The 144179-nt window shown below is 40.5% G+C and overlaps 1 protein-coding gene across 4 annotated transcripts; it reads left to right on the top strand.

Moving 5' to 3' along the window:
* The first annotated feature begins 30562 nt into the window (after positions 1 to 30562).
* On the top strand, positions 30563 to 143665 carry GAB1 (GRB2 associated binding protein 1). Of its 4 annotated transcripts, none has more exons than XM_031692330.2 (11): positions 30563 to 31178; positions 106346 to 106640; positions 117205 to 117427; positions 121460 to 122061; positions 123295 to 123380; positions 123572 to 123875; positions 131526 to 131615; positions 133315 to 133408; positions 134487 to 134610; positions 139170 to 139292; positions 141688 to 143665. In XM_031692330.2, the coding sequence occupies exons 1-11, from the start codon at positions 31107 to 31109 to the stop codon at positions 141844 to 141846; spliced, it is 2172 nt and encodes a 723-aa protein (XP_031548190.1). In that variant the 5' UTR covers positions 30563 to 31106; the 3' UTR covers positions 141847 to 143665. The 4 variants fall into 4 exon arrangements, with proteins under 4 accessions (XP_031548190.1, XP_072832569.1, XP_072832562.1 ...); XM_072976461.1 differs by lacking the exon at positions 30563 to 31178 and adding an exon at positions 37868 to 37965; XM_072976472.1 differs by lacking the exon at positions 30563 to 31178 and adding an exon at positions 45057 to 45192.
* Positions 143666 to 144179: the final 514 nt, after the last annotated feature.

The raw sequence follows: 144179 nt of genomic DNA, 5'->3' as shown, positions 1-144179 counted from the left end.
ACAGTCACACTGAATAGTTACTCTTTTCCAGGCACTAAATTCCTTACATTATCTCATTCTTTTTTTTTCGTTGCTATAATTAACTTTATTTTTTTAAATTGAAATACAGTCAGTTGACAACATTGTATCAATTTCTGGTGCACAGCATAATGTTTCAGTCATACGTGGACATATATATATCCCTTTTTATATTCTTTATCATTCATACACAAGATATGAATATAGTTCCCTGTACTACACCACAGAAACTTGTTTATTTATTTTATATATAGTAGTTAGTATCTGCAAATCTCGAACTCTCAATTTACCCCTTCCCACCCCTTTCCCCCCCTGGTAAGTATAAATTTGTTCTCTTTGTGAGTCTGTTTCTGTTTTGTAAATAAGTACATTTGTGCTGGTTTTTTAGATTCCATAGATAAGTGATATCTTTCTCTTGCCGGCTTACTTCACTTAGTATGACGATCTCCAGGTCTATCCATGTTGCTGCAAAACAACCTAATTTTTTAACCCCAATCGAAACGTCATTTTAGGTAGCTCAGGAAAGATCCTCCCTGTTAAGTACTTTCACAGTGCCTGATTACCCTTGGGACATTTTACGTTTACTAATAACTCAGTAGTTCCCATTCCAGCAAGGGTGGACTCCCCCGCGGAGCAGCCTCACCCAAGTCCGGCTGCCAAGGCTTCTCTTCCCACACCACCACTGCCCACCGGGGGCCGGGGCCAGGCCTTCTGTCCTCAAGGGCTGGTGCTCCCGAAGGACCTGAACTGCGGACAAGGAGGAGAAGTCAATTTGCAGCCGTGTGCAGTTTCCTTAAGACTTTGGCCCCTCTCCAGGGGTGGTGTGAGGTTAAGGAGAGGCTTGCCCTTGGCTCCCCTGCATCTGCCCTGGTCATTTCTGTGTAGTGTGTCCAGCACAGCCTCCCTCCTCTTCCTTCCCTCCCCGCCCCAATCCTGTGCGCTCTGCCAACCTTGGCTGCAGCCAGGTAACTCACTTTCAGTCCCCCTTTCTTAAGGCATCAACACCAGGGTAATCTACTTCCATTATCTCAAATCTAGCTCCGAAGTTGGAAACTGAATAGTACCTATTGCTTCCTCCTCGGCTGACCACTCCGGATTTTGTTAGTTTCCCAGGAACAAGCCGACTAGGGGCTCAGAGGGCAGAGCTGGGAGACCTGGGGGCCAGGGCTAGTGCTCTCAGACTCGAAGATGAATCCTTCCTCCAAGCGACTATGCCCAGGGGCACCTCCTAGACCAATCAGACCTGAGAAAGGAGGAATGGGTTTCTTTTTCCCTAGCCTGCCTACCCCCCCAGCCCACCCCACCCCCAGCACACGCCTGGGTCAGGTTCTGAATAGCCCGGTCTCAGTATTTTTCTCTGTGAGTCCCTCTTCCCACGTGCCCCCTGCAACAAAGGCCTGTAGAGGAGACTCTGCCCCTTTCCTGTAGGTGAGTGAGAAGATGCCCAAACTCCCCACATCATTGCACTTTCGCCTATAAAACAAGTGGTGCCAAGTGACAGAGGATGAAACAGAAGCTGAGGGGACCTAAGACAATGTCTGCCTGCTTTGCAGTTTCTCCAGGGGCCTCCCTATATGATCCTCAACAATGTACCTTCAACTCTTCTCCAGTCACACTGGCAGGTGTGCAAGGAAGTGTCAATGCCTGGAAGCTCTGCAGACACATCTCCTGGGAATCCTTTCCGAGGATGGGAGGAAGGGTAGTAGATCTCTTCCCCATCCAATTCTTTAACCTGATTTTCTTCGGCAAATTCGCAAGTACAAAGGAAGAGGACAAGTGTAGCAGTTCAGTGCAGGGTCTTGAAGTCAGGGAAGTCTGGCTTCAAACTGTGACTCTGCGATTCACGAGTTTTATGGCTTTCAGCTTTCTTGGTCTGTCTTTCCTCCAGTGACTAATGGAGATCACATCGGGGCTGTGAAGATAGTACACCTCCTTAGCACCGTTTAGACTCAACATTGGTGGTCATTACCAGTATGGAGCAAGGTCTCAAGTCCACCTGGTAATATGTGTGAATGGCGCCCCCGGAACTGTGCCGGTCAGTGTGTGCCTGCAGCAGCATTTTATCTATAGCCCTGGAAGATGTAAGTAAAAAGGAGGGTCTTCAAAGTCCACGTGAAGCAGAAGGTAGACAGCTAGTGGGAAATTCTCAGCAGCAGCAATTCCATTTCCAATTTTGCCTGAGTATAAATTTGGTTCAGGGCAATTCTGGAGCTAGAGAGAAAGTAATTCTTTTTTTTTTTTTCCTACATCAAGGGAATGTATGATACATTGCAGAACTTACTTAAAAAGGAGACTTGGTTTTTGATCCAATAAACACCTTGGACTTTTTAAAAGAACACTGTAAAAAATAGAAAGGAACTTTATTACTTCAAGTTCACGTCAGGGAACACTAACCAGAATTTCTGAGTGTGTAATGGGGTATTAGGCACAAATAGGAGGGATGTTATGCAGATTAGACATAATTAGACAGGATGATTAGACATAATCATTGCCATCAAGGAGCTTCTAATATAAAGAGCAGCGATCCTTAACCTGAGGTTACAGTGAGCCTCAGAGGACTCGTGAACCTCCTGAAATTGTATATACAACTGTGTGTGTATTTGTGAGCAATTTCTGGTGAGCTTTCTTCAGATTCTCAAAGGGATCCACAAAAATTAAAAAAAAAAGATTTAGAACTACAGATCAAGACAGAAGAATCATTTACTTGTAGCAATTTTCCTATGGAATGCCACAAAAATAGGCTATTCACAGTCATCTAATTCTGGGTTTCTCACTCTGGTTTAGATAAAGGACGAGCTTAATTCTCGGCCTGCGGAATCTAAAGATACCCTGGGTCTTTCATTCCTCTGTAAACATGTGATTTTTCAATACATTTGGATTTTTCAGAAATCGTTCACAAAACTTGTGCCAAGATCTATGGCCCCCTTGGTATATTCCTCGTGGGCTGCCGTGAGCCACACGATAATTTATGACCAGCCCGCTGTGTTGAGCCCTCCTCCCTGTATGACTAACAGGAAGAGAAGTTTGGCAGCCACACAGCCTTAATGAATGAAAAATGCAAACTCTGCAAAACCTTCTGCATTGAAATCCCCCGGAGTCTTGATGGAGACACAGTTCCAAAAAGCCTGCATTTCCAAGATGCAATTTACTGCCCTCAGAGGTTTGCTGTGGGCCACCCAATGTACATAGGCCCTATTCAAACAGATTTTATCAGCCAAGCAGATATGGTGATTTTTATGATAAAATGGGGAAATTTGTTGAAACGAGATGCTTCAGCTGAGCGCGAGAAGTCACGTCTTATTGATACATATTTCAGTCTGATTTGCACACAGGGTCAGGAGAGAGACTAAGCTCTGACTCCGCATTGCTCTGCTGCCTTCCACCACCGAATCTTGAAGAAGGAAGGAGACCCACAGCTGGTTTTACCCTTGGATGGGGTTTTCTTCATAAAAACAAATGGGTATTGAGGAAGAAGCTACCACTGAATTCTCACGGGGAGTAGCCTGGAATTTCCTCCCATTCGTAGACTTGAGCTCAGTGAGGTGAAGGCTCTGGGGAGGTGCTGGACACAGAGAGGCTGCTTCTTTGTTAGCATATGGAAGATTGGCTCCCCTGGGGCGTGGGGGTACTATTCACCCTAGAAATGGGATTTTATTTCCCACGCAGGATATAAGATATAGTGCAGGTCCAGGATCCATTATTCAGAACGCTTGAGGCCAGATGCATTTCAGAATTTGGAATCTTTCAGATTTTTAAAAAGTTAATCTGGGGCATAAACTGTACAGCTCAGAGAAGCTGTGGTACCAGCCCATAATCAAACAGATTCCATTTTTTCCTTCTGCCACCATTAAAGTTATTGATCGCGTCTCCCCTTGTGGTGCCAAGATGCGTCCAATGACTACAAGAATATTATTCTCATACAGTGACAAGCAAGAGAAGGGAGAGAAGGACATGGTTTCTTATTATGGGAAAAAGTCTTTCCTAAAAGCCCCAAGGAGACTTTTCCCAGATACTGCTGCCCAGAACTGGGTCTGAAACGTAATCTAAAACAAATTCCAGGCAAAAATGTATTCTCTGCATTTGGGAGGGATCTATGCCCCCTAAGCACACTGCTGACAGAGCTGAACAGAAGTTTGGGTGCTTTCTCAGGGAACGTGGAAGGAGTAGCACTGGATAAGGCAACGGACGGTGACTACCACCTAGACTGTATCAGAACCAAGGCAGGGTCCGAATTCCTAGAAAAGGAACAGGAGCAACTGCCTAAATGGCCTCTGATTAACGTCTGAGCCATCTGTGATGCTAATCTATGTGCCTCCTCGAAGAAGAGACCTAAGAAGCTCCTGAGGACACTGAAACTTAGACCTGTGACTCAAGTACACAGACGAATTTTTATTGAAATAACCAGAGGTAATTAGTGTCCTATCTTAGAACTTGAAATTAAGGTATGGTGCTTTACTTGTAACACTATAAGGGAAGTGGATGAAGGTAGAGAAAATGAGAATAAGAAAATGGAAAATGAGGCAATAAAGAGACAAGCTATAGACCAGACCAGGAGATCAGCGAAGTATGGCCCTTGGGGTAAATCTAGCCTGTTGCCCTGTTTTCATAAATAAAGATTTATTGATACACAATCATGCTACAACAGTAGAGTTGAGGGATTGCAATGGAGACCATATGGCCTGCAAATACTGAACGTTTAGTATGTTGTCTTTTACAGAAAATAGTTAGTAATCCCTGAGCTTGACCAACTCACCAAAGCAAGGTGATAAGAGAACAAGTATAAGGTGACACTCTCCAATCTCAGGCCAGGGAAGAGTCCCAGAGGAGCTACCAGGGACCCCAATAGATGGGGCAGCATGGCAACAGGGGATCTAGGTTAAATGTCCTAAAATCTGGTCACAAGGCCATAGGCATCTGGGAACTTGCACGGCCGTGGTCACTAGGAAGAGGGAAACAGCCAGGGAAAGGCTGGATCCCAGAGCTCACCACAGGACTAAAGGATTAAACAGATGACTCGGACAGGAACTCACAATGAAAGCCAAAGTAGATGCACGGTTCTTCCAAATGGGCTTATGAACAAGGCGGGAGGGGGGAGGTGTTTGTGTACATAAACTCAAGAGTCTGAAGGCAACAACCCCATAATTCAAGTGAGAACCCCACAGATGAGCAACTACAAACCAGGAAGATGAGTGGGCAGCACAGATTTGTGACACAGAGCTCGAGCTTCAGTATTATACTTGCGATAAACCTACAAGAGAGCTGAATAGTCATCCTTCACTGGTTTGAGGGAAACCTGGGGCTATTGAAATGACTCTACCTGAAGTCAGAATTGTTCTGGGAGGCATCAGAACTGAGCCACGTGGAGAGAGCACAGCAGTTCATCTAAGTCACCAGGGGCAGGCAGTAGGGGCAGGGACAGCGGGCAGACGAATAAACCTAACGACTTCCACTGGGGGAAATGACTTCATACTGTGGATCTAGAATCACCACTCTCTGCCTTAGATAGCACTAAAGAAAACTGAACTATTTTTCAATTCTTTTTTTCCCCCAAGATTCCCTTTTATTTCTGTAAGTACAAACACATCAGCTGTATCCTTCTTCCCCATTCTGTACTTTAATGATGTTGTTGAAACATGAGGCAAAACTATATTTTAGGTTAATGTTTCCTGGTGGCAGCTGGAAAGGCACCTTAACATCAATATTAAAAATACTTGGAAATTACATTGTAGGCAGTGAATCCACCCGATAGTGTGAGAATTCTTACAGCTCTATCAAAGAGGGTGTGCCCTTCCAGGGGGCAGTGTCCTCGTCTCTTCCCGTTCTTCTGCACCCTGATCTCATAGGAAAGCTTCCCTAACCCTTAGAGATTTAGGTAAACTTGGTTTGAACTCCCAGAGTTACAGCTTGTATGAGACCAGGGCCTCCCAACATTTTCTCAAGTATTCCTGGCCTTTGAACCTTCTGGTTCCCTCTAGCTCGGCTCCTCCATCTGTTTCTGTAAGTTGAGTGTCATCCTGTTATGGGTTGACTTACATCTCCCAAGAAAATGTGTTACAGCTCTACCCCTGGTACCTCAGAACGTGACCTTATTTGGATATACGGTGTTTCCAGAGGCAGTCAGGGTGAAGTCACAAAGATGGGCCCTAATCCAATATGATGGTGTCCTTCTAAATGGGGGGAATTTGGATACAGGAACAGACACTCCCAGAGGGATGGAGAAGATGGAGAATGGCCATCTCCAAGACAAGGAATACCTAATGGTCCCAGAAGCTAGGAGAACGCCTTCCCCAGCACCTTCAGAGGGAGAACAGCCCTGCTGACACTTTCATTTTGGACCCCTGGCTGCCATAACCATGACAATGTGCTTCAGCTGTTTTATGCTACCGAGTGTGTGGTACAATTTTGCAGCGGCCCTCGGGAAGTAGTACACGTGCCCTCCAGGCCTGGGCTCAAAGCTCTGCCTCTTGCCTTGAAGCACCAACAAGTCTGCTCGTGCCAGGCCTCTCCCGGGTTTTCCCACTTTGGTTCCCCGTGTAACAGCGGGCCAGCCTGCACACCGCAGCCTCGAGCTCCCCACAGCCTCTCCCTCACACTGCACCATCAGAGACACCACACGCTACATGAAGCTGCCTGGGAGGTGTGGGCTGGGCCCCTGACCAGGCTCGTCTGCCTTCTCCACAGCTCCTGGAGTTCTAGAAAAGAAAACTTCTTCATATCATTTCACTATCATAAAGTGTAGTCCAGGGGTTTAGGGTGTCACTTAGATGTGCCCCTACAGGGCTCTGTCACTCTCAACACAGCAGAGCAGCAAGATCTAGGTGTTACAGTTAAAAGGCAGAAAGAGAAGGACGTCTGGGCCTTTCCTTTGACTCAGCATTGGCTTGACCAGATCAAGGGGCTGGGCCTCAGCTTTCCTTACAATAAACTCTCGGCGTGACCAGGAAGGTATAATTGTGACACTGGATGGCTAATCCAAGGGCCCTACTAAATCTGGAGTGTGAGATATAATTGCCAAATATACTGAGATGCTCAGGTCACCTCTAAAGAAAATTTCTCTTTTTTTCCCTCTCTAAATAAAATGTATTGAGATAGGGCAAACAATGATATGATGTAGGTTAGTAATAAGTATCAAATCAGGGTCATTGCAGGTAGCACACCCTGGTCATGGAGATCAAAATCATGAGCTCCCAAAAGCGAAGCCTCCTACACTGTTGGTGGGAATGTAAATTGGTGCAGCCACTATGGGGGACAGCATGGAGGTTCCTTAAAAAACTAAAAATAATGTTACTACATGATCCAACAATTCCATTCCTGGGTATATATCCAGAAAACACTCTAATTCAAAAAGATACATGCACCCCAATGTTCATAGCACTATATACAATAGCCAAGACATGGAAACAACCTAACTGTCCATCAACAGATGACTGGATAAAGAAGTTATGGTATGTATATACAATGGAACACTACTCAGCCATAAAAAAGAATGAAATAATGCCACTTGCAGCAACATGGATGGACATGGAGATTGTCATACTAAGTGAAGTAAGTCAGAGAAAGACAAATACAATATGATATCACTCATGCGTAAAACCTAAAAAGAAGACACAAATGAACTTATTTACAACACAGAAACAGACTCACAGACATAGAGAACAAACTTATGGTGACCTGTGGGGAAAGAGGGTGGGAAGGGGTAAATCGGGAGTTTGATATTTGGAGATACTAACTGCTATATATAAACTAGATAAACAGGAAGTTTATACTGTATAGCACAGGGAACTATATTCAATATCTTACAGTAGCCTCTAATGATAAAAATATGAAAAGGAATATATGTATGTCTGTGTATGACTGAAACATTATGCTGTACACCAGAAACTGACACAACACGTAAATGGACTATACTTCAATAAACTGAAAACATGATCCAAAGAAAGAAAACAAAAAAACCAAAAAAGAACAAGTATGAGCTCCAGAGGCAGACAGACCGGGTTGGAATCATCACTCTAGCACTTACTGGGCGTATAACTTTGGACACGTTCCACAGCCTCGGTTTCATCATCTGTAAAATGAAAATAATAATGCTTAAGTCATGGGATTATTATAAGAATTACATGAGCTAATCATGTCAAGGGTTCAGCATAGTGCCTGATTAATCCTCCTAGACATTGTTACCCATTTAAAAGGGCCATCTCCCCAGGCTAAGTGGTTGGGGGTTGGGGGGTGGCTAGCTGTTGTCAGGAGTTGTGTTTGGTTGTTGACAACAGGAGCTTGGAATTATGATATAAACAAAACAGAAGATATATTCTCTCACTCTCCCCACCCCACCCCCGCCCCTCCCTCTCCAAGAAACCAGTGGGTGGCCCAGGGCAAGCATGGCAGTTCATAGTCATCAGGAACTCAGGCTCCTTACTCCTCTCCTCTGCTCAGTCCTCCTTATTATGTTGTTCCCTTCCTTAAGGTCACTTCACAGTACAAGAGGGAGCCCAGCCATTACGCCAGAATCAGAGACAGCTGTCTGTCTCCTTTAAGGAATCTTTTCAGAGTCAACTAACGACTTCTGTTCCCACTTCATTAGCCAGAATGTAGTCGGATGGCCGCACCTAGCTGCAGAGTGGGCCGGGAAAGGTAGTTTCGCAGCTGGGCCCCTTGCTTTTCCAAATCCAATTAGAATTCTCTTTGAGGATATAGAAGAGAATGGATTTCAATAAGCAGCTCTGGTCTCTGGAACAAGAACCCCTGTTCTTCTCCAATTTAATCTTCACACAGGCTTAGAGTTGGAAAGGACCTGGGGCTCTGAGGTCCATAGAGAAAGAAGGGTCTCTCAGAGAGGCCAAGAGAGTGCTGAATCCAGGAGACTGGCCAGGATCACCTTGGTCTAACAACCAAGGCAATTTCTGGAGACAGAAGAGGACAAGCTCTCAGGTGAAATGAAGGCCCTCATCGTTTTAGAGACTAGAGACTTGAATGAGTCTCAGGATCACTGCCCATTATAGAACAGTGCTTTTTCAATCCCTGAAAGACAGATAATGTAAAAATAACCCTGGACACGGAAACCTGGGTCTGAGGTCTGGCTCTATTGCTCCCTCAGTGTGGGGCTTTGAACAAGTCACTCTCCTCCTGGAGAGAGAAGCAGGGAAAGGAAGCTACATGCATATAGTGTCTATTATAAAGAAGCTTAATACTCCATATCATTCTGTCCTAACCATGGTGATGCAGATGTGCTTAACTCAGGGTACAGGAGAATCAACTGAGGATCAGAGAAGGTCTAAAATTCCTCAGTTGGTCTAGACCCTTAGGGAGACCTCTGGCCCCAACACTCCAGCCATATGGAAACCTCTGCAGTTCTTCAAATGTTCCACCCCATCTCTCCTCCTCACCTTTGCATGTACCACCCCCCCCTACTTGGGACACTTTTCCACCTCTTCATCTGGTGCGCCCCACCTCATCCTCCAAATCTCAACTGAAAATTCCATTCTCTCAACGAGGCTGTTCCCCAAACCAGACTAGGTTATGTTTCCTGGCTATACTTCTTCCTTCCTTGACTACTTCTCTTGTCGTAGTGCTTACCACTGGAAATGTTTTGTTTAATGACTGCCTCCCTCTCTGGAACAAGAACCAACCCCTCTTTACTGCTGTGGTCCTCGCTTCCAACAAAAAGCCCAGCCTATCTCAGGCACCTGAGAAACATTTATAAGAATGCGTGAATTGTTGAATTTGATGGCAGAAGTCTTTATTTATTGACATTACTGATTGATTGATTGAAGTCCCTATCTATCTATCTATCTATCTATCTATCTATCTATCTATCTACTTATTTATTTTCCATTTTAGAAAATACTGTTCCACATTTTTTAACATTTTTTATTGATTTATAATCATTTTACAATGTTGTGTCAAATTCCAGGGTTCAGCACAATTTTTCAGTCATTCATGGACATATACACACTCATTGTCACATTTTTTTCTCTGTGAGTTATCATAACATTTTGTGTATATTTCCCTGTGCTATACAGTGTAATCTTGTTTATCTATTCTACAATTTTAAAATCCCAGTCTATCCAGGGATAGACTGTTCCACATTTTAAAACTGTCCTCCTTACCTGGGATTCAAGGCTCTTCAGAATCTTTCCAGCCTTCTTTACCAATGGAACCTATTCTCACCTTCCTGCATCTGGGCTGTGAGGATAATTATCCTCTCCATCTGGGACATGAGATTCTGGCCTCTTATCTGCCCAAAACCTAACCACCCATCAAAGCCCAGCTTAGATTCAGCCTCCTCCATGGAGCCCACTCTGCCTCTACAGTTAACACGAATTTCTCCCTTCCCTGAACACTTCTCAGAGCCCTAAGAGCCTGTACTGGTAATTTTGCGCGTGGTGTTCATGGCCTTCTTGTTTTACAGTTGCATTTTTCAAGCATTCACCACTATTTTCTCCTGGGTTTTCCTACTTACTTCCTTTCCGTGCATCATCTAAGCACATAGTTAGACCTGAGCTCTGGTCACAGGGAAGGAAGCAGGAAAAAAAGAAATTTCTGTGTCTTATGTCCCATCAGTGAAATTTCCAGAGTGATTTTAAAAATGAGGTCCGAGAGAGGAAGAAACTAACAAAAGATTCCCCCGAGCTTAGGGGAGAGGAGTAAGGAAGGCAAGGTGCTAAGCCAAGAGACAGCAGTGGATCCCAAGGTGTTTCTCCACCTGTTTTAGAGCAGAAGCCTTGCGGGGGGCGTGATGGGGTGAGACCTCTGAGAGCTGTGCAGCCTGAAAGCAACAGGCACCTGCAGGATGCTTACTGGACAGAGCTCCAGGGAGACTTAAGACCCCAGAGGAGCTCTCTGCACGGTGTCTGAGCAGATCAAGACCCAAACATCACAAATATTCTTAACCTCAGCTTGGCAAGAAGGAAATCGAATAATTCCTCAGCCTTCCAGGGATAGCAGGAGAGTATAAAAGAGATTTACAGGACCTAAAGGGACCAGGCAGAACTTTTAGAAATGAAGGACATCTTAGTGGCAATCTCTATGCAAAAGCAACTAGACTGGAGGATGTCACATGGACAAACCATTCAAGGACCAGATGGACCCTTTCCCAATACCTTGGCACTAGCTATACCTTCTAAAGTTTAGATGACTTGGAGATTCACCGTACTAGATCATAAGCTTCTTGATGGCAGAGCTATCATAAAACTTCATAAAATTTCTTTTTAGTATCTCTTCACTCACTGGTGTCTCTTACAAGAAAGGTAAATGAGTAAGTGAATAAATCGTGTTCCCTAGAAGAAAATTCCTGTTCTTTTTTTCCCCCTATTTTTTTAAATTGAAGTACAGTCGATTTATAATGTTCTGTTAATTTCTGATACACAGCATAGTGATTCAGTTATACATATATGGATATTCCTTTTCATATTATTTCCCATTATAGGCAATTACAAGGTATTGAATATAGTTCCCTGTGCTATATACAGTAGGACCTTGTTGTTTATCCAGTTTCATGATGATTTTCCTTGTAGTTCCACTTGTACAAGATCCACTGAATTTCAGTATGTATTCTGTGAGAACTGTCCCACTGGTAGGTGTATTTTTGATGTATCTGCGGGAAAAGGTGAGCTCCACATCCTTCTATTCCACCATCCTGAAGGCCCTCCCAGGAAATTCCTATTCTTAAGCTGGAGTTTCAAAGAGATACATTCCTCTAAGCCCACCAACGATACTCAGAAGTCCAGGTTACTGCACATGGAAGAGAGGAACTTGGGGAAAAAATCTACATTATCCTACTGCAGAGATAAAGGGATATCAGCACTGAGAAGTCCCACGGCTTGCTCTATGAGCAGGGGCTGGTGAAGAGGGATCTGGGGCCACCTCATCACAGTTGTGTCCTCGTTACGGACCACTGAGGCCATGGAGCTCTTTGCAGCGATGATCATCTCAGGTAGACCTCAGAACTCCTACTTCTCTTACAGGCACTAGAGGAAGGGATTAAGTGTCTTCATCAAATGTTCTCTGTCTTTCTATCCTGTTGGCAATGTATAAGTTTCTATCAATTGACTGAAACCTTTTATTTACATATCTAAGTGCAGGGATAAAAGAAAAGAGAAAAAATAAAGAAGGATCTTTGTTGGAGATACATTAGTGCTTACATTTAAATGACCTTAGTGAAAATGTTTAAAGGAAATCCTGAGAAAGTATGAGCAGGTTGTAAGTTTCATACTCCACTACAATTATTTGTGAAATAATTGCATGAAAATTCTTAAGGTATGAAATAAGAGAATAAAACATTGACTAGAAGGCAGTGCCATTATTGGAAATCATGACTAGTGTCCAGATTTTAAACATCTCAACTTCATTTTTATTGACTCAACATGGCTTACAATTACAATAAGATAATAACCATGGTTTTTGTTTTGGCCTTTGCTCATTGCCAGTGTCAACTTTTTGTCATGCAACTAACAATCTGAAGATCATTAAGCCCTTATCCAGGAATTCAGGGATGTAACCATTTCCAGATAAATATGTCATTGTTTTTCATTGAGGAAATCTCTGGATGTCACATTCTCATAAAAAGAAAGAAAAGAAAAGAGAACATATAATGAAATCTATGGCTAAATCATTAGTTATAATTTGTGCAAAAGAATTTTTTACAATGAACATAGGTAGACATTGGTTTCTGGAAACCATACTTTTTAAACCAGGGGGGTTTGGAAGTCAGAGGCAAAAGCACTGACCGTGTAAGTATCCCCATCCCAGCAAAACACAATTGGAGTCTCCTGTGCTTGCACCTGGGCTTCTAGTTGCTATGTAGATTTGGCATCTCCTTTACTCTCATGCTTCCTGAACTTGGCTCTTTGTAGACTTTTTAAAATACATATTTTTATTGAAATATAGTCAATTTACAATGCTGTGTCAATTTCTGGTGTACAGCACAATATTTCAGTCATATAGGAACATATATATATTCGTTTTCATATTCTCTTTCACCATAAGTTACTACAAGATATTGAATATAGTTCCCTGTGCTATACAGTATAAACTTATTTACCTATTTTTTATGTATTAATTAGTATCTGCAAATCTCAAACTCCTAATTTATCCCTTCCCGCTCCTTCCCTCCCAGTAACCATAAGTTTCTTTTCTACGTCTGTGAGTCTCTGTTTGTAAATAAGTTTGTCTGTCTTTTTTTTTTTTTTAGATTCCACATATAAGTGATATTATACGGTATTTTTTCTTTCTCTTTCTGGCTTACTTCACTTAGAATGATGATCTCCAGGTCCATCCATGTTGCTGCAAATGGCATTATTTTATTAATTTTTATGGCTGAGTAGTATTCCACTGTGTAAATATACCACGACTTCTTTATCTAGTCATCTGTCGATGGACATTTAGATTGTTTCCACACCTTGGCTATTGTAAACAGTGCCACTATGAATATTAGGGTGCAGCTTTTTGAATTAAGGTTCCCTCTGGATATATGCCCAGGAGTAGGACTGCTGGATCATATGGTAAGTCTATTTTTAGTTTTTTGAGGGCTCTCCATACTGTTTTCCATAATGGCTGCACCAAACTACATTCCCACCAGCAGTGCAGGCTCTTAGTAGATTTATCAGTTTCGCAGTACCCAGGTCTTCAGTGGCTTTGTCTATGGTGCTGCCTGGATCAGCATTTTCATCAAGCAACTTGGAGGAAGGCGGAGGTAAAGGAGAGGGTGGCTCCCTGGTGATCAAGTCAGTGATGCCAGTGAAGTAGCAAAGGTCATTCACTCTTGTAGACAAGAGCAGTTCTAGGCTGAGTCCTCTATCAGGATAACTGGGTTTTCCAACCTGCCCTCTTGTCTCACTGAAATTTGTATCTGCAATTGTCCCGAGTACCAATTATTCCATTTGGTTTGTGATTCAGCTTTGTCCCTGGCTACAGATTTCTGAAACCCCCTACAACTTATCTCAGTGCCTCTCACAAGAATATCTGTTACCGGGTCAGCTCTCTGACTATAGTCCTGCCTTCTAGATATTGGTGAACATCTGATACTCAACTGAGACTCCAGTCACTGACTGAGTATCCCCCCAGACTGGATTTCAGACAAGTCTAATCATGCTAAGGTACAATATAGCAAAGTTTTCAAATCTGTAGATGTCACGAAGCCAGGAGAGATGGCGAATGTGATGGATACTTTTAAAAGCTCTGAGAGCTTGGGAGCCTGGTTCAAGAGGAACAAAATGAGATTTTAAACAGCCATGCATTTGAGTTCCAAATACCATTTCATAAATATAGATGATGGAAAAAACGGCTGGACTATTTTAGGTGAAAAGACCGGGGTGATTTTGTTGATCATAAGCTCAGTGTGATGTGACTTAGCTGCTCTAAAAGCTAATCCTCTTGTGGGCTGCATTAATAGGATTGTGTCCAAATCACGCAAGGCAATAATCTCCACAGACTCACCTTCAACTGGTCAGGCAACAGCTGACTACTCCGTTGTGACCTCCATTCTACAAGGGGGTTATTAACAACCACAGACAGTTTCTGGGGAAGCAGACCAGGATGGCGAGATCGGGGCTTTCCACTGCACAGGGAATTGTTGGGCCAACTGTTTATCTTGAGTGGCTCTATATCAATTAAAATTCCTCTGGTTCAACAGAAAGCTCGGCTAGCTTAGGCAAGAGGGGGTCAGGAACTGTAATGATATAGACAAGGCTGCCATTCCGATGAGATGCATAGGTATGGCTGAAAGAGTTGTTTATCTCTCGCATCTGCTCTGATTCATTGGTTCCCATAGAGTACTGGCTTTAAATATTTTGAATATCACCCCTGGAAACAGGAGTGCCTCATAGAATCTAAGGCTAGGAATACAGCTGAGCTTTAGGAAGGGCTAGAGCCAGGAAATGGAATGTCACTGGGAAGGCTGGCAGTATCGGCTCTCTGCTCCTCCCCTCTGGGGCGTCTTCTTTGTCTGTACAAGACAGCTTTCTCCAGTCCCTCATCCACTTGCCAGAAACTGGCTTTCTCTTGATCTCAGCTCCAAGTTCCCAACAAAACTTGGCTTGGCATGGGTCAAATGTCTACCCCACCCCTATCAAGTGCAGCCAAATGGATGGAGGACATTAGACAAACATGGCTGCTAGAAACGCACCCCTATGGAATGGGATGGGATCATAAATGAGACCATTCTGTGGCAGGCTAATACCCCAAAAGTTTTGTATCACTTTCTTAATTTCCTTTGACTTTCTTATGAGTAATCCCCTTTGAAAACTTGGAGAAACATATTTTCCTCTATACAGAAACACACATGATTTTTGTTTATGCTTTCAAGAGATTCCTAGAATCTTGGAATATATCCATGAATTACAAAATAAGTTACCCTGGCCTAGAGATGAAATACTTAAGGGAGAAAATATGACTATCTTCCTCCAAATAGCTGAAGAATTGTTGGGAAAAAGGATTAAAAATATGTAAACATATGCACAGTAAAAAGATTAGAATACTATATAAAAATGAAAATGTGGTTCCCTTTGGAGGTAGTGTAATGGGTGATTCTTTTATGTGTATTTCCCAATTATCCTACCAGGAACATATATAGTCAGTTTTATAATCAGATAAAAAATTTTTTAAAAAGGAAAGTAATTAAAATGTAAAATGCTTCAGAGTTTAGAATAGTGGATAAAATTGATAAGAATACAGATTTTGACTAAATGGCACTGGCTGCCTTAGGAGTAATCACAATGTCCTTGAATCTATCTTGCCTTCCTATATCTCTTCTCAAAACAGAAACCCGTTGCGTTAAAACATAAGTCAGAGTATGTCTCTCTGATCAGAACCCAGCAATGGCTCCCCAGGCCACTCCGAGCAAGAGCCCAAATCCCAGCATTTGCCTGTAAGGCTCCATATGACCTGGCCCCTGTGGTGCCCCCACCTCATCTCCTACAACTGCTCCTCCAGCTCATTCTGATTCCTCCATTCCTTAAATTTCATCACCCCCTTAAGTCTCTGCAAACGGTATGTTCTCAGTGAGGCCCATTCTGGTTTTTATTTCTTTTAAATTAAATTAAAAATTTTTATTGAAGTATAGTCAATGTACAATGTTATGTTAATTTCTGGTGTACAGCACAGTGACTCAGTTGATACACTTATATTCCTTTCCATATTCTTTTTCATTGTAGGCCATTACAAGGTATTGAATATGGTTCCCAGTGCTATAATGGCTATAATGTAGGGCCATGTTCTTTATCTATTTTATATACAGTAGTTAGTGTTTTTAAATCCCGTACTCCCAATTTATCCCTCCCCATCCTCTTTCCCCCAGGAACCATAAGTTTGTTTTCTGTGTCTGTGAGTTTTGTAAGTAAGTTTATTTGTGTTTTTTTTTTCCTTTTTTTTTAGATTCCACATACAGGTGATATCATATGGTATTTTTCTGGCTTACTTCAGTCAGTATGAAGATCTCCAGGTCCACCCACTCTGTTTTAAATTGCATATCCCATCACCACTGTTACTCTCCATGGCCCTTACCCTACTCACTTTCTTTTAAAAAAAATTAATTAATCTATTTTTAATTGAAGTATGGTTGATTTAAAATTTTGTGTTAGTTTCAGGTGTACAGCATAGTGATTCAGATGTATATATTCTTTTTCAGGTTCTCTTCCATTATAGGTTATTATAAGACACTGAAGATGTGGTGTGTGTATGTATATATATATACATACACACACACATGCAAACATACAAACACAATAGACCTACTCACTTTCTTTTTCTCATAGGACTATTGCCTTCTAAAATGTTTCTCCTCACTTGAATATAAGCTCCATGAAGACAGAGGATTTTGTCTCTTCTATTTTTTTATTGAAGTATAGTCAGTTTACAATGCTTTATCAATTTCTGGTGTACAGCATAATGTTCTTCTATTGTTTTCTGCAATGATTTGCTTAATCATAAGCACCCAGAACAGTGCCTGCCTAATAGTGGACACTCATTAGACATTTGTTGGAGGAAGGGAGGGAAGGAAGGAGGGAAGGAGGGAAACAAGGTGAAGTGGTCAAGCAGAGCTAGAGTGGCTCTCTTCTAGAAGGAATTCCTGATATGGGGGAGAAGCGTGGACAACTCTGAAGTTTCACTACAAATCTAAGACTCTACATGGTAGGACTCTTCCCTTCTGCCACTAGAACCCAGGTTTTACTTACTGAGATGACTTGCCAAGTATCTTAGACAGGAATCACTTTGATGCAAGGAAGAGAAACCACTCAGGTTACATTAAATAAAAAGGAAGGTTTTAATTTAACGCATGGAATCTCACGGATCGCAAGGACAAGAACTCCAGGGTGGCCCCTTGAGAAGCTGAAACCAGGATTGTCTCTGCCTTTCTGGTACTTCATGAGATTTAATCTCACTTTCCCTCAGCAGACATCTCATTTCCCTTTACTGGAGCGCTACAAGACCTCCCAGCTCTAGCGCCCATCACTAATTCATTAAAGTCTCTGTCTCGAATCCAAATTCTTCAAGAGTGAATCTGATTGGCTTGGCACAGCTGATCACTTGTTTTCCATTATGTCAAGTGGTACCATCAGCTGTCACCGGAGGCAAGAGCATCAGAGTGCAACCATGACCAAAGAATCCACCCTGGTGGGCTTGGGAAGGGAGGCAGTTTGCAGAGAAGAAGCACATGAGCTGAACAGCCAAATTGGCTAGCGTGCCAAGGCTCCACCCCACTGGAATCTAACTGCATTAACATTCTGAACAATCTAATTTCATTTCCCCAGCAATTTCCTGTCTGGAAGAAGCTGCTGATTTCTTTGAAGCTAAAATAGGCACATTTCTCACTTATAAAAATAATAAACAGCTTTCTGAGAAACTTCTGAGGAAAATTTTCTACCACCTGGAAAAGCACAGTAAGAGGATTCATCTCCTAGAATAAGAGTGGCAGAGACTTTCCCTTGAAACAGAGCTACAACATGTCACAGAAATTCTGCACCATGATCACAGATGTATATATGATTGCTTTTTTCTAATAAATAAGCTGTTTTAAAAATTGAAGTATAACATAAAGACAGACATGTGCACAAATCATGCGTTCAGCTGGATGAATTTCCAAAAGTAAACACACCCTTATAACCAGCACCCAGACCAAGAAATCAACATTACCGCCCAACCACCCACATTCACCCCCATGCCCACATATGTTCTCCTGACTTCTATAGATTAGCTTTGCCTAAGTTTAACATCTTTGGCTGTTTTTCCTATTGGGTTGGTTATCTTGTTTTGTTTTATTTTTAAAGCAACTTTGTTGAGGTATAATTCACATGCAATAAAGTGTTACGTATTTAAAGTGCACACTTTGATAAACTGTATATGTACAAACCATGCAACCATCACCAAAATTAATCCCTCCCAGCCCCCGCTAACCATGGATCCACCTTCTGTCATTATCAATTTGTTTATATTTCTAGCATTTTATATAAATGGAATGACATGGTATATTTTCGTTTTTCTCTGGCTTCTTTCACTCAGAATAATTATTTTGAGATTCATCCATGTCATTACATGTATCACCAGTTCATTCCTCTTTAGTGCTGAGTAGTAACCCATTGTATGGATATACTACACTTTCTTTATCTGTTAACCTGTTGATGGGCATCTGAGTTGTTACTAGTTTGGTGTTATTTAAAATAAAGGGACCAAGAACATTTGTGCACAACTCTTTGAGTGAACATATGCTTTCATTTATCTTGGGTAGATATTTAGGAATGGAATGTCTGGGTCATATATTATATGTATGTTTAACTTTATAAGAAACTGCCAAAATGCCTTTGATTTTACATTTTCACAGCAGTGTTTGAGAGCTTTAGTTGCTCAGTCTTCTAACCCTTGACATAATCAATCTTTTCAATTTTAGGCATCCTGAGAGGTGTATAGTGGGATCTCATTGTGATTTTAATTTGCATTTCCTTAACAACTAATGATTTTGTGCACATATTTTGATATGATTTATTTCCCACCTTTATGTCTTTTTTGGTTAAGTGTCTATACAAATCCTTTGCCCATGTTTTGATTAGGTTGTTTGTTTTCTTCTTAAGTTTGATAGTGCTTTATTTACTCTTGATACAAGTCTTTTATCAAATATGTGATTTGTGAATATTTTCTCCTCCAGTTTGTGGCATGTCTTTTCATTCTCTCAGTGGTGTCTTTCAAAGAGTGGAGATTCTTAATTTTGATAAAAGTCCAATTTATAATTTTTTTCTTTCATGGATCATGCTTTAGGCATCACATCTAAGATATATTTGCATAACTCAGTCATGCAGATTTTCTCCTATGCTTTCTCCCAGAAGTTTTCTTTTTAGCAGGTTTTACTTTTACAACTATAATCTATTGTGCTGCAAGGTATGGATTGAATTTGTTGTTGTTGTTTTTGCATTTTAATATCCAATTGCTTCAGCATCAATTATTGAAAAGACTATCCTTTCTTCTTTGAATTGCCTGTGCACCTCTGTCAAAAATCAATTGACCATATATGTGTGAGTCTATTTCTGGACTCTCCATTCTGTTCCTTAATCCATTTATTAGTCTTGATGCCAATACTCCACTGTCTTTATTACAGTGGGTTTATATGTCTTGAAGTCAGATGATGTAAGTTCTCTAACTTAGTTCTTTTCCAAAGTTGTTTTAGCTATTCCAGGTACTTTGTATTTCCATATGAATTTTAGAATCAGCTCATCAATTTTGCCAAAACAGAAAAAAAAAGCTTGCTAGGGTATTTATTGGGATTGTGTTTACAGATCATTTCGGGGGAAAACTGACAACTTAATAATATTGTCTTTTGATTCATGAACTCAGTATATCTTACTTAGGTATTCTTTAATTTTTCTCAGTGATACTGTCTTGACTCTGTGGATTTACAGTTGCAACAAATTTGGATAATTTTTTCCCCATTATCTTTTCAATTATTTCTCTGTGCCCTCCACCTTGGAGATTCCAATTACATGTATATAGCCCATTAGAACTGGTCCCATTTTCACTGATGCTCTCTGTTCATTTTTTTCAATCTTTTTTTTCTCTCTGTTTCATATTGCTACATGTTCAAATTCACTAAACTTTTTTCTGCAATGTCTAAATTGCTATTAATTGTATGCAGTACATTTTTCATTTCAGTCATTGTATTTTTCATCTCTAGAAGTTTGATTTCGGTCTTTATAATATCTTCCATGTCTCTACTTAACATGTTAAATCATTCCTCTAGCTCACTGTACATATGGGATATAGCTGTAACAACTGTTCTATTTTGTCAACTAATTTTACCATATCACTTCTGGTTTGGCTTCAGTTGATTTTTCTCCTCATCTGGGGTCATATTTACCAGCTTCTTTGTAATCTCTGATCAATACCAAGTCAAGAGCTTTTGATTATTAAATCAGATTTTATAAACATTGGAAGAAGCATGGACTTAAGGCATGCTAATTAGGTTTTGTCAAAATTTTACAAAAATATATGATATATATTTATACTAAAGCTATATAATCTTTAGAGTTAAGAGAGCAATCAGTTAACATTTTTAGCAGATTAAAAGAGTGTTTGTGTCAACCATACGTCAATTAAAAAATACCTCTGAGGAAGTCAAACTGCCCTTAATCACTCTCAGCGTAAGTTTATCAACTTGCATCCTTTTAGGAGTACGAACTCAAAACAAGTGTCAGGGAATTCTGAAGACCATTCTGGCAACATGAGTCAAAATTTCAATGTATAGAAATTTTGGCCCTGTTGGAAAATCTATAAAAAGACATTTAAAAAAGAGTACTAAATACTGGTACAAGTTGGAAATTGAGAAAACTGGGTAGGTGTAGAAAATGAGTCGAGTGTTAAATGTTTTTGTTTTCGTATAAACATATTGAGCTCTGATTTAGGACATAGTTAAGTTTCTTGGGAACAGTTTGATCCTATGGGATCTAGCTATTACATTTTCTTAGGTAGATTCACAGCAGCATTTAGTCCAGAGCTAATTTTGCCCCACTACTGAGACAAAATCCTTCAGAGTACTCTCCAGTGCTTTGTGAATTATGACGGTTTTCACCCCGGGTGGGAGAACAGGAACTATTTCCACCCTATGTGATTTCCCCTGTAGTCCTTTCCAGTGGCTCTTTCCTTAGCATCAGGTAGTTTCTTCACCTGCATCTGCCGATCGGTATTTGGCTGAAGACTTGAGGGGACCATCGGAGTGAGGATCTCCAGTGCTCCACCTCTGTGCAGTTCTTTCCTATTTGGTATTGTGTCCTGCGACCTCTTAGTGTATTAGCCTCTCCGAATTCCCAGATCCATCTTCTCAACTCAGAGAGAACTGCAGACTCCTGCGCTGTGCCCCAGAGAGTCTCTGCAGGCAACAAGCCATTTGCAGCGCTCACTTGGTTTATTTCCTGCCTCCAGGTTTCACTGTCTTTCAGTCTTGTTGTCCAATGTCTTGAAAATTGTTGTTTCAAATACTTTGTCCTTTTTTAAAAGAAGTTATTCAGTTTGGTAGGTAACTCTATTCTCTTTTACTCTATCTAGTTTGAAAGCTGATTCTAGGAGTATTCATATATTCCGACTGCAAGCCCTTTGACAAATACAGAAATTAACATATCTTCTTCCACTCTATGACTTGTTTTTGTATTCTTTTAAATATGATTTTTGATGAGGAGATGTTGTCAGTTTTAATGCTGTCTAATATATCTCTTAAAATTTTAGGGCTAGTGCTTTCTGTGTCTGTTTACCTTCCCAAAGTTAAGATAGTTTTCTATGTTTTTGTTTAGAAGTGTTCGTTTTTCAAATTTAATTTGAAAGCCTACAATCCATTTGGCATTGATTTTTGTGTATGTTGTGACATAGGAACCAAAATTCTTTTTTTTTTTTAATATGAATGTCCAATTGACCCAGCACCACTTACTGAAAAGTCTCTCATTTTCCCGCTGTACTGCAGTGTCAACTTTGTCACAATTTAATGACCAAACATGTGTGGGTCTATTTCTTGGCTCTCTGTACATACATACAGTTTTAACCTTAGTCTGATAAAGCAGTCATTTTATAATGTTCAGTTTAAAAAAAAACTTCACTTTTCCTTAATTGAAGTATATATGTGTTAACTTAGTAGACTATTGTTGCTCATCCAAAACACAGTCTGAACTCACCCAAGTGTGTAAATGTAATTATTATATTAAATAACTCTAATACTATTATATGTAAAGTTTTTATATCAAAATCATTAAGGATTTTAGTTTATATTTTACAACACAAAAACTCTTTTACCCAGTAAGTAACCTAAGTTTTGATATAATAGGTTAGAAACAAAATTATGCAACTCAGGGAGTGTTATCATAATCTGTTTAAAGTTATCATAACCCCTAATAATTATAACTGAAATATTCTAAAAACAAACAATATTTTATTCTTTTGTCAAAAGACCATCTTCTCACTACATCTATATAAATCTTACTCCAAGAATATTTTCATTCCAAGGTTATTTAAACACAACTTCCTTAGAAACATTTAGAGGTGTGAAAATTTCAATATTTAAAGTTTACGTTTAAGCTATTTATTAATTTTAAAATATTACATTGCTTTTGTTTTTTAAAACGTAACATTAAAATTTCCTATTACTAAAGGAATACGTTTTGTTATAGAGAAATAATTAAATACACATATGATAAACAGAAAAATTTAAAAAGAAAACAATCCCACCTTTGGGCAATATTACAAAGCACGCTTTGTCACTTCTGGGAGTCTGGTTATTCAGGAGACAGTCCCTACTGGTCTTACAGTCCTTGTGGGCTGCCATAAAAAAATTACCTTAAACTGGGTAACTTATAAATAACAGAAATTTATTTCTCACAGTTCTGGAGGCTGAGGAGCCCAATATCACGGCGCCAGCAGATTCGGTGTCTGGAGAGGGCCCAGTTTCTGGTTCACAGCTGGCACCTTCTTGCTGCGTCCTCACATGGTGGACCTGGGGGAAGGGAACTTTCTCCATCTCTTGTACAAAGTCACTCATCCCACTCATGAGGGCTCCGTCCTTATGACCTGATCATCACCCCAAAGCCCCACCTCTTAATACCTTGGGGGGTTAGGATTTCAACATATGAATTGTGAGGGGACAGAAACATTCAGACCATAACAATACCCAAACACATTGACTCCTGCACCATCTCAGCAGCAAGCAAACATTCGGGTCACTCACCACATGATCAAAGCCCTTTTCTTCCTTCACTCACTCACTCACTCCACAAATAAGTGTTAAGAACTTATTATAATGCCAGGTACCCCGGTAGGTGTTAGGGGTACAAATAAACTGAATAAACAAAACAGACATGATCCTTTCCCCCCACGAAGTCCATTATCTAGTGAGAGACTAGTCAATGTCTAAAATAATCACACAAAAGGATGTAAAACAACAACTATGAGATATACATATATATTTAAAGAGTTTATTACTATTATTTCTTAATGGGGGCACGGGGGATCGAACACAGGACCTTGTGGGCACTAGGCATGTGCTCTACCACTGAGCTATACTCACCCCTATGACATATGTTCCTGTAGAGGATAATATGACAGTAAGAGGGTAGAGTGGGAAATATGATTCAAAGGATGTATAAGGAAAATTTTCCTGAGGGAGAGATGAGTGCCCTGAGATCTGAGAGTGAGCAGGAATTAACTAGCCCCAGTAAAACTAAATAAAAGTCACACAAGGGGAACAGTGAGAACAGAGGCCACGTAGAGGAAAGGAAGAAGAGTATGTATGAGGAACCAGAAGAAGGCCTGAGTGACTGAGCACAGGACACATGAGAGTGGTCCAGATGAGGCCAGGTAGCTGCATAGGGGAGAGGCCATGCACAGCCTGGAGGCTGTGTTTAGACTATATACAAAATAGATAAACAACAAGTTTATACTTTATAGCACAGGGAACTATATTAATATCTTACAACTCATGATGAAAAAGAATATGAAAATGAATATATGTATGTTCCTATATGACTGAAGCACTGTGCTGTACACTAGAAATTGACACAACATTGTAAACTGACTATACTTCAATAAAAATATATTAAAAAATTTTTGTTTTCTATCGTATGCTCAATGGGCAGCAATTGAAGTGATTATATTTGAGCTTTATAACGACTACTTTGGCTGAAAAGTAGAGAATCTATGGATCAGGAGAAAGAGGATGTTGCTACATCAAGCATATGACCAAAAATCCAAGTGGGAGATGAAGTAGCTAGGAAACGAGGGGTAGCATAGAAATAGATGAAATGGAAAAATTTCCCACAGGCAAGCTCATCTACATGTGGTAGCGGGCTGGTGATGGCAGAGAAGGGAAGATGGAAAGAATGACCAAGAGAAAGAAAACAGAAACTGGAGTGTTGGTGAGAACTGAGGAGGAGGTCATGATTCTGATTTTGCTCAATGGAACATAAAGAAGGTAGCTACATTTACAGGTTGGTTGTTCAGAAAAGAGAACTGGGCTGGGGGTGGGAATTTGTGAAGGGTCTGTGTATAGATAAAGACACAAACACCAGCCCACGTGAGAGTATAGGTTGAGAAGCGAGGTGGCCTAGACTTCAGAATGCCACGGGCAAGGAAGAGCCTGCAAAGAAATGTAAGTGCGGCAAGGAGAGAGGAAGGTTCAAATCTGCGATGTCTCAGAGATCCAGGGTACTGAGCGTCTTAGGAAGGAGTGATGGAGAAATATGAAGACTGAACATGCTAGTGATGTGGGGGTCATCAGTGACCTTGGCAAACAGAAGAGAGAAATTTGGATGGTAGCCAGAAGGAAGCAGGATGAGGAGAGTTGGAAGACGAAGAACTAGAGAGAGAAACTACAGCAACACTTAATAGAAGTCTGGCTGTGAGAGAGGAGAGAAAAGCTGGTTAAAAAAACAGTAGCTAAAAAGAAATATAAGATGTAGAGGAATTTTTTTTACATTGTTTTAACAGAAGACATGTGAGTATATTTAAAATGTGATGGGTAATTTAACTCAGGTTTCAGTTAAAACTGAAGAGAACTGTCATCCGCTGCCCACCATGCTTTTGTCACAAATAATGCAACTAACTTTCATTTTAATTACACAGTAGTTTATTCAGAGGAATAGTGCTAACATAAGGGAAGAATTAAATAATCTGAAATTGTGTGTTATTGGCAATTTCATCTAAGATTCCTCTCATAATAGCTATTTTAAAAGGCATCATGGTAATGGTTCACGTCCACTTAAAAAAGAGTGGGCTGTGTGTATGTATGTAAGTGAATGTACACCCAATCAGATCACGGTGGTAGAATGCAAAATTTGGCAAATTATGGCACTTTGGCTAACTCTGGCTCACCTCTCTTTTTTTTTAAATAAAGTTTTATCACAACACACATACAGCAATAGAAACAACTGACATTGACAGTAAAGTATTTAGTTACAGAGAGAAGAGATCATTTAGAGGATGATGTTCTTGAAAAGGTGCAATGGGATGAAATCCAAAGCATAAATCGAAGGACTGACCTTTCATAAAAGGAAAGCAATGCCCTGGATTTGCCACAGGAAGGAGGGAGTAGCAGGAGTGAAGATGGTATGTAGGTTTGCATGTTTGATGGCCAGTGGTTGAAGGAGTTTCCATCTGAGCATTTGGTTGTCTGATAAAACTGTAAGACCTTTGGTTGATAGGGAAGGTGGAAGATTGGGACATTTGAGATCTCTGAAGATGGTTTAAGAGTTATTGCAAGCATTATTCATAATATCCAAAAAGTAGAAACCATCCAAATGTCCATCCTCTGATAAGTGGAAAAACAACACGTGATATGTCCATATAATGGAAAAGCATTTAACAATATAGAGGAATGAAGTACTGAGGTATGCTACAGCATGGATAAACCTTGACAACATTATGCTAAGTGAAAAAAACTAATCACAAAAGGTCACATATGATTCCATTTATATGAATTGTCCAAAAGAGGCAAATCCATGGAAACAGAAAGATTAATAGTTGTCAGGGATGCGGGGAGAGGAGGAATGGGATTTCTTTTTGGGGTGATGAAATAGTCCGAAATTAAGTAGTGGTGAGGTTGAAGAATTTTGTGAATATACTAAAAACCACTGAATTATACACTTTAAAAATGTGAATTTTATGGTATGTGACTTCATCTCAATAAAGCTGTTAGTAAAAAAAAAAAAGAATATTCTAGAGAGCAGGCTAGTGAACTGTCCAGACAAAGGAAGTGGGATTGGTAGGTAACAGAGAGAACCATGAAGTTACCGGAGCTTCAGCCCAAGGCCGCTCACTGCACAAGCCCCCACCCGAGTAAGGAGCTGCTGGGAGCCGTGGGGTATCCCAAGCGGGAGGGCAAGTCCTCCAGAAGCATATCCATGTAAGGATTCTGGTAAATCATCATAGAGATCTCAAAAGAAAGGTCTCTGTATCTCCTAGGCACCAGTAATTTCTCTCTTATTCATTTCCTCATTCTAAATACAAATCCATCCTAATTTGGTATTTGTAATTGTATATTCTTTTCCTTGAAAAATGACTCGAGACTGTTTACGTTTCAGGTTCCAGAAAACCAAGATCTGCCCCAATGGTTGGGGATCTATTTGAGGTTACTGAATGTGAATTTATAGTGATGTCAGTCATTCTGCGGTGTAACTTGCTCCGATAGTGTTTGGCTGTTTGGGTACAGAACTCTGGGTTCACCCAGAGTTGGGGTTTTGTGAGTTGGAAGCATGTTATTAAAAATGTGGACCATAAAGTTCAAACTGGATAAGGGGGGAAGTGAAGATGGAGAGGGCTGAGGACCATGAGAGAGCAGAGGGGTTAACAGGCTAGAAAGCCATGGAAGAATTAAGAAGATCATACAGGAACACCTTGAAGCATCAAGCTGGAAGACAGTGGCTAAAGTGGGCTGCGGGAGGTGAATGACAAAGTCCACGGGGGGGGCCACTGTCTGAGGTGATTTGAAGGTCATGGGAGATGACAAAGTCATTTGCTCTGAGGAAGAATCTAAACTATAGGATGGTCTCCAAGCATCTGTACAATCTGTCCCCTTCCTGCCCCTGTCACCTCACCCAACCCAATGTCCCTCTCACTTGCCTCCCTGCTGCCTTGATTCAAGTCCTCAGGAGTTTCTTTCAGCCTGAGGACTCTTCTTTGCTACTTGGCCAGGCCATTTTTACTCAACCTGAAGATCTCAGTTTAAAGTCTGTTCTGCAGGCATCTTTCCTCATCCACCCACTCTCCTCCCAGGGGGTAGATCCTCCTATTTTATGCCCAAGTAAGACTCTTTGGGTTTTTCAAAAAATTGTTTTTATTGAAATATAGTCGATTTACAATGTTGGGCTAGTTTCTGGTGGACAGCATAGTGATTCAGTTACACATTCCTTTTTTTTCATATTCTTTTTCATTATAGGCCATTACAAGGTATTGAATATAGTTCCCTGTGCTATACAGTAGGACCTTGTTGTTTATCTATTTTATATACAGTAGTGTATATCTGCAAATCCAGAATTCCCACTCTATCCCTCTTCACTCATCCCCACCTTGTAGCCACAAGCTTGCCTTCCACATCTGCGAAGATGCTTTGTTTTTTGTTCACAGCAGTTTTTCAACTGTATTGTAGAAGTTACGGGACTAATTACTAGTAAAATGTTCTTCTCTAGGACAAAAGAGTGAAGAAACAGGTCTGGTTATCCTCCCTACTGTATCCTGGAGAACATGTACATACTATACATTCCATAAATAATTGCTGAATGAATGGAATTTAAGATACTTATGTATAACAGTGTCTTCCAGCATGCCTTTTAATGTATAAAGATATAAAATGTAATTTAACAGACAACCTAAAAATGGCATACATTATAAAAACAAGGCAAATTTCCTTTCTATCATTCAAACATGGAGACATATCTACCTCCAAATGCTCCACAATCCTTACTTATCTCTAGAATTTCAAATTTCAAACAACATAGTTGAAAATAGGGAAAAAGACTTAATGAGTTCTTTTATAGAAATGAGATCACTGAATTCCTCATTTGAAATAAAGAAAACATTTTTTGGAATATTCCAAAATAGTACAAGATATATAGCTAGCCCTCCATATCCTTGGGTTCCTTACCGGAGGATTCAACCAACCTTGGATGGGAAATATTTGGAAAAAAATCCAGAAGTTTCCAAAAAAGCAAAACTTGAACTTGTCACTTGCTGGCACATGGCATTTACATTGTGTTTACAACTATTTACACAGCATTTACATTGTATTAGGCACTGTAAATCATCTAAAGATGATTTAAAGTGGATGGGAGGATGTGCTTAGGTTATATGCAAATAAGACATGTGGATTTGGGCATCCACAGATTCTGGTATGGGGAGTGGGGAGTCCTGGAACCAGTTCCTCAGGGATACGGAGGGGGAGGCCAGAGGGATAACTATGTTACAATTTTTCACTAAAAATGTCTTTATTAACAGGAGTGGAGGAAGTGGTCAATTTTCTAGCCAACAGTTAGTTAACTACGAAGGAGTGGACTAGTCTTACCAATGTTACTCATAAATATTTTGACTCAGTTTACAGACACACTGCCTGTGGGAGAAGTGGAAAACAAATTCGATAATTTATTTTCATTTGCAGGGCTTGTGGTAAAACCTGAGTGCACATTAAAAAATTGTTTTGGTTTATTAGTTGCCATAAAAATTACACTCACTTGTATTCTAAAAAGCCTTAAAATTTAAGAAAAGCAATGAACCCCTTTGCTTGTTTTTTCTTTCTCAGTCCTCCTCATGATTATCCATTTGATTCTTCCACGAAACAAGTCTGATTCTCCTCTTTCTTCACATCTTTCAAATCTCTGCTTAGCTGCCTCTTCAAGGAAGGCTTCTCTCATCCTATCTGACCTAGCTCAGCTTGGTTTTTCTTCCAGTTTACTGTTTATTCCCTCCAGTGCACAACACTTATCACAATCTGCACTTGTACTGACCCCTGTTCACTATTTTAGGCCACCGCAGGAATGTCACCCCCCATGAGTGCAAGGACCTTTGTTTGTCACCACCTAATTTCCTACTATCAAAGTACAACATTTTCAGACTCAAAGGAACTCCTGAATATGAACGTCGTATTAACAAGAAAATGCCTGAGGCCATTCTTTCCCCAGAATGTTCACTTATCCCCTACTATTTTTACCATTTTTATCTGTTTTTTTATATTACCTTCTAAAATTTGTTTGGGGGCTTCGTTTCGCATAAAAAATGTTAAAGATATTTCTATTACAGAATCGGGTTAAACTCAGGACCAGGTATCCTAATTGTAAAGCATACACCAGCAAGCAAATAAAACTAGGACACCCAGCAACTTTCCCTTTTCTGGTCCAACATCCTAAGGGTAGATTTTAAAAAGCAAAGTCAACTCGAAGAAACTGGCAACAAATAGAGGGAATGTGAGAGTTCAAAATGTCCCAGGGATAGATTCAACTAAATCCTTTGGCCCCACTAAGCGATCCCACCCCTCCGACAAGGCCGCTCCGGGGACTAACCCAGGCCAGCGGAGGAGGGTTCCTCTCAGATCTCTCTTCCAGGATGGTCGCCTCGGCGCGTCCCTCGGCGCGTCCCCTGGCGCCCTCGTCCTCCTGGACCCTGCCCTTCAGTCTTGAGGACAGGGATCCAGAGGTCACCGACTCTCCAAGGCGCAGAGGTCTCCCTCCCGGCAGTTGTGCCTTTGAAGGATGTCAAGTAGAGAACTACCCCACCCCACCAAACTCCTGATCTCATGCACCAGTACAAACTCCGAACTGACACTCGGCCAAGCCAAGATGGCAAACCCTAGACTGAGCGAATGAACGTTCCTCGCTCCTCCCGGAGCCCGAGCCGCGGCCACGCCGCCCTCGCGAGGCCTCCTGGCCTTTCCCGGCGAGGAGTCCTCTGGGGGCTCCGGGCGCAATCGCCGCCCGGCGGCCAAGGACCCGGCTCCGGCTTCCCGAACTACAGATCCCAGGGTGCCTCTGGGACTCCTGCTCCCTCCTACTCCCGCTCCCTCCCACCCTGCGTCTCCTCCTCCCCGGCCCTCGTTGTTTTGGCTGGAAGTGCTCCGGCGGAGTTTCAGAGAAAGTCTGGGCAGAAACCGGAGCCGGCCCGAACGTGGGAAGGGGAGGAGGCAAGGGAGGAAGAGGGAGCCAGGAGGCCGGGAGAGGGAGGGATCGGGGGCCGGGGGCCGGGCCGCTCCGAACCTGCCGCGCGCCCCGGGGTGGGGGAGGCGGCGCGGGAGGAGCGTGAGGGGACGGGACAGTGGGCTCGGTCCCCGCAGCCGAGCAGCGGAGCGCCTCGTTCCTCCGCCGCTCTCCGCCCTCTCTCTCTGGCGGCGGCGGCGGCAGCGGCGGCGGCGAGCGCGGACCCACCCTCCGGCGGGACCTGCGCCCTGCCCAGCGACGCCAAGCCGGCGGCTCTCTCCGTGGCCCGGGACCAGACCTGCGCCCGCTGCCCACGGGACCCTCGCGGCTTCCCCTTTCCCCTCCGCTGCCCGGCGCCGCGGGGAAGTGACCCACCCTCCCCGAGGAGCGGGAAGGAGAGGATCGCGCTGGGCGCACGGAAACCGAGAGCCGGCGAGCCGGAGTGGGCGCCGCGCGGGGCATTGTGTGTGTTTGTGTGTAAGTGTGTGTGTGTGTGTGTGTGTGTGTGTGTGCGCGCGCGCGCGCGTGCAGTGTCGTGTCTGTCTGGGAGAGCGCTCTGGGAGGTCCCGTCCCAAGGGGGCGGAGTGCAAGGGGCCGAGGCTCCGGCTCCGCGCCGGGGCAGAGTCCCGAAGAGCCCGAGCGCTGCTGAGGCGGCCGGCGGGACGGCGCGCCTGGCGGCTGGGCGGGCGCACTGAAGGGAGGCCCGGCCGCGGCCCCTGCCCCGAGGTGTTGGCCTCGGCGGCGCGTTGGCCTCGGCGGCTCAGCCCACTTCTACTCACGTCAGTGGATCTGCCTCCGGGAGAGAAGCTCGGACGCGGAGAGCCAGCGCTCCCCGTCCGCCCCGTCCGCCCCGTCCGCCCGGGAGACGCCGCCCCAGAGCTAGCTCCCCGCGGTTGCGCGGCCGTCCGGCGTCGGCGGTGTCGGGAGCGCGCCCGGCCCGGAGTCCGAGAGGCGAGCACCATGAGCGGCGGCGAAGTGGTCTGCTCGGGATGGCTCCGCAAGTCCCCCCCGGAGAAGAAGTTGAAGCGTTATGTAAGTAGAGCACGGCCGCCGCTCCCCTCCCCGGGCAGCTCACGCGCGGGCTGCTGCTTCCACTTAGTCCCCATCCCTTTCCCCTGGGCCCCTTCCCCGGCAGGCTTGGGACCCGGGCTGCAAGCTCACTCCCGGGCCTCCACTTGGCCGGGCACCTTTCTTCCTCCAGATTCCTGACATCCGCCCATCGGAGGGCCCGGCATTGCCAGCTGAACGCCCGTTGCATGTTTTTAGTATTCTTTTTAGCAGGGGTGAGGTGGGGGGAGAGCATTCTCCTTTCATTATATCTGCATCGAATCCTTCAGGGCTGCGGTCCAGTAAATTTCCCGCACTGGGAAAACCGCGGAGGTTTTTGAACTCACCAACCCTCTGTTCGGTCCGCGTTCCCTCCCGCCTTCCCCTGGAGTTGTTAGCGGGAAGCGGGCGGGGGACCTGGGAATTTGGCTTTAGAGACGAGCATCTCAGATCCGCGCACAGGGAAAGAAAAAAAAATATTACGCGCCCTACCGTTTGCCTAGCAGGGTTCACATTTTCGCGGTTTGGAATCAAGGGACATTGGAGTTTGGCCTGAGAGCTTTGGCAGTTTGCTGCAGGAGGAGCGCGCTGGGGGGAGCCTGGTGGCTGATGCTTGGACGCTTTGGACGCGCTGTCAAGCCCCGCAGGAGGGAACAGCTGAGGCCAGGCAGGATTTCTGTGTCTTGCGGTCCTTTCCCAGGCCACCAGGGCTGCTTCATGGTATTTGAGTAATTGATACAAGATGCTGATTATGTGTTAAAACGTTTTAGCTGTTACGGAAAAAAATTCCTTGAAAGAACCAACCTTACTTTGATGGACATCTGTGTCCTCTTCACGGGTCTGAGAGCTTATCCCCTTCTCCCCCACTGGTTCTTTTGTCGCTGCCCCCTGCAAAGGAAAGAAATGACACTTTTGCCCTGGCATGTGGAGCAAGTATTTTTCTAGTAAAGTATGTTTCGGAAGCAAAACGCATGCCCTTTTAAATATAAGTTGACTACCAGGGGGGCGACACTTTCCAATGGAACCTGTTTCTTGTTAAAGGATATCTACACCCAGTAAGAGAGCTCGAGTTAATCCTATTAGTCACTGTTTGCATGCATAGAATCGAGTGAAGTGCCATATTTAACTTCACCGACAACTCACCAGTGAGTTTCTGGTTTTCTTTCTGCCAGAATTTGTTATAGACAAGTAATTCTCATTTAAGGACTTGATGCCACAAATCCTAAGAAAGTTCTCCAGAGATTTTGAATCCTTCCAAATCCTTCCTCTCCACCATCACAGTTTGCCTGAATGTTCTGGTAAATATGCTAACTTTATTCCAGGAATTGGAGAGAGGCAGTGTTTTTCAGCTGAGTTCTAAATAGGAGGTGGTATGTGTGTGAGAAGAGGGGATAGGGTGACCGAGAGATGTATTTGTTTTGAGAAGGCATGGTTTGGGAAAGTCATAGACTTAAATGACTGGGTTCTTGGGGGAACTAAAGAGCATGACATTAGCTGAAATAGGTAGTGATAATAGAGGTTTAATGTGTCCTTTAATGTGATTGGTTTATGGCTCTCAAAAGATGCTGAGCAGTGGACTAGGCACCATGAGGAAAAAAGCCATGCCTTTCAGGCTTGCAATTTAATGTAATGCAAACCAGGAAGAAAATCAGCCCAAAAGATTATGTCTTAACAGTGACCAAAAAACGGGGGCATTTAAGTTTTAAAAAATTTATGATTTCATTTGAGCATTACAATGTTTTATGAGGTTGGTATCATCTGTTTAACAGATGACAACACAGTTTGCAGAACCAGAGCATGCCAGAGGCCAGATATGAACCTAGATCTGCCCAACTGACCAGGCTTTAAAAGGGTAATGACACTCCCCTAGTTCATTTCAAGTGGCGCTCAGGCTGGGTCATCTGTCAAGGGCCTTTTTGTGAGTCGGTGGATGTTGGTTGAGCAGCATGCATGCCAGGAAGAGGCGGGCTGTGGATCAGAGGTGCAGGCTTGAAGGAACAGAAGCTGAGCCTGTGGAGAAGGAGCCAGCAACGCGGAGTGGTTTCTGATTGTGTGCCCAAGCTGAACACTAGAGGTGTTTTCAGAGATGTTTAGAGGAACAAGCTGAATGCAGCCTGAAACCATCGGAAGACTTTAGAGAGACAGCAGGGTCCCTCAGTTGTCATCAACAGAGGGAAGAATATGCTTACCAGCTGAGGAGGGGCAGGGTTTTCCTTGCCTGCCGGAGTGCTGGAGTTTTCTTTCCACAGTAGTGAAGTGGGTGGAGATGACCCAGGGAGACCGTGGGCAGGGTGACCATTAGAACTGAGAAGTCCAAGAGGGTGACTGGAGCCTTATAAGTTAAAATGAGGCTCGTCTTCTATTTACCCTGTCATGTTGGTTGCCCAAAAGATTTTGATGTTCCCAGGTGATTGCTGTTTGGCTGGGTATCCAATTTAGGTAATTTTTGTTAGAGCGCGCTTTGCCCCTCAAAAACAGAGGCATCTCCTATGCTTGTTTTGTTTTCACATAAAATCTTTATTTTCTAGATGAAAGGAAACATCGTTGGCCACCCAGTAGGCAAATGGTGCTTGATAATAGCTTTGAATGAAGGGGTTTGCTGTGATAAGATACCTCGGATGTGTGGGACTATCATTGTCAAATGTGACTTCAGGGAGTTTGTGCCTTGATTCTGCTGGGGAACATTTGGCCCAGGAGACTTGGACAGTTGTCTCGCTGTTTACAATATTTATAGGGTAGTCCAAGCATTGGTTAAGATGATCCATAAGGAGTGTCAAGAAATTGTTTCAGTTTTGTCTTTAAAGGCATTGCAAGTTATGGCCCCAATGCATCTCACTTACAATTCCATTTTATGTTTACTGTTTCATAGTCAGCGGCGTTGTTTTTGCACACTAGTGTGTTCATCTGATATGGACACTTTTCTTGAATTTCCTAAAGAGTGTGAAAGTGGCGTGAAAGAGAGGGGAAGACTAGTGAGTAGATTCTCTAGTCTTTTTGTCTTTTTTTTTCCCCCCTGTATTTATTTGCAAAAGAGTAACAACCTCTTGTCTGTGTTCCGTCCTCTGAATTTTTTCAAGTCTACTTAACTGGAGGTGAAATTTTTCATGCTTTCAGTCTTGCTACTACTGTGTTGCTGTTCTCATCCTGTGTTCTATATTAAACAGCTGCTTTTTTACTCTGTTAAGGACCTGAGTAGAATCATGTACAGATCAGCATCTTTAGAGTTACAGAAAACAAGTCAACTCTTGGTAGTATGCACTCAACAGTGGCGCTCAGATTTTTTTAAAGAGCTATTTAAAGAAAAAGCAGCCCTTTGAAATAATGGTGAAATTTTCATCAGGACTTGAAATTTTAGCTGAGATAAAATGTAAGTCTGAGAACAAAGGATTGCTTCAAGCCAGCTCCCATATCTCTTCAGGGAGAGCGTCCCCATGGCCTGCCCCAAGCCCAGACAGCAAGTTTGGACTCCTCCATGGCCCAGCTGTCCGCATGGGGCAGGTGTGCAGTCTCAGCAGGAGAACCTGCTTCTGAGGCCAGAGCAAGGTGGCCTGCTAGCTGTCAGCCGGCCAACTCTTGGGTGTGTAATCTGTAATCTGCACCCAGCCTGGGCTCTGGTCTTCAGCTGTCAGGGAGTAGGATGGTTCTTGTCTGGACTTCCAGAACCCAACCCTGGTTCTGGGAATGGGCTCAGAAACAGAAATAGCCTCTGCCTCTTGGACAGGGAGGGGGCACCTGACATCTTACTTGGCAGAGAGAGGAGTGGAGAAGGCAGAATAACAGCATCTCCTTGGTTCAAGGACAGCCCAAGATCTGTGCTAAGCATTACGTCCCTGCCCCATCATGTCCCTACAGCGAAGAGCACTGTGATGTCTGGAAGCTCTTCCTGCCCTTTTTTGGCAATTACCAGTAGCAGTCAACAGATTCTGAAGCTTTTGCTTACAGTGGCTGAAGGAGCATAATTATGCTGTTGAAGGAAATTTTTTCTTGCAACCCTAGCAGTGAACATTCCATTCAAATTTCTAATGTCTTCTCTTTACCTTTTCCAGGAAGGCAGGAGCATTGTTGCTCTTAGGAGCTAGCAATTACATTAAGTCTTTATGGAAGTTAATGATAGTTAATTCTTTTGTTGTACCTGGGCTTAGTGATAAGTACCAAACTCTCCACATAAAACTGGCTGAATCCCTAAATCTGATTGTTGTCTCTTGGGATTCAAATTTCTGTGAGGAAGGTGTATGAGTTTGGAAGTAGTTTCGGAATTCTGCTGTTTAAAAAAATTTTTTTTTGAATTGATCATCTTCAAACAGATACAGCAGTATGGCAAGAATTATACTTGGATATTCTGCTTGACAGCTGAATCAGTTATTTCAGTGTGTTTTGCCATAATAAGTCTGCTTTAAAAATAGGAAAGAAATACAATGGCAGAGCACTTTTAAGTCTAAATAAAATTGCATATTTTGTGGTTGACATGAAAAGCATGTAGATAAGGTCTTGATTTGCGGATTGAGGAAGTTTAAGAGGTGACTAAGTGCCAGCGCTCCTAGTTTTCTTACAGAGACACACACTAGCGGGGACATTGTAGCAGGTGGGTTACTGCTTTGTATTTGAAGGGTTTCGGGGAAATTGTGCTGTGGTGGAAGGAACCCTGGACCAAGTGTCAGGACCCAGGATTCGCCTTGGCTTTGCCGCTTCCCCCATGCTCTTTGGACCCTTCTGATCCAAAGTTTCCTTATCTGTAAAATGTGGAAGGGTGGGCAAGACATCTACATTCTAAACTCTCCTGCCATCTAATACTCCTCTTCTCAGATGTTTCATTGAAAGGGAGGGTGGATGAGAAGTTTCTCCGTAGGCCTCCTTCTTTGGGGAAATAAATCTTCATTTCTTGTTCATCTTAAATAATCTAGTGAATGTATTAGAACTGATTAGGCAGAATTCTTTGGGACCCTCCAGCCATCCCTTAATGAGATGCAGGCTCACAGAGCCCAGGGCTGCGCAGTGCCTGTGCTGGGTGCTGTGTCTGTTACAGAGCGGAGGCTCACCAAGGTATCTGTTGACTGAATAAATAAACAGGTGTTTCTGGAGCTTTTGTAAATGTACCATGTGTGGAATACAGTGGTGGGAAAGGCCCACTCCCGACCTGTAAGGAGTTTCTAATCTATTTGTGAAGACAGGCTATAAATTGCATGTTCCTTTAAATAATTTTATAAGAGCTATGTTTATAAGGCCATGCATGATTAATTGCCAGATGGATGATACAGACAACAATTGCTTATGAGTTCAGACTGAGAGGGGAAGGCGATGGGGGCTGCCAGAGAAGGCTTCACAGGTGAACTTCAGGCTCTATTCTTGGAAGAATCCAGGTACTGCTGACGGAAGTAGTGAAATCGTAAGGGTGGCCTGGTCTTTAAGGAAGAAGGAGGACTTTACTTTGAGTTTAGACATCCTGGCGAAAAGGATGGAACACCTCCATTTCAGGCGTGGAGTTTGGACTTCAGCTGTTAACCTACAATTTGAGAAGTTCCCGTTTCTGCCATGACCTAATGCCCCTTGAGGAGATCCTGACCACGAGTGAATTTTCTGTCCCAGGCTAGAAACAAACCAAACAACCAACCCAGCCTGTCCGGTCACCTGAACTTATTAAAATTCCAAGGGACATGTGTTATTTACAATTTCTTTCTGTCTGTTTTAAACGAAATAATTCATTCTGGCAAGCATTTCGTTTACAACAGAGAGGGAGCATGTTCTGGTGGGAGGGAGAATAAAAGAGCCTTTGATTCGATTGCTTCTGAGTTCCAGCAGGAGGGCCCACGCCGCCTTGGGCTAGCGTCTTATTTTGGACTTGGGAAGCCATCTTAGCCCAGCTGTGTGAGTGCCAGCTCGTGTTGGAGGGAAGAGAATAACACCATTGGATCACGTTAAACCCCTGCTGCCTGTCGATGGAAGGGTTTCTCTCATTTCACATTCCTGGCATTAACTTGGTGGCTCATTTCCCCCAAGTCAGAGCTCCATCTGAATTTGCCATTTGAACTTGGATTGAAGTCATGAGGTTCCTGTGACTCTATCTCGGCTGGTCTGTCGACTGAGTACAGGAAACTTACCAAGTCCCTGGTCTCTTCCGGCTCCCCCTCTTTGGCCACCCCAAGGGCACAAATAAAATCAGCATTCTTCTCTTCTTTAGACCACTCCTGGGGAGATGTGGCCCATTGTACCTTGGATTTCCACGGTCATTAAATCAGTAGCCTCTTCGATTGCCAACTAAATGGCTGGGGGAACCTTAATGAATTGTAGATGGCAGCTCAGGCCTGTGGAATTACAGGGAAAAGTCATTTTGGGAACCAGAAGTTTGGACCATTCCAGGCTTGTCTATGTGAGCACCTTAAGTCAGACACGAATGCCTTAACTGGGGAAAAAAAAAGAATCTTTTCTGTTTTAAGCAATTCTTTTATTTACAGCAACAAAATGCTCCCTAACTGAAGAGGAAAATTTTCATTGCTGAATGTGTCTAAAGTAGAACCTAATTGCTTTCGACCCTCCCACAGCCTGCTTTACAAAAAAAAATAGTTAAGGCTCTCCACTGAAATGCATGCTTGGTCGTTATCTCGGTTACATTAGCCCTTGAAGCAGTCTGATTACAACTTCTAGCTGCCAATCCCTGTCCTGCAGCATTATCTGGAGCAGAAATTTTCCATGTGGTTGTTTTTAGCAGAGTAACTATATGCACACTGCCCGGGGAAGATGTAAGTTGCAAAGAAACAGAGCTGCTAGAAGGGGAAATGTGAGTGATCTTAATTTTTTTCCTACTGTTTAATTGTTCCTTCCTTTCCATGTGTTTTAGGAGTTTTTTATCCTGTTTCTAAACTGAGTTTTCTTTTATTTTTATATACTGGAAAGAATGCCAAATGTACCACGAGTTTTTCTTACAGTGGTGTTTTTTCTTCTCGCAGCTTTTTTCTTTGAATTCAAACTTGGCCTAGGTAATTCCCTGTGATTAAAAAAAAAACACAATGTCCTAAAAGGGAAAAAGCAAATGGGTACATTGTTCCATGAATTAAAAACAATATACGGAGAGTCCAAACATTTCTCTTCAATGTAAAAATCTTAGGTTTTTTTTTTTTTTGAAAGGAAGAAAAATACTAAACTTTGCTTTAACTATCCTGTTCATTGTTTTTCTTTTCCCTTTCTTATTTATTTTCCTTTGTTTTGACTCATGTAGTTAAAAAAATTTTTTTTGGAAAAGTTTTCTATGTTGTTCTTCTTAAGGAACGTCACACATGGAAAAAGAAAACGTCAAAATTCCATTTTACATTTCATCTTCTGGTCTGAAAAAGGGAAAAAGTGTCAGTTAACTGACTTCATGTTGCTTGGTTGAATTGAATATTTGTCATTATTGCCTAGAAATAATTTAGCTATTATATGTAGGTAAATATAATTTTGCTTTTGTGAAATTAAAAAATGCAGACAGTAGCATCAGGAGAAGATTGAGAAGTCAGTCCATTTTTCTTGTCATTTTTATCATTGTATTTAATACCTCAGTTAGTCAGTTGCTATAAAATTTTATCTGCTAACTTTTTTAAGTGGGAGAGAGGTAAAAAAGCTCTCCTTTCCCCAGGGGTCCCTGCCCCCCTTGTCCTTTTCCTCCTTGTTTTCACTTCTTCCTCTGATCTAGAAGCCTCGCCACTAACATCACAAGGTATTTGTGTCAAAATCATTGCACACACATTCTTTCACCTTTTCTCTAAAAAGGGGGAGTTATCTATGTCCTGAGACGTGGTAGTCAGGACTAGGACTCATTCTATTCCACCCAGCGTGTAGACTGTTTTTCTCTCCTGAAATGCAGTTTTTAGTTACTGCTGTGCTGGGAAATGCGGTCAGGCCACTTTCTGACTAGCAGAACTCCTCCCTGAAATGACTACCTGGGTAAAGAATTAAGTACCTGGTGTGCTTTCTCAGCTCCAGCTCATCACACATTCCCATCAGTGCCTCGGCCAGTCAGAGAAGCCAAGAGGAAAATGCTTCTGGTTGGAAGGATGACTGCTTGACTTAGCGGGAGAGAAAGGCTTTCGTCTTTGACTCTTGGAGCAGCAACACTTGGTAAAATGCTACCTCCAGTGGTTGAATTCCAGTGGTGTTACGAAGACCTTGACGAGGAATGCTGCCCTCATTCAGTTAGGGGAGAAGTATTTGAACCCCTTACCTTCGGGCAAAGTTATAATTGACCCCAAAGTCATGTAGGAGGATTGGATTTTACAGGCCTTCCATGATAATTTTAGATTTCGGTGTTTGAAGTATTGGAAAAAAGGTAAAGGAAATACTGAGCTAGTAAGAATGCAGAATATTTGGGAAGTTAATTTATTCCTGTTACATAAAACCAAAGCCTTCACAGGGTATACAGATATGTGATTTCTCTCTAAAGAAAAGTGCACAGAATTAAACTGATGCTGTTGAACAGTGTTCTTTTTTTCTTTCCCTTCATTTAAGCAGTGAAGTAGTCAAAACAGGAAAAGCATGCCTGGTGTATTTTTATTTTAAATATAGTTTTTCTCTATGATTTTCGTAATGACCCACAGTATACATAGTAGAAGGTGTATACACATGATCTGTTTACAGAGAAAATTGTGGCTTCATTTATCATTCTTTGATGTTTGTAATAGGATATTAATTTCCAGAGGACAAAGGCTGCATTTGTTCTGTGTCTAAACTGTGCAGTGTGGTACCTGGCACAGTCTCTCGAAGAGCGTGACCAAAGAGTTGTAGAATTTTAAGCCCAAAATTATAAATCATCAAGTTCAATGTTTCTCAACCTTTTCCAACCCATTTCTCTATCGTGCATTGTTTGAGTGTCCTGTGTTTTATAATCTAGTTTTATTTTCTGTGATTCGCATTCCAAAAACAACAGCTATATTAAATACCTTTCCCAGTCACGCATATCTCCTTCTCCCCTAGCTGAGAGGCCAACCTCCTCTTTTTACAGGGAATGAAAATTAGCCTCTGGGAGACTAATTGATTTGTCCGAGGTCATAGAGGTTAACCAGCTGTTCTAGCAGGGCCAGATCTGTCACCTCTCAGGTCAGACCCTTCAGCCCTTGAGGGAGTGCCTGCTGAGAACAAGTCGCTGCCAAGAATTCAGAAACAGACCGAGAAGGCACTGTCTCCACCTTTCAGGAGTGTATGTGCTACTAGGGACACAGGATGCACTGAGTACTGCAAATTGTATTATGATCTATGACGTGTGAGGCCAGACTCTAGACGAATTCAGCCGAGATGCGGAACACTGGCAATCCCCTCCCCATTCGGTAGAGGGGGGTGAATTCTGGGATCCTTTTAAAATTTCATGATGGTGGCAAGAGAGATTTCACCAGGACCTTAAAAGATGGATTCATTTTCAGAGATGAGGCTAGGGTGAGACTGTCTCTGTTCCTACCTTTTCCAGCCAGACTCCTGGGTGGGTTGTACACACGAGGCTGCCCCCACTGTTGGAGATGACCAATCCATCTTCTCCAAACATGTCCCCTCTTGGGCCTTCCTGATCCCAGGCTCTGGTGTCCGAAAGCGTTGGAGTTCCGAAGGATTCTGGTGTTGCTAGCCCCGGATGGTCCCTCCTCCCAGCTCTCACTGTTAGTGGGTCACCATCCATCGTGAGTTCATAAACTTTTCTGAAAATCTGATAAAAGCTTCATGTTCTCCATTCCCCCAGAATTCTGACAAACAGACATGCAAACATTATTATCGTCTTGCATGTGTTCTATCTCATCTTTAAAGTCCGTCTGTGGGTCTTAAAGGCCAGTTAAATTGCCCCTGAATTATATGTAGATGATCTGAAGATGCTGTTTCAGCCCATTTCTCACACCCCATCTCTGGATCTGACTGCTTAGACCCCCGCAGCAATGCGGAGCTGGTCTGCCCACTGCAGGTTTTCCCGTCCTCTCCCTCAGCCCCGCCCTCTTACTGTTCCCTCTCTGTCAATCACGCCACCATCCCTTCCCCAGTGCCTTACACCATATGGTTTTCTTTGTTCTCTTCTCATTCTCCACACCCAGTGAGCAAATCCTGGCGGTTTTGCCTTCCAAATATCTCTTGACTTACTGACCTGTGTGTGGCCTGAGCTGCCTTTCCCTCCTGCTAGATTCTGCAGTGGCCTGTCCATCTCCCTGCCTCCGTGCTTGGGCCCCTCCACACCGTCCTCATCAAGGCAGCCAGCACGGCCTTTGTGGAACACAGACCTGGTAGTCCTGGCTCCCAGTCTGAGGCTGTTCTGCCGCGTTCCTTTGCTCTGAGGAATGCCTGACCCCTTCTCTTAGCTTGCAGTGCTTTCTGTGATGTGGCCTCTGCACACGCACCCTCCTCACGCACGCTCCTCCCCAGCTGTCCTGAACTTCCAGGTCCCAGATTGGCCTGGTGATGGCTCCTGCTGGCCTTGGCATGGGCTCTTCTTTCCTCCAGGAATCCCTGGCCGTCCCCTCTCTGCCTCCACAACCAGGCTAACGGTGCTTATTCTTCCCTCTTCTCTACCCCCTGTCCCCCACCCCACCCCCGCCTCCCCTGAACTCATACCACCATCATCACTCACACACCCAGACCCAGTGGGCCGAGGGCATCTGTTCTGTTCTCCTCTGATGCTCTGCTGCACAGCGCCTGTCACACCGGGTTGTCCTTGTTTATTTAATTCCTTGTCTCCCCTTTCTATGTTGGGGCCATGTTGTGATTTTTCCTGAGCCCCAGATACTTTTGCCTTCATGGGTTCCCTTCCTCTACAAAAAAAGAAAAATTATATTTTGCAACTGGGTCTGTATTAAGATGAATGTATAGCAAGCTGGATGTGTTATTAGATATTTATTATTCTTATTATATGCATTTTTAATTCTAATTTTTTTAAGAAAGGGAAGACATGCTTCATGGGCTCCTAAAAGTCTCATGGGCTGTAGCACCTGATGGATACCTTGGCTCTGTTAAGTGGATGTAAATACTCTGGCAGTAAAGTTGACAGCACAATTCAACACATTGATCATGACAAGGAAAAGTGAGGCGCCCACACAGTAATTTCCTTATGTGGCACTTTTGTAGTGGCTTGAATAGCTCCTGAAAACCATATTAAGATTTTGTATTGCAGTCCCTGGTAATGGAAAAATATATTTTAAAAAACAGGATGGTGGACTTCAGAGGTTTATATTTAATATACATGCATGTTTAAAAGCAGAAATCATGAGACTTTCTGATGTCAAAAATGTTCCTTGAGCTCATTTACTAATACGAACATTTCTTCATAAGGTGTCTGGGTAGAGCATGGTTTTGAGTTGGAGGTGATTTTGCCCCCGCCGGGTACACTTGGCAGTGTCTGGAGATGTTTTTGGTTGTCACAGCTGGGGGTGCTACTGGTGGCTGGTGGGTAGAGGCAGGGCTGCTGTTAAACACTGCATGATGCAGAGGGCAGCCCCGCAACCAAGAATAACCCAGCCCCCAAATATCAATCGTGCTGGAGGTAGGAAACCCTCTCGTAGAAGAATCCCTCACAAGGCTTGGTTCCTACATCTGTATTATTTATTTGGTTTATTTCCCTATGTTTCCATTAAAAGCCATCACTCAGGTGCAGGACTGGGTTGCAGCCCTGGACCCAGGCATTTCCTTTTCTGGCTTCAATAAGATTGAGAAAAAGTCATTGAAATGACTGAGCTTTTGAACTCCAGTTCTGGACTGTGCAGCCCTGTCACAGAGGTTTTTGTGAGAGACAAAATCTCTCTCCTGGTCAATGGTCTGTTATCATTTAAATCTTTCCCCAAATGCTCAGTTTTTTGGCCCGCGCTAATCCTACCCCGAGTACAAGCAATTGTTGTCTGGGTGGGGAGGGGGATGCTGAGTCATTTATTCATGATTTTTATTACCTCTTGGCTTGAGTATCTCCATTCATTGTTCACAAGCTGCTCAGCTTGTTTACTTTTTATAAATTACATGTAATCAGTCCTCTCGCAGGTCTGGCTACTGTAATTGGCAGTAGCCACGGAGCAGGGCTGACGAGTCGGCATTTGTGCTGATGTTTCACAACCAGTTCAGGTTCTGCCCTCCAAACTTTCCTGCCTCTTCCATGTGCATTTCAAAAGGAAGGTGGACAGAACTGCCTCGCCGCTCTCCCTTCTCAGATGCTCTGACGGTACTTATTTATATATAGATATATAATATGCAATATATAGATACATAATATAATATATAATATGTAGAGTCACCCTGTGTTCCTTTGGTGAAGGAGGAATCAAGGGTTTGAGACAGTGGTCCTCAAATTTCAGTGTGCATCCCAATTGCCCAGGTAACTTCTGAAATGAAAATTCTGAAGCCCTACTCCCACCTTCTGAAATTTTTAGTAAATCTAGGTAGAGGTCCAGAAAACTGCATTTTCGAACTCAAATCCCTGCTGATTCTGATGTAGGTGGTCCTTAAATGATACCTGAGAAATGCTGAGTTGGGCATGGAGAAAAAATGGGAGAAGAAAGAAAAAATCCAGTAGAAGTAAAAATGTATAAAGAGTGGAGTAGGAAGGTAAGAACCAAAACTCAGAAAGTATCTTCAGCTTTTTTTTTCTGTGAGGTAAGGGAAATATGCTGTGATGCTTTAAAAAGTGTATATATGTGTTTAGTGTTTTCTTGCAGTGACTTAGATCAGATTCTCCCCTAAAGAGGGCATACTTAGAGGCTGACAAAAGTGAAAGGGAATTTTTAGAAAGGTTAGACTATGAGAAAGAACCTAACCATGGGAACGAAGGTGTTATTAAATCAAGGAAGGTATTATGTAGGTATCGATTTAAAAAAGAATGTGCGTTCCTGAATCGAGAGTTTAATGAATAGCTTAAAGATGAAGAGTTGACGGAGGATTAGTTCTTCACCCGAAGTTCTGGTTTTTCTGGTTATTGGATCTGAAAGCATATTATTAAAATACAGTCCAGATTTCCTGGAATAGTTCTAATTTCAAGTATATTTTCCCTTTGTCTTTTGAGTACATGTCTGGTTTGCCCTGATTTTTCGTTACTTGAGATGTGATCGATTTGTAAAAGACCATGAAAGGAATTCTACTTGATTAAAGAAGTTCTTGTTTTTCAAATTTCTCTCTGTCTTTCTGTCTCTCCCTCTCCCAATGTTTAATGTGTATATTCTATTTCTTTTAACCCAAACTTTCATTGTAAAGTCCATTTTAGAGAAAGAGAGTGAGAGACAGATCAGACAGACTCTATTTTAGAAAATTGCTCAAGAAGTGAACCAGTTGGGAATGGTTATTTAATCCTAGCAGAGGAATAAAGAATTTATTTCCAACCACCTACTGAATTTAACTCTGTTTCTAGAAAGTGATCATTTTTTGATGCATTATTTCCTTAGGGGAACTTTATGATGCTATTCCTACCTTGCAGAAAGATCTTGATATCCTCCTCCCAAAGAAAAGGAATTTGGGGCATTACTTGTAAAATGATGGCTATCATCGGCTTTTGTTGAATCCATCCCTGCTCTAACCATCTCTTCATCAAAGTGTTCGTTTTTTGCATTTACTCTACCCAAACCATCTCAGTGTGAAAGTGTTCATTTTTCGGTGCTAGGATTGTACTGTAGGACTTTTCCACACTGTGGGGGCATATTGAGGAGCTGGCTGATCTTTCCTCCCTTCCTTCTTTCCCCCCGTATTTCATGCTCTCCCGTCTCCTCCATTTACTTAGGAAGACGTCAGCCTTTTAGATACTCTGTCCATCTGTCCGCAAGATCTTACAGAATCTTCCTATCTGCTTTGTAAGTGTGGAGCATCATTATTGTTATTATACAAAGTGTCTGCCACACCCTCTCGCTGCACCGAGAGTTCAAGTAAGTTTGGTTAGGAGATCACTTTGCTCCCGAAGTGAATGGAAGGGCTCTTGCTGGGCGGTGGTGGAGACCCAGAACCAGCTTCTCCCGAGAAAGGCTGGACGGACTCCTGAGACTTCTACTCCCCATGAAGAACTGAAGGCTGGGCTCACCCCTTGCTGTCTTCATTTGAGGTGACCTTATTTCCTTGTTTTCCTGTATTTTTTGAACCGTATACCTGGTAGACCTCTTTTCATATGAATCTCTTGATAGTTCTGGGTATTTTTCAGATTCTTTTTCTGTAATTTATTCTAACCCATATGTTTAACAACATAGTGATAGATATTTCCAACGAATATTTAAATTTGCCGAAAACAAGTTATAAGTGCTCTTAGGGGAGAACCACAACATTAAGTAGTCATCCAAGTGCAGCATAAAAAAAAATATACCGTATGAATTTTCAGTGGGAGTATATTAACTTAAAAATTTCTGGTTTTGGTGTAACATATAGGAAAAAAGTTATAAAATATTAGATAAGCAGATTCATTGCCCTTTGTATAAATTACTAAAGGGAAATATTTCTTTAATAATTAAATAAGATTCATCACTAAAGTTAATATACATATTTAGCCTTCTATGATTTTATGCTTACTTGTATTTGAACAGAAAATGTGCATATATTAACTTAAAAGTCATAGTATGTTGGTAGTTTATTTCTGTTTCAATTTTTAATACTCAGACATATTTTAATGCTTAATATCTCCCTACTGATATCAGTGATTCTTAAAGAACTAAAAGATACTCTTTTATGGTAGCTTTTATGCATGCTAAATATTTTTACAAGTGTGGTTTTTATTCCCAGCTTGGAGAAATAGTTGTATGCTGAGAAATCCATGTTCTTATTAACTAAGGGATGTTGGAACATGGATATCAAAGTATTTTTTAATGTTTCCACTAAAATTCTAGCCTTGAAAACATTCATGTTTGTTTTTCACATGGAACCTGTTGTATTTCTAAACCGTACATTTCCAAAGCAGAATAACTTTTTGTAACTTTGAGATTTTTATTGAAATGCTTAAGGAGAAGAAAATGATTCAAGGAAGATATTTTTCTTAAAGTAGTGAAAGGAGAGAAACTTATTACTCATCCTATTCTTAATGAGAAAAATGAAGACCTAGGGAATCGGGGCCAAGGACATACCCTGAATTCAAGACCAGTTGCTTTCGACAGACAGGGGTAGACATGAACACAAGCGTCCTGAAGCCCCATGCTGGTGCCATTCCCAATCCGCCATATCCACCTCCATCTTCAGGGGGTTATCATCCCCAAAACTCACTTTGACATTCTAAGAGCATTTTAGCTGCCCCTTAGAGCAGTTGCAGCATGGTAAATTCACCCCAGTCTCTCTCTTTGTGAAAAAAATTTATTTCTAATTGTCAAAACACATAACACGAAATCGACCATCTTAGGCATTTTGAAGTGTGCAGTTCAATAATGTTAAGTATATTGGCCTTGCAGTGCCACCCCAGTCTCTTTTGCTTCTCCGTCTAATCTCTAGCTTTGGAACCATAGGGAGAGGCTTCGTATCAACACCTTTTGGGAAGGCGTGCACTTCACCTATGTTTACTCCTTCATTGTAGTAGAAAGTTCATTATGTGGGATTTGCTCACCTGATTCACACTGAAGATCCTACTTTAGTGCACATTTGGAAATCCCACACCCCTCTCTGCCTCCGAGGAAAAATTCTTTCCTGATTGTAGATTCCGAGCTCAGTTTAATCTTGAACATATGAGAGTGAGTCACCCCGAGTAAGTATGTAATCCCATTTATACCTTCCTTCCAGCCTCCCTTTAATTTTGAAACTGAAGGTACTGGATCCTGATTTCCTGTATAAGGTCTGGTGATTTGGGGCCTAATTTAGGGACCAGGCGATGTTCAGTTTTTTTTTTTTTTTTTGGAACCAGCACTTTCTGTTCTACTGACGAAGCTGCATGGCCTGCGTTTTAAAATTCAGACTATGTGTGGAATGCCTGTGTGGATGAAGAAGCAAGTTAATGCTTTTGGGGGAGGCAAGGAGAAAGGAATGAAAATTTTGAGACAGTCTGATTTTGTGGAGGAACTTTGAGATTTTTAGAATACAACCAATCCCAGGATGAGGAGCTAGTTGGCTTTGTGATCTCTGTGCTCGAAGGAAGTATTTGGCTATTGGGCTAAAGAGATACTGTTGAATAGGTTTATTAACTGATAAATTAATAACTTAATAAACCTGTCTGTGATTCCAGTTATCATTATTTTCACAGTGCGTGACCACTAATCCCATTGCTTCATTTGTAGAATGAAACATGTCAGTTGAAAGTTAGGTTCAAAAGAATGCTTGTAAAGTACCTTGGAATCTTTAAGGTACTTTGCATATAGCACTTGAAGAATGTCAATCATGAATGCCTGTATTTTTACAGCTATAGAGGAATATGGGAGCTGGAGTGACTTGAGCATCAAAATATTCCTTTTAAAAGGCAACATGGTTTTGAGCAAAGCCGTTCTCCCTGAATGCTTATTTTAAATTCTCAGTCATTTAGCCAACAGTCAGTAATCTCACTTAGCAAGTGTTTGGCACGCCTGTTTTAACCTGCACAAGTTCAGTTCACACAAAGAGAGGGAGGGAGGGAGGGTGGGGTTATGTGATGGAAGCGCCCTGTCAGCCTCATTAACATATTTTGAATAACTGTATTTGAATATCTGCCAGCTGAGCTAGGCGGCCTGGAGACCTGCCAAGTGAGCCATGGGAATTTCTGGGAGGGGAATAGAGATTCTAGCCTGTGAAATGTTTACTTTTCCTTCTTGGAGGGGAAGCATTTTCCAAGATGCTATTTAGAATATTTCCCTTACCCTCCGAACAGAATAACCTTTTCCTTGGATGAGTTGGAGTTCCTACTCCTGGTTTTTGTCTTTGCGAATTAGCCCTGAAGCTCTTTCTGTGAGCCTCGCTGGAGAAACTCTTCTGCAAGCTTATCATGTGAGCACGAATGATGGGAACAGGACAGACAGGATGAACTAGGGCGCCTGCAGAGTCACCTCCTCCCCAGTGGATGCTCAGCTCGTAAAGGTGGCAGCCTGGCTCAACTCTGTAGAGTATAGAAATGGCCTTAGAAAGTTCTCATTTTGTGGCCCGTATCACATTTGACTTTGCATTGACACCTGTCTTGCTGAAACCACAACTTGAGGCTCTAAAACTCGCCAGGGGAGTAGTCAGTTGAGACCAGGGGTTCTCAGGTATTTGGAGGTAGCGGGTTTAAGGGTGAGGAGATGGGCAGTGCCTATGTTTCTTTGTTCTTTAGTTCTCAGTTTGGGGGGCAGGTCAGAAGAGAATCAAAATCACCAGGGAGCTTTTTCAAAAACCATTCACTTTGATTTTTTTTTTCCAGTTTCCCTATTGCAGTGAAGGGTGGGTAGGGATGACCAACGAGGTGGCATTTGAATCTAGACTCTGTTGAAGCTGTGTGTGCCTGCCACAGCGTCACGGTTTCCACAGTATAAGCCGGTTTGCTGCCCTGCCTCATGCTCACTCTTAGGAATGGAGAGATACAGCCTGATGACATCACTGCTCACTCCTGTGAAAGATTTTGAAACAATATGTTAAATGTACATTTTGTAGGATTGTCCGAAAAGGCTTTTTTCCCTGATTTGTTTTTTTATTTATCTTGTCAAAGATGGTCCTTAAGACTTGATTTTTCAAAACCACAAATAATGGGTATCAAAAATAGAAAAGAATGGGGTTGGGGTATAGGTCAGTGGTAGAGCACATACTTAGCATGCACAAGGTCCTGGGCTCAATCCCCAGTACCTCCATTTAAAAAGGTGGGGGGGACCAGGAAAGAAAGTTTGATCATAGTTATTTAAAAAAAAAACTTTAACAGATGAGAACCTAGGAAAGAACTCTGATATATTAAACCAAGCCCTAATTTTTTAACAACTATTATAATGAGCATATATATATACATTTTTTATGCCAGTCATGTGTGTGCATATATAAATATATTTGTATGCTTTTGAATTTCTAGACTGAAGTTACTAAATTTCAGCTAGCTTTTCTTAAACCTCACTGATTTCTTTGTGATTTTTTTCAGTGTCATGTATGACTCCTATATTTACAGTCATCATCTACTCTTTAAGTGATTATGTAAATACAACTTCGATTCTTAATAGCTTTTTTTTCCAATTGATTCCTAACAGCCTGTTTAAAAGAAAAAAAATTATAGCTGATTGTAATCATGCAATTCATGAAGCAATGTAGGGTTAATATGAAAAATTGATTATCAGTTCAGTATTTTCCTTTTTTATTATAAAACGTTAAATATTATATTCTGTTGTGTCGGTTTATCCTGTTAGAGAATTACTTATGGAATGTTACCAGTTTCACCATTTAGTACCTCTTCAACATCTCTGCGGGTGGTAGATGTAAGATCTGTTTCTTAAACAAGTACATGCATGAAACTATAAAACAGTTTATTCAAGTCACATAACAACACTGGTGAAACTGGAGTCCTGGCACTGAGCCCACATTTAAGCTGATAGCACGCGTATGTGGGAAGAAGATGCTAGTTACTGATAATCTCTTTAGAATGTGTTAATATTGTTAGGTCTGAATATGAGTTATTTGGTTAGGTGTACCAGATGAAAAAAGCCTAAACGATGTAAAACCTAAACTTTCGTGTCCCTTTTCATTCATTTTGGTGATTTACTAGTTGGTGTTTGTGGGGATGCACATGGTCACTTTCATTTGGTATGCTCCATATTTGCGATAGAAAGTGCCAGGGGAGAATGGGGACCGGAGAGGCTGCAGGTGTAGTGGGGCAGAACCCATGGAACCACTGCCGCGGCTTGTCCTACAGTCAGCTCCCCCTGCACCTCCCCTGGCTCATTTACATGTTATATAATCCAGACTGGCTCGTCCTGTTTGGTCAGTTTGTGATAAACTGCAGAGCTGAGTAAACCTGGGGTAACATTTTATAATGGCTTGAGAAGTTAACCAGTACTTGAGGTGTGAGGTAGCAGAGGGGCCCAGCTGTCAGGTGCCCTGGGGGTCGGCCCCCTCCTCAGGGGTCCTTTTCCGTTCTCTCTGAGGAACAGGAAATCCAAGTGAAACTATAGCAATGCCTGGTGGCCTCCCTGAGGGCCACTCCTTGATGCTGATGACACCCAACCTGCCATGTCTGATACCAGAAACAGCTGACACTAGAAGCAGGTGGTAGCTGTGTCCGTTAATGAGTTTTGTACACAAGCAGAAACAGACAAACCCATCCAGTGGAACCATTTGCACCTGTCTATGCCCAGTTTGAAAACAGTGAAGGAGGAACACAACTTAGATGTCTTGTTCTGGCCCTGCCTCAGCATCCAAGGAGAGAACACGTCCATGAGCATTTCTGACGCCCGTGCACTAAGAAGTTAAGCTGACATATGGGGCTTAACACATCCCCAGTTACAGGGTTATTGGGTTTTCTAGAGCATCCTCTGTCCATGTCTGTTAAACTTTATGACAGGTGTGTGTTGTCTCGTGTGTGAGTGCCCTAAACCCCCTGTAGGGCTGTGTGTCCTATTCAGGGTTGAGTGTGTCCTTCACATATTCATCGTCAGGCTCCTATCTGGAAATTGGGATCTCCTGTTGGATGTGGAAGTCTTCCCTGGAATGCCTCTCCTCTCCTTACAGGGCCTTTCTGAGATTGGCAGAGGTTCTCAGGGCCAGAGGGTGTTTGTCAGCCTAGCGTGATGGTGATGACCTCTCCCTGCCCTGCTAGTTACAGTCTCTCACTCTCACCTGTACGGATCTTAGGGCTTCTCTTTGAGCCAAAAGACTGGGGAACCCTAACTTAGAAGATTTAAGTTTAATAGCAACCTGCTTTTCCCCCATGACTCACTTTTAGTTCCAAATATCCTGAAAGAGGTTCTTATTTCTGAAGGTCAGGCAGGTTGCAGCCTGCTTGATTTTTCAGCATCTCTGGTTTAATAATAATTTTAGAGAGTAGAAGAGGAAATGGTTCTTTTATGAATGTGGCTTAAAACTGTATGGCCTTGTGCAAATGATCTAACTTCATATGAATCCTGGCTTATAGACAGAGGCTTCCTTTGTTTAAGTAGATTCACCACTCTGTCCTCTGAAATAATGAGAGGGAGAATAATTTTATATGTATCATGTAAATTAAAAAAAATCAGAATTCAGAGCTGGGAAAAATTTCCAACAGTTCACATTGTCTGATCCTGATTTTTTTTTACATTATTTTTGCTGTTTCAAATTTGCTTTTATTGTTTGAGATAAAAAATACATTTTCCTGTTCTTCTCTTCTGACTTTTTATTCTTGAACTGAAACCTGCATCCATGGAATTACCATCTTCTCAGTGTTTGATTACTGGAGTTTATAATGAGAAAATAGTGAGACCTTTAGAAGACAAAACAGAAAATAAAATTGGTTGAGGACAAGGAATTCTTTTTGGACATTGCAAAAATAGCAAAAAAAAAAAAAAAAGTAACTGGCAACACAAACTCTTTTTCCTGTAAGTTTCATTTTCCCAAACCCTTGCCATCATGCTAAAAAAAAGTTTTCTTGTGTTGATTTTTCTCATAGTAAGAATTTTTTTCATGTGCCAAAATTTTGTTTTTCATGTGATTTCTACAGTAATTTGGGTCTTACTGAAAATATATCTTTTTACAGTACAGTGGCAAAAGTTGTTGATAATAAGCCAAAAGGAAAATTTAATGTGAACTTCTATGCAATTTATAGTGACTAGGGGAAATTAAATGTACTATCCAAGGTGAATTAAGTTAGATTATTGTAGGAGAAATATCAATTCTGATTCAAGTATGAGTATGTATTTCTAGTTTCAAAAATTACATTTTTTCGTTTCCTACCTGGTCTTTTCCCCAAGGATACATATTTTTAAGATTTTTCTATCAGGCTAATACAAGGTGATGCTTCTGACTAAGTCAGCTTAATGGAATGGCATCACACTTTCTTTGGGAATAATTAAGAAGGGAGATTAAAATTCAAGCTTTTTGGAGGGACCAGTTGAAATTCTTGAGCAACAGGGTACCTTGGAGCATGTGAGAAAGTAGCTGAATGCTTTTTAGGGGATGGCAAGCAGTGTTCTGCATCTCAGCCTGATAGAAAATAAATCATGTTTTGGATACTACTATTAAACAGCATGGATCATTCATCCTGTCATTCCTTTTAGGAGATGATTTCAGAAATCCTCAGTAACATCTTGTTCAGCAGCTCATTCTGACTCCCTGAGTCACCTGTAGGCTCTCACTGTTTATTTGCTCTTTAAATCTTACAGTGGCCTTTGACCAAAAGTAATAAAATGTTACGTGACTTGGTATATCAGTCAGGATTCTCAGTTGTAAGCAACAGAAACCTCTGGCTAATGTCATCAGAAAAGAAGTTTCTGAAGGCTGCTAGTTAGCTCACAGTTTCCCCAGGAAAGCTGAGAACCTAGCTCGGAAGCTCATCAACCAGGAACAAGGCCACTCAACTGGTCCAGGGAACATACCCCTACTGCCTCCTGGGCCGTGACCATAGGCCTGACATCTTGCACTCCCAACATCACTGACATGACACACCAGATACTGCCACTCCTGCTTCTGGATGCTGCTCTCGCTGCCCCAACCCTAGACCCAGGTCTCTGTACAGTACTTGTTTCTTGAAATTTCTTGGGATTCAAAATCTGGGATGAATTTTTCTGGTGGAGCCAGTATACCTGATCATATGCCTGCACTCTATTGCAAGGGGGCTAAGAAAGCAATCATCTGAAATTGCCTGCTTTTGTAAAATTAGAATTAATGATTTTTGCAAACATAGGAAGGGAAATTCAGATGCTGGGTGATCTAAAAGAATTATGTAAGTCTACTACACCTGTTACATTGCAGGTAGGGGTGGAAGGATTGAAAAGAAGGACAACAGCTACCCGCCCACAGAACTTCAAAAATAAAATTTCTGCTACTGATAGATATGAGGAAAAATGTCATCACAAAACTAATAATTTCTTAGCAAATTGTCCCCAACTTACAATGGTTCGACTTAGGAGTTTTTAACTTACAATGGTATGAAAGTGATACGCATTCGGTAGAAACTGTACATTGAATTTTTTTTTAATTTATCTTTTTATTTTTTGTTGGAGGGGAGGTAATTAGGTTTATTTATTTATTTATTTGTCTTTAGTGGAGATGCTGGGGATTGAACCTAGAACCTCATGCGTGCTAGGCATACACTCTACCAGTGAGCCAGACCCTCCCCCCGAAACTGTACGTTGAGTTTTGAATTTGATCCTTTGCGGTGCGATCCTCTCTCATGATGCTGGGCCAACGGCAGCCTCAGCTCAGAGTCAACCTTGCAGTCATGAAAGTAAGCAACCAAAATGCACACAACCATTCTGTACTTCACTTTCAGTACATCATTCCATACATTATGTGAGATGTTCAACACTTTATTATAAAATATGCTTTGTAGTTAGGCGATTTTGCCCAAATATAGGCTAATGTTAAAATGTCCTGAGCACACTTAAGGTAGGCTAGGCTAAGCAATGATGGTTGGTAGATTAGGTGTATTATATGCATTTCCAGTTTATAGTATTTTCAACCAACAGTGGATTTATCAAGCTGTAAGTATTCTCATTACAGCAGCCTCCACAGATATGAATCAGTATTCCTGAATGGGTTTTAGAAAATGATGGGGAAAACTGAGAGGTTTTGGGGTAGATGTTCGTTCTTTCTTTCTTTCTTTCTTTCTTTCATTGAAGTATAGTCCATTTACAGTGTTGTGTTAATTTCTGGTGTACAGCATAGTGATTCAGTTATACATACATATATATATATTCCTTTTCATGTTCTTTTTCATTATAGGTCAAGATATTGAATATAGTTCCCTGTGCTATATAGTAGGTCCTTGCTGTACATCTATTTTATATTTAGTAGTGTGTATTTGCAAATCCTGAACTCCCAAATTACCCCTCCCTTCACCCCCTCTTCCTTCCCTGGTAACCATAAGTTTGTTTTCCATGTCTGTGACTCTGTCTCTGTTTTGTAAATAAGTTTGTTTGTGTCTTTTTTTTTTGATTTCACATATGAGTGATATCATATGGTATTTTTCTTTCTCTTGCTGTCTGACTTCACTTAGTATGACGATCTCCAAGTCCATCCATGTTGCTACAAATGGCATTACTTCATTCTTTTTAATGGCTGAGTACTACTCCATTGTATATATAGTCCACAACTTCTTTATCCAGTCATCACAAGGTTATATGTCCAGAGCAGAGTCTGTCTTGGATAGGCCCTGAGCAGAAGGGGCTTTTCCTAATTAGGCACAGCCTCATCTTGTCCATTCCTCGCACAGTGTGATTTCTGCTTTGTCCTGGGGTGGTGAGCTCTCCTTCCTCTCAGTCCTGCTGTCACTGCTACAGCTCTCTTGTTTGCTGGTCCACTCCCCGCAGCCCACGTCAATGCCATTCACCTCTGCCTGCACTAGTTGGCATTGGGATCTATAAAAAAGGGTAAAAATGGGGGAGAGGAAAATGAAATCTCTTCCTACATCTGCTTTATTGTCACTTGTTCCTGTCCCTCACCTGCTTTCACCCCAATGATGAAAGAATGCAGATGGAGGAATAAAGGGGAGGGAAATGGTGCCTTATGTTTTGAATACTCTTTTCCTTTTCTGCTCATTAGACCTCTCTCTGCTCCCCACTAACCTTCTCCCCTATTTTCCTCTCTGACCCTTCAAAGTCTGTCTTCCCTACTAGATTATAAGTTCCAGGAGGATAAAAACCACATTGATTTTGGTCTCTGCTGCACCCCCCAGGGCATAGCATAGTGCCTGACATACAGAAGATGCTTCAGGCGTGCACGCGTAGCAGATGAGTGAGGAACGTAAGGTGGTTTGGCTGGGGGCACAGAGCACTGGAGACTGAGCTTTTATTTCTCTCCCTCTCTCATTGTTGACAGCTTTACCCTGGTCTGATTTCTTCTCATCCTCCATCTCTAATCTTGAAGGAGCCTACCTACTGGGCAGCAGCAAGATGTTCCCCACAATGGGGTGCCGGACACATTTTCCCATGGCACCTTTTTCTGCGTGGTGGTTAGTCTGTTGGAACTGTATGCTTAAGGAAGTTGTGGGCTGGCCAGAGAAGTGAGCCGCTATGAGCAACATTGTATCTATGAGAAAATGCATTCTGGAGTCCAGTGAATCTGCTTACATACAAACTTCTGGATATGCATCTTTTCCATTAGTTGGGGACTGCCATTGCATGATCTCTTGTTCAGGCTTTAATTCATTACTAATATGTAAATGGACAGTAAGCCATTTCTTTGTAGAAGGATCAGAGCCAGAAGTCTTTCCTTCTGAGGTTATGCACTCTTCCATTAAAATGAATTTCATTCATCCGACAAACATGGTAGTGTATTTCAAATGTATTTATAGAGTGCTGGGCACACGCTGGGCTTTGTAGGAAGGATTCACACGTGAATAAGGGGGGACTCTACCCTGTCAAGGTCACAGTCAGGTTTCCAGTTTGTTTTTTTTCAGGTTTCCATTTAAATAGGAATTGCACTCATGTAGCCCGCGAGGTCACTTCGAGCTCTGATATTCAGTCATTCTGTGGTTTTGAATTGCCCTATTCATTTGCTCATTTTTCTTATCATACGTGGTTCTACTATACAGTGTATTTTTAGATAATGATGGAGAAAGCATACTGACATGCATGAATAACAGTTAATATACAGTAACCCTACCTTTGCAGCTTTCAAGTAATTCTGAATTTATCTATCATTGAGAATGAAAAATCCAGGAGCTAACCATTTCTTTTCATTCCAACTTTTTATCATGAAAAGAATGAAGCCGGAGACATTGTGAAATTGACATAAAAATAGAGCCATAGGGGCTTTGTGTTGGAAGGGTACACATTCCTCAAGGATCATATGTATGAGTGTTGGGGTTAACAGATATTTTTTAAATGCTCTCCTGTAATTTTCCTACTTTTACAGGAAGTATGTGTTCCTCCTCCACTACCACCATCACACACATAGACACATTTCCATGCGCATAACATGGCATCTCTTTAGATAAGTAAAAATATTTCAGTGAAGTATTTTTCTTTCTCCAAATCATTTACCCTTGCGTCTTAATGACTACTTGAGGAACAAAACCTAGTTTCTGGGAACCAGAATGTGGGAAATCTGGATGTTTATATAAAAAATTCTACAGACATTTATAAAACATAGTTAGAACTCTCTGGAGTGAAAAAATAACTGTGTTGTATGAGAACAGTCCGCCTTGAAACTTGGAGAAGTTACCTGGTAGTTAATTTCAAATCTGATCTGAACCACAAACATCTCTGTTGCTGCATCTCTTTTATTTTTAATTAAAGTCTGCAATTCGGGTAATATATTAACTGTTTCTGGCAAGTGAATTGAGGACCGTTTCCTCTCAGGATCTGGAAAGAAACAGGTACTCTTTCTAGCTTCTGGAATTCCATTTAGTGATCATGGTAACAGGAGAGTCCCTGAATTAGTGCTTAAACTTGAATTTGCCAGTACATTTTGGAGTGTTATTTTCCCTCTCTACAATAACTACTAATAAACTACCTATTTTATTGCCTTGCTGGTTTCTTATTCATCATCTTAGCAGTTTCTTTTAATGTAAAAATCAATCTTTAGCCAGAATCTGGTCCCCACAGTTAATGAGAAATTGAAAACCCACATTTGATAAGTAGTTCGGTTTTAGTGATGGAACAATTTATAAATTATTCAGCAGTTTGCTTCTGTGAGCCTCTAAGTATTCTTTGCTGTTCTGTTTAGTACAGAATGATAATTCCTGCAGGTATCCATCACAGTGTTCGTACTGACAAAAAGAGATCATTATCAAGAGTTGGCAAGCACCTGGAATTACTAAAACACACTGGATGCATATTAACTTGGTTTAGTCAATACTTATCATTATTACACCACTGTAGACAGAAATCAAAGGTAGAGGCACTTCTGCAAGTTTATTGGAAGATTGTTTTTAGCTAAAGTTTCCCTGGTAGGAGGAAATCAGATTCTTGCGAAGTAATGAATCAAATTTAAAATGAGAGAAAGTCTTGTCTTGGTAACTGGCACAGAAAAGGTAAACAGTGAGCAATCCTTTCACTTGTGCCAAGGAAGGTAAACATTCAGACTTAGAAGTTCAGATTGTCTCACAATCCACAGTTCTGCACATTGTGAGGCATTTCCTTCTATTTGTGCCTTAAGTACGTGCATGTGATACAGAATTGGTAAGCTTGGTATCATTTTTTTAAACATTTTTTATTGACTTATAATCATTTTTACAATGTTGTGTCAAATTCCAGTGTAAAGCACAATTTTTCAGTTATACATGAACATACAATATTCATTGTCACATTCCTTTCTCTGTGAGCTACCATAAGATCTTGTGTATATTTCCCTGTGCTATACAGCATAATCTTGTTTATCTATTCTACAGTTTTGAAATCCTGTCTATCCCTTCCCACCCTCTGCCCCTTTGGCAACCACAAGTTTGTATTCTATGTTAGTGAGTCTATTTCTGTTTTGTATTTATGCTTTGTTTGTTTGGCTTTTTTGTTTTTTTAGATTCCACATATGAGCGATCTCATATGGTATTTTTCTTTCTCTTTCTGGCTCACTTCACTTAGAATGACATTGTCCAGGAGCATCCATGTTGCTGCAAATGGCATTATGTTGTCGGTTTTTATGGCTGAGTAGTATTCCATTGTATAAATATACCACATCTTCTTTATCCAGTCATCTGTTGATGGACATTTAGGCTGTTTCCATGTCTTGGCTAAGCTTGGCATCATTTTATGTGCATCTGTGTTATCTTTTCCACTTTTGTTTCCTTTTACTCTCAAAATGAACATTGAGCTAGATTTTTGCTTGTGATGAGTCAAGTTTTGCTTATCCTTGAGTTTTTTCTAAGTTCATTGTGTATATAGCAAAGCACAAAATCAGAAATTGATGGCAAATGTGACCCAAGAAAGGAAACTGTTAGCTTTCTAAAGTCTTTAGTCATTCTCAGAGGAAGACAGAATAAATTAAATGCTAATACCAGGCCCACTTTCTATAATAAAGAACAAATGAATGAACCACCAACACAAAACAAAAACTGGCATCTAAAAATTTATGACTGGTGTTTTTCATGTGTTTCCTAGAGAACATACACAATGAAATGCAACTCCCTTAGTTTCAACAAAAATGCTGTTTGAAAATTCAGCCATGTAAAGACACTGATCTCTGATACTGTCTGCTTTGGGTTCAAATATTAAAAAGCTTCCCATAAATTATTTATCATTTACTTCTTAATACCCAAAATGCACCTGATTTGGAGGGTTAAGAAGATAGCAGATTCATTTCTTCTAGATAAGTTCTAAGGCCATGAACCTTAAACTTAAAAATTTTGACCTGCTGTTAACGTTTTATGTTCTGTACAAAGATGATACTCTGTGTACATGGTTAATACATACATCTAAGTGAAAAATATGTATAGGGCACTAGCCTAGGTATTCAAATTCTATATAAATATAAATATTAAAATGGATTAATTTTATTTGCTATGACAGCTCTATTGAGGTATAAACTGCATACTGTAAAGTTCACCTTTTTATGTAAGTGTACAAGTCAGTGGTTTTTAGTAGATTCTCAGAGCTATACAGCCATCACCACTATCTAATTCAAGGACATTTTCACCACCGTGAGAAAGAAACCCCACCCCCTTCACTCCCACCCCTACGAGCCTTAGCCAACCACTAATCTCTTTTCTGTCTATGTGGATCTGCCCCTTCTGGTCAGTTCATATAATGGAATTATATAACATGTGACCTCTTGTGTCTGGCTTCTTTCACTTGGCGTAACGTTTTTAAAGTTCATCCACGTTGGGATATATGTTAGAACTCCGTGCCTTGTTGCTGCCGAAGAGTCTTCCGTTGTTGGGATATATCACAATTTGTTTATCCAAATGGATTGAATTGATGCTTTAATTGAAAATTCTGTGATTCTCAAGACCCTCTATTATTTTCCTAGGCTGCTTTCTCTTACCTCTCTCTCTGTTCACATCCCACACCTTTCATGGCTGAGTGTTCACTGTACTTTTTCCTTGTTTGAAGACTGTCTCAAATGCTACTTCCTTCTTGAATTTTTTCCTTGATCACTTCAGTGATAAGCAATCTCTCTTCCTTCAGATTGTCACAGCTCTATGTATGTGCCACAGTTTCAACTTTTGCTTTTGGTCATTTTTGTACCTGTCCCTCATTTCAGATTTTATCACATGAACCAGGAACACTTCTGTTGCTATCAGAAATAGCCTTGCAAATAGCCAAAAATCACTAAGTACTTTTAACTTAATGGGTGTCCACAAGACTAAGGCCTAATTGATAGTTGCTGGTTCTAGTCGGGATGGCAAAAAACTGTCCCAGGAATTAAGGAAGACAAGGACATTTTTGGAAGAAACTGTCTTCCCATTATTAGCACGGGGACCTAGTGTCTGCACATAATTGGAACTCAAGACATGTTTGTTGAACTGGACCCAGTGTCTGGTAGCAGGACTGGGGAAATCTTCAGTGTCTCTAGAAAGGAAATTCTGTATTTATTTATAAATATCCTTAGAAGCCCCAGGTTTAAATGGGAGAGAGCAAGAGTGAGAGCATATGTTGGTCCAATGAGGAAAATGTTTGGGAAGGACCTCTTTACAAGAAAGCCCCAGAGCTGTGGCTTTTCACTTTTATATTAGATGTGTCACATTTGGATATGTCATTAAAAGTGTGCTTTTTTTCTGTTCCCTTCCGAAGGAGTAAGTTCAATTCCCAGTTATAACTGAAGCCTTCGTAAAACAGACACATAAGTTCTCCTCTCAGTGCAAGGGCTTGAGGGTACATCTTTCATCTTTTTTGAAGCCATAATTGGACCACCCTTAAGTCAGGGGTCATGCCGCAAATTCTGATGAGGGTCTAAGTCCCGATGATAAGGCCATCGCAAGTGCTCCCTGCAGGTACAGCAGGGAAAAGGGCGTTGCTTCCGGGCTCGTGTTTCCAGCCCCATCCACAGGGCTTTGAGAAGGATGAAAAATGATATTGGTGGGTCCTGATTTTGAGGAAAAAAGAGGAAATGGGTTCCTGCTGGCATGGCAAAGAATTTCTCATATTCTAGTGCTAATAACTGTATGTGGTCAAAGTTCAGAGACAGGGAGCCCCAGGCAGGGAGGACAGCAGCCCAGAGTTGGAAGAAGTAAACACCTGGGCTCTTGGGGTTCTCTTAGCTTCCGCTTTTTTCATAGCTGTGGTCCCCCCCACCCCGAATAGGACTGTGCTGTTTCTGGAGTAGATGATACTGTCTCCATCATCCTGTGATTGTCCAAAACTTAGATATTCAAGGAATTATAAAAGTTTTGTAGCTTTCGTTTTTATCTTCCTCATTCCCCTCTGTCCAAGTTGCTCCAGATAACGCCAGATTTCTATAACTATATACAGTTAAAAATCTTTCGATTATGATATACAAGTAATTGTTTCTGGCAGCAGATTGCTCTGGAGGTTTCTCTTTGTATTTTGTGCAGTTCTCAAGATTTTGTTCCTCTTTATGTCATAACTTAAAAGTTGTCCTTATTTCCCTTTGTCTAAATTCATCTGTTTTTTTGTGTGCTTTTCCCACCTGATCCTTTGTTTGCTTAATGCTTGCTGTGACGCAGAAAGAAATACCAAGGATTCATATTCATTTTATATGACTCTGTTGGCAGTGAGAAAAGACAGTATTTGGGCAGAGGGTGTAGCCCAAATGGTAGAGCGTATGCTTAGCATGCATGAGGTCCTGGGTTCAATCCCCAGTACCTCCTCTAAAATAAATAAGTAAACCTAATCCCCCCCTAAAAAAAATAAGAAAGAAAGAGAAGAAAAAACATGCTTCCCCCTTGATATAGTCTTTATGAGATAAAAATCCACGCCAGGTGAAAATACCCTACTGCTGTAGTTTCCACGGAAAGTCAGCCTCTGTAGGATGAAATAAGAGATGAAAAAGAGAAGTCCGGTGGTGTTTGCTCTTTCACAAACCCGTTTTTGGAGGAAAAAAAAGAAAACATAATAGATACATGATTTTCCCAACAACCGCTGTTGATGTCCAAAATCTGATACTGTCATGTGGCATCCTGATGTGGCTTCCTCTTTCTGAAGGAAGGACAGTATGCGAAGCCCAAATGCTTGCCTAACTGGGAAGCCGCTGTTAGGGAATGTGCAGGAAATAGAGCTGCTTAAGCAGTTCCGCGGAGACGCCCGACTCGCTGTGACCCGTCGGGGCTGCGTGCCTGCCCACTGTCCTGATGAGTTCTGAAAACTGGCTTCAGATCAGCGAAAGGCCCAGCGTTATCACAGCGGCACTGCCACTAATGAGTAAGAATGCTGGAGCTGGCCCGGTAGGAAGGAGGCTCCTCTAACAGTTACAGCAGCCGAGCTCTCCAGCACCCGGCCCGCCCCTTCCCTGTCCCGGGAAGCTCTCAGACCCAAACTGGATGCAGACCCGCTTAGCTGGTGCATTGATCAGGGGCCTGGCGGGAAACAGGTGGCCCACGCAAGTTGGACAATTTGAGGAACATTTAATAAAAAGACTGCTTACAAAGTAGACCAGAAAGAGAAAGAAAAATACCGTGTGAGATCACTTACGTGTGGAATCTAAAAAAATAACACAAATGAACTTATTAGCAAAACAGAATCAGATTCACAGACACAGAAAACAAATTTAGGGTTACCAGGGGGAAAAGGAGAGGTGGAGGAATAAATTGGGAGTTTGGGATTTGCAGATACTAACTATTATATATAAAATAGATAGATAGCAGGGTCCTACTGTGTAGCACATGGAGCTAGATTCAGTACCTTGTAATAGCCTATAATGAAAAAGAATATGAAAAGGAATATCTATCTATATAGATAGATAGGTAGATATCTGAATCACTATGCTGTAGACCAGAAATTACCACAACATTGAAAACCAACTATACTTCAAAAAAAATTTTTTTAAATAATAAATCTAAAAGACCACTTACCAAAATCTGTAGTAAGAATGCAAGGACAGGTAAGAAGGGTGGGCAAGGGCCACTCCCGACACTTGCAGAGGAAAGAGGAAGAAGTTTTACCAAACCCCAGGCGCGAAGGCTGTGTAGACATGATGGACTTGCAGGAGCTGAGGTCTCCAGGTCAGGGGGTGCATAAGGATGCAGCTAGGGAATCGGTCCCCTACCCTCAGGGTCCTCTCTCTCACCCCATTGACCAAACCCATTCGAAAGCCAGAGAACATGCCATGTTGCAGTCCTAACAGTTAGCCTGCCCAGCTCAGAGTGGGGCAGAACCGATGGAGAGTGGATCTGGAGGGGTGGGTGGACACTGTCCAGTGCAGTTGTTGTCAAAACGATTCCTATCTAGAAGGGGACATCCCTGTCACTGATGCTATGGAACTTGAGTCTGTGGAGAATCACTGAGTCTCAAAACTACTTGAGGTTACTCAGTTCAGGCATCCAAAAAGTGCAGACTTCATAATCATCCAACATCTAGTTTAATATTTTCATTTCTAAAGAACAAAATCGTCCTTCGAGCAGCAGCATGTCCTGTTGTGGAATAGGTCTATTTTCTTGTGTTGAAAGCCGCCTTCCTATAACTTAGAGTGGTTGCTAGTTCTCTCTTTTGGAGCTACACAGCACAGGGCTAGTGTCTTGTCCTTTGTCTCTTGTCCCCACGATAGCCTTTTTGTTGGTTGTTGTTTGACAGTCATTCATTTACTCAGCATGTATTTATTGAACGCCTGCCATGGGCCGGGACTTGTTCTAGGTGGGAGACAGTCAGCTGTGAACAAGACGAAACTCCTACATTCATGAAGCCTATGTTCTAGTGGATAGAGGTGGACTTTGAGCAAAGAAATATAAAGTGTGACGACCAACCAGTGGCAGTAACTGCTGGGACTGTCAGCTGTTAGCCATCGTTCAGGAGAGAAACCTAAATTCATTATGAGTCACCTGTGCAGTGTGGTTGCCAGAAAGCCTCATTCCTTCTTAGGCTGTGTAAACAGAATGCCCAGCACTACAGAGCTTGTGTTTCCTCCCGTTTCTTATTGTCCAGCTGGACCTGGGGTATTACATTTACATTCCAGAAGGCCGTTGGCAAACCAGAACTTGCTCAGGGGCTGTCCCTGGGAGAGCCTTTTAAATACTTGAGAAAAGCCATCCTGTCTTCAGAGAGTGTTCTTTCGGCCAAACCTTGCCAGTTTTGTCACCAGTTTCTCAGATGGTGTGATTTCTAAACCCTTAACCATCTTGGTCTTTCTCTAGAAAATTTATTTCCTCCAAAAATGCTGCTCCCAGAATTTACCTCAGTTCCTTAGATGTGGTTTCAACTTGGGCAATGCCCAGTAGACTGTTTCTTCCCTTGATCTGGTTATTTAATTTTAATGATGCAGCCATGGATTGAATTTCCTTTTTTTTTTTTTAAACCAGCTGTGTTACTTTTGCCTCTCTGTGTTAAAGTACCGTTAAGCCAGGTCTCCAGCATTTCTCTCTGTACGATTTCTGTTTGTACTTAAATAGGGGGCTCAATATCCATCTCTATTAAAATGTTGTCTCATGGCTGTCCACACAGTTTTCTACATTAAGATTCTTTTCAATATTAACTTTTATGTAACTTTGTGCCATCTACAAAATTAGCAAGCATAGCCTCAAACTTCACCTGTGTGATTAGTATCATTATTCAGTTAAAAAAAAATAAGGACACCAGACCATTCCTTCAGGCTCAGTAATTAGTACTCTCCTAGGACGGCATTTCAAGTAACTGTGAGTAACCTTAACTGTGTCTTCCAGCTCACATTTGTGCATTTTATATAGACAGTTTTGAAAAATGAAGAGACATTCTATTTGTGGCATTTCTCTCTGATACCAGGCTTACCAAAAAAAACTCCAAATGTACTGGGATAATTTGACATGACAGCGGAAATACAGGAAGACGTTGCTGCTCCCTCCTACCCCTAAGTCTTTATAATCTACTTGAAATTAAGGCAGAGTCGTGTCTGAATTGGTACTGGCCTTACTGGTCTGTGGTGTACCCTTTCTGCGTGTGCCCTTTCTTCCTTTCTGGAACCTCTACCTTCATGCTTCAGAGCTTGCCAGTAGTGACTCCCTTGGATGAGATGAAGCTAAAATTTAAATGTGACCTCTGTTCCCTCTTTTCAGGATGGGCCACCGTTTCCAGTTTTAAGTCTCTTGCTTGATCAAATGTAAAACATCAAAATCAAACCAAAGTTGAGTAATTGGGCCTTCTGACTTGGGTGAAGGTTGTATCATCTTCCCCAGGAATTTTTTTCTTGCTTCTGATGAAGCTTAAAAGAAAGTGAGAGGGGCCATGGTGCCAGGGTTGCCGCTGCTGCTGGCTTCCCTGAGGTCTTCTGGACTCACGTTCCTCACTGGCTCACAGGGAGCCAGCTCTTCCCTGCAGTCGTAGGTTATGTGCCCAAAACACTAGGGTGTGTTTTTGGTTTGGTTTTTTTTGGGGGGGGTGGTGGTTGGTTTTTAATTTGTGAGCTCCCTGGAAGATGTGTAGTTTTTTCTTAAGAGGCCACCTTGTTTATGGTTTAGAAAAAAGACAATATTGACCTTACTCTTCCTGGGAACATTTTTGTCTTCCAGAGCGTTTGGTGTCCTGTTTTCTAGGATTTTCTCAATTAAGTGTACAACATCGTGAGTCCACTCAAATGCCTATGAGCCCGTATGCCTTGCTGGTCATGAGACCTTTAAAGTCACAGAGGTGATCTCTTGACTGGTACAGGAGTGTCTGTGGACCAGAATGTCATTAGACATGCCAAACCTGTGAAGTCACATGACCTTTAACTGAGGGTTTGTGTCCTAGACCACAAGTATACCAGATGTGCTTGTGCAGGCTGGAGGGTCAGCGTATTAGGAAAATCAGTATATTAGCTAAGTTGATAGACCAGAAGCTGTTGCATAGTTTTTCTTGCCTTTTTTTTTTTATGTGCCCCAAAGAAAAGACTAAATCCCATCTGGAGCACATTATAATCTTATACTTTAGATTCATAAACAAAATATGCTCGGGTTTTCCAAGTTTGGCTGTGTTGAGTTTACCCTGAGTATCAGGTTTCTTTCCTTTTGACTTTGACTGATTTTTAGTTGACTAGGAAAGCAGAAGTCATACTTTTGTTCGTTGCCCACGGCTATTCTGAGGTTCCTGTGGGCACCTCATATCCACCTGATATCGTTTCAGAAGGACTACCACAGCTTAGCAGTCGTGGCTTCTGTGAACATTGGTCCTGGTTTGAACATCCTCGGGTAACTCACTCTCAAAGGTGTCTTGGTTTGGAAGAATTGTATTGTTCCCTTGGGTCTGTCCCAGAGTATCCTAGGAAGCAGTGGTTCCCACTGTGCAGTCATTGCCCTGACCTCTGGGCCTTCCTTACTCACCTTTTCCTGCAGGAAGACTCTAGAATGACTTGTAGGACTGGAATACCCAGCAATCCTTGGAATACTGTTTAGTTTTCTTGGAGGCACATCTGATTATATACTCCCTTAGAAGGATCAAGGTGCCATTCATGGCTGAGGACCAACTTTCATCTTTGGATCAGATTGAAAACACATCTTCTTAACGTAACTGAACCTTTCTTAGCTGAGTCTATTTTAAAACTTGCCAATGAAGCCTCCTTTGTAGTATCTGTGGATTAAATGAACTGTTGATACCTCATGGATCTTTTAAAAACCTGCAGGCTTTCACGGGCTGCTCTATCCAGGCAGTGACCACTGTCAATCTTCTGTCTCCTTCCTACAGGTAGTACCCAGAAGGCAGGGACTGTGGCTCATCCATCTTGCCTCCAGCACTGATCATTCAGTGGGTGTGGATGAGCAGGAGGGACGGAGAAGGAGGGGAGCTGCTAGTAAGCCCTGTGGCTTTCTGCTTCCCTTTTAGCAGTCAAAGTGCCTGAGCTGCCAGTCTAGGAATATGAAAGGTAGTAAATATTTTTGGAAGTGGCCTCCACAGTTTTCTGAATAGGACAGATCATTTAGTTTCCCCAGCTTGTAACCCTTCAGCCTCAGTACCATTGGCAAAGCAGGCCTGGATGACTCTTGGTTGTTGGGCTACCTGCGCGTGGTGGGATGTTTGGTTCACAGCATCCTTGGTCTCTACCCACTGGATGCCGGGAGCACACCCAGCACACCCCACCTCTGGCGGTGACAACCAAAAAGGTCTGTGGACAGTGCCAAACATTTTGGGGGGCAAAATAGTACACCCCCTGCCCCCAAGAACCACTGCTTTACAGGAGCTCATGTCTGGGATCAGTGCAGACCAGAGCAACCAGCAAGTAATCAAAATCTGGAGTTGGAAGGGAACTTCGAAATCATCAAGCATGCTGCTTCCCCTGGTACTCCTCCCTCTCCCACCTTCCACCCCCCAAACACACACCACCATGGTACACCTGACGAAACCGTGCCCCAGGGCACCTAGTGAATATAAAAAAGAAAAAAAAACTCAAGCATTTGAGGACTGATTTTGGACTGTAGCCTTGTGTGTTTTAAGATTGTTTACAGGTCATGAAAGTGTGTCTACTTTTAAGCAACTCAGTAAGAAAACATAAGCTTCTAGTCATAGATAAGGAAGTATAAGGATTCACATCACAGAAAAACTAAAGGCTAGCACCACTGGGAAAAAGAATTTAAGGCATATATTTGATTTTTTTATATTAAAAATAAAACCAGAATAAACTCACTAGAATATGACTGGATTTCTGGCACAGCCCTGTGGAGCTGTATGGGTTTGTATCAGACTATTTTAAGTGTGTGTGTGTGTGTGTGTATGTGTGTGTATATATATATAAAGAAACAGAGAAAAGTATTTAAAGTAACAGTAATTTGGCTTTTTCAAAAAACGGCTTGCCTCTGAGATCGAGGCAGTGTAGATAATGGCCTCCCCGATGAGGTCTTTTCACTGAGGCTAAGTTATGTTTTATGAGGGCATTTTGTCTCTTACTCAGAATTCTCACAGAAAGGCAAGAACACCAAATTAAATATTAGCTGCCTGTGGTTATTCTAAGACTCATCTCAATAGCCAGGAGAATTAGGTTCTCACGCTCTGTACCTTTTGATTACAAACAGCTTGAAGCAGGTTTCCGTTGTCCTTCGTCAGAAATCACAGAGGGTCGGCACACTGAGACGCTTGGGGACCGAGATTAGGCAATTCAGAGTCTCTCATGCGTGTGAGCTGCCTTTTGTTTTGATCCCCGTCGTTCTTAGCCGGTCTTTTTCAAGATTCTTGCTGGAAGGACTGCCCTGAGTGAGGACATAAGAGGAAACGGCAGGACCCTGAGCCACCAGGTCCACACAGTACCTCCTGTTTGAGGTAGAGTGAGATGCAGCGGACACATTTGGGTCTGATCTTTCGGTTGAGAGTATGATATTTAGATTTCATCTGATTGTTCTTTCTTGTGGTTTTTGTTTGGTTTGGTTTAAGCATAATCATCACGTCTAAACTTATACAACAGGAATATTTCTGAAACGTCGTGGATAAAACCACTGTAATGAATCAAAAAGTGTCAGAAGAACTTGCTAACTGAATTTATCCCAGTGTCCAGGTCCCCTGTTTCCTTGAATAGGCACAGAGGTCACCACCCTCCTCTGATTTATCTCTTTATAGACACTGGATTTTTTTTTAATCTTCTTAAACTGGGCACCTCAATTCTTCTTTTTTATGTTTTTTTTTTGGAATATATATTTTTTATTGAAGTATAGTCAATTTACAATGTTGTCAACTTCTAATGTACAGCACAATGCTTCAGTCATACATGAATATACATATGTTCATTTTCAGATTCTTTTTCACCGTAAGTGACTACAAGATATCAAGATAACTTGATGAGAACTTTCAACTATGTATTTTGGGTAATTTGTTGAAAATTCATAACTGAAAACCTGCTGTTCTGCTTTTAGCATTTGAAATCCCTTGGCAAGGAGAAATTTTTCTCGGAACAGTTCTTTTGAAGGGCCTCAAAAAGTTAATTCTTCTGGCACGATGTCTTTTCTGAACTTTTTGGGTCATTTCAGTATTATGCTGATGTATCTAAAACATGGATTCTGACTTGGATAACAGTAGACTTCTGGCAGACATGAGCGTGTCAGATGTCTTGGCACAGTTTTGGGGTAGAAGGGGACTTTCCCACTTCTTTGTGAAATCCACAAGCATCATATGTGGGAGTTGGATGAAATTTCTTCTGTTACACTGAAATGCTTAGCTTTTTATACCGGACGTGCTGCTCCATGAAAACAGGCTCTGTTGTATGTCTGTATATATTTAAATGAAATGAAAAAGAAAAGTGAAATCTAAGAAATGCCTTCAGGTTACAGTGGTGATCATTTTTAGGCCGTGTTCCTGTGCTCTGAAAGATCTCTTTGAAGTCAGGTGATGGGTACTTGGAACACAGCTTTCCATAGAGACAACAGTATAGTATGTGTGCTGCTCAAGTTTCCAGACCAGCCCTCAAAGCATATTTAACTCATTGTATGCTAACATGCTTTGCAGCAAAGGGGCAATGCTTGTAGCATATCAAAGCACTGTTTAACAGGGGAGGGATAAGTTAGGAGTTCGGGATTAACAGGTACACACTACTATGTATTAAATAGATAAACAGGGACCTACTGTATAGCATAGGGGACTGTATTTAATATCTTATAATAACTTATAATGGAAAAGAATCTGAAAAAGAATATATATATGTATGTATAATGGAATCACTTTGATGTACACCTGAACTTACTAACACAACATTGTAGATCAACTAGACTTCAATAAAAAAAATTTCTAAGAACAGTTTAATGATAGTCAACCTGCAGCCCATTTCAATGCTAGAAAGTAAAATGGAAAAAAAATTTTTCAATGAGTTAGAATGCATTTTATTTTTCCTCAAAGGTGGGTTTTGAGGAAAAGTAGCTCTAGAGAGACTTGGCTTGCTGGAAGGGCCGCAGGTGAACCTGAAGACGTGCTACATAGCAGTTTGGAGCATCTTAAACAAGTAAATCAACCTCTCGAGCCTCAGTTTGTTCAGATGTGGTAAAGTAGGTGAGAGGATCAGAGCAGAAAGTGTACATGGTGCAGGGAGGGTGTAGCTCAGTGGTAGAGAGCATACTTGGCATGCACGAGGTCCTGGGTTCAATCCCCAGTACCACCATAAAAAATAAATAAATAGATGTAATTACTCTCCCCTCCCCACTAAAAACAAACCGAGATTAAATTGGAGTCAGGAAAAAAAATCTTATAAGAAGTTTAAAAAAAAGTATGCTTGAAGGAGATTCATAAACTGTAAAGCTCTATACAGAGATAACGGTGTAAATTCTGGTTCTTTCCTAAATTGTGAAAGTTCTGTGGCTTGGCTTTTCTTTTACTTTTGTTGTTGTTGTTGTTGTTGGGAGAAGGTAATTAAGTTTACTTATTTATTTGTTTTTGGAGGAGTAACTGGGGATTGAACCCAGGGCCTTGTGCGTGCTAAGCATGCGCTCTACCACTTGAGCTATATCCTAACCCCCACCCTTGGCTTTTCTTTTTCTTGACACAAGTGTATTGCTAACACAACTCTGTTACTAGACAATTAGTAAGATCCCATTTAGCTCACAGACCCAATAAATGCATCTTTACTTTGACTCATTTGGAAGACAGTAACATTTGCTCTTCTGAGACGGTTGGCTGGGATTTCCGAAGTAATCTCTCCGTCACCTCTCGCTCATTTTTCTAGTCTCTAAACCTCTCCTGTTCTTTCCTTGTCAGAGTATCTCTTTCTTAATCACCTTCTCGAGTTTCAGGTTGCATACCAGGACTTGGGCTCTAGGATGGCTTCCCAGTGGCCCTGGCCTCTCTCTGACCTGTGCCTCTGGCCTCAGACCAGCTCTGCACTGTCGGCAGCCCCTGCAGGTGACCACCTGTGACGAGGGGGGCCCTCTTCTGCTCAGAGTCTCACTGGTCGCTAAACAGAGGAGGCCTATCTGGAGGGGCCACAGCCTTGCAGCCGTATTTTTGATGTGACAGGCATGGCCCTGGGCCCTGATGCTAGGAGTGAAATTCTAAGTGCTCTAGGCCTGATCCCCCAACCCAGGCACTTTTCTGGTGGATGTGGTGTTAGGAATGTAAGTGGGGACTCAGTGGCCATCACAGAGCAAAGCTTCCCCAGTCCCCGCCTCATTTGTTGGGGCAGGTCGGGGTGGGACTGCTTGTACACATTAGGATTCACAGGAACCCACCAGAGAGGCAAATCAAAAGGGGCTTGTTAAAGTATTATTTTATGTGTCAAAGTTATACCTTTCAGGTCTCACCAGAATCATAACACTTAATATGGGAAGCAGCCGTAGAGGTCAGGAAGTAACAGCTTATTCATGTTGGAGGGGAGAAATCTTGAGCTGGACTGGTTAACTGATTGCAAGTGTCCCCTGCCTTTGAATCTTGGGTCCTTTCATAGGATGTCCTTAGGGCTACATCTGGGTCTTGCTCCCCGCTCTGTTCTCTTTGTAATGTTGAAGCTGATTTTGCACAGCTGTGTGGTGAGATTCTGGATTCTGCCTAACAGTCTGCAAAGACCAGAAATGAAGTCAGGGGTAGCGTCCTGTACCACCTCTGATTCCCTTCTGCTGAAGAGAGATTTCATAAGACATTAAACAAGACAATTAGTAGGAGCGATGGGCACAAGAAATATGACACAGTTTCTGCTCTCTTAGAGCTTACAATACTGTATTATCTTACATTGTTAGAGGAGCCAGTTCTGGGCCGTGAAGCACCCACTGAATTGGGTATTAGTGTTTCTTCTGCTGATTCTAATTAAGATTTGGAAAAGATCAATTCATTCTTGGGCCTTAGGTTTCTTATCCATAAAATGAGGAGATTCAAATCTGAAGCCTTTCTATCTGCACATTTCATGAGTCAGAGTCTCATGATCCTTTCTTATTTCATCATCAGTCTTTTGATTCCTTTTATTCTTTTTATTTCAAGACATTCTTAACCACAACATAGATGCTAGTTAATTTATATGCTGGTGTGTGATAGGCAACTTAGCAATTTATAGGACCACAGACTGGAAAGAGTGGGCAAATGTCTCATGGTCCATTTCTTCAATTTTAAGGCAGGGTAGATCCCAAACCGATGTAAAATAATTTGGATTACTATATACCTCATTTGTAAAATAGAATATACCTGCTTTTGAATATTCAAAGACTTAGAGGATGAGTATCATAAAAGCTTTTGATTTTCCAAAGAGATTGGACCACAGAATTCTTTCCCATGAGTTCCTCTAGTGCATTTAAAATGTAGTATGATTTGCAGAGGCTTAGTTTATGTGCACCAGAAATATCCGGTTCTGTGTATTTACAATTCAGAGTTCTCTGCAGCAGTGCTGAGAACGCACACACAAAATATACTTTCTGTTACCTAATTGGAATTTTCTCTGGTTTAGGAAGGTTTTTTTTTTTTCCTCCTGTTTTGTTAGAATTTTACTGACCTGTCACCCCTCTCTGTTCCTCCCAGTCATCCAGGCAGCGTTCATTTGTGAAACAATAGCTGAAATAAGGGAGCTTAGCAGTAGCGGTGGGATCCCGCCCAGTTAGGGGATGGACCTGTGCTGGAGGGAGATGCTTTGTGTGGCGGCAGGAACATGGACGGTGTACAGATCTCTTCACTAGCATTATGTGAGGTCCCTAACCCCTTGGAATCTGTTTTTCATTTGGAAAATGGGAACTGTAATAATAATGCTGAAATCACATGACAGATGAGAACATTTATCTTCTCTGAAATGGCTGACATAATGAGGTACTCATTGAAAGTTAGCTCTCTGCCCTTCCCCTCCAACCCCTAGAGCAGCCAGGAAGCAGCAACAGAATCGTAGTCTGTGGAGTAGCGGAGCTGAGACCTTCCTGAGTTTAAGTCACTGAGGGCCGCAGACACCAGCAGGATTCAGCACGGGGTGGCCCTGTGTGTGGTGAAGCCATTGGCCTCCAGAACCGGAGAGCCTAGGGTCAGCTATACCAGCTCTGTGATCTTGGGAAAGACACTTATTAGTTCACTGCCTCAATTTTCCCAATCTGTAAACTGGGGCTAATAGCACTTAACCTCGTGGGGTTGTTGGAGATCCCATGGGTTAATTTGGGTGCAGTACAGGGAACAGTCCCTGGCACATAACAAGGCCATGTTTACTACAGTCTATTACAATGAAAAGCTTTTTTTTTTTTCTTGATAGTGTGTAATGCCAGCTTTCAAAACCTTACGTGAAACGGCTGTAGGCTTTACAATGAGAACTGATACTTTCCATCGAGGAGGCCATTGTTTCTGCACAGGGCTTGGCCAGTTTCTTTAACAGGAGACAGATTTGCTCTTAGAAGTCTGCCCGGGTCTTTTATCTCTCCCTGTCTGTCCACTCTGTGCAGCTTTTGTAATGAATGTGGAGCAGTTGAAGTCACTGACTTGGGTGCAGGCCAGGCCAGCGTTTCCGTGGGCATATATCACTTTCCAAGACCAGTCCTGAGCAGGATGATGGAAATCAGAGAGACGGGGAAGCTGGCCTTCTAGGCAGCCTGCATGAAAGGTGTGTTTACTATCTTCTCGTATTGATGCTGATGGATCAGAATCTTACTTAGTATCTCGGTGAATGTTTTTCCCTCTTACCTTACAACCTTTATCTCTTCTTTTGAGCTGTCATTTTGCTTGTTCTCTGGTTAGAGAGACTAGCGTTGATGTGTTATGGCTCTTCCTCTACTGTTGTTTTACTGTGGAAAATCTTCTCTTTAGTTAACTAAATATTTATTTAAGGCAGGTAAAATTTCTCCATAGAGCTGTCTATTTTTGTAGAGTATATTGTCTTTTTCCCCCCCTCTAAATAAAATAACCCTGGGGGGGATGTGCTCGTTGAAATAGCAAGTGAAAGTGTGTTTCGCTCAAGAATAGTGTCACTTGAGAACACACTTTTATTTTCTGCTCTGCTTTTGTATTTGGGGCTTGGGAAACTGTTTTTATTATTTTGGAAAAGCGATGGAATTTTATCATTTTCCTGAAACTCCCTACCTTCTCCTTTCCTGAAAGATTTCTTTTGAAGTCCTGTTTTGCTCTGTTAAGAGGTTCCATCACTTAAAGAGTACAGAAGCTGGCTTGCTTTAGGCCTTTCTGATGGTCTGTTGGCTTTATAAAAGAGACTGAGAAACAGGAGTTGGAGGATCATATGACTGCTAGTGTGAAATCAGGGGCAGTGATTTGTTTCCCTGAGCTGTTATGATTTTTTTTTTTCTGTATCTGCAAACAAATGTGTGTCCTCCGACCTTGTTGGGCATTGTGACTAGGATGGGAGAGATGTTCTCTAGTTTTAAACTTTATTCCGACTTCTGTTCCCTAATTGTGGGGGGTTTCTGTGGTTTTAGTAACTCCCGTTGTGAAATAGGAACTGATACCTAGTACAGTTTAGCAACTGCTAAATTGTGACATGCACACATTTCTTTTTAACTTAACAGTTGTTTTCTGCTGTTTTCTCAGTTTGAAAGCAGTAATTGTGAATTCAAATTCCAGGAAATATTTTTCTTCCATAGTGATATGTCACAGGTGTTTGAGTGCTACACACAGCCCCCACTCCATTTCTAATGTCAATTTAGTGGTGGTAAAGCATGGGTAATAGCTGTGGGTGTCAGAAATCTGGACCCTCTCCCCAGGGGCTCCGTATCTCCCTCCATATGTTACGGTACCTCCTGATATTTCTGAAATGTGCACTGTCAGAGCACAAGGACATGGTGTGCTTTAATATGGGAGTTTCTGAGATCTTTTATATATGCTTTGGACATAAAGTAGCTGGCACAAACTGCATTCTGCATCCTCTTACAGAGCACAGTAAAGGGAGAAAGTTGTGCTTTTAGGGTCATGATCTTCTTTATATAGTCTCTCTCTTTTAAAAATAATATTTTTTTATGATATTTGAAAACGCTGAGAAGAAAATGAAAATTACTTGTAATTTTACCACTCAGAGCTATTGAGATATTTACTTCCAGACTAATTTTCTCTACTTATGTATATGGATGTGTAGTTATCCTTTTATACGGATGCCTATAAACCTTTTTGAAATCTGGTTTTTAAAAAGCAAAATATATATGAGAACCTTTTTCACATCCCAGAAATATTCTTTGAAAATTGGATTTTAAATGGCTGCACAGTTTGGCATCCGTTATAGTTTGGCTCTGAGAATACAAAGAGATGTGCCAAAGAAAAAAGTCCATTTTGGGGCTGAGGTCTTCCCTCCTAATTTTATTTTTTAATTTTTTCAAGTTGAAGTACAGTTGATTTATAGCATTGTATTAGTTGACAGCAAAGTGTACAGCAAAGTCATTTAGTTATACATAAATATCTATTCTTTTTCAGATTCTTTTTCCATTATAGGTTATTACAAGATACCATATTTATTTCCCTGTGCTATACAGTAGGTTCTTGTTGTTTATCTATTTTATATATGTTAGCGTATATATGTTAATCCCAAACTCCTCGTTTATCCCTCCCCTGCCTTTCTTCCTAATTTTAAAAATAATTGGTTTAAAAAAGTAATTGAGAACGTGTTAATTTTGTGCTTTGCTCAAGATAAACCTATTTATTCTTTGCCACATTTTTGTAACAATACATTTTCTTTATTGAATTCTTGGTATAACAACAATTATAGTAATTAATTTTTAATTAGCCATTTATAGCTAATTAAACAAGGGAACTTTTCAAAAATGAACTTATCCTATTTTAAAAAACCAAACCAATTTTGAAATAGTTCTTGCTTTTAAACTTGAAATAAGGTTAACATTTTTTGCAGCTGAATTTTGGGTTCACCTACCAGTTGGTACCATTGGCTCTGCTGTAATTTGGGGGTGAACTGGACTTACCTTGAGCCTCCAGGCTGTACAGGACGGGAGAGGCCAGGCAGTCAGGGAAACAGAGCCAGATGGTCCTGTGAGGGGTACCAGGCCCCCTGCAGAGATGGACACTGCACCTGACAGCCTGGGGCCAGCAGCATGTGTTGGTGTCTTTGTTCACCCTTTCCTGGAGAGAGGAGCAGCTCTTCCCCTCTGCTGGCATATTTGGAAACTGCTCTGCAGGCCCTGTTCAGCATGGCGTAGCAGGTGCCCAGGCCGTTCATGTCTGATGGGCAGTGGGGGTGGAGGTGGTGGCAGAGCTGGGACCGAGTTGGCAGCTCCTGTGGCTGTCTCACGAAATCCACATTCTGGCATTCTCCAAGTCTTTCAAAGGAATCTGAGTAAGTCATTTAACCTTGTGTCATTTTGGTTTACTTGGCATTGAGAGAGGAGTAGTAATGACACCAAATGGAGCCGTCAATCAGTGGGTCTCAGTGGCGCTTTGCAGCTTGAAAATTGAAACCTACAGCGCAGAGTCATCTCTGAAAATCATCCTAGAATTGACTAGTGGCTTGTCCTTGACACGCGGGAGCTGACGTGGGCAGAACAAGCTGGAGAGTCACGTGTCCCTGAGTTTACGTATCTGTGTAGCTACTTAGGAGCAGTATGACTTTGGGCACATTTCTTAATCTCTCTGAACCTCATCCTTAAAAAATGATGAGAATTATAATTGCTTTCAAGATAAAATGAGAGCTTGTATTTTATAAGTGAATGGCCCAGAGTACGCTTTCATGGTGATGATGGATTTGCTCCAAGTCATCTGACTGCTGTGTGGGTTCCTGATTGATTATTGATCATTCGGTAGACCTCCAGCCTGACCGAGACGGAAGGTTGCAAGCACAGCCTTAAAGCCCTCTCTGGATGAAGAGGAGGGGTCTTTTGTTTGTTTGTTTTTGTTTTTGTTTTTTAATTTCAAGAGGCTCAAGCCAACTTGATAATTTTAACTGCAGTATTAGTAAACTCTTCAAATAAACATAAAACAAAACACAATCAAACACACACATACATACATAAACCACTGCAATAAGACCTTCACACAAGGGCAATGCATCTCTGGTTTAAGGCAACCATGTTTGTAGCTTAATTATAACAAATTAACATCTAAATGATGATTTAATGTTATGTCTAGCATTTGATGCACATTTAAATGCGTGGTCAAAACCCTGAAAACCCAATTCAGCACCAATGATACCTTATCAGTAGCAAATTCCTATTTTACTTCTGTAGTGCACATACTTCTGGTGTCTACTGTTGAAATAAATTTACTTCTTACTGTAAATATCAGAGGACTGTACCTGTTGCCTTTATAAAAATAATTTACCTTGAATAAATATTCAGATTTTCCTTTCTTGACAAACCAGAATGAGAATTGTTTCCCCTTCTGCATACAGCCTCCTCATGCATTGAGCTAAACTTGAAAATGTAAAGCTTTATAAAGAGATGGCCCAAAACACAGTGACTTAAGTTAAAAGGTTGGGGGGCTTTTTCCTTCTCTTTCTGTCTCAGGACAATCCAGATGGTCTGTACTGGTCCAGGACTAGTAGGGCACCTCAGCAGACAGGCTCTTTGCCATATAGTTTCTCTGCCATCCCGTGGGTGCTGCTCCCACCTCACAGTAGAAGGTGACTCACCATGACCTCTTTTCAGCCAAGAGAAGGGAGACAATCTCCATGTTGGACAGATCACTTTCACTCACATCCTATTAGCCAGAACAGAGACACATGACCCCAGCTAGCGGTAAGGGAGCCTGGAAAATGTCATCCGTAGCAAGCCAGACACCCTGTGAAGGCTGCGGTTACTGCAGACCAGGAGCTGGCAAGCAGTGGTCTGAGCATCAGATCAGCCAGCGACGTGTCGTTGTAAAATGAAATTGTATGGGGATAAGGCCATGCCCAGTCACGTTTACGAATGTTCTGCAGCTGCCTTCCCATTACAGTAGAAGAAGTGAGCGGTTGTGCCTGAGACCTTATTGCCAGCAAAGCCTAAAGTATTGACTCTCTGGTGCTTTACAGATGTTTGCTGACCTCTGCTATAGAAAAGGGGGCAAGGAGTGTTAGGGGAGCAGCTGGTAGTCTGGTAAGCAGATGAGTCACTGCCTTGGAAATGCAGAGTTAGGAGGTGGCTCTTGTGAAGATTCATGACCCATGGGGAGTAGGGGATATATGGGTGGTCATTGAAAAAGCAACATGAGGAAAGATTTAAGGAGCCAGGTGTGAAGTGCCCTGGTGGAGGTGAAGTGGGACGTACAGAGGTTGGTTACGGAAGTGAGCTTCCATCTTTACAGCGGAGCATCCGCACTCAGGAACCTCCCCCTGTTCCTGCAGCCCACTTTTCGGTCTTGCCCTTGACACTTGCTGCATCTTCACTCCATTACCATAGGTCAGATCTTCTTTTCCCATTGCCTTCTCACTGGTCTCCCTGCACAGAGCCTCAGCCTCCTCCAAACCCTCCAAGGTCGCCGCCTGTAAGTGTGACTCGTACGTTACTCCTCTTTAAAAAAACATCTTCCTGTGGGCCCCATTACCTACGCAATAGAGGCCCACCTCCCTGGTTGGTCACTCCAGGTCTTCGCACACTTTAGCACTAATCTTGCTTTCCTATCCTGTTCTCCTTCCCAGCCTTACACACACCCGGGTCTCCAGCCTCGCAGAAATACCTCAGGTCTAGTCTGTACTTGGCCGTCTCCATGTATTTCCTCCTGTGGTTTCCTTAGCTTCCCTCTGGTGAAAGGCTTTGGGGACCTGGGCTACAGTGACAGGGTAGGCACGTTCACAGCTGGGCAGATGGGGGTCCCAGCCTCATTTTGGCGCCTCCCACATTTAGAGTTTCCTTTCCAGCTGGGCCCCTTCTTCCAACCTAAGGAGGTAAGCTCTCCCTCGTTGAACACTCATAGTGCTTGGTTTCTGCCTCCTATGGCACTCACTACTTTCCGTGTGGCGTTAGAGGCATCCCGTGTCTGTTTCTGGTCTTGCAGAGGCCATGAGGTCCTGAGGCTGCGTCCAGATCTGACCGAGCCCTGCCATCTTCACTGTCACCTCATAGGTGTTGGTCAGTGGTACGGGATGCTCTCTCCAAACAGTGCCATCTGCCGATGAATGCCCCTCCCGAAAAACGGAATTGACTTCCCTGGAGGAGTTCAGGTGCAAATGTAAACAGGGCTCTAATACTTACGTTAAAAAGGAGTACCACTTAAGATTTTCAAGACCCAGAGCAATTTTTAGCTAGTTTTTAGAGAGAGGACACTGCATTGTAAAAGTGTTTTCTTATGACCTGAGGCAGTATTTGAATGCTTTCATATTTGGAAGTTTCAGGCAAGTTCCTTGAAAGCCAAAGCTGAGCCAGAAATCAGACAGCACTTGTATGAGGCATGAGGGGCAGGGGAGCACGTGGGCAGGACCACCTGAGTGCAGGAGATCTGCCACCTGCAGAAAAGCCACTCGGTCCTCTCCCAGCGCAGGACTGGAGCCTTTCCTAACTGGTGCTATCGGAGATGTACCTTAATACCTTGAAGGTCCGTCTAAAATCACCACCTTTTACTCATTGAAGGTAGCGTTTTCATAGCTCCATCTTTCCACAGCCACTCATCCAATGTCAGAAAAGCTTTTATTTTTTAGAAATGATGCCTCCATGGAACACCAACTCCTTCTTCTTCCTCTGTCTTTTTAACCAAGCCTAGAATGATCATGACATAACTTGCTGATGCTGGCAAAGAATTCATGCTGTTCACTCATCCATCTCCTGTTAATGAAAACCTAGTGGAGTTGGCGAGGGTGGTGGGAAACAGAGGGATAAGCATGCATCTTAAATGTATATTCAGACCTTCTGGAAGGACTGGAAGGAAAGATACCAGCTAGACAAAGTGCTCTGGCCCCACCTGTGAGTTCAAGTTGATGCTCAGAGCCCACCTACAAGTAGTGGTTACAGCCCCCTCTGACAGAGGGATGTTGGAAAGGAGGAAAGGGAAGGGCCTTTTTTTCTTCTGGTCTATGCATTGTGCAATTGTTAAAGCATAAAACCATTTATTCTGGAATTTTGACTCAAGCTTAAATTAGGATGAAAAGCCATTGCCAAAGTTACTGCTTTCCTTCCATCTCCTGACTCTCCTTGTACATGTGACCCTGGTCCAGTGCCTGGTGCAGTAGTTGGCAAACAGTAAGCCTTCAATATGTTATCTGTTGAAGGAATAAATAAATGGACCCTGGCACTTAATTGTAAGAGCTGTCTGGAAGATTACATGGATCCTTCAGCAAAATAATGAAATGTCCCCCTCCTCCCTCCACCCTGCCAACCTCCTCCAGTACATGCGTCCCTGGCACCCCTCCTGGTCTGGGTGTAAACGTTCAGGAGGGGTGAAGGAGTGCAGCCTCCTGTTGCTGAAAGGAAAACCCCAGCGTTGGGCAAGAGTGTCATGGCCCCTGTCATAATAAGCCTGATATTAAACTCAGCCAATATGAGTTCGTTTTGAGTTAATCCTGTGTCTTACAGCACTGGATTGAGGTACAGTTCTGGGCTTTGCGTGTAACAGAATAGACTTTTGGAAAGGAAGTAAAACGTTTCAAGCAGAAGTCTCTTTCAACTTGGTCTGCTGTCTGATTCGTTTGAAGTTTGTGGGTGGAGGGTTCTACAAATTTTGATCTGCAACAAACAGTAGATTGATGGTATTTATGAGCAAATGAAATAGAATATATATCCCTTATTTTTGAGCTCATAATATTTCTGCTCTGGGTATGTAAGCGATAACACAGCAGAAACATCTCAATCAGAGGGAGGTAATTTGCAAAGTGACCTGGAGTGGACACTGCCGTGTAGTGGGCCGGTGTTTGAATGTTGCATCACAGGGACCTGCAGCTGATCATCGCACCGTCCTTTGCTGTTCTTTGTCACTCAGTCCTCCCAGTCTGTGTTTCTTCATCTGGAAAATGGGAATAGTAACCATACTTTCCTTAGGGGCTCATTAATGAGGTAATTCGTGGAAGACTGTCAGAACAGTGCTACATCCAGTGCTTGCACCAGTGATGCTAAAACCAATGCCATTGGAACAAAGAGACCCCAAAGCACAGTGAGTTAAAGAAGATATGTGATTTAGTGGCATCCAGGCTTGCAGGGCAAGACAATCAGGCTTGTGGCAGAAATCCAGAGACCCAGTTTCCTTCTTCCTCGTTAGAACACCCTCCCCCCATCTCAGAGTCCATCCACATGGTCAGAGCGAGGTCGTGGGCACCTCTGTGTCCAAGCCTGAGGCAGAGGGCGAAAGGGTATAGAGGCATCACATCATGTCTTCAGGCCCTGACACCCCTGCACTCACTCTCTGTTAGGGAGAATCAAGTCACCTGGCCACATCTGGCCACCAGAGATGCTGGGAGTGGAATTTGTAGCTAGACGACATGTGCCCAGTTGGAAGACATTGACGGTGGAAGAACAGAACAGACTTGGGGGAGTGGAGCTTAATCAAGTGCAGCCATTATTTTATTTATTAGAAAATAAGATTTCAAGGGAGGGCCTAAGTATCCTTGCTAAAGGGGAAGAGGAAGAGTCGTTGCAGCACCAAATGTGTGTCTCCCCTAATATGTTAGTTGTCTTTTGAGGGAGGGGGTCCTTTCAGGGTTAAACCACAAATCCAGGTAAGCCTGGAGGCAGAGGAGAAGGGGTGGGTGGAAGGCTGTAGAAGGGGTGGGAATGTGATAAAGGGAGTGAAGGCTGACTAGCTGTGTCCTTTCTCAGCCGCCACTAACAAGAAAGGCCTGCTCTGTAAATAAAACTTAACCCCTTATCTGACCCAGCAAGGACAAAGTACAGAGGCCTCTGGAGAAACTTATTCCAGGAGCAAGGAAGTTATTTCAAAGCCCAGAAAAAAAAGGCAGAGAAGAGGGAACTTCTCCAGAGAAGCCTGAACTTGAGCAGAGACTTACTTATCTTGATTTTTCTCTTTCAAAAATATACTTTGCAGTATGTGAAGGAAAAAAATATTCGCTGAAATATTCAGTGAATATTTCAAGTAAAAAAAAATTACTCCATAAGCAACTTTTCTCAACAGAAGATTTGCACAAGTTCTTGAGGATCTCCAAGTTGGGGTAAAGTTCTAGTGTTACAGCAAATATTTTTAAATGCTTGTAAAATTGATCTCCAAGTTATTTTTATTCATGTGCTTTTAGCAATTGCTAAGAAACAGAAGGCATGAAATGATATTCTGAGTGGCTATGTAATATTTTTAAAATCTACAATTTGAGGCTTGGAGGTAACTTACACTGGACTCTCTTATATGCGAGTAATGCTCAAATGTGAGCAGACATCAGTTTTTGTTTTTATGAGTAACATTTTGCATAACTGCTGAAAATAGCTGCAGCTTTTTTTAACAGATGGTCCAAAAGTTGACAGGAAAGAATTTAGGTCTCTCAGTTTTTATTTTTCCCCCACCAAAGTGGCAAAAATAAATAAGAGCACCCACCCTGAACCAAATTTCATGTAAATGTTTACCTCTAAGGTAGTAAGGTTCCTAAGAGGTGGGATTTTGTAGATTGACCTGTTGGACTCGGTAGAGTCAAAAGTCAAAATAGTGCTTAAATCCCTAGTTTCTGGTGCGTTTATCAAAATGATTGCTATGTGGTTGAAATTGAGCTTTTGCTTTTTAAAGGAAAATTCAGTTGTGGAGAAATATATGGAGCCTACAAAAACTTATTTCAGAAGTGCTGACACCTTAAGAGGGTGGTCAGTGGTGATGGCGTGTTAATGTTTTATGTGAGTAGGACCTTGCCAGTGGCCCAGGAAGAATTCCAATTGATGAAGTTCAGATTCTTATGATTTCCAAATTCCTCAGAGGTCTTGGACTGGTAGTTAATTAGTTACTCTTCTTTAGTTTCCGACGTTGAAAATAATGAATATTTTGATCATTCAACAATGAATCTGTGTTTATGAGGGGCTTTGAAAAGGAAGACATTTCTTTAATACTCAGATGGTGCTGTTAGAATCAGTGAGCAGATTACAATAGTAGTTCTGTCCAACAGATAAAGTTAGAAATATCCAGAATTTTCCCTGTGTGAAGTACTAGGTCATTGAAGCTCACTTAGATTTTTGTTTTTCAGTAATTCCCATTAGTGATCATTGTACCTGGTTCATATCTGTATGTCCTTGCGCGTGTTCACAAACCCCCTTCAGCTCTTTGATTCTGATGTTTGCATTTTCTTTTTTTAATTGAAGTATAGTTGATGATATATGTTATAGGTGTGCAGTATAGTGATTCATAATTTTTAAAGGTTATACTCCATTTATATTTATTATAGAATGCTGCCTATATTCCCTGTGTTGTACAATATATCCTTGTAGCTTATTTTATACCTGCTAGTTTGTGCCTCTTAAACCCCTCCCCCATATTGCCCCTCCCCCTTTCCTCTCCCCACTGGTAACTACTAGTTTGCTCTCTATATATGAGTCTGCTTCTTTTTTCTTATATTCACTAGTTTGTTGTATTTTTTAGATTCCACATATAAGTGATACCATACAGTATTTATCTTTCTCTGTCTGACTTTTTTCACTTTGCATAATACCCTCCAAGTTCATCCATGGTACTGCAAATGGCAAAATTGTGTTCTTTTTTTATAGCTGAGTAGTTTTCCATCGTGTGTACATATATGCATATGTGTGTATATATATGTATATGTATACACACACACACACACACACACACACACCACATCTTCTTTATCCATTCATCTGTTGATGGACACTTGGGTTGCTTCCAAACTGTTTGCATTTGCTTTACCTTTATTGTTTCAGTGACAACCCACGATTGATAGCTCTCGGGCATTCATGGACTCCAGATTATAAATTGCCTATCTGGAATCTCTCACTTTAGCTTCTGTCTGAATTTGTCCAAATGAAAAATCATAAAATGGCCCATATGAATTAATAAAATCATAGCCCAGGGGTCAGCAAACTACATCCTGTAGGCCTGATTATGTCTAAGAAGGCTCTTTACAGTTCTAAAAGATTGTAAAAAACAAATAAATAAAAACAAGAAGAATATGAGTCATGGACCATGTGTAGCAATTGTGCAATGCCTGAAATATTTACTACCTGACCCTTCATGAAAGGGTCTGCTGCCCCCGTCATAGACAGATGTCTAATGTTAAGTGGTTAAGGCACAGACTATGGGGCCAGGGGACATTGGTTCAAATTCTGGCTTTACTAATTCCAGTATGATCTTGAGCAAGTCACTTAATGTCTCTCTGGCTCATTTTCTCACCTAGGAATGGGAGTAGTTACAGGGCCTACCTCATAGGGTTGTGGTGAGAACTGTGTTCATAGATAAAGTGTTTAGAGCAATGCCTGGTATTTAGGGAATATATCTTAAATGTTAATGATTATTACTAACTGTTGTGATGGGGAAAGACTTTAGAGATCATCCAGACTAGTCTTTGCTTTCAACTGGTGAATGTCCAAATTATGAAAGACAATTTTCTGTTTACTGCATCAAGAAGGAAGGCCCATTTGCTTTCTAATAGTGTCTGCTTTACTGAAAAAAGAAGTCAAGACAGATCTGTACTCAAATGTAAAAAAAAAAAATGCTTGAAAGCATCAAAGGAAACAATAAAGATACTCACTTTTTAGGTGAAAAAAAGAATGTTAAATGTGACACTTTAAGACCAAGCAAACAGACATTCTTTGATATGCTTATGACAAGAAGAAATAAAGTGGAAATGAGAGAGATCGGGGAGAGGATAATGGTTCAGGAGTGAAAGAGGGGGAAACAAGAACACGAAAAGCAGTCAGCAGAAGAGAAGAAAGATTTAGATGGAAAAGGAGGCTGGCCGTTTCTCCAGGTCAGCCAGTGTTAACATCTCCCCTTCCCTGGGGAGCCCACCTTTATGATTCTGTGTGTCCAGTTTAATTGCTCCCATTTGAGGGGAAGCATGTTGCCTTTTGTTTGATTATTTTCCTGTGCAGAAATAAATCTTCAGCACCAAGTCAACTAATGTTTCCTGAACATGCATTATATGTATGCTCCCTCAGAACACCTGTCACATACGTATGCAAAATCATCATAATCTGTATATTCCTCTGTGAAGCCAAGTAATTGTGTTCCCTTTGGGCACTTGCCTTCATCGTCATCATTATCATCATAAAACATCTGTTGGATGCCTGAAAACCTCTCTTCATCTTCTCTAATACCTCCTGATTCGCTCCCCCTGGCTCTCCCAAGTAGGAGAAGAACAAACTTGCTTATTTACAAAATGTAGAAAATGTTAAAAGAAACAAACAAAAAATGAAGTACAATTCATTCTTTCTTTCCCCTTCTGTTTCACTCGAGTCGTTTACTCTGTTTGTGGATATTGGACCGAAGAGATGAGTGTTCCAGGATTGGTATTTAATGATGTCAGGGGACTTGAAGTAATGGAGATTACACGGTGAAGCCGCACATTGATTATTATTACCTCATCTTATTAGCTGATGGAGACCTTTGAGTGGACAAGATTGCAGGGCTTTCAAGCCTGCAGCTCCCAGAACCTGATCCTGAGAGCTTGATACTTGTCCCTGCCCAGTGGGACTGTGTTAAGAATAGCGGCAGCTTAGTGTACTAGAATACGTTTTACGGGAGTGCTAAAACTATGTCCCTCATCCTTCCAACCGACCGTTCAGATAAGGTGAGCCCCTTCAGATCCACTTTAGCCTTCCTTCGTGGCAGTTACAGAATTGAAGCCAGTTCTGCTGGTTTACTTGTGTTTGTCTTCTCCGCCAGAATTTAAGTTTGCTGAGGTGGGCAGATTTTTGTTTCTCGAACCAATAATGTTCCTCTAGGAGCTAGAACAGTGGCACATGGAGGTGCTCGATAAATATTTTTAGATGAGTGAGTGAATGAATAAATATAGTAGTTATTCATTATTTCCAATGAAATATCGACCCCAGAGCATATAGGTTGCTAGTTGATGTCATTTTAGATGTTTTTGTGCTAAGAATATTTTAAATTTCGAATGAATTGTTTAAACTGTTGAGTATACAAAAGGGAAGTTGAACATGAAACCCACATTTTCATGGGTTGATACTGTAACTTAAATGGCAAACAGTGAGACTGTTAGAAAACACCCATGGCTCAGGCAGTGAAAGCCTTTAGTTGCAACTAAAAATGTTTGAGAAGGCTTTTAAAATACAGTTGTCCATTGGTATCTGAGAGGGATTGGTTCCAGGACCCTCCTCGGATACTGAAATCCACGGATGCTTAAGTTCCGTATATAAAATGGCTTAGTATACGTCCTCCCGTACACTTTAAATCGTCTCTTGATTACTTGTGACACCTAATACAATGTAAATAATTGCTGGAGTGTTAAATTGAAGTTTTGCTTTTTGGAACTTTCTGGAAGTTTTTCTTTTTCCTGAATACCTTCGATCTGAGATTGGTTGAAATTGGATGTGCAGATGTGGAGGGCAGACTGTATTGTTGTTACCTTTATTCTCAGAGAATAGCATAATGAATACTAATTTTTAAAACAGTGCTTTTTCAAATTGCAGTGGCTTATAAAATGCCCTGGTGCTGTCTTTAAAGCACGCCTTCCATATACCCTGTCTTAAGGTTTGGAGGTAATAGAATGAGGAGTAAACCAAGAAGGAAGGCGCAGCCTGCAGGGTTTGGTGGACCCACCCTGGGAAAGCAAGGCAGGAGCTCCCAAGAGGAAAGCCCGAGGGCACCCATTTCTGGGCAGGCAGAGGGGCGGAGCAGGGGGGATTCCAGCAGAGAGGATCTAGGAAGGGAGAGGATTGATAAAATGGGAATTGCAATGGGGGGCTTGGAAAAAGTTGAAGATCTGATAAACACAATTGGTGAGGTTGAAAACAGAGACTCCATCAGACCTCTCCCCAAGGAGCATTCTCCGTTGCGTGGCTCCGGGGGTAGCAACACTGACACTGGACCAGCAGCACTGGACCGCCCTAACTTGGGACTATAGGAAACAGCACATCCATGGTTATGAGAGTGTAAATGCCCTTTATTGATTTTAAACTCTTAGACTCAACTATTAGAATAAGAAAAAAAAACAGATATCGAGGTGATTATAGAACAGATTGTGTGTGTTATCAGCCTTGACGATGTCAAAGTTTGTGTACGACAGATGAAAATTAGACAGCAGAAGGGCATGAGGGAAGATGGGCGAGAGGATGAGAACATTGTTCCGGGAAAGTTACCCTTCTGTGCCTGATGAGCTACCCAGGGGTTTAGTATGTGGCTGGAAGTCCCTGTGATGGAGGGACTGGAGCTGGTGGTATCACAGCTTTGGGAGGGAGGAGGGGAGAGGCAGCAGAGGGAAAGTGAGCTGCCTCTCCAGGCTGGACTTCAGCAGATAATGTCTAAAAGTGACAAGTCACATGTAAGTGTAGTACTGGGAAATCTGAAGTATCTGAGTGTCCTGGCTTATAAGAGACTGGACTCAGCTCAGACGGTTCAGATGCAGACTGTAATGAAAGGACAGTGTATGGTGCTGTGAGCTGGGTTTGGGATGAGGGTTCTTATACCCTTAGGGCTGGAAAGACAGTGGAAGAAATAATAAATGCTAATTTAGAAACTATATACAAGACGAGTGAGCTCTGGAGCAACGTGGTGTGACCCCACCCACCCACCCAGGGGCACTATGCGTAGGAACTAGGCAACCATTGCTGGCAACTAGGAGTTAAAGCCAGGAGATTAGGTGGGGTGGGGGGGGTGGAATAAATCCACTCAGCCCCTTCCCAAACACAGAGAAGGGCAAAGAATTGGGGGGATAGTGCTAAACCAAGAATAACCAACTCAGGGTAACCACTGAGAGAAGCCAAAACAGTTCTACTTTTAGAGTAGAGCGGCGTGGGGGAAGGGGGGCGAGGATGCTTGCGGTGGGGATGACTGCATTGCCTGATAAGCTCTTTTGTACCATTTGATGTTTTAACTTCCTACAAGTATGCACTCCATAGAACATTTTTATATAAATACTTTTATTCAGCACCTTTTATTTGATCTAAAGCGCTGCAGCTTGGTGGACTGGAGAGACTCGGTCTGCTCTCAAGTTGCTTAAAATCCACTTGGAGAGAGAAGATGCTAGACAGACCAGCAAACAAAATAGTAAATATGATCCCAAGTTGTGATTAACGCTGTATGTTTCCCATTCCCAGCATGCAGAAAGTCACTGCTTCTTGTGTAGACTTAAGTCTTTAATAATGATACTGCACTGATTTTCAAAATATAGTTACTTGGGAATGGAAACCGTTCTTTCTTGAGTAGCTTGTTTTGCTCTAAGTATAATACACGACATGCTGAAAACCAGATATACAGATGGAACAGCTGCCTCTTCATTGTTTTGTTCCTTTGTTACGTTTTAATGAATGATTTGAACAGACTCTGAAACATTAAATTAGATATATAAGCATACTTTAAGAATTATATCATACTGTTAGCGTATTTAAAACTTAGTAGTGATATCATTATCTAAAAATAGTAAGTTTTAAGAAAGTCAGTTATTTTAGCTGCTTTGCCCTCTATAAATAATTTGGTAGTAAAACAGACAACAGATAAAAATTAACCCGAGGCTCCATGTCCAAGTCTAGAGAGCTGGGAAAATCCGCGCCCCCCCCCTTCCTTGTTCCTGACATAGAGACCTTGATGGTTAGATAAAATGTTTCAGGGGTCCTTGCTGGAAATTTGCCTTTCCTTGCTTTTCTGGCAGAGATGTGAGCAACAGAAGAGAACTTGGGAAAAGCATTAGCAGTGTAGGAGTTTCTTCTGTTTTCTTGATACTTCCTGTTGCTGAGGGTTTGTCCAAAGGGGAAAGATAAATGAACGGAGGGAGACGGATGTCAGCCGTCTCCTCATTCACAACAGACTGAGAACAGAAAAATTTTCACTCTTGTGTTCCTCTATCCTGAGCATTTGCTTATTAAAAGAAACCTTGACTACATCTCTCGGGTCCCTCTGTTTCCTCCATGAAAAAGCGGGTGAGGGTGTTTAAAGCTGATACTGCGTTACATGTAAGATGTAGTCATAAATCACTGGAAGGGAACTGTTTTTAGAACCTGCCAGAATTATCGTACTAATGCACTCCTACAGAGGGCATTAAACAGAGTAATTAAGGGAACTCTGTTTATCTTAGTGCCTTTATTCACCTCTGAGTGTTTTTCGTGTGGGTCCTCTCATTTGATTTTTTTTTTTTTAACGCAATTCTGGGATACAGAGTTCTCACCAACACTGGAGGAGCTGTAGATGTTCAAGTGCTTACATATGGGAAAAAATCTAGTATCACCTCTCCAGAAACCATTTTGTTTAAAATAATCTTGAGTTATTAGGCATTCTGACTGCTCTGGAAGTTAAGAAATGGAACCACTGGATACTGGAGCCCAGACACTACGTCTACTACTTGTATCTCCCTTTAAGGGAAGATTTTCTGATATTTCGTTCATTGGGTGTCGTTTGTGTAACCCTGGCTGGCTGGCTGGCTTGTTACAAGGCGGGGGTCACGTAATGGGTTGTTTTCCTAAGTCAGTAGCAGTGTCTGTCATCTTCATATTTAAGGAATTGTACATGTTAGTGCGAAACTCGAGCATAGAATGGGCAGCCAGTTTAGAGGAGAGTCAGCTGTTGCTGGTGATGAGATCATAGACAGAACCCGCGCCCCTTTCCAGACAGAAAGATCCCCATGGAGATAAGCCTGCTTTCCGGGAGGAGTCACTCAGCCACGCCTGCCATTCCTGAAGCGGAGTCTCTCTTTCACTTTACCTGTCCCTGGACTCGAAGAACTGTGGAAATGAACCCATAGCTTTCCAGAGTCATCTTTATGGAAATAATTTTGTTTTAGCTGCTTGTGACTAAGAAACCTGAAAACCAAAAATTAAAGCAGACCGACCAGGTCAACTTAGAAACTAGCAGTTAGTAAATTGTCTTCTTAAATAATGAGACCCACATAACACTTAGATGCAATTTAGAGATCTAACTTTCCTTAAAAGGTAATGATCAAAAGTCCAAAGGTGCACAAGGAAACAGGGAACCTACCTACGATGAGCCAAGACTTTTGTCTTTGGGATAAGAGCGTTGAATAGGAACTTTCTGTTCCTGAGTAACTGATCTGTAGAAGTCCAGAGTCGCTTTGTGCTCTGTGCTTTGTTCTGTTCTGTTCTGTTTTTGTTTTTACTGATTTCTGTAGTGCCTGCCTTTCTTATGTTTTCTCTGCTCATAAGGACTCCACTAGGGGGCAGACAAAAGAATGGAGAAGAAAGGAAACCTATTCAGTGAATTGCATTCTCTATGATTTTATGCCCTGTGTTTGCTGCTCCTTCTGGGTAACCTGGGGGAAAAGTTTTCCGATTTAGTTATATTTCATATAATAGCATTTAAAGTGGTTTTAAATGATGCTTATTTCTACATTTAAGGTGTAAACATATTTATACAAGTTTAATGGAAATTTTTCGATCAATTCATTGTCATTCTAACATGTTTCCACCATCAACCCTCAAGCCACTTAATAATTATTTATGGATGTTTGTAATGATGGTCCCTATAAGGTTCACCTTATACATGAAGATGCTCATTCATTCACTCAGTCACCACTCATTGAGCCCCTACTTTTGCCAGGTGTCATGTGTGTTAGATTTTGAGATTAGAGCAAGAAAGAGAGAGCTCCTAGGACGCTGATATAAACAAATGGTAACTTATGGTTGTCCTCTAAGCCATTTGATGAACAGACTAGGCTGAAAGGAACCAGAAGCGATTCTCAATGGCTGCCATGCTGGATAGTTATTATTTCTGATTATTCTTTTCCAGTTGCTCCTAGAAGTTAGAATGCCGTATAGTGTGGGGGCTTCAGTGCCACGTTTAGGTGGCGAGCTAGAGATGTTGTGTTTTTCATTCTTCCTTTGTCTTTGCCGCACCAAGAACTGGATCTAGTTACCCACAAGTCATTTACTTCAGCCAGCCTAGGGTTACATAATCTTAATCTTTAAATGAAAATCTCATTGCTTTCCGTTTTCGTGGGCAATTATTCAACCAAATACAGAGCAGTGCTTTTGTTTTTATTCTCTTTTTTTTGTTTTTAGCTTTTTTAAAGCTAGTCAAATTTTAACTAGAGACATTTTGTTTCTCCCCAACTTCCCCTCTATTTTTGCAACAAACTATCCTATGTTCATTGTAGATAGTCTATAAATTGATTGCCTAAACTTTCCATTTTTAAAGTATAAACATTTAAATGGCCGAGAAGTCAAGGTATTTATTCTGAGAGTGTCTTCGGGGTACAATGCCTAACGTAAGTTAAACTATCAAAAGATCTTTTTTTCTGGAATAAATTCTTCATCCGTTAGATTTGATAAATCTTTCTCTACAGCATGAGGTCACCATTATTGGTAAACAAGTGGTAGTATTTCTTTGGAGAAGATTATACATATTTGTTTTGGTCATTATTTGCTTAGAGCATCAACTGCCAACTGTAGCAAGTTGGACGAAGCCCAGCAGGACGTTATTTGAGTTATCATTAAATATCTTAATTGCTAGAGTTTATCTGGGACGCTGTGCTGAGAAAGCTCATGGTAAACAAATGTCTTGCATTTTCACAGGTGTTAAATGTGTTTCCTTAATCAAGTTTCAGAAAGGATTTCAGTGAGGGCTTCACATTTATGTCCATAATTCTAGCATGATGAGCGAGACCTAGAAAAAGTCACAATAAGTGGAATATTAAGGAATTAAAATCTTAAACCAGAGAATTTTAAACTTTTGAAAGAAGTGTGGCTTATGAAACCGAAGATACATTCATTTTTATTTAAAAAGTTAGCTACTTAAAAACTATGTATGTATATGAATAAAAATCAGATGAAAATATGGAAATATATACATATTTTTGATGGTGGTAGAATTATATATAATTTCCCCTAATTTTCTGTTGAATTTATTGTTGCTATAGCTTATTAAAAATAAATTTGTTAAGAAAATGTTCATACGACTTAAACAGTTTTATTCTGGAGAACACTTCACTTTGATATTGGCTAAACTCCGGAAATAAAGGTTCCATCACAGTGGTTTAAAAGGCATAGATATTTGAAGTTTATAACTTACAAGTGTAGGGCTAAGTCTGTTGCTATAGATTTTTCTTTCTCTCATTTTTTTTAATAGCTACTAAATTGTAAAGATTTCTTAAAATTAAATGCAGAGGATAAAAGTTAAATAAATCTTACCCAGAAATTAATGACAAAAATAATTTCGTATAACTTAAAGTGATCAAATAGACATTTTTTTCTACATGAATAAAATACTCCTTCAAATCTTTTTTTTTTTAAGTGGAGGTACTGGAGATTGAACCCAGGACCTCATGCATGCTAAACAGGCACTCTACCACTGAGCTATTTCCATCCTGCCTTTGAATCTTTAATAGTGTTAGTACCCCGCCCCGCCCCTCCCCCCCCAGGCAATCCCAGTTGATGTGAGCATGATGGGTTTTCGTTGGAAATTTTCCCCGTGTTTGATTTAGAATTTTCACTTTTCAGGAACAGGACAAGAACAAGCCTACAGTCAGTGTACCAGCTGGGACGTGGGGGCTCTTACGCATTTGTGTATGTTCCACCTGACTTTCTGTCTACACATATCTATTTCAGTAGCACCAACAGTCTTGGGAAAGGGGCAGGGACTGGATTGGAGGGTGGATATATTGAGTGGAAAAAATACAGGCAGGATATCCCTTTTCAGAATTTCATGACGGTCTGGTCCCACCACAGAGAGTTAGGGGGCTGTGGTCTTCCGAAGCCCTCTCATTGAATGGGAGAAGAGATACCATCTTCTCCTGCTCGTCTTCTCCATTCCAGATCCACCTTAAATACCACCAATTATATATTTTAAAGCAAAACACTGAAGTGTGAATTTCTGTGGTGAAGTGTAGGATGTCCCAGTGACGCCTCTAAAAACCCAAAGCCAATCCCTGTGCTCCAAACTCAAGGTTTGTATTTGGAAAACAGTGTGGATCCTGTCTTTTTAAAATGCTGTAAACATGTTTGTGTGGTTATTTTTAGCTTTTGCAGACTTTAGTGAACTTCCAAGTTGGCAAGTCAGACACAGTCAGTTGTCTGTTACCTCAGATGCCAGCATTTTGTGAATAACTCTGATTGTCTAATATAGTTAAAGCAGATGAGGGTGTAAGTTATCTTGTGTCAACTACATGTCATGTATCTATATACATATTATTATACATTATATATAATATATATATTATATTTATATATATAATATATATATTATATATTATTATATTATATTAGCTTCTGTGAACTGTATAACTTGGGTAGCAGTTTTGGTTGTAGTTCAAGATGAGTTGGGTCCTGCCAAATGGTACTGGCAGAAACAGCTAGTCTTTTTCTCTCTCCCCCAACCCTTCTCTCTGGGTCCTCAAGCATTAAATCATGCACACACAAATCCTTACAGTCGCTGTTGTTTTCAGTCCATTGTATCTACTTCCTGTTGGTCAAAGGTTGTGAGGCTTGGGTGGTGTAGAGGGAGCTGGAAAGTTGACAGGAAAAAGAAAGCCGGGCTCATTTTAGGGCCAACACATCAAAGAACGGGCAAGATAGCACTGATTTGTTGAACACAAGGAGAGGTAAACGATCAACAGCTTTTCTTGTGGGGTGAGATCATTATCTACATGTTACATGAATGAAAAAGTGTTTTTCCCCAAAGAATTGGGTCTTAACAAAAGGTTATGACCCCCTACCCAGCCTGGTCATAGAGGGAAGGGAGGGCGTCAGCAGCCCCACCTGGGCTGAATCTTCCACGTTCACGTCAGAGACCCTCTTGGTTCTGTTATCTGTGGAGTAGCTTTTGTATCATGTTCAACTTTGTGCTTAGTTCTCCTCTTTGGGCGAGGTTATTTTTCCTTGCATCTTCAACTTAATGTGTTTCATAGTCAGTGACTCCAGAATGCATAATTTATCTCTTTGGAAGTATGTTTTTCTAAGGAAACCTTTCATTGCCGCACATCTTTTGTTCTGGAAGCTTTAGACAGAGTTTTATGTTGAGAAGAAAATTACACTAAGAGGTATTTTGGCCTATTACATATAAATACCATTATGGAAATTTGAATTTTGTTTTGTAACACTTTAGTGCTTTTCCTCTAGTTCACAATGTGCAAGTATTGTTTTTGAACCGTGATCCAAATATCAGCGTGTTACTTAATCATAAATTGTGAATGTTCAGTAACAAACTTAGAGGCAAAAAATGAGAATGTTTTTGCCGGAAACTCAAAATGCTAGCTTTACTCCAGAATTAATTATTTTGGATTGGATAGCTGAACAGGAAATAGAGCTTAGGGATTTATTGGGTTTGTGGAAGATACATTTTTTAAAATTACAGGTTGGTTTTGGTGTTATATTCTTTTTAAGTCACTGTTTCAGCAAACATGTTCTTTTCAAAAAAAATAACAAAAACAACATAGATGACATGCATGGTAAGTTTGTGAGATCCAGTAAAAATCAGGAAATAGATTCACATAATTGTTAGCATCTCGGGCCCAGCAGCCCACAGTAACCCTGCTCAGTTTCAGTATTGTGGGTTTTCTTATTTAGAGCTGTAGTCTCTTTAGCAGTTGTTATTGCTTCGCCCTCAAAGAAAGGGACTTTAAAACTGCACTGCCCAGTGGTAGCTACTGGGCACTATGCGGCTAAATTAAATTATGTGAACTAGAAAATCAGTTCCCCAGTTGCACGAGCCACTTTTCAAGTTCTCTGTAGCCACGCGTGCAATTAGAATTTGTATCTGTGCTGGAAACTTCTGTGACTTTAAGATGTGACATTAGTTTCCTCCCCCTTAAACAACAATGCTGAAGTTAAAGCTCTCACATCTTGTCCTTCACTTCAACGTGGACTTTGACACTATGCTTCATAGAATATGGCATTTTGCCTTCTCTCCAGTGACGTTCCATTCTACCCTCAGAGCCTGGAATGGCATTACACACACACACATGCACAACAATGCTGAATATATACAGGGAAAGAGGAAGAATATTTGTGTACATAAATAAAGATATGAACATAAATAATGATTTGTAGCTGAAATATGTAGACTTCTCAGAATACCGTAGGTGCTGGCTGAAGTTGTAGTCTGAACTTTAGCATGTTGGCGTGATTCCGTACGGGTTCACACTGACTTGTTTCTTGGTGAAGTTAGTTTCGCTTTTTGTTGACTGAAGCTTGTGGAGGAGATTTGATAGGATTTATGGCCAAACTCTTACAGTGATAAGAAGGCCCACCATTGGTTTGGCATAGCATCCAATTGCAGGAAGTCTTAAGTTATTGAAGACCAGAGACAGCATGTTCAGGGTCGCCAGGAGATGCTGGTTCATTTGCTCATTTGTTCAGGTAACAGCTATCACACGTGCCTTTGAAGGTGCCAAGTCCTTGCATGTTTGTGCTGTGCTAAGCACTGAGATTAAAGGGGAATAAGACGAGGTCTTGGGGAGGAAGGCAGCTGTACCAAGGACTGCTTGACATACAAGAGGAGAGTATGCGAATAGAAGTTTGCACAGATGGGAGCAGTCAGCTTTACCTGGCACAGGTGTCCGAGAGCCAGAAAAGGTAAAAGGGAAGATGTCGCCAGTATTCTACACATCAGATTCCAGTTACTCCAAGTGGAAAAGATTAGTTCCTTGCCAAGATCTCTCAGTGTTTTGGAAAGTTTTCAAACCATGGGGGAAGGGAATCTTAAAAATGCCATTCAGAAGCATCATTTTAATGACTGTGTATGACTCCTTTTGCAGATGTATCTTAGTGATTTGCTCAGTCACCTCCTGTCACCAACCTTCCTTGTTTGCTCAGGACTGAGGTGTCCCAGGACCTGGAACTTCTTTTCTAAAACAGGGACAGTTCTAGGAAAACCGGGATGGCTGGTCACTCTACGTACTATGGAATGTTTAGATCATTTCAAATATTTACTCATATAAACAACACTGGTGTGGAGTGCTTTGATGCCTATGTATTTATCTGCATTTTGCCTTAATTCCTTAGGTGAGAGTCTTAGAGGCAGAATTAATGGTTCAATGATTCTGGACGTGTTTGGAGCTCCTGATAACGCTCACAGCCCTTCATTGACTTTTGCTGTTTTCAGCTAGAATGGCAGGAATCTGCCGAGACATTTGTGCTACCTCTGCCTCCGCAGGTTCTTAGGGAGCCACACAGAAGACATAGCCAGGAACATACTTGCTCTGTCACTGGCTCCGGCTCCCATCCTAACTCTCGAGTGGGCCAGATTACATGGACTCCAACTACCCTTTGTCTAGGCCAGAGGCAGGCCGAAGGCTGATTCCAAACATTAAAGTGGACTCCCTGACCCCACTTTCCTAGGGCCAGACCCTGGTGTGAGCTCACTGACTCTCAGTGCACACGCTGATAGGAAAAGGGTGAGGTCAGATGAAACCCAGAGCAGGTGGTCCTTCTTCCCAGTGCAGGTTCAGCTACACAGTCACCCCCCCGCCGTCAGCCTCCTTCTGATCAGAGTAAGGAAGCCTTGAAAAGCCCCAAAGTCACTGTCTCTTCACAGCCCTGCTAATTGGGAATCTGATGAGGTATGAACTAGTATTCACAGGTGAAGATAAAGTCAGCCTGCCCCACAGTGCTGGATTGAGAGGTAACCCCATGAGGTGACCTACTTTCCTGTGCAGCTTCAGTCACTGAGGTTGGGGTCCGGGGTTTCCTATCAAGCTGTGCTTTGTGGTGAGAAGTATTAAAGGATAGGCCTATTTCAAGCATTCTTAACATGCGCCTCAGGGGTTCTGTGAACCCCTGAAACTGTCTAATACCATGTATGTGTCTTTTTCTAAAGAAAAGATTCAAAATTGCTTTTATTAGATTCTCAAAGCAGTCTATGACCCCAAAAGGTGTAAGAACTAATTTGTGGCATATTAAATACTAGGAAGTTTTTGTCATTACTTTTTTGTTTGTTTTATGGAGGACTTAACACCAGAGCTTTGAGGTAGGCATTAGTTTAGCAATGATTTCAATGAGTAAATGTTATGTACTATTAATTAATAATTCAAAATTCCTTGAATTTTTCCCCAGCCACTGTAGCATTTGAGTTAAATTTGATTTCGGGACGTGCTACTGTAGCATATGAGTTAAATTAGATTTTTTTGTGTTGGGGGGGCTAGTTTTGCTACTGTGAAATTGGTTTAGGTCTAGCTAATTTGTTTTCGTCTAGGCATCGTATGTGAACTCGAAGGTAAAAGGTTTGTGGCACAGTTGTTAGCCTACATCTAGGCATTGTTCTGCATTATTTTTGGTGTATTCTTTTGTTTATATTACTAAGCTAAAGTTAGCACAGATAACACTAGGCTAGAAAATGGTGACAATAGTTTGAAAACAGGAAATTTTAGGCTTGTGTGTGTTTGGAACAGATGATCATAATGACAGAGCCAGCGGAGTGGAAACTTCCACAAGCCTGTTTTTTCCTTATTTTGCTCTGTGAGAAAAGATGGTGCTTCCTGGAAAACAACTCAAGTGTTTTAAAGCAAATGGTTTTCTTTTGTCCCTGCTTCATGGTTAATTTGTTTTTCTTTATTTTATTTACCCTGGTTGTATTATTATAGAAATTTAGTATCTTTCATAGATAAAAAGTAATTCCCAGAGCGCTGATTATAGATATTTAAATATCTAAGTATATTACCATTACAGACATGTTTTTAAAACAAATTAAAATTGTAAGAATATTATAACCACCAGACTTTGAGGGAAGAAATTTGTTCCTCTATTTTAAGTGCTCCCAACTTTCCTTTTTTTTTTTAAACCCTCTAAATTCTAGTCTTTAAAACAAAGTAGTTACACTTTGTCTAAGCTGTTTCCTGACTAAGGCTCTCTCCAGATGTATCCTGGAATTCTATATTTAAAAGAAAGGCTAAATTTATTCACTAATTGCAGAATAAGAAGAAGAGTATGCATTTCCATACATACATAGACTTTTTTTGTGTTGTGTACACCATTCCTAGATTTTAAAATATTAGTTAATAGACTTTATTTTTTAGAGCATTTTTAGACAAAAGCTTTTAAAACATAATAGTTTTAAAGCTATAGCAGTAATAAATGAAAGCTCCTTGAAAAAAATCAGACTGCACAAAATCATATAAAATAAAAATGCAAAACTGGTCTGACCCTCCCATTCCTATTCCTGGAATGACCACAGTTAACACTTCCGGTGTCTCCTTCCAGACCTGCTCTCTAAACATAGTTGGTGTGTGCATGCAAACACACAATCATTTCAGACAAAGTAGCATCATACAATTCTGCAACTTGCTTTTTTTTTTTAATTTAACAGTTACTTTGTGGGTATTTTTCATATATACAGATCTACTCACTTTTTAAATGTTTTGCATTGATTTATTATTGTATCAATGTCTCATAATTTACTTAAATTTAGTCATTACCCTGCTGATGAAGTTTAGAGTAAAGCCTATCTTATGAAAAATAGCATTTTCATTTTGTGAAACACGAATCTTCAACCATATCATTTCACAGATTTCTGAGATGATACATACATTTTGAATTCTAACAAAGACTTCATAGTAATGACCTTTCCTTACATACCAGTCATGAAAGACCTTTTAAGAGATGTCAGAAAAAGAAAGTTCCCCTCTTCTTTTCCCCCAGTTTCCTAGGATAATATAGAGTTAGGAAAATTACAGTGGTGGTGTTTCATGATGGAAAGGCAGTTGGCTTGAGGACATAGAAAGTGCTCAGCTTATCAGGTCAAGGTCCACTTGAGGGTTCGGCAGCTATGAGAGACCTCAGTGCAGTCATCGGAGTTCTTTCTGAACTGTGCTAATGGGATGGCCTTGTTAATGGGCTATTCAGGACCCGTGTGCTGAGAGCTCAGAGAAGCAGGAGCTGGTAGTTGCCTTAACTCAGAGGAAGTTGATGCAAGCTGCAAAGAAGAGGTCTTGAGCTGGGTCGTGAAGAATGAGTAGGAGCTCACTGAGTGAGAGAGGTGGGGCATGCTGGACTCAAAACCAAACAAAATGTGCTAGTTTGCTAGAGAGACAGGCAGGTAGGGGTAGTTTTGAAAAATCTCGTATGGCATCCTGTGAAGGAAGTTTGGACTCCCCTCATCACACCTTTGGACTTCTCTTCCCTTTGCCTGAGATCTTTTCATTTAAGTTCACTGGCTCTCCGCAATCCTTGTGATGAACAGAAGAATTTAAAAAGCATCCCATTGAGGCTTTGAGGGCTTCACAATGTGTGAAGTGCTGTCTCAGATACAAAAAAATTTAAGGAATGGTCTCGGCTTTCAAAGGACACAGTGTCTAGTTGGGAAGATAATTCACAAGCATTTGGAACATTTGGAAACATGTAGTAAAATTACAGATGATTCCAAGCTGTCCCGTAGTGACGTAAGAGATGTGTCAGGGCAGTGACTGATGAGTTGCCAAGACTCCAGAGGGAAAGTATGGGAAGGAAAGGGGGAGATTTGGACAGAACCTTGAAGATTGGACTAGGTTTCTAACAGTAGAAAGGAGTTCATACATATTCACCAATGGGATAAATATTGGGAACAAAAATAAGAAGGGAGATATCAACTGCACGAGCAAGAGCAGAAGACTTGAAAAGATAAGGAATTAGACACAAGCTTAAAGGATTTCTGTGCTTTGGGCTTTGTAATTCTGTTTTAAGGAGCAACCTAATTCTGACCAATGATTGGACCAGTGGTTCTGAAGTCTTAGTGGCATATTTGAATCACCTGGTGAGCATTGAAAACAGTCTATGCCAGGGCTGATGCCCACACTACAACTGTTTTGTTTTGGGGGGGCATATTTGAATCACCTGGTGAGCATTGAAAACAGTCTATGCCAGGGCTGATGCCCACACTACAACTGTTTTGTTTGGGGGGCGTTTGTTTATTTGTGTAATTGGAGGTACTGGGGATTGAACCCAGGACCTCGTGCATGCTAATAAGCATGGGTTCTGCTACTGAGCTGTACCCTCTCCACTCAATTTTTTTTTAAAGTAGTTTTCCAGATACTTCTTATCTGGAGTTAGAGTTGAAAATCACTGGACCACTCTGACCTCTTCTCTTTTGCCCACCCATATATTGACTATTTCTTCAGTAATTAGCACTTCCAGTAAAAGTCCAGTGAAAGGGATTAGGGAATCTTGGAAAGCATTACACCAAGCACATGCTAGATCAGTCACACCAGAGAGTTTAAAAAACAAGTGTATGCGGCAGGCATGGTGTTTGCCACTTAGGCAAATGAAGCATATTTCGTGAATTTAATAACATTACTGCAGGTAATAGTTTGGGGCTAATCTATAATATTTTCTTTTCTTAATCTTTTTTTTTTTAATTTAATGGAGGTACTGGGGATTGAACCCAGGACCTTGTGCGTGTTAAGCAAGCGCTCTACCACTGAGCTATTACCCTCCCCCACCCCCCACACTACCCCTAACTCCCCCACTACCCGTCCCTGCCCCGTGTTTGGGGATTATCTAGATTGGAAACTTTTTCTCCCCACTAGGTACTGGGACTCCGTCTGTCCTTACTTGCCAATGTGTTCATATTCATACTCTGTAGTGTGTAGTGATAAACCTATCTTAAAACCTTGCTTCCTTGTGACAAGTCTATACCCAGTAATACGTGTGCAGTTGGCTTAACTACAAAAATTATTTCAAAGAACAGTTCCTTTAAAGTAAAGTTTAAAAACTCCTCTCATATCTGTAGAGTTTTTAAAGCAAAACAATTTATGGTCTGTGCACCTCTGCCTTGCCTGACAGGTTCTTGTCAGCCAATGGCAAATGGGCTGGGCAGACTGCAGTCATGTTAATATCCCCATCGCACACAGAGAATATGAGAACGCCCATATTTTCATCCATATCTCCGTTGATTGGCATATTCAGCAAATATCGACTGCGCACCTCCCTGGGACTAGGAGAAGAAAGATGAAAGGTGAAAAGACATGGTTCCAGCCTTCAAGAAGCTCAGTTGCAGGGATGTCAAACACTGTCACTAGGAACAAGAGAGAAACAGAGAGTTTGGAGAGGGCCACTCAGGGATGGTGCCGCAAAGTCTGAGCTAAATCCAGGGGATGGATTACGTCCCGAGGGGCAGCATGTATCAAGGCCCGAGGCAGGACAGGAGCAGAGTGTTAGGGGACCTGCAAGCATTTCTGATGTGTGGGGAAGGCAGAAAGACAAGAGGTGAAGCTGGACAGATAGAGACGGGCTGGTAGAGCTCCGTGTGCCCTGCCAGAGAGTTTGGCTTTATCCTATAAGCAGTAGGCAGTCACCGAACTTACAGAATGGGTACTTACAATGCAAATACTCCAAGCATTATGGCTATTTAATTTGGCAGTCTGATCTAAATCTGTTTCCATTGGGATCCATGGACTGACTCCACATGCTGTTCTCTTTTGACGTTAATGTATTGGCCAAAGTTAATCTTGAAACCCTGAGATTGGACATTGGTATGGGAGTGTGGTGCTTTTAAGCTACTACAAACTGTAGACCTGCTGATGCGGTGTTATCGCTGCATCATTTGTTCAACTTCAGATTGAAGTGATGATTGCACGTAAGAAAGGACAACAAAATAAATCTCTGTGCATAGTTCCTCTCAAGCAAACTTGCTTGTCATGGAAGTCCAGCAGTTGAAAAGATTCTTCACACGACTTTGGTTTAAAATTGCTTTGAGTGTTTTGGAAGGTTTCTAGAAAACGTGTCCTTTTTTGACTGTTACTGCTCTGCAGGGCTGGTGAAGCCATGTGCAGCTTTCTCCGGGGCTACCAAGGCAGCAGGGATAAAAATAGGGCAAACTTTAAGAATCCCAGATATTTTCAGATAACAAAGGCTGATTTATGTGGACCCATTTTGTGCTCAGACAAAACATAGAGGAGCTTTTGTGCTGTGATTAGCAAGGGTGCTGATGTCAGTTCTCTTGTCGAGCATCAAGCTTTATTCTGTGGCTAAATTGTGCTTTGTACCCTAATCCAGAGAACCTTTGTATCTGCCTTATTAAAGTGTGTAGTTTATGTAATTGCTTTTGTTTTCCAGTTTAATCTGTGCCAGATTCAGTGAGGGTGACTCATTTTGTGACTGAGACAAACATTCCCATTTGGAGCATGTTAAAAATAAATAAATAAGTGGCAGGTGCTGCTTGGCTAAATTCTGTGTTTTACTGCTGTAATTTCCTGCTGCAAGGGTTCATCGCTTAGATAATGTCTTCGCGGCCTCTGTAATCGCTAGCCCAATCTGTCTAGTGCCCTGCAACTCATTGCCACTCATTTCTTGGCTATTTATTTCATTTTCCAAGGGCCTTTTAAATTTTAACCATATCATTTCAACAGGGGAGCCAAGAAATGGAAGGGGGAGGGGGACACAGTCAGCTGGCACACAGAGTGACACATAAACTATAGCAAAAGGATACATTGCGTTCTTTCTTCTTTTTGTCATTTTCCCAAGGTGTTTTGTGCACATGTTTTGATAAAACTTAGTTATGTTTATTTTATTATGTATGCGTTTAGTATTGGAGCTCTTTTTCTTAAGTGGAACAGGTTTTGAAAGCACGCCTTTCTATTCAGTGTGGCCCATGCATCTAAACTAATTGTCTCAAAAATCTTACAACTTCATAGTCTTAGGGAAACTATTTCATGTACAAATATTTCTAAATACCAAACCCTGTGCTATGCAGGAAGTATGTAATGGCAAGTAAAGTAGACGTGGTCACTATCTCCTTGGACTTTACATTCTGCCTGGGGAGTTAAATACTAAATAAATAAATACAAAGAAAACTTGGATTGCAAAATTACAAAAATCACTACAGGGGTAAGTGATAGGGTCACTAAAATCATGCCCTGCTCTGCATAGGTGGTGGCTGGGCTGAGGGTGGTCAGGAAAGGGAAGGCCTAAACGTCAAAGTCTGCCTGGCAAAGAGAGGAGAGAACATCCTGGACTTAAGAAACAGCATGTGCAAAGTCCCTGAGGCAGGAAACAAGTTTGGCATCCTATAAACCATATTATTAGAAGGGGAGAAGTGACAACTGATAAAACTTCAGAGAAAAAAAAGACTGTATTTAAAAATTTATGGATGAACTATACAAGCACAGCAGTTTGGCACTATTCAGTATAGGAGCAAATGACCCTCCGTACAGTCCAGCGGCCTGAGAGCTTCACTGAAGTGCAGTATAGAAATTAATGCCTGTAATATTTAGCTTATGTCATTGGGGAATGGATGAATTATGTTCCATGAATTATGTAGTAAGGCATTTTAGAAAGATTCCCATGTAAGAATTAAAGTTTTAAAAAGTTATCTGTGTTTAAAGATGGAGCTGTCACTATCTAGAGAAATCACTTACTTACAAAAAGGTATGATTCCTTGATGGCCCTGGATAAATGACATAATACTGTATTTTCTTTTCTCTTTACTTCTCTATTAATTTGTTCAAGTTTACTGCTTGATAGGAAGGTATCCATAAAGACATAACTTTACTAAGAGATGCTATTTATTTATTTTGAAGTAATATATTAACTGAATGGATTTTTAGAATGCAGAAACCAGTGCTAAATTTCATGTGAATTTAACACTTTATGACTTTCCAGTATTATCTAAGGCATCTGTAGAATTCCAACACTGCCGTCTCCTTCTGGACATCAGCTGATCATTTGCTTTTAACTTTGAGCTGCAGTTACACTAAAAAGTTAATTTAAAATCCTGATGGTATTAAAGAACTGCATATGTAATATTTTTAGGTCTTTGTAATTTTTCTACTTCGAATTTTTTTTTAAATGGAGGTACTGGGGATTGAACCCAGGACTTCGTGCGTGCTAAGCACAGGCTCTACCACTGAACTATACCCTCCCCCCATTTTTCTACTTATCTTCTTATTTAAGGATTGCATAAGTTTTTCCATGAAGGAATATGTGTCCATTTAGCAATAGTTCTGCATATATTTTCCCAGAGTTGCTATGTTCTCAAGTATTTTCATGTATGGGGTAAGTGTTTTCTTCATAATTAGTAAACTCCTTGAGAGTAGGAATCCTGAATTAGCTACTTGTATTTCTTCCCCCAAGTACCAATCAGTATCTTAGTGATTGGTTATCTCATTGATTTAGTTCTTAATATATCTAAATTTTCTTGGGTGGATACAATTTAAAGAAGCTATTAAAATGTTAAATCTAAAGTTGTCCCCCTAGTTAATGCAGTTATCGGTACAGTTGTCCAAGTTATTAAAGACCAAATGAGCTGGTTTAGGGACCACTCCGCCCCCTTAGTTTTTGTTTTCCTCTCTCTCTCTGCCTCAGACCGTTGTCACTGCTTCCTAGCACTCCTAGAACTGCAAGTCAAAACTGACTCATCAGAATTTATTAAAAAATTCTATGAAGATGGAGGCTAAGACTCAACATCTATTGGAGAAGCATGTGTGGATTTTAGTTAGTCCTCCTTTCTGCTCACGTGTATATTTCAGGATAAAATGAAGCAGTTTTTAGTTGGTACCATAATGCCTTTTGTGTTACAGATGCCAAGTTCTGAAAAAAAAGAAATAGACCCTATCATGTCACACTTATTGCTTTTGGTGATTATAAATTTAGTAGATTTTTTCAAATAGACTGATACATAGAAAACAAACTTATGGTTACCAAAGGGAAAAGGAGGGGAGGATAAATTAGGAGTTTGGGATTAACATATATATGCTACTATAATATGTAAAATAGATAAACAACAAGAACCTACTATATAGCACAGGGAACTACATATATTCAATATCTTGATAACCTATAATGGAAAAGAATCTGAAAAAGAATATATGTATGTATAACTGAATCACTTTGCTGTATATCTGAAACTGACACAACATTGTAAATCAACTATACTAAAATTTTAAAAAAATACCCTTAAAAGTAGACTGATAGGTATGTTAATGAAGAAATGATGTTTGGGGAGAAATTGGCATATATTACGGTACCAATATCGTGAGCATTCTTGTTCTGATTAGGCTGTATGTAGAGCACCAAGCTCATGTACTACTTTGAATAAAATTTCTGAAAATGCCATAAGCATAAAGCTGTCATTACCCTAAATTATCACTGGAAGAGACGTGGTCTCATTATACTTTCCCAGAACTGTAGGACTGAGATATGATTGGTGCTCCATCCTTCTCTCCAGATGAACAGAAATGTACAATGGTCATTAAGCAAACTTGATTCCTTTGGGATTCATAAATTATCGCATTCCTCAGTCCTGAGTATACTCTTTGGGCAATATTGCTTTGTATATTTGGTCTGGAGTAGAGAAAGTCTCTTAGTAGGTGACTGAGTCTTGCTAAAACAGGCGTCTTTTTGATCTAGCTGACTGGTCCCTGAGTAAGACCTTCAAAGAGGAGTAAGGCTTAATTCTGTCTCTGGGCAGAGGTGTTGGGGTTAAAGCCAACTGTTTCGGGCAGTTGGTTCTGCTTTCATTATTTGATCAATGTAGATTTTAAAGAGAGTAATAGTAAAAGAATTTTAGGCTTCTTTAGGTGTAAAATCAAATTCAAAATTTACCAAAACTTATGAAGGAAGTACACGTTGAGTGTTGGTCCAGATGGCCAGTAGAAGTTTGTTGGGAAGAGAAGGAGAAAGTTTTTTTTAAGTTGGACCTCGTTCTCAAGAATACAGATTTTTGCCACAGTCCATTTCTTTGCTTACTTTCCAGGTGAGAAACTAGGAAAGCTTCTCAACTCTTTTTTCTCCTCCTTATTTCTTCCTCCCCAACCCCCTCAAAAAGAGAAAGCAACCTATAGATTAAAATTCGGCATGATTTAAGGCATGAGAAAACATTGCTTTAAAAAAAATTGTGATAAGATATACATAACATAAAATTTACCATTTTAGCCATTTTTCAGTGGACAGTTCAGTAGCATTAAGTACTTTCACATTGTTGTGCAGCCATCACTACCATTTATCTCCAGAACTTTTTCATCTTCCCAAACTGAAACTCTACCCATTAAACACTAACTCCCCAACCACCCCGCCCCCTTACTCTAGGCAACCACCATTTTGCTTTCTCTCTATGTGAATTTGATTACTCTAGAGGTACCTCGTATAAATGGAATCACACAATTTTTGTCCTTTTATGACTGGCTTGTTTCACTTAGCATAACGTCTCATGGTTATCCAGGTTGTAGTTATGTGTCAGAATTTTCTTCCTTTTTAATCAGGATAATATTTCATTTTATATATATATATATATATATATATATACACACACACACACACACACACATACATACATACACACACACACCACATTTCATTTATTTCTTTATTCATCAATGGACACTTGGGTTGTTTCCATCTTTTGACTGCTGTGAATAATGCTGCTATGAACATGGGTGTACAGATATCTCTTTGAGACTATGCTTTCAATACTTTTGAATATGTACCCACACTGGAGTTTATTAAAGGGCTGCCATACCATTTTTTACAGTAGTTGCACCATTTTCCATTTCCACCAGCAAAGCACAAAGGTTCTGATTTCTTCACATTCTGGCTGACACTTGCTTTTTTTGATAATAGCCATTCTAGTGTATATGAAGTAGTATCTCATTGTGGTTTTGATTTGCCCGTCTCTTCTGATAGTGATGTGGAACATCTTATCATGCCATTTGCATATCTTCTTTGGAGAGTCTATTCAACTCCTTTTGCCCATTTTTAATTGGATTGTTTATATTTGTTGTCATTGAATTATAGGAGTTCTTTGTCTATTCTGGACATTTATTTCTTACCAGATAAATGATTTGCAAATATTTTCTCCCATTCTGTGATTTGCCTTTTTCACTCTGCATCCTTCAAGTGTATAAAAGTTTTAAGTTTTGATGCAGTGCAGTTAACCTGTTTTTCTTTTGTTTTCTGTGGTCTTAGTGTCCTGTTCAAGAAATCATTGCCAAATCTAATATCATGAAGCTTATCCATATGTATTTTTCTAAGAGTTGTATAGTTTTAGCTCTTACACTTAGGTCTTTGATCCATTTTGAGTTAATTTTTGTAAAAGGGAAGAGTCGTAGCTTCATTCTTTTATACATGGTTATCCATTTTTCCCAGCATCATTTGTTGAAACCAGTGCATTTTTCCACTTAGTGAAAACCAAGTCTCCCTTCGTTTGTTGACTTTATTACATATCAGTGTAATATACATAACATCAATCAATGTCTTCTAATATTTTCTCAGTAGATCTAATGGAAAATAATAAATATGTATATACATATATGTGCACATTATTAAGTTAATTGAGGAGGCATCAGTAAACTTTGCTGGAGTGGTAGATTATTATGTCAAAACAAAAACATTGTATATGACTTTTCTAGTCAATGCATTTGTAAAATTGGTTTGACAAGTGTGCATCTTCTTGAAAAATTTCTCTCAGATTAACACCAGATGGGTATTTTTGTTTTGTCCCTAGGCATGGAAGAGGAGATGGTTTGTGTTACGCAGTGGCCGTTTGACTGGAGATCCAGATGTCTTGGAATATTACAAAAATGATCATGCCAAGAAGCCTATCCGTATTATTGATTTAAATTTATGTCAGCAAGTTGATGCAGGATTGACATTTAACAAAAAAGAATTTGAAAACAGCTACATTTTTGATATCAACACCATTGACCGGATTTTCTACTTGGTAGCAGACAGTGAGGAGGAGATGAATAAGTGGGTTCGTTGTATTTGTGACATCTGTGGGTTTAACCCCACAGAAGAGGGTAAGTTCAAGATTTTGTGATTTGTCCTGAGTTCTTTGTTACTACATTTTAAAAACTTATCAAGTTCTTTATTATTTCAGTTACACAATATAATATTTTATTTTTTTATAACAGTAACAACATTGGGAAAAAGCAAAATCCTTTCATCATTTTGAGGAGAAACGTTTTTTAGATTTTAGTAAGAGAGATTTAACTATTGTGGGGCAGTGTCTAAATAATGTTCCAAAGTAGAAGGTGACAAGAAGAATGCTTATTTAATAGCATTTTTTGAGTTCCTATATAAATATTAATTTGGACCTTACAGCACTGCTTATGCTTGACTATTTTATCCTATCAAAATAACATTTTCATGTGGCTCAATGTAATTCTTTAGTAGTTACTTTAATTGAAATATAATTGATGTATAATATTATGTAAGTTACAGGTGTACAATATAGTGTTTGACAATTTTTAAAGGTTATGCTCCATTCATAGTTATATTGACCATATTCTCTGTGTTGTACAATATACCCGTGTAGTTTATTTTATACTTGATAGTTTGTACCTCCTAAATCGCCACCTCTATATTGCCCCTGTATTCCCTCTCCCTACTGGTAACCACTAGTTTGTTTTCTGTATCTGTGAATCTGTTTCTCTTTTGCTGTATTCACTAGTTTGTTGTATTTTTTTAGATTCCACATATAAGTGAAATCATACAGTATTTGTCTTTCTCTGTCTGACTTATTTCACTTAGCACAGTGGCCTCTAAGTCCATCCATGTTGTTGCAAAAGGCAAAATTATTTCTTTTTATGGCTGTGTAGTATTCCATTGTGTATATATACTATATCATCTTCATCCATTCATCTGTTGAGGGACACAGGAGTTATTTTTTTAAACTATGTTGGATTGTGAAGTTATGAAATGGCCAAGGTGACTATCGATACCTAGGAAAAGCAAATGAGAATCAGTCACAAAACATGATGAAAAAGTAATCAACATATGAGTTTGCTTAACACAGATGTTCTAAAAAGAGCAGGGAGGAAGAGGGGACTCAAATTTTGAATAAGAGGTGGTGAAGGAAAGCTTCTTGGAGGAAGATCAGTTGTAAACTATAGGCTTTTGAAGGAAGTAGTGTTCTGTCTACATAAATGAAAGGAGCTATGCAGAACCTGCAGGCTTAGGGGCTAGGGAGGGACTCAGCGGTGGAGCAGACCCCTCCTTGACTGGAGCAAGAGGGCTGTGAACGATACAGGCAAGGGGAGAGTTGCTTGAGGATCTGAGGTTTGGGTGCCTTCCTGGGAAGAGCTGAATGATTAGGGGCCTCAAGAAGAATTTTACAAGTGGAGTTCCTCTTTGGGGGCTTTTATATAGCTGCACTAGCCACGAATTCCCTGTCTGTCTGCCTTTTTTTTTTTTTTTTTTTTTTGCCTTTTTTTAAATGGAGGTACTGGGGATTGAACCCAGGGCCTTATGCACACTAAGCACGCACTCTACCAACTGAACTGTACCCTCCCCACTTATCTTCCTTTTTAAAACAAACACTAAGAACCCTTGTAGGGGACTCCAATCCACATCTAGGTTTGCAGAGCCAAGAATCAGTAATAACGGCGGCCTGAGGTCTTTGACCCTGTTACCTTCATGGTTATACTCACATTGACAAAGGTGCATTCCCGAATATCTATATTTAGGAGGGCTGGATATGCAGTGAGGGGTGGAAAAATTGTAGTAACAGTCAACAGCAAGATTTGGATTGAAGTGAAACAGTAACTTTATCTCTAATTAGCTCGGGTCAGCATGCTATTTCCTCGCTGGCCGGTTAGTCCCCAGGAGGAAAAGGCTTCCAGGGCTGAGATTAGCCCAGTGGGGAGGGGGGATCCCCTTGAGGAGGGCATCCAGAACGCCCAAGGGAAAGCAGCACTGAGAAAGGGAAGGGGGCGGCTGATTTCCACAGGAGGCTAATGACCTGGAACTCTTCAACAGGGTTCTACTGATTAAAAGCCTCAAGAAAGTGTTGCACATGTGGAATCAAGGCTTCAGTTGTTTTTGTCAAGTTACTAAATATGCTCACATTCTAAGTGGACCTGGGGGTATTATTTCTAACTCCAGTTAAACGCCTTTCCTTTCTTGTTTGCATACATAGTCTATATTTGAGTACAGCGGAGGATTTTTTTAAGTCACAAATGAGATGGCTCTCTTTTTAATGGTGATTTAACAACCACTCAGTAATGATAATTATTGGATTTAGACATCACGTTCATTTCCTTGTAGGGTGGATTGTCAGCTAAAATGATTTAAGTAGTCGTATGATCTTTGTGTTGATGTTCCTTTGCCTGCTACCTTCTCAATTTAGGATTTGTCTGGGGGACATAAAGGCTGACTTCTGTCTCCATTGACTGCCGTATAGATTCAGCTGATCTGAAAGACCTTGGTAGATGTCCTCTGTCTCTCTTTGTTTTCTTTATAATTCTTCAATTTAACGAAGGATATGAGATGCCCTCTTAGTACATTCTTCTATCTAGGAATGTGAGTGTAATTTTGGGCAGCTCATTCAGGGGAGGTTCGAGTTGCAAACCCCCAAAATGAGAATCTCTAATGCTCCAGTGTCCCAGGTTAACTTCGCAAGGTTTAAGGCATGGAGTCTGATCCATTTGTCCACCACAGAATGATTCTCATCACCTGAGAGCTTCCTTAACACCCCGTCATCACTGGAAACAAGATGAGTTTTGTCTGCTTTAGAAAATTAATTCATCAATCTACCAAATTATTTGGGTTTGCCAGCTCTCTACAAGGCTGTGGGCATTCATTCAACCAACACATATTAAGTGACTAGTTAGGGAGACAGATGGCAAGTGTTATAGACAGGGAACTGAGCATCCAGTGGGGGAAGAGTCATACCCCAAATAATTCATTCCAGTGGATAAGCACAGGTTGTGCATATATGCATGTGTATGTGTGTGTGTACATATGTTTATATGGGTATACATATATGTTTTTATTCATTTATATGAATCATACTTTGTATAAATCATACTTTAACATATATTAAAGTATTAATGCATAATATTAAGGTATAATTATATGTATATTAAAGTATGATACTGAGTGTGTAAATGCAGTTCTTGCCCTCATAGAGCTTACAGTCAGTCTAGTAGGAGAGTCAGTCATATAATCTAGGAATTATAATGCCAGTTGATAGGTGCTCTGCCAAAGAGAAAAAAAGCACAGATAACAGCTGAGATCATGTTAGGGGAGGGGTCAGGGAAAGCCTAGGTAGTTTTAAATGGCTCTGTGACAAAAACTGACTGTACTGAGGACTTTATTTTTGCCCTTCGTGGAACATTTTCATCGGTATTAGTAGTCAGAATTGGCTACAATGCCTGTTTTTACTTCATAAAAGGTATAGGGAGGCGGAATGTTTCGAAACTTCATAGCCACATTTTCAGCGGCAAAACTCCCAAATCCTTGTAAAACAGATTAGAAGTATATTTGCTTCGAGTGAAGCGCTCAATTTGTGAACTTTTAATCTTCACAATATCCATAAAAGGGTAAGTTGCAAGAAAATTAACAGTATGATTAATCAGACTTGGTATATATAAGCAGAGTTGGTTACCAAGAATAGCTATGCTAATTGCAAATCATTTTTATCTGTTCATTAAAGCAAGCCCCTAAGGACTTCAGTTTGCCAATACTTTTTCATTTTAGTTCCTGAACTATATCTAAATGCAAATGTTTGTATTTTTTTCATTCTATGATTTAGATTTTTTTTATGAGTTCATCCCGGTCGTCTCCCAAAGAGCCATAGTTAGAAATCTCTCTTACTGTACTATGTTGAAGACTTGAGTTTCTTGGAATAAATCAGTGAAAGATGAGCAGTCCTTCATTGTGTAATACCAAGGAGCCGCACAAACACTTCATTTTGCTCTATAATTTTGGGTTTTTATATGTAGTAGCAATTCTCCAAAAAGGCTTTAAAGGCAGCCACCATTATTTCCCTGTTCATTTGTACTAGCTGACTTTGCTAGACGCCTTCTTTAAAATTCCACGTATTTAAAGATGTGTATCAAATGCTGAACCACAGAGAATTGCTATTATTCTTTGTGATCACACTCATACAGTTTACTATGACAAGGTAAATATCAGAATGTCTTTGTTCCTCCATTAACTTTACTACCTGCTTTATAATCTCTTGCTTCCAGGTAGACCTCACCTCCACTCACTGAATAATAGGTGCGTTTGTTTTTACCTAGATCTGTCCCCTGAGCCCTGTGTGTCCTTCCTTTTTCAGACAGCTGAATATGCTCCCACTCTCGGCTTCAAATTAATAACACGAAATGATTTTTCTTTCTAACTAGTTTCAGGGTAGACGTGGGAAGAAATAGACTCTGCTTGGATTTTACAGTCTGAGAAAATAAGTATGCCCAATCCCTAGGAGAGTAACTAATCTTCTCCTGAAAACAAAAGGAAAGGGGAAAAATCTGACCTGTGTTTTGATTCCAGGAACCTCTCAAAATATCGTTACCATGTTATTTCCGCTGCCCCAGGTGACCACTGCTATTATTGCACACTCAGAATGCTGGCAGGCTGAATCTGTTTTTCAATTCTAGCTCATTGAACTGTGTGTGGTTCCTATGAATGTTTTTATTTAGTAGATTTGCGAGTAGAAACTAATTTCTTTTGTTTTTCTTGGAAATGTGCAGATTTATTTTTGTTTCTCCACCGAAGTAGAAGCTGTGAAATCTGCTAAACAAGACCTGGGAAACATAGCCCTAGGGCTGAACTCGGCTAACCAACTTGGCACAAAGGCTCCTGCTCTAATTTCAGGAGCAAGTTTAGAAAGTTGCCTCTTAATCAGTTGAGTTGCTATACTCAAAATGCTCAGCTAATACTAGTTTAAGAAAAAAAATAGCATAATTCTCTGTTTGATAGTCTTCCCTTTAGAAAAGTAGGGAAACTACCATGTGAGAGAATATACACACTCTCCCACTCCTATAAAGCAGAGCTTCTTAATTGGGGAACTTAAATTTCTGTTTATTTAGTGTTTTATTCAGGTATAACTTAAACCACTGTCAAAGGCACAGAACTTAAGTGTACGGTTCAATATAGTTTTATACATTCATTCCATATCTATATGTAGAAATAGGAATCTATGAAACCCCGCTCAGATCGAGAAATGGAACATTTCCAGTCCCCTAGAAGTTTTCTCATGCTTTTTCCAGTAAAAACCCAGATCAAATTTCAAATGTAACCATTATTTTGCTTCTATTACCATAGATTAGTTTTGCCCCTACTTGACTGTAATATAAATAAAACCACTGAGTCCAGCTTCTTTTTTCCGACAGTAAGTCTGTGAGATTTCATCCATGTAGCATGAGCGGGAGTTCTACATCTATATAGAGTTCCATTGTGTGACTGTATCATAAACTATTGATCTCTTTGAATGTTGACAGACATTTGGCTTGTTTCCAGTGTTTAGTTAATACACGTAGAACTGCTGTGAACATTCTTACGTGGATCTTTTGATGGACATGAGCACTTAGCTTTTCTAGGTATATACCCATTAGTGGAATTGCTGCCTCACAGGGTACATATATTTAGTTTTAGTAGATTTTGTAGCTTTAGTTTTCCAAAGTTACTGTACTAATTGTTTTCCTACCAACGGCATACACAATTTCCAGTTACTTCATAAAGTTCTCGCCAGTGTTTGGTATTGTTGATCATGAGTTTTAGCCATTCCAGTGAGTGTGTAGTGGTTTTAATTTGTATTTGTCTGAGGACCAATTGAACCAGAGTTTGTTTGTTCTAATTTGTCTTATTTTGTTTTATCACATATTTTCAAACTACTGCCCCTGAGATCTTGATTCATTGAGTCCCCTGAGGTGAGGCACCTGGTGATTGTATCCACCAAGCGATCCTGAGGCCATGACACCTCTGGATAAGAATTCAGGCATTTGTCAGCACTGACTAACGGTTTATTTTAAAAAGTCTCCAGGAATGTTTTCACACTCTGTTAAGGAGATGGTCACGACAAATAAAATTTTCAACTTGAAACCCATTAAAGAGATTGGGCTATGATTAAACATCTTCAATATCTGATTAAGTAAACTGAAGAAATTTCACGTTGCAACCCTGAAAATTGCAACTACTGCTATTTCTAGTTTGTATTCCTTTGTTAGATTTACCTTTATAAGATGTTCTTCCATAAAGAAGGGTGTGTTCAGAAGTGAGAAGATGGTTATTTTCGCATTAATAATAGTGCATACTCTTTATGGACTCTTATTTGCTAGATTAATTAGACATAGATCTATTTGAAATGCATCCCTTTAGAGGGAAAAAAAAAATCTATGACAGACCAGGTAAATCAAGAATGAAAAGAAACAGAGGGACCTTAACCTGCATACCTTTCATTGTGAACCTGAAGGAAAACTTTCGCAGTAGAAACAAAAAAATGTTTTGTCAGCAAATGTAGCCCATCTTTGGAGAAAAGGATCTCATCTGATCTCCTGACGGGAGGTGAGCGACACCACAGCTTCATTACCACATGCTCAAGTAGGGTATGTCAGTAGTTACAAAAGCAGAGGACCTTTCTTGTCCACCTGGAAATATTCTACCTTACCAATAAGAAAGAGTAGGATGGGGGGGGGCGGTGTAACTCAGTGGTAGAGCCCATGCTTAGCATGTACAGGGTCCCAGGTTCAATCCCCAGTATCTCCATCAAATAAATAAATAAACCTAATTACCTCTCCTCCAAAAAAAAAAAAAAAAAGAGAGAGTAGGCTTGCTTCCCTAGGCTTAAGCTTTTGTGCCATCTGGTTAAAAAAATACATAGTGTTTTGAATATTTAGAGGCATTATCTGGGCACCCCCAACTTCTGCGAGGGACACTAACACCAGGGCCTTTTGGTTTCAGATAGAATAAAACTATGCATTAAGGAAGGTCAGGATCATGTGAACCGATTTATTATTGGTGGTTCTCCTCACAGAACCATCTGGTCCTCTTCACGGAAAACTCGTGAAGGCTTTCCTTAGCAGTACTTACTTGCTTTCCACGTAAAGTTCAATTTAAGAGTTTGATACTGCAGCCTATTAGACCTCTGATGGGTGCTAATTATTACTCTTCATGCCTTCTGAATTAAGAGACAGGAAATAATTGTACACACATAAGCAAACCCTAAGCTGATGTTCGGTTCTCAGAAACATGATACCAGCATTACTTAGAGCAGTAAGTTGGAAACCCAAGTGAGCCAGAAAGCAGTAAACAGTCTGCCCAACTACTCATGGGGTAGTCACATGTCTTTACAAGGTGGAACAGAAGTTTCTTTTTTCAGACCAGTTGGTTAACTTTGGCTGGAAACTTTATGTTAGAGAATATTTAGATACCATGCATGCTGACAAGATACGCAGAGTTGAGTCTCTAGTCAAATTAACATGAGTAAAATCACTAAAACTTTGAAGATGATGCGTTATCTGAGCCCAAAGTGGTAAAGCAGTGTCCCCTTCCCCTTTAAGTCCCCTGTAGCCGTGTTGTTTGAAATGGTTTGCTGTTCATTTAAAGGCCTTTTCTTCCATGAGCTTGCTAGTGAATAAAATGAAAGTTTCTGTCTGATTCTTGCCTTTTAGAAATATACAGAAGTCTTCCCATATTGTAAACAAGATTTAAAAAAAAAAGGACTTTTAAATCTGGTTCTTTTTATTATTTTTCTATTCATTTTTCTTTTCTCCCCCCCCCCCACCAGGAAGTTGAGAGGATCTTGAAGCTATAGAGTGAAAACACTTTAGTCATTCACAGGCGGGAGAAAGGGAAGGTTAAAAATGAGACGATCCCATTGTGTTAATAAAACAGACAATAGTTATTGCTTGATGGGGTGACTTTTTTCCCACTTACGATGAATCACTCAGTTCATGTAGTGTATAGCCATCTAGTTTAGAAAAAATACTAAAGGAAAAGTGTTATCTGTAAAAACAACCACCTGGAAAAGTTATTTTAGGAGTTACAGTGGAAAAGTAGAATTCATACTGTTTTATGTAGTAATGTATTTCCAGTGTTCACTTGCATTTCGTTCAGTCAAAACTAAAAATTGAACTGGATTATACTGTCTTACCATATCTCTATGGTAGAAGAAAGGAGAAATACATAAAATATACTTGTGAATGCACCCTGTAGGATCCAGCAGCTGCTTTCTGATCCCTCTGCTTTTTTTTCCTCTCCAGTGTTGAATATATTCTTCTTAAGCTTTTTATTTTATTTTTTATTTTTATTGAAGTATCATTGATTTACAATGTTGTGTTAATTTCTGGTGTACAACACAGTGCCTCAGATACATCTGTATATTGTTTCTCATACTCTTTCATTACAGGTTATTTTATTGTAACCTATTAAATGTAGTTCCCTGTGCTATACAGTAGACCTTCTTGTTTATCCATTTTATATGTAGTACTGTGTACTGCTGATCCCAAATGTCCCCCATTTCCCCTTTGGTAACTGTAAGTTTGTTTTCTGTGTCTGTTAGTCTCTTTCTGTTTTATAAACAAGTTCATTTGTATTGTATCATTTTTTTAAGCTCCTTAAAGGGTAAATATTTTTCATAGTTTTAAGTTTGATAATCCACGAGTATTTACTCTAAGTCACTGATACGTTCATGGCATTTTAAATCCCCTTAAATAAATCTCTTTATATTTGTAACAAAATCAAAACAGCAAGACAGTTCATAAGGTATGCTATATACACTATAATCAGTGTCATTTAGACATGGTGAAGTAGTTATCAGTTCCCATGAAATGTTGGCATGATGTTGTATAAATGTCCAAAAATTCATTTCTCTTTTCTCACCACTTTGTGTTCTGGCCCTTCATCAATAAGAAAGAATTAACTAATTAATCCCTGTCATAAAGTGTTAGATTTTGTTGGGTGAGCCTGTATGAAGACTTGATGTTGCATGAAGCATAACAAAGCCAGAACGTTGGAAATTAGCTCCACTTCTGTGTACTCGGGCCAGATTGTCCAACTGAAAGATATTTCTGTACTCAGTTAGCACCTAGTAGGGCTCACAAGTTTCTGGAGGAGCAAATTCCAAAGCGCAGGTGCATGCAAATGGGTCTTGCAGATTCAGGGGGTGCCTGGCTTCCATGTCTTCCAACCTGACATAGAGAAAGTGCTAAGTGAGTTTCAGCTGGGTGAAGGAAATATTTTTGAGCATCTGCCCCAGGAGTTCTGATTCTTTTTGTTTGTTTGGGGGACCCACAATTAATGATTAATTAAATCAAACTAATTAAAGATAGCCATACTAATATGTTTTTTTTTTAAATGGAGGTACTGGGGATTGAACCCAGGACCTTGTGCATGCTAAGCATACACTCTACCACTATACCCTCCCCTCCCTAATACTAATATATTATTCAAGCTTTACAGTTAGGATATGAGCTTCTTTGCCTAGCAAGAAGAGTTTTTAAATGAACTCTGTAAACTTGGCTGTGGTGCATGTATGGATGTTAAAGTTGAATACAAAAAGACAGTATCAAAAGCACGTGGACTTTTTCTGTAGAATCTGGAGAACAGAGCTGACATGTGGCTCTTCCCTGAGGAATTGACAGACCAAGTGACCTGCCTTTGATTCTATTCTGTAGAACATATTAACTCTCTTACCACTTCTTAGCATCTTTAGGTAATGTTTTGTTGTGGAAGTCTCAGTTTCAACCCAGTCTTTTCTATTCTAATATAAACAGGCAAGAAACAGATTTGTTTATTCAAATATGAGCATTTACCTTTTTTTTAAATTGATTTATAGCTCCGTATTCCTAACCAGACTAACAGAGAATTTTTGTTTTCGGCCCTCAAAAATTTCCTTGGTTGTGTCAATAATTACAGCGTTTTTTTTTCCTAATTTTTTAACTTGTTTTCAAATTACTTCATTCTACACAATTTAGCAATTTTTTCCTGTCTTCTCAAAGCATAGTTAAGTGCTTAATAAATTACTTCTTTACCTGTTGAGCCCTTCTGCATGAAGATACTACAGAAACCAATAAATGGCAAAGGAGGCTATGAGCTGAGAGGAGAAGTGATGTCAAAGAGAAGCTCTTTCCCTGAATGTGAATCCTGGAATTAGACATATTTCTCCCCAGTCGGCTGGGAAGTAGAAAGAAATGAATGAATAGCAAAATAAATGGGGTGAAGAGCTGGCCCTGGCACACACAGCGCCACGGGCCTGTAGATACCACGTAAAAAAGTGGATCTCCTTGGAAGGTTGGCTTGGCTTAGCACTTACTATGGGGGAATAAAATCCGCTGCTTGTGTTAACATCTTCATTCCCAGTAGCCTTAAAACCAAAGAATGTTCAAGGCCAGTGTTAACCTTGGCTTTCCTCGAGCCTCTGGAAGAAGGAGCCCTAATTCTCAGATGTCTTTGAGAAGAACCAGTTATTTTCTGTGTCAAGGTTGCCATTTAGGGAGAATGTATTTTAACGGACGTTGTCCTAGTTTATCCTATTTTCATGTGTTTAAACAAATTTATCTCCAGCCTTTCAAGTAGCTTTGTTTGAGAAACAATTCTTAAAACGGCGTAGACAATGATGGTCACGCTTGGATGTTGCAGATCCTGTGAAGCCTCCTGGCAACTCCTTACAAGCACCGGCTGATTTACCGTTAGCGATAAACACAGCACCGCCCTCCGCCCAGGTGGATTCCTCCGCTGCTCCTCCTCCTCCGTATCAGCTAATCAGCCTTCCGCCACACCTGGAAACTCTTGGCATCCAGGAGGACCCTCAAGACTACCTCTTGCTCATCAACTGTCAAAGCAAGAAGCCTGAACCCCCCAGGTAAACCGCGTCCGTCTGCGCAAGTGCGCGCGCGTCCGTGCGCGCATATCTTTAGGAAGCTCACCTTTAAACTTTTTTAACCCTCATTTGAAGGCTTAAAAGAAACCACCTATAGAAGCTTATATTTTAGGCGTATATTTCAGGTGTATGTTCCCCGACTAATGATGTCTGATGTTCAGGAGATTTTATTAAAGAAACACGTTCTCTATAATTTTTGGCAGAGAACACTTGTACCTACAAGGCTCTTTTGGAAATGTGTCTCCTGTGTCATAGTCGTTGTTACAGACTCACAGTATTACTTGCTTAACAGATTTCACTGATTTATAAATGGTGATCTTGCTCCATTTCTTATGTGATTGTAAACCAGCCAAGGGTCATCTTTTGTTTCTGAAGAAGGAGAGGAATATCTACTGCTAGAAGATTTTGAAAGCAAAACGATTCCATTGCAGTGAGTGTGTTGTGGTTGCTTTGGATCTGTGTGAGAAATTAATCATGCAGGTAAAATCCCAGTATAGCAAATTCTATGGAATAAACCAATCGGGCATCAGTGAAATTTGATGAAGTCAAATATATTGCTAAAAACTACGAAACTTTTGAATCTTCATACCTAGCAATGAAGCAGACCTTACAACAAGACTTGACTTGACAGATTTTTAAGTAGAACGGAGTATATGGATTTCCGTGATTACCAAGGCTATCCTAAAACCTTTCCCAGAGCCTGATTTACCTGTCATCTCCAGCTTTGCTTCCATACCCCTCTCTTCTTTCAAGCTATAAGATATTTTAATCTGATCGTTCTTGTCATTTGATGTTGGATAATTGGAAGGCTTAAATTAAAGTAATAGTGACAGTTGGAGTCAGAAATTAACTAGAAGATCTGTTTTACCATTAGCAGCTATGTGATAACTAGTGACATGGGTGTATTTATTATCTTAATTTGCAGTATGAAGGGCAGAGGTGAATTGCATTGAGAGGTGAAAGATTTTTTTTAAACAGATGTTAGATGGAGGCATTATTTTTATAACAAAAAAATTTTTTTCATGTAGAAAGTGACTGTTACTAGGCTCTGGGATCATACAAAACACTTGTTCAAAAATTTTTAAGTAGAATTGGTTAAGATCCACAAATTAGTTCCTGTAAACCATTCCCTGAGATAATGGAAACAGCTAACAAACCTTTCAAAGATGAGTTTCTATATATTTGTTGTAATGGGATTTTACCTGTAAGAGCAAAAAAAAAAATTTTTTTTATAAATCAGCACCAGTTAATAATATCAAATTCTAACTTGATTTTTGCTTGTTTGCTGTGAGTATTTAAAATTATACACTTGCAACTTTGTTGCCTATGCTACTAACTAAGATTTTATTTTAGGGAGAGCCACAGTTATTTTTCCATATCAATTTTTCAAAAGCCAACAGCCAAGTAACAGTTTTCAGTACGTTTTCTTTTTATATAGTGTTTTTCATGGATCTCATTGGTATCACAGTTTTCCTGCTGTAGTAGAAATTATGATGTGGATCATTGCTCAGATATATTTTGTATCTATGTTTTGCAGCAGCAACAGTTAAATAGCAAATATTTATGAAGTACCCACTATGTGCCCACTGTTTTGTGGGTGCTATGAAGGTACAAACTTATTACATAAGGTACAGCCCCCTCCGATGCAGTCTCCTTGAGAGTTTATAAGTAAAGCTTGTGAAGAAGTCAAAACATGCAAGCATTAGGTATCTAGGGATGAAGGCAAGATATGAGCATTGCCTTGCAAACTCTTGTTCATTGTGCAAGACTCAGCTTAGACATCTGCTCCTCTGGAAGACATTCCCCCAAATTCCCAGGCCGGATTTAATGCTCTCTGGATTTTCATAGCACCCTGGTTGTGCCTCTATATCTCCGCTTTATCACAGAATTGGAAATAGCTTGATAATTGTATTTATTCTCCACCAACCCATAAGCTGATGTCAAGGCCAAGGAACTCAGTACTCATTGTACTTCTAGCTTCTCTTAACTTCATATTAGAATTAAATCAAGTGCAAATCTCAGAATATGTGTGAGAAGTTCCTAGGAAGAATAGTGCAAATGGTTTTGAAATGGAGGGTGAGCGGTCTCACAGGAGGAGTAGGATTTGAACCACACCTGGTTGGTGAGAGAAAAGGAGACTGTCATTAATAATTTACATCCAAATAGCTTGAGGGGCAGGGGAGGTGAGAACGAGAGTGACGGGAGGAGAGGCTGCCGGGAGAAAAGGTTTCCACTTGGGGAGTGGTAGGACCTAAGATAGGAAGGTGGAACCAGGTTTTGATTGCCTCAGTGCCAGGTGGCATCGTTTGTGGGCTTTTTGTAGGTCCCACAGCCTGGAGGGACTCTCAAGAGGATTTTCTCTTGACTACGTGAGTGATATGAAATCATATTTTGAAAACACTGATCTTCCAGCAGTACTGGCTACATGGCTGGTACCCAGGATAGATCGGAAGAGGGAGAAACGAGAAGAAATAAGTTCTCTGAGGAGGGGTCAGTGGTCTAGATCTCAGCAGAGACATGGACCTGAACCTGGGGTGGTGATGGTGGGAACAAAGCAGCATAGTAGGTACTTGGTTAGGAAAAAGGACTCTGTGCCCGAGGGATGGTAGAGATCAAAGTGAATGAGTAAAAGCTGAATTGGGTTTAGAGTGTAGAGAACCTACATTAAAGGCATTTCTTTTCATGGCAAGTCAGAGAGGGCAATCAGTTTGAGAAGTAAATTAAATTTGGTGCACAGGAGCAAGGTAATACTGGGATAATCAAGTAGAAATATATTTGAACGGTTTGAAAGTACAGGACTCGGAGTTTCATGAGAAGATGCGAGTTGTCAGCTTTCAGTAGAAGGTGAAGTTATGAGAAAGAAGGAGTTTTTAATGGTTTTTTTTTTTAATGATTTTTGTAAAGACTCACAGGACTGATTTCTGTTAGCCATTTCCAGGTGGAGAGACAGGAAGAAGGAGTCAGTCAATGAAATAAGGACATAGTCAGTGAGGGAGAAGGAAAATCAGGGCATTGACATCGCTGTGAGGGTTCTCTGGTACTAGAGGGGGAGAGGTCCAGGGAAGAGATGCAGTTACACAATGCCAGATGTTACCAAGAAATCAGGGAGATACGCCCTTAGAAAAACTATCACAAGGTATTATTTTTTTAATATTGAGTTTAAGGTCCTCCAGGGCTTTGGACAACATACGTAGGTAGTTAAGCTATCTTGTTTAGCATTAAGGAAGGATGCTTGTTCTGGTATTGGTAGCTTTGTTTTGGTTTATTCCCAAATTTTGTGATACCGCAACATACAGAGACTGAAAATGTACCAAAGTGTGAAATTTACTCTAATGAGATTTCTCGAAGTTCATTCTTATTTGCAGTTGGCTAACTCTGTGGCTTGGATTTTGAACCTCTTTATAGTACTGGCTAAATATTTGTTAAAGAAAATTAGTAGAAAGGAAGGTATGCAAAACCTGTCGTGTTGCCACCTCCTTGGAGATTACGTTGAATTTATTCAGTACCAAGTAATCATTAGACTTTTTGTTTCACAGAACAGTAAATTTGCGCAGGTGGGCAAAAGAGCAGTGGACCAACTTGGTAAACTGTTGGCCTGGGGTTTTGCATGCTCTTCAGAGGAAGTGCTTTCCTTGTGTCTGTGCCTGAATCATTTACCTTTCTACGAGTTTGGTACCTTTCTAATTCCAGTGCTTCAGGGATTGTGGTTTTATGTGTGGATTTACTAGGTGGGGTTGGGGGTGTGGGCAGGTACAGGACAGGAATTAGTGAGAATGCTTTCGGTTTTGTGGTGGCGGTTTTGTTACCTGGCATATAATCATAAAAAACTAAGGAATATCGGTGCTTTAAATCAGATGGATCATACACACACACACACACACACACACACACACACACACACAGTCTAATGAAAAAGCCATGGATTTTGATTGCTAAGCTCCAAATATATCTCTGCAAACGCAGGCTTATGTCCTCACCGTGTTTTATCTTCTGTCATTAACTATTTTTATCTAGAACACACACTGATTCTGCCAAATCCACCTCTTCTGAGACAGACTGCAATGATAACGTCCCTTCTCATAAAAACCCTGCTTCCTCCCAGAGCAAACACGGAGTGAATGGCTTTTTCCAGCAGCAGATGATGTATGACTCGCCACCGTCTCGCGCTGCATCTGTTTCTGTCGACTCCAGCCTTTATTACCTGCCCAGGAGTTACTCCCACGACGTTCTACCAAAGGCGTCTCCATCAAGTACCGAAGCCGATGGAGAACTCTATGTTTTTAATACCCCCTCGGGGACCTCCAGTGTAGAGACCCAGCTGAGGCACGTATCTATAAGTTATGACATTCCTCCAACACCTGGTAATACTTATCAGATCCCACGAACATTTCCCGAAGGAACCTTGGGGCAGACGTCAAAGCTGGACACTATTCCAGATATTCCTCCACCTCGGCCACCGAAACCACACCCGGCTCATGACCGCTCTCCCGTGGAAGCGTGTAGCATCACGCGCGCAGCCTCGGACACTGACGGTAGTTACTGTGTCCCTACGGCAGGGATGCCACCGTCACGTAGTAATACCATTTCCACTGTGGATTTGAACAAATTGCGAAAAGGTCAGCTCCAGTTGGCTTCTGCCGTGTTAGAGGTTAACGATCGGGCAGCCATTGGTCCAAATATTTGTTCTTGTAAGCATAGCGTGACGTGAAATGATAATCCCTTTTCTCTGCAGCTCTGCAGTTGCCCATTCACTTAGCAAAGATGTCAGAGTCCCATGGAAGTGTGGTTGTGCATGCAGCGTGTGTCCGTGTGCGTGTTCTGCTGGAAGGGAGAAGGGGATGGAGTTATTCATCCCTGAAAAAGTGTGGCCTTAGGAATACCTTCCTGCCTCAGGAAGTGTGCACCCCCCTCTGTCACTTTCTCTCTCCTGGGTGGGCAGACCCGATGGGACAGAGGAGCAGGAAGTAGACCAGCCACAAAGCCTCTCCCAGGCATACCCTTTCCTGTATTTGTGTCCCGTTATGACCGCTTCTCTGTCACATCTGCTGGGCTCCGTTTCCTTCCTTCTAAATTAGCAGTTTTTACGTTACGTCTACCAGCTGATATGCCACTCCAATCAAGTCATTCTGCTTTTTGTTTGTTTGGTTTTATTTATATTTAAAGCTCTGAATCTTCTCTTCCCAGACCCCTAGCCACTTTACTTATTCCTAGAGCCTTCACCATCTCCTAGAGCCAACCAAAAGTTGCAGACCTTGAGAGGAGAAAAATTGAGTTTGGGTTACACTCTGAGGTTCTTAAAGTCCTAAAACTAAAAAGCCAAAGTTTACAATGCACATACCCTAAAAACTGTGTGATACAACTTCTGTGTTTTGTGTTCGAGTTATCCGGCTGTTTTAAAGAAGGTAAAGATTTAATGTGTTGTGAATAGGACTTATATCAACACTTATTTAGCTATTCATTACCAGTTTCTAACTTCTTGAAGTGGCCGTAATGTATGTTATAGTGGTTATAAGTTAGTGAGATGCAAATTAGACCCAAGGGTGCAAAAGATGAAAAAACGGAAGTATTTCTTTTCTCCATCTTTAGATAACCATTTCATCCCAGGCTTAGCTATTTACTCATTGTCATAATCAAATACTGGTACTGGTTAGCATAAGAGGAAGTGTCTGCATTTTCTAGTGCTTCAATGTGTTAATGCGAGATACTACTCTGTGAGCATCCTTTTAAAAATCTGTATATGTGCATGTGTGCATATATGAAAACACAGAGAGAGAGAGAATGTCATTCCTGATTACCCTGAGAACTGGCAAAGATGGGAGGAAATGCTGACAGTTTATTCTCTGTTTTAGATGCTAGTTCTCAAGATTGCTATGATATTCCACGAACATTTCCAAGTGACAGATCTAGTTCACTTGAAGGCTTCCATAACCACTTTGTAAGTATAATTGACCTTAACATCATCAAGTGTGTTTCACTGTCAGGATCCTCACACTTAGCGCTCTGAGACTAAAATGAGATCCTGGAATAAAAGTCCCTTCAGCCCCATGTGAATAAGCATGACCGACAACTGTGTTTTCCTGTTGACAATAGTTTTCGTTTATTAAAAGAAATGTATGTGTGTTTTAGAAAATCAAAAACGTATTGACGGTGGGAAGCGTCTCAAGTGAAGAACTGGATGAAAATTACGTCCCCATGAATCCCAACTCTCCTCCACGGCAACATTCCAGCAGCTTCACAGAACCAATTCAGGAAGCAAATTATGTGCCAATGACTCCAGGGACATTTGACTTTTCTTCATTTGGAATGCAAGTTCCACCTCCTGCTCACATGGGCTTCAGGTCCAGCCCAAAGACCCCTCCCAGGAGACCAGTTCCTGTTGCAGACTGTGAACCACCTCCCGTGGATCGGAACCTCAAGCCAGACAGAAAAGGTATGGGGGTTGTGGCACGGTAAAAGGGTCGGGGGCTGCCAGTTTAGATCTGCATTTAACTCTCGTTAAATCCAAAACAGAATCGGCACTAGAAGTTGGGAAGTATTTTCTATTACCTTAGTTACCAACTTGTTTAAGTAAAATGGTATTGCTACTTAGATATTATTAATTATTATGTCATATGTTGATGCCCAGGTGAGATTTTTCAGTCTCCTATCTCTAGAGCAGAGGTTACCAACTAACATATTCCCAAGGATTGGCAAGCAACAGGAGATAATTAAGAGGAACTGGAATGCCCTTGCCCCATCCAAATGGGGTAACTACTGCCTGGCTACAGTCCTTTGTGGACTTGTGAAAATAACGTGGGCCCCTAAAGGAAAACTCTTCTGATTATCAAAAGAAGTCAAAAATACAGCGTTTTATATGTATAGCCTTTTGATTTTTAAGTTCTGCCAGCTAATTTAGTTATTTAAAACAAAGCAAAGCAAAGCATTGTAGACCATACCAAACACTTTTACAAGCCAAATATGGCCTTTGGCTGTTATTTTGTAACCTCTTCTCCAGGGTGTGTGATGTCAAATCAGACTCGAGGTTATTAATGCACTTGACATGGTTCTTTAAGAGCAGTAAGATTTGCTTGGATTCTCTCCCCATTCTGTCTGTATAACAACTTCTCAAAAATGATTCTGCCTTTGCTGGGGTATAAACAAATGCTTCTCGTCTATTCTTTCATGCTGGCCTTCATAAGTACCATTAAATTCTAAGGTAGCATGGTTCGTTAAGAACTCAGTGTAAAAGAAAATTTTCAGCCAAATTGGTAATATGGACCCAAGTTTTCAAAATTTGCGTTTGAGTGGTTAAAACCCGGACAGCCAGCTGTGTGGTAGCATGCTGTGACTGTGGTTTAATCTCGACAACCAAGTAAGTTAATATATTGGCTGTGGGATGCGTGGCACAATTTCCGGGGAATTCAGCACATTTGAAAGATCTCATGTGCTAGATGTAGCTTTTTTTAAAAGCATGTAATGTTTGTGTAAATTTCTCATTAACCTGGGCTGGGATCATTTCTATTAATCCTAATTAAGTTCCTGTTGTAGGGGACAGTGACAGAGACTCACTCTTAAGAAAATGAGTTTTGTTTTACTTTTAAGTAAGTAAGTGAAAAGAGAACGTTATTGGGAACTGAGCCGCTCCTCTGGGGCTGTCACTTTGTCCGGCTCACTCTGCTTCTGTCCTCTGGGAAGTTTTTGATTCTACTTGGTTCAGTCTTACCTTCTCCCCTTCTTTGCTGTTTTCTTTTCCTCCGTATCCTCTACTTGACATGGTTTCTGCTTTCAGAGAGCGCTGGCCTCCAGCGCCCCGCTGTGGCTTAGATCCCACCTCCTGGCTGCTTTTTATGGGCCCTCGCAGCTTCCACACCTGCTGTGGACCACCGCATTCATCATCCGCTCACTTCAGATTGGTCAGAGAGACTTGGTCTCATGTGTCTTGCCACACCAGGCCGCGTCATGGACGGTGGGCCAGCCCATCGACGGGCTGTCGTTGGGTCACACACCCCCTTCTGGTCCCACAGCTGGAAAGATGGTTGCATGTCACACCACTGGCCACCTAAGTGGCCCCGGCAGCAGGGCCCTGATCAGGGTTGGTTATTTCAGAAAGGGTGTGAGCATCCCAGGCTTTTCCATTGATCACGTTTCCTCTCGTTTCTCTTTATCCTCATTTGTTTTTAAATCTATTTAGGCCTCATTAGTCATTTTTTCGTTTGCATACACTATGCCAAAGTATGTTTGGACATGTGTAGATTTATCATAGAGCCCCCAGGTTGTAGGAGGGTTAAGATTCAAGTGTCCTGAACTCTGTGAAACATTGAAATCTTCATTTTAATGCTAAACGGATTCTTCTCTTATTTTCCCGTAATGAGTACGTTAGCAGCAGGTCACTGGTTTTTAACACAAAACATAACAGTTTTCTATCTGGATGTCCCACGTGAGTATGGAGGTGGTCTGATCTGGGTGAGGCACGAAGTTCTGAGTCCCTCCAGCTTTGCTCCTTTGCCTGCTACTTCTTTCCATCAGGCTCTGCAGAACACAGTTTGAAAATTCCCAGTGTAGTTCACTGTGAACGGTTCCATGTGGTAAGCACAATGCAGAATCAGAAAAGAGCCCTATTTGTATGTTAGAAAAGTTTTGGGATCATAATGATATGCTTTTAGTATCATCTAGGTCTGACAGAGTTCATATGCCCTGTATTATAATATATATTATCTTATGTCTATATCATAATATGGCATGTATACTACAGGTTATATGTATTGCATATATATATATAATTATACCTCCCTATGACTATAGTGAAAGTATATATATTCTAGTACATGAGAGATTAATTGTCCTCATCCTCTAAACCAACCTAAGGTGATTTTACTGTAGAACAGAGCCAAGTAGGTTCCTTGGTTACTTTTGGAGATTCTCCTCAGTCTTTTAAGAACTAACTGAACTGTTGAAAGACAGTTCTGAGCTCATGGGCCAGATTACTGGTTTTGTATCTCCGTTTAGATACAGAAAGAACTGAGAAAGTACCCAGAATAAAATACCTCCATAGTTTTGGACAAAATCAAGAATAGGTTTAGCAAAATAGTAAAGAGTTTACTAGTCATAGTAATTTTTTTTTAAATTTTTGTTTTTCTTTAGTACTACTCTACTTTTTAAAATAAATATGATACAATAAAGGAGGCTTGAGTAGGGCAGGATATAGCTCAAGTGGTAGAGCACATGCTTAAGATGCATGAGGTCTTGGGTTCAATCCCTGGTACCTCCATTGAAATAAATAAATAAATAACCTAATTACCACCCCCAAAAAAAACTGAAAAAAAAAAAGAGAAGAAGAAAGGAGGCTTGAGAAAGTTTTTAATAGTGCAGTACAAACTCACTTTAGGAAGTTACAGCTATTCCAGAAAAATAAATTATAAAACCCAAATTCAGATCCTAGCGGAAAGTTTATCCTTAAAAAATTAATCTGTAAAAATAGACGTCTTATTTGGTCATGAAATTCTTCTTATGCATAGCATCTGATGAGTCTGTTTTAATTTCAAATCTTGTGACATCAGATACATGACTCAATCTATTATTCTAGTGTCTCTTATTAACTAAACCTCATAATAAGCAAACCTAGTTCTATAATATATGGCTTGATTAGTTTCAAAACGCAGTGTAACTAGTTCAACACCCAGTATAACCAATTTCTGTGACTGTCTTCTTTGGAAGGGTCTACAGTAAATGAGTGACATTCTAGTCTTGTTTATACCCCCAATTATAGATGTCAGCTGCTGCAGTTACTAGTACAGATGAGTTTTTCGAATACTTTCGAGTAATTGAAGCTGCAGAAATACACAGATGTTTTGAACACTTACATTGAATGTATTTTTATGGACCGTTTACCCATCGCCCAACGGTGGTGGCTATATTTTAACCCATACTACGACTGTCACAACAGTATTTGTTCTGAACCAAGTTTTGTGAATATTCGTATAGGGGAAAAACGTAATTTATTTGTGTTGTATTAAATATTAGGAAAGCAAATGAGTCATTGCAAGTGCAGGACAAATTCTGTTCTGATTTCTTTAATGGAAGAGTACTTATGTAAAGTTTGGGAAATTTCTATAAGATATGGTGCCTTCTGTAAAAATAAGTCCTTACAGAAATCTACTAGATTTAACCCCTGCACTTAACTAGGCCTGTTCAGTCTGTTTCTAACATGATAGAACAGCTGTTCAAGCCTCAAATATGCTGTCTTTATATTTTGTTTGGCCTCGTCCATTCATGGCTTTCTGCAGTAGTTCTGACCATCAGCTATTGTACTGGATTTTAAAGGGCAGTGCAAGGTTCCTTCTGGTGCTTTTGTACATCAGTTTGGTTAAAGAATCTTCAGGTCTGGATCTTCCCTTGGGTGTAAGAAGCACCCAGAAGACCACTCTAGGAATTTCCTTTGGTGGATCTCAGTGATACCTTTTTAGCTTGGCTCTGAGCATTTTTTCAAGAGCTCTTCTAAAGCAGTGTTTTGGATGTGACTAAAAATTAACATGCTTTTTTAAAAATTACTTTTATACTACAACAAATGTTGGGAAGATGGAAAAGTGATACCAGTAAATGCAACTAGATTTTAATAAATAAATATTAAAGTCAGGTTTTTGGTTTGGTGTTACAGTTTAAAGGAAATGAGTCCAGAGTGCATTTTTATAGGATAGCGTCTACATGCAGGGTTTTGTTTTTTTTCCTAAATATTCCTGCACTTCCAATATAACTATCATGAGTATAGCCCCCTTTGTACAGTGAGACCATTAAAATAAGCATAAAGGTTTTTCAGCATGCTACCTTGATTACTTCTTGGAATTAGCAGAGGGTAATGTTGTGACTTATTTTTCTTCTTTCTTGATTTTTGAGGTGCCTACTGGAAATAATAGCGTCATCTGTGAAACTTCAGATGAGTAACTAATTTAGGCTAACTTAAACCTATAGTGATAGAGGAAATAAATTTTCCACTTTGAGTTGAATATTTGTAAGTAGTACCTGTTAAAATAATACTTAACAGAGTATGGACTTTTCGAAAAGGACTGCATCTGCTTTTTGAAGCATGAGCTCGTGACTGCCTTGACCATATTTGGAATGATCAACTTTTGGAACAATATTCAGTGCCTTTTTTTTTTCTCTCTCTCTCTTCAAAGGCAAACAAAAAAGTATGAGATTGGTCAGCTTAAACACCACCAGCTTTAAGAGAACTGCAGTTCACCCAAACTGGCTGCAGTGCCTGTCAGTTATAGGATGTACCCTCTGATAGGTCTTGAGTTTCAAAACACAAAGAAGAAAATGTAGCTTCCCTGAAGAAGCTCACTGTTGAGTGGAGGAGGTAGAAAAGTAAACACATTATCATAATTAGCATGGAAGGGGCTGTGGCTGAGGTAAGCTCTTGGCACTGTTCACTAACTCCTCTGTCTGAGAGGATGAGTGGCAATTAAGTGATGGTGGAGGATCTCCTGGTCAGAATAAGCAGCATACTCTAGTCCTTTTGAAAAGGGGGGGAGATGGGACTGTGGCTCCATCTTGGGTGGGAGGGAGGAAAGTATGAAAGCAGGAACCAATGCCAAATGCCTCGCAGGTGTCTGATCCTGGGCGAGTTGTAAGCCATGCTAATGAGTGTGGGCTTTATTCTGAACACACTATTAAAGGGCTCATACAGGCAGGCAACATAATCAGGTTGGCCCCCTACAAAGCTCATTCTAACATTTAAGGATACTATAGGAAGAAAATCGTATCCTTTCATGTAAAATGTTCTAAAACCACACTTTTGTCCAGCATCTTCCTCAAAGAGTGCTTTGCCCTGTTTTCCAAATCCAGGGTTCTTGAAGCCTTGCTTTAGAGCGGATCAGACGGAAAGGCATAACAGAAGTCCCTTTCCTGGCTCTCAGTTGCTCCTTCAACTTGGGGACCTAGAGTGATGTTTACAAGTTTTGAGGGCACTTGGAGGAGAGGTAGATGTCATTTAGCCAGACAGTGTGAATTCGTCACTTTTAGAAAAACAAATCAGGTAAGTGAAGTGCACATTAAAAAAGGAAGGAAGGATTTCAGGCTTGCAGGTTATTAAATTTTCTTGGAGGATTGAAAACAAGTTATTGTCATTATAAATAGAAAGTAAAATTGATAATAGGTTGGCGAGAAAGTGGAATCTAGAATAACTCCTCTGAAAGATCTGCTATGGCAACTGGAGGTATAGGAAACAAAGCAGGTCTGTGGTGGGTCGAAGAGGATAAATTCTGTTTTGAACACGTGGTATGAACGAGCGCATGCAGAACATCCCTGTCAGGTGGTTTTGTAGACATGCAGATAAGGATCTCAGGGGAGACATCCTGAACCCAAGGTTAAGATGGACCAAGTTGTGCTCCACATTAGGGAGCACACGATCCAGAGACTGACAGTCCGGGGTGAGACTGTTTTAACCCATGAGGGTTAAAGCACAATGAGCATTTCACCGGTAGTCAGTGCCCTTTGCTAAATGAGATGCGTCCTGTTGCCTTCTTTGTCCAAACCTCATCTAGCGAAAGCCCACTTGTAACTGCCTTGGGTCTAAAAAGCTGAGGCGCGAAAGAGATACTGTGTTGACTATCAGAGTTTGATCAGTAGCTCCAGAGCTGGTTCATTTTTGCCTTTAATATTCTTATTTTTTACTCTTTGTTTTCACACTTTTCTTAAGCAGTCAAAGAAACATTCAAGTATTTGACTCCAGGCAGTAGAAAAGAAGTACTTACACCTTGAACTTTTTCTCCTTTCTCTCCTCATAAATAATTCTGAGCTGTTAAAGTATCACTTCCATTTCTGCCTGGAACATAAATGTCGAATTGAGCTTGGGAGGATATAAAGAATAAATGTAAAGAATGAGGAAATAAAGCTACCAAAGCAGCATTTTCACGTTATGACTTTCGTCCTAAGGTCAGCTTTAAAACTTTGCCTGGAGTAGAAACTACATGCAAATTTTATAATTACACTGTAAAAAATTTCACTTAACACAGTATATTTCTAGGAAGAAAATCAAGGAGTACCCTGGAGAGTACGTGAGAGGATTAGAGAAGTTTTATGTTTTCTTAAGCTAAAAAAATCACATCTTAAAAAACATGTAGATTTCTAAATATCAGCAAAAATCAGTGGGCTCTAATTCTGTCATCTAGTAGATGTCGACTCAACTTTGTAAATGCCAAAAAAAAAAAGAGAGAGAGAGAGAGAATTTGGTGCCATTGAGAATAGAGTAGTTTCCTGATTGAAATGATGTTGCTACTCCAGCATCCAGGCTTCCAGTGGGAAAAAGTATGAGAAAACTGCTGAGTGTTAAACTTGTGCTTTTCATAAGGCTTTTTAGCAGTACTTGTACGGGGCAGAGATTAAATGAAAATAATAATAATAATAATAATAATAATAATAGCAGCTGAATTTATGCTTTCAGATACTTAAAGCTGGATAATCAGCAGTTCCAGAATCCAGACATCTAATCCTTGCAAAATGGTGTCACTGGGCAACCACTGAGTATCCAGGGGAAACAAATGCTGGTCTTGGTTTTGACCTTGGATTAGGAGATGTGGTCGAATAGTTTCTCTGGAAGGGCTTTGGCCTAGAGGTGAAGGAGTAGTCAGACTGAAGTTTTTAAAACACTTCTGTCAAGTTAAGGAAGCAGACCTTGGTACTTTCTTATGAGACGCCAAACTTCAAAGAAAAGATGTCCTTGAGATCTGACCCAGGGGTTTCATAATTTTTTATTTGATCCAATTTTCTATGGCATGTTAGAAGAATAACTAACATGACACATGTTTTTCCTCCCTTCCTCCAAATACAGATAACAACTAACCAGGCAATTATGCCACTAAAACCCTACCATCTTTTGTAATACTTTGCTTATTACATGGTTGCATGCAGCTTCCTGGTTCCCTTGGTACTGAGCATGAATGATATGTGTAACAAGACTGAAATCGTCTCCACAAACAAACTTCTGTTTATGCTTTTGAGATCTAACATTTCTGCTCAGGGCTCTGTTGCTTTTTTTTTACAGAATCCATTTTTTTCCCATTAAAAAATAACATTATATTAAGAGAGTCTTCTTTTTACCAATTAGGTCAAAGTCCTAAAATTTTAAGACCCAAACCCCATGGTTTAGAGCGAACTGATTCACAAACCATAGGTGACTTTGCTACAAGAAGAAAGGGTATGTACTTTAGCACCGCATGCTGGATGGGGTGTTGGGAATTTATTTATTCTGTGATTTTTTTTTAAAGTAAAGGAGACGAGTCTTACATACCATTGCTGTTGTAAATAAGCTTCCCAGCACGTAATTTCTAAAGTGAATGCTTTCCATAATACACAATAAGTCTTGTCATGCCATTAACAGCAGCATGTTAAATATTTGATAATATATGATATTCAGTCTTGTCCTTTTGTATTATTCTTTTAACCTTTTAGACATCAATACAGTGTTTTCTTTAAACTTGTGAGCTGCTTGTGAGTTCCAGTTGTCTCCTATATTTATAGATAATGCATGTACTCTGTTCTGGGACAGAATATAAAATCATTTCAGTGGATTAATTACTTTATGCCATTACTTAGAATTTGACAGCTGAATTGCTATTAGCCTTTGGGTTTCAAAAAAGTAAAAACTTAAGAGTTCAAGAAATACTTTCGGTTAGCTCAGTACTCTGTACATGTCCATTTTAAGTGGATAGATGGGCAAAATTATTTTAAGTCGAACTTAAATCAGTGTGGTCTTCAGAAAATCACATTGAGTTGTTTTTTGTATTTGAGTTGACAGAAATACTTAGTCATAAGCCCCAAGGAATCTACATAGTCCTTTAAAATGACTACGTATTTTATAGTTTGAAGGTAATTATAACATAGTTGATTAAAAGTTCACATATATGGACAAAGGCTAGAAGGATACCTGGAAAAATGAAAATTTTTTCTTTAGAGTGTCAGGATGAAATGTAACTAAAATATTTACCTAATATATTTAAATAGTCTCCTAAAATATAGTGAATATTAACAAACAATATTGTTTTAGTTCTTTTTCCCATTTCATTAATTTCTAAAAACCGTTTGAATGTTGACTTTAAGGGCCAAGAGCTCTTGGTATACACTAGAAGAGTAATTGTCTATTGCTGTAAAGCAGTAGATGAGCAAAGACCACTTATAAATAAATGCTAGTAAGAATATTCAATTTATTAAATGATATTATTGGTTAAATTAAGCTAAAAATTTGAGGTAATTATTTGATTAAGGTCTTTTCTCAGAGCTAAGTTTGAGTAGAGAGATAAAATTTTTGCTTTGTTCTATTTGTTTCTGGACTAGACATGAATTAATTTAAGATTTGGTCATTAATTCTTTCTCAGTTTTTGGTTTTACCAAAGCTTTGTGTTTATTTCTAAACATCATTTTATATGAATAGTTGTATTACTCATGCTTCTGTGTTAATGATTAGGAATGTATTTACATAGAAAATTAAATCACTGTGTTTGAGGATAAAATTAGTGAAAAAATAAAATAAGGAAATAATGAATAGTATAAATCAAATAACTGAAAGAACTGGGTCACATTACTCGTTCTTATTCTCATTTAGTTTATATCCGTAAAATAGCTACTTAAATTAAAAAGCAGCAAGCTGTAATAAAAAGCTTTATTTAGACTTTGAGTCAGCAGTCATGAAACATTATCTGATTTAGCTTTTGCCACTCATTTTTTTAGCTGTGTGACCTTGGAGAAACCATATAACATCCGTGAAATTCTTTTCACATGGGAAACTAGCTGGTCTTAGGTGTGCTGTGGCTCTAATGTGTAACTAGAAATAGAGAGGATCTTGTTCTGGTTTTCAAATGTCTGTCTACTAAAATTTCTTTTTCTCTCTCTCATTGCAGCCAAGCCAGCACCTTTAGAAATAAAACCTTTGCCAGAATGGGAAGAGTTACAAGCCCCAGTGAGATCTCCTATCACTAGGAGTTTTGCTCGAGAGTAAGTCTTTATCAAATTTGTAGTTTGATTGTTCATGATAATGGAAAATATCTAGAACAGTGGTCCCCGAGGGTGGTCTGGGGAAGCTCCCCTCTTTGGGGTCCTGTGAAGGCAAAACAGTTTTCACTGAGATACTAAGATCTCATTTGCCTTTTTCACTCTCCTCTCATGAGTGTACGCTGGAGTTTTCCAGAGGTGGCCTGAAATTTGATAACATCGTTGTGACACCTAATGGAGTGTGTCTTTGTGTTGTAAATGTTTTTCTATTGTTTATCACATGTTAGATCCCAGTAGCTATCACCCATGTAAACAAAAGTACCTCAGGCTTCCCAGTAGTATCTAAGAGTGTAAAAGTTTCCTGAGTAGAAATTTCTGAGACCTGCTACTCTAGAAGACTTGGTAGTTTCTCGTGGGGATTGTTTAATCGAGGTTCATTTAAATGTATATGGGGAAATGAAAAGAATGTACACAGTTCCAAAGCTGTGTTCAGCGAGTTCATATTTTGTATGTGGAATATATAAATAGGGATAAAATAGGAATTCTTAACTCTTTTTATATCTGTGACTTTCTACTTAACCCCCACATCACCAGCAATACCTTTTTTGTTGTTCTGCACAAGGTAATTTGACGCTCGAAAATACCCCTTTACAGAAGCAGATTCATAGATATAGAGAACACACTAGTGGTTACCAGTTGGGGAGAAAGCAGAGGGCAATATAGCAGTGGAGGAGTGGGGGGTACAAACTATTGGGTGTAAGATAGGCTCAAGGATGTATCCCTACAACATGGGGAATATAGAGCCAGTATTTCATAATAACTGTAAATGGAAACTAACCTTTCAAAATTATATCAAACATTGAAAATGTTAAAGAAAAAAGAAAATATCCCTTTACAAATAGCTATAAGTACACTTTGTGCATTTGAACATGTGCAATTAATTGTAATAAATGTGTACAGTGTATGACTATAAGCTTGAAGATTTCTCAAAGAATGTACACTATCACTGATATGTATTTGGGAAGTGAACTGGGGAATCTTGGTCACGGTGTATGTGTGTGATGGCCATCTCTGTGACTAGCTCCTCCAGGTTTCCCATGTCTCCCCGGCCGGATTCAGTGCACAGCACGACTTCAAGCAGTGACTCGCATGACAGTGAAGAGAATTACGTTCCCATGAACCCAAACCTGTCCAGTGAAGACTCGGTGAGTGGAGTCTGCCTTTAACCTCTTCCTGAGCCACTCTTCTGAATCACTCATGCTAGACCTTTCTTCCAAACTGTACACCTTACCCTTCTGTCTTTTTTTTTTTTTAACTTAAAAGAATAAAACACAACTTTTTAAAAATGCTTTTTAAAAATAGTATCATAAAGTCTAAAAGCAATAAAGGGTCAAAATGTAGTATACATATCTATAAAGCAGAAATTAGTTAAAATCATAAAAGTGTTACAGTTTTTTTTCTTTTAAGATGTACTTGAGTTTTGAAACTTTGCAAGAAAATATTTTATACTCAGGCATTTTATAATCCATTTCTCCAGGCCCTATGTCAGAGTTCTCTTAGGGTGACATAATCTTATACCAAAGGTCTTTCATAATCTTTCAAAAATACATCCTTAGGTAAGGCTTAAAGATCAAAGACCTGTTAAAACCTGATTTACTTCAGTCTTGCTGTAACTACTGGAAGGCACAAGAATTCTATAATAGCAGTAAGCAATATGTTTCTCAGAAATCAGGTAGTTTCAGAAAGTAATACTTCAGATGTTTAAGAACTCAAGCCAGTTTTAATTTTTAAAAGTCTTTTGCTTTTGTTTTCCCTTAAACTAGAGTGAGTGCTTGCTTTGTTATTTATATTTGAGTAGGTGAGTGTATCAGTTGGCACTGGGGTCCCCTCTGAGTAACAGAATAATTAACAAGGACTTAATTTCTTTCTCACGTAAAAGACCGGAGAGTCAATCCGGGGTGGTTGCGGCAGCTTTGTTCCTGGAGCCCTCGGGGATCTCTGTCCCTTCCAGCTCTCGGGTCCACTGTCCCCTGGGTCTGGTGCACATGCGCGATAGAACAAGATGCTCCACCCCCACCCCCCACGCCCCCCAGCAGAGTCACAATCCAAGCTGCGGGATGGAAGGAAGAGAGAAGCAGCAAAGGAGGCAGCCTAACTGCCTCATAAAGAAGGTTCCCAGAAACTGCTGAGTACAAACTGTTGGCCAGAACTTAGTCTCTGGCCACGCAGACATGAAAGAGGCAGGAAACCATAGCCTTTATTCTGAGTGCCAGGGGGCCTGGCTAAAAATCCCCTTCCCTGGGCAGAGGGGACAACAGATGGGGGGCACAACCAGGCAGCGTCTGCCAGGATAAGCAAATGTTGAGTGTCAAACCTTGGAATGAACAGCATTGTAGTGGCTTTATTTTCTTTGAAACAGTTCTCTTTAGAGATTCAATTTTATCAATGAATTTGTTGTATGTCTTTAATGGACTTTAGGCAGAAACAGATTTCTCCTATGTTGTGAAGAAACAAAAGTTAGCCATTTGAAAAGTATGATTGGGTCCTTGAATTAATTAATGTTAAAATATTAATCAAATTTATAAAGTGTTTAAAAATGAATAAGTTAATTTTAAAATATTTACATCAGCCCTTGAATTAGAATGCAAACTAAATATCAGTCATATTTTCACTAACTTGAAGGCAATGAGATATTAATTGACTTCTGCTTTTGGATTTGCTATTTTTCAATTTGATGGGTGGTGTTTTATTATTTTTATTAACTTAGTACTTTTTCTTTATTACAGTAAGTAGACTAGTAAGAGCCTCAGTAAATCCTCAGTGCTGAGTATAGATTGCCATCAATTTCATCTTCAGGTGGTTGAGGGAATTCTTTCAAATTACAAAAGTTAATTATTTTCTGAGATCCTAAAGAGTTTTTTATTTTACTCCCCAATAGTAAATAATCATAAAAATATTGGAAAGGACATTTAATAGGGGAATTTGAAAGTATGATTTGTTGTGAGTAGGTGTTAAGTGAAGGGAAAAGACTAGAAAGGAAACCATGACATTCAGAAAGTCAAAGGAAATGAAAATATAAGATTGTTCTTTTATATGTCATATGCTAAACCAGAAAGTTACTTTTACCTGCCAGTAGAAGTATCTCAATAGCCACCAGATAGTGGATTTCTAAAGTACTCAGGCCCTAAGTGTTAGAAATGAGCAGAAGCGTCCCAGTTGACAATATCCATCTCCCATTCACAACGGAGAAGTCAGCTGTGCCTTTCCTTCTCATCTTGCTACCCACCCAGGGGCTCATCCTAGCCTGAGCAACAGTTCCTAAGGAAGGAATGTGATAGTTCCAGCAGTATTTTCTGCACCTCTTGGAATTCAGTGTATGAATAGAATACCATAAAAGTTCACAAGATCTAACATATGCTTGGATCGATAAAGTCAATTAAAAAAAAACAGAGAACAGGATGAGATTAAAACCTGGTTTATAAGGACAATAGAGATTAAATTCTCTACGTTGAAATGTATAGAATGCATGCTCTTTCCTACACTGGCACTCATGGAGCAGACGGTATCTAAGGAAACAGTGAATTGGTGATGCTGCCTATTCATTTATACAGATATCCAAAGTCAAGCATTCTTGAAATGAACCCTTAATGTGACACCTGAAATTCAAGCGATGGGACATTATTAAAGACATGTATGTTGTTTGTAACAATAACAGCAAAAATCTGTTCAATAATTTTACGTATTTTGAAAAGAATTTTAGGGGAAAAAAAGCACTAACTATATATTATTTTCCATTTAGTTCGCAGAACACTTATAATAACGTCTAGAATCTTGGGGTTTTTCTAAACTGTTTTGGGAAAACACTGGATTAAAAGGCCAGAACAGAGACAGGCTGTTCCCAGTTGAGGTTAGATCAAGAGCAAATAGTCTTCCTTGTAGGAACACATATTTTAACCATACTTAAAGATGAAAAAAATTCAAGTTCTAGTAATTATTAGACCGAAAAGTTTAACCTGCAATTCTGAGAAATTCTCTTTAGAAATAATGTATTGAGATGAAATGTGTACATCATATGAACTCAAGGGTTCCTTTCATACCCTTGTAATACCATGAACAATTCTAAGTGTTTCCTACTAGGGAAATTCCAGGTATGGGTTCTGTCTTCTCTCTCTCACACACACACACACACACACACACACACTCTCCAGGTTGGTTTTTTATGTGAGAATGAGCTGAAAAAAATTTTCAGTTTTTTCATGAATTAGAAAAAAGTGGGGAGGGGAATAGCTCTTTGTACTAATTGAGCACCAAAACTTACTTACATTTTTTGTCTCACATGTAACCATTAGTATTTTTTTTATGATTTGTTAGCAATAGTTGATAAATTTGGTTTAAAAATCTGTTCCTGCAGATAGGGTCATCAGATTCAGTTGTGCAGGTTGTCCACTGCACAAACATGTCACATTCAGTATGTAGTACGTGCAGAAGACCACACACATACTGCGTTTGAGTACATACAACCCAGACCATGTCCTGCTAACCAGGCTGTGGGTCCCAGCGCAGAGCTGTGTCGCCCTCGGGGAAGGAGCACCTTTTCCTAATTCACAGAAATGTTTCATGCAGGCTGTCAGCAGCTCTGCTTTCAAATGAGGGAATAAACTCAGTGTTTTCCTAGCAATTGTCCTTGCCCTAAACCACAGTTTACTCTGTTAACCTAAGCCAAAAGAAATACAGTAGCAATGGAAAGAATCAACAGAACAGATTTGTGTCATTTCTACTTGTGTTGTTCATCCTAACAAGTGTAAAATTGTCAAGTTCATTACATCATTACGTTTTTCTTCAAAAGTATGAGATAACATGTGAACAATAATACCTGTGTGAAAGATGGCACAAGGATGAAAGCCCCTAACGAATAAGTAGTGTCACCTATGAGAGTTCAGGAACATTCCTAGGTGAGGTTAAAAGCAACAAGGTATAGAAACAGGAGATTTGCTGGAGCACATTTAGAAGACTGTCATAATCAGAGTCTAGGGGGTATGTAGGGACATAAGTCCATGTTGTCTTTTCTTTATTTCGTTCTTATTGTTTATTGCTGCCCTTTCTCTTCCTTGTTTCTTTTTCTTTTCTTAGTGAGTAGTCCTCTTGCACAGTTCCTATTAGGAGAGAAGGGATAAGGCTAAGACAGAAAATTAAGTGGTAAAAATTCCAGATGTTTGAAACAAAATAGATTTTGAAGTAGAGTCGGTATTTCCAGCTTTTAGTTAGCATAAGCTTATTCTAAACTAATTTTCACATGATAGTCTTTTAATAAAATACAGAACTTTATAAAAAAGTTTAATTTGAGAGAAGGTAAGCTCATAGTCTTTCTACTCCACCATCTTGGTAGAACCCTAAAAAAATTTAATTTGAAAGTGAGGGATATAAGGATCTGGTACTTAAAGAATGTGATTGTGTACAGATACTTTACCAGTGTAGAAGGAGAACTATTGTAGGTCACTGTAGCTGGATATCCCAGTCTTAGCCTGAACCAAGTCTTACTTTTCAAACTACTGTTAGCTTACTCTAATTGATGTTCTAACCAGTTTTAAAACTGTTACTTATTTTTCCCCAATCCTAAAAAAATCGTTTAACTTTCTAAGGAGACACTTCTTCAACCTTTGTCCTCCTGAAATTAATATTTAGGCTTCAGCAGATGGCAAACTAGGTAACAAGCGGTGTGTCTTACGAATGTTGGACAGTTGATTCTGTTGCGTTACACTTTCAGAATCTTTTTGGCAGTAATAGTCTGGATGGAGGAAGCAGCCCAATGATCAAACCCAAAGGAGACAAACAAGTAGAGTACCTAGATCTAGATTTAGATTCTGGGAAATCCACACCACCACGCAAGGTAAGTGAAGCCTCGTTCTGTAAGTACACTTAGTTCACATTTGAAACCTGAAGAATCGCATTTCCTTTGGGGGAATTTTATTAGTATGTTTAATTTAAGTTTAATAAAGTCTTAATGCTTTTTTCATAAATCACAGACAACGTTATGCAGACTGATAAATTTATTTTTTCCTTTCTAATGGTATGGACGTTATACACTTTCTACTCTTTTAATGGTTACCATTGAAATGCTAAATAAATTCTAAAGTTCCAAAGTTAATTGTTGTCTTCGCTCCCTTTCTGTTGTCTTTTTTTTCCCAGCTCAGTTTAATCCCTACCTGACTTACTTGCTATTTTTGTCAAAATTTTTAGTTTTTTGTTGTTGTTACTGTTAAACCCATAAATTACTAGTAGTAGTATCCTGTAGTACATAGACAATGTTTATTTCCATTCTCTTACATTTTTACCAACTTTTTTATCCTTCCTTTTTGTATCTAAGACCTTCCTTCTCTAATTTTCCTTCCTCCTTCCTTTAGAAGTTCTTTTTGTGAAAATCTTGCGGTTTTTGTTTAACTGAAGTGTCTTTATTTTGTCCTCATTCTTGAAAAAGAACTTTTGTGGGTTTCTTGGTTTTGTTTTTTGTTTGTTTGTTTGTTCTGGGGTTTGTTTTTTGTTTTTTTTTTTGTTTTGAGGTCACAATTCTTGATTGACAGTAAGTTTCTTTGGACACATAGGAGATACTGTTTACTATCATCTGGCTTCCGTTGTTCCTGCTGAAAAGTATGCTGTCAGTCTAATTCCAGTTCCTTTGTAGGTAATCTTGTCTTTTCAGTCTGGCTGATGTTAAGATCTTTTCTGTATCTTCCGTGTTCTGCAGGTTTGCTACACTGTGTCTAGACATCTAGACGTAGATTTTTTTCTTTATTTATCCTGCTTGGTAGATGTGTTGTCTTTATCTCTGGATTCATATTTTTTGTCAATTCTGGCAAAGTCTCAATCATTATCTCTGTAAATATTGTTTTTCCGCTATTCTTTTTCTTCATTCTTTGAGGTTTCTGATTAGACATTAGTTAGAACTTCTCAACCTGTTTTCACACCTTTTGTCACTCTTTCATATTTTCTATTTTATCATGTCTTTATGCTTACTTGGATAATTTCTTTAGATCTGTCACCAAGTTCTTCTGCTTAACCCATGTGTTGAATTTTTAATTTCAACTAATTTTATTTTTCATTGCTAATGTGACATTCTGCTTGGTTTTTTTTTTCCCAGTACACCTAGCTGATTTGAATAGCTTCTTATTCCTTTCTTGTTATACTATTCCTTTTATTAAGTTTAATTTTTTCATTCCTTTAAACATTTTATACTCATATTTTACACCATTTATGCAATAATTTCAACATCTGAAGACCTTGGTGGTCTTAATCTGTGTTTACTGTTTCTGCAAACTCACATGCTTGATGGCTTGTTTCCTTGTGTGTTTCTTGTATTTTTATTGAGAATTGATTCTGCTGAGCTTATCTCTGAGCAGCCTGCAGAACTAAACTTCCTTCAGAAAGGGTTTGTATTCGCTTCTGCTAGGAAGCGGGTGATGCTACCACCGTGGGACCACTTCAGTTCCCTTTGATGGTCCCTAGCCTAGTAGAAAGGTTTCCAATTCCATGTGCCTCCCACCAGGGCATCCTGACTGCACTGCTCAGATTGATGTTCATCCTACAGACAACTGTCTTGACCCTTCAGCAGCTCTCTGCTCCATCCAGTTCCCTCACACTTTGGTCATGTCCCTTAATTTCTAGTGAGACCAGTAGTGTATTAGTAATTACATTTGTTTTAGGTTAGCTAGTATCTTGTTGTCTTTTAGGAGTAAGAGGCCCATCAACCCGGGCAATTTGCCATTCTTGAAATACTCCTTTTCAAAAAACGTTTCTTAGCTCTGAAAGTAAACACTCATATGTGTCCTTGGGACTTGAAAAAGTCAAGCTTAAGTTAAAGGCTAAGGAAGCAAGCTAAGATGAACCAAGTGTCTGTTCTCCCTTTTTCCCAAGAATTTCAGGGGAGAGTAATAGCTCAGTGGTGGAGCACATGCTTAGCTAGCATGCACAAGGTCCTGGGTTCAGTCCCCAGTACCTCCAATAAAAAAAAAAAAAGATTAATTAAAAAAAATTTGAAAGGATTTCATCTGTGATGGGAGCATTAGTCTGAATTCTTAAATAAAGTAGTATTAATTTAGGGGAAAAACAGAGTCCAATTAGGAGGGTGACAATATTGTTAAATGGAAATAGTTAATGTTGTTTTTTGGTGACCAAATATAATTTCAAGAGTTATTTACAGCGTGTGTGTCTCTGTTTGAAGATGGGATTTCACTCAGAAGTGCTCCTTCTTATGTGGGAGTTTATGGGGGTTTTCTTTGCTTTTTTAGCAAAAGAGCAGCGGCTCAGGCAGCAGTGTCGCAGACGAGAGAGTGGACTATGTCGTGGTTGACCAGCAGAAGACCCTGGCTCTGAAGAGCACCCGGGAGGCCTGGACGGATGGGAGGCAGTCCACGGAGTCTGAAACACCAACCAAGAATGTGAAATGAAAATACCGCTTTGCTGTTTCCTGAGCAAAAGAGGGCTGAACTGTCAAGAGAAATCCTGTTTGCCCGGAGATGACCGACACAGCTACTGTAGGTAGATCCTCCGCTGAGTAGAGTTGAAATCAAAGGACCTTTCAGACATAATCAAGCAATCTAGACTGTCCATGGTGCTTTGTGGTGGCTGAACAATTCATCACGTGTATAAATAGTGTGGGAAAATAGTATTATTTGGTTCCCAGAGAAACATTTGTTCCATAGTTAACACACTTGTAGTATTACTGTATTTATGCACTTTTTCATTTAAAGCATTGGTTTGGGTATTTCCAAATGGACCTTAACGTGATCCCTTTGGAGTTTCTTGTTCTTCCTCACACTACTCTAAGAACTATACCAAGTTAATTAAGCTACTTTTAGATTTGGAAATTAGTCTTTAAACCACAGTATAACAACATTACAACGTGAAGTAAATTCACAACCTGCCTTTCTACCTGAAACTTCATATGGTAACCGTTAGCTTGAACTACAGAGCACAGTTGGACTCATTCATTACCTTCCAAAGTGCTGAGCATCATGTATGTACTGGTGTCAGGACTTAGTTCTCTGCTTCGTGTACATTGAGCTTTCAGTGGTGGAACCTTATTCTGTTTTGTTAATTACAGTGTTTGGGTTCATTGAATGAAGATTCTCCCCGGAGTGAGGGCGGGATCTTACACCTTGGAAAGAGTGAATAATTACACTATCAAGTAAGCTTACAGATCACTGACAGCATGTGGTGGTGGTGAGCTCTCACACTTGTTAACATGTATTAAACTCTACTTGCCAAGTGTAGATTATGTAACTAATCAGGTACGTACCAGGCACTGATGTGCTAATACACTGATCAGGTTTAGAAAACTAGCATTAGTGTTCTTGTTAGTCCTCTAATTTTGGTTTCCAGTTTGGAGTTAATGACACAGTTGACATTCACTGTTAGTTATAGCAACATACTGTGATTTTTAATTAGACAGTAATTCAGATTTATTACTCTGAGAATGAAATTCTATCTTTTGACACCATAGTGCCCTTTCTATGATTTTTTTAACTTTACTTAATATTCTTCTTGGCCTTATACTATTTAAATCCCTATGCAATTAATATTTTTTATCTGCATTTTTTTTAAAAAAGTAGATGTTATGTAAGTAATTCTCATGTAGCAACTATTGCTTTTCCAGTAAAAGAATTAAGGGTTTTGTACTGTGATTTATATTCACTGCCCCAATTCAAGAAATATTGGAGCCTTGCTATAATGTGAAATCTTACAGTCATGGACCTCTTCCAACCAGATTCCTGAAACCATCTGATTCTGTCTCACCTATACAACAAGGGCCTGTGACATGGATATCACAACCACAAATTATATCTAGTGAGGCTACAATTGTACTTATCTGTCTTGGCTTTGCAGTGTAATTTAGAAAGCAGGTATAATTGTTTGTTTTTTAACCAAGTTACATACAATCTCTTATGTATTGATTTGAGACTTACTAACAGTTTTTGGAGGGAGCATAGAAATAGGAGTGCCCACAGCTGAGGCCCATCTCCCTCCATCCTGACCTCTGTTGCCTGAGTACATAGATGTGCCCTGATTTCTGGCTGCCTGGCCAGAGTGCTGTGCCTAGTCAGTGTAATGGGTTTATGTCCCTTCTATGAACTAAAAATGTTCAGAACAAGATGAATTGTAGACTAGTAACATTTGATGTTTTTAAATGTTTGCTTCTTTTTAAACCAAAACTAAAACCCAGAACTGAATTTTGAGGTGGATTTTTAAATAAAAAAGATTGTTGGAGTCTGGTGTGTGCAAGCTGTTTTATAATGAAACCACAAAATAAAATCCAGAAGCATCAAAATGTGCCTAAACTATCAAAACACACCACACAGTTGGTGTGTGAAGATACTAAATTGTGTTACGTGGAAGATGAAAGTATTTTGAGATTTGGGACACAATAAATATAATATGAATTCAAAAATAGAAATCTTGTTTTATAACTGCCTATCAGAAGAGTCTAAGGCAAAGATGAATTTTTTAGTATAATTTTTCCTTAATTTTTTTACAAAATACTCACCACTTTTGAAGACCAGCACCTTTCTCATTTGCAGAAATCTTCCCATCATGCAGAGTGATTTAAGAACTCAGGTGCATTAAGCAGTTTGTTAAACTAAATCGCACTGAACATTGCATTGACAGATTAAATTAAAAGGCAGTCTCTTATGGAGCAGTCTCTTCCAAACATTTTTTAGCACTAGAATCTTTTTTAAGTAAACTTTTGTGTCACCCCAACACATAAAGCCTGAAAGTTCCA

The sequence above is a fragment of the Vicugna pacos genome, chromosome 2 (genome assembly GCF_048564905.1).
Source record: "Vicugna pacos chromosome 2, VicPac4, whole genome shotgun sequence".
Taxonomy (NCBI): domain Eukaryota; kingdom Metazoa; phylum Chordata; class Mammalia; order Artiodactyla; family Camelidae; genus Vicugna; species Vicugna pacos.
Note: the sequence above shows the minus strand (reverse complement) of the source record. Positions and strands in the feature narration are given on the sequence as shown.

What these genes read in the sequence shown, in the direction of transcription:
- GAB1 (XM_031692330.2), top strand. Translation starts at nt 31,107, where the DNA reads ATGAGCGGCGGCGAAGTGGTCTGCTCGGGATGGCTCCGCAAGTCCCCC. An exon ending in AAGAAGCCTGAACCCCCCAG is followed by an intron (nt 117,428 to 121,459) that starts GTAAACCGCGTC and finishes ATTTTTATCTAG; the next exon opens with AACACACACTGATTCTGCCA. An exon ending in AAGGCTTCCATAACCACTTT is followed by an intron (nt 123,381 to 123,571) that starts GTAAGTATAATT and finishes TGTGTGTTTTAG; the next exon opens with AAAATCAAAAACGTATTGAC.